The sequence below is a fragment of the Coregonus clupeaformis genome, unplaced genomic scaffold (genome assembly GCF_020615455.1).
Source record: "Coregonus clupeaformis isolate EN_2021a unplaced genomic scaffold, ASM2061545v1 scaf0957, whole genome shotgun sequence".
In the NCBI taxonomy this organism is placed as follows: domain Eukaryota; kingdom Metazoa; phylum Chordata; class Actinopteri; order Salmoniformes; family Salmonidae; genus Coregonus; species Coregonus clupeaformis.
This window is the reverse complement of record NW_025534411.1, coordinates 20-144,198: the sequence shown is the minus strand read 5'-3', so window position 1 is coordinate 144,198 and position 144,179 is coordinate 20. Positions and strand designations below refer to the sequence as shown.

Below are 144,179 nucleotides of genomic sequence, written 5' to 3'. Positions count from 1 at the left end.
TGTGCTACAAAAGACTCCCCAGTACAAACAAACCCGGTAAACTAACTACACAATCAGGTCCAAATGTATTGGCACCCTTGGCTCTATTTTCATGTCATCCAACAAATGTAAAACGGCTGGAGTTTGCTAAACGGCATTGACACTTGGATTGGAACCGGGTGTTTTGGTCAGATGACATGAACATAGAGGTCATTTGGCCAAGCACAGCAGTGGTGGGTTTGACATCGAAAAGAGGAATCATCCGCAGAACAGAACCCCATACCTACTGCAACACATGGCGAGGGGTCTCTGATGTTATGGGGCTATTTTTGCTTCCACTAGTCCTGGGGCCCTTATTAAAAGGTCAACGGCATCATGAACTCTACCAAGTACCAGGACATTTTAGCCCAGAACCTGGTTGCCTCTGCCAGGAGGCTGAAACTTGGCCTCAAGTGGATCTTCCAGGAAGACAATGACCCCAAGCACACATCAAAATCAAAATCCACAAAGAAATTGTTAATTGACCACAAAAATCAACATTTTGCAATGGCCGTCTCAGTCTCCATTGAAAACGTGGTTTGAATTGAAGAGCAGATGGAGGATATCAAAAGAACTGAAGATTCCGTATGGAGGAACGGTCTAACATCCCTCCCAATGTGTTCTCCAATCTCAGAAAACATTTTAGAAAAATACTCAGTGCTGTTATCCTTGCAAGGTGAGGTATTGAAAGGTATTAAAAACAATACATTTGTCCCCTTTCTTTTTGAGAGAGAAAATTATGACTTGTTAAAGAAAATCTCTTTCTTGTATTAGTATAAAATAATATAATTAACACTGTTCTTTGAGCATACAATAGCTCATACTATATAATATAGTACTAATATATCTCATACTATATAATATAGTACTAATATAGCTCATACTATATAATATAGTACTAATATAGCTCATTTTTTTATTTTTTATTTTTATTTCACCTTTATTTAACCAGGTAAGCCAGTTGAGAACAGGTTCTCATTTACAACTGCGACCTGGCCAAGATAAAGCAAAGTAGTGCAATAAAAACAACACAGAGTTACATATGGGGTAAAAAACATAAAGTCAGAAATACAACAGAAAATATATATACAGTGTGTGCAAATGTAGCAAGTTATGGAGGTAAGGCAATAAATAGGCTATAGTGCAGAATAATTACAATAGTATTAACACTGGAATGCTAGATGTGCAAGAGATTATGTGCAAATAGAGATACTGGGGTGCAAAAGAGCAAAATAAATAACAATATAGGGATGAGGTAGTTGGGTGGGCTAATTTCAGATGGGCTGTGTACAGGTGCAGTGATCGGTAAGGTGCTCTGACAACTGATGCTTAAAGTTATTGAGGGAGATAAGAGTCTCCAGCTTCAGAGATTTTTGCAATTCGTACAACTCATACTATATAATATAGTCATAATATATCTTATACTATATAATATAGTACTAATATAGCTCATACTATATAATATAGTCATAATATAGCTCATACTATATAATATAGTCATAATATATCTCATACTATATAATATAGTCATAATATATCTTATACTATATAATATAGTACTAATATAGCTCATAATATATAATACTAATATATCTCATACTATATAATATAGTCATAATATATCTCATACTATATAATATAGTCATAATATAGCTCATAATATATAATATAGTACTAATATAGCTCATACTATATAATATAGTCATAATATATCTCATACTATATAATAGTACTAATATAGCTCATAGTATATAATATAGTCATAATATATCTCATACTATATAATAGTCATAATATATCTCATACTATATAATAGTCATAATATATCTCATAGTATATAATATAGTACTAATATAGCTCATAGTATATAATATAGTCATAATATATCTCATACTATATAATATAGTCATAATATATCTCATACTATATAATATAGTACTAATATAGCTCAGTATTTGTATAATATATTTTATACAGTCTTTTTTGCTCACTGTGTCAATTTTGGACCTGAATGTACTTCATTTAGCAGACGCTCTTATCCAAAGCAGATTACAATAGCGAGAAATCCCTTGATAATAATAATAATAATATGCCATTTAGCAGACGCTTTTATCCAAAGCGACTTACAGTCATGCGTGCATACATTTTTGTGTATGGGTGGTCCCGGGGATCGAACCCACTACCTTGGCGTTACAAGCGCCGTGCTCTACCAGCTGAGCTACAGAGGACCACCCTTGAATGAGTAGGTGTGTCCAAACTTTTGACTGGCACTGTAGTTATAACAGGGAACTGTTCCAGTCCACAGTTACCAACAGAAACATCATGAAATAGGCCCAGCCCACAGTTACCAACAGAAACATCATGAAATAGGCCCAGCCCACAGTTACCAACAGAAACATCATGAAATAGGCCCAGCCCACAGTTACCAACAGAAACATCATGAAATAGGCCCAGTCCACAGTTACCAACAGAAACATCATGAAATAGGCCCAGCCCACAGTTACCAACAGAAACATCATGAAATAGGCCCAGCCCACAGTTACCAACAGAAACATCATGAAATAGGCCCAGCCCACAGTTACCAACAGAAACATCATGAAATAGGCCCAGCCCACAGTTACCAACAGAAACATCATGAAATAGGCCCAGCCCACAGTTACCAACAGATACATCATGAAATAGGCCCAGCCCACAGTTACCAACAGAAACATCATGAAATAGGCCCAGCCCACAGTTACCAACAGAAACATCATGAAATAGGCCCAGCCCACAGTTACCAACAGAAACATCATGAAATAGGCCCAGCCCACAGTTACCAACAGAAACATCATGAAATAGGCCCAGCCCACAGTTACCAACAGAAACATCATGAAATAGGCCCAGCCCACAGTTACCAACAGAAACATCATGAAATAGGCCCCTACACGTTTCACCTGTACTTTAACAACAGAGTGCCAGCCTTTATTAATCACCTCAACAGAGATGACATCCCAATACCCCACCCTTCTTCAGAACACAGAGGCTGTGTCCTGATTCTCCACCCTTCTTCAGAACACAGAGGCTGTGTCCTGATTCTCCACCCTTCTTCAGAACACCTCAGAGGCTGTGTCCTGATTCTCCACCCTTCTTCAGAACACCTCAGAGGCTGTGTCCTGATTCTCCACCCTTCTTCAGAACACCTCAGAGGCTGTGTCCTGATTCTCCACCCTTCTTCAGAACACCCCAGAGGCTGTGTCCTGATTCTCCACCCTTCTTCAGAACACCCCAGAGGCTGTGTCCTGATTCTCCACCCTTCTTCAGAACACCCCAGAGGCTGTGTCCTGATTCTCCACCCTTCTTCAGAACACCCCAGTGGCTGTGTCCTGATTCCCCACCCTTCTTCAGAACACCTCAGAGGCTGTGTCCTGATTCTCCACCCTTCTTCAGAACACCCCAGTGGCTGTGTCCTGATTCCCCACCCTTCTTCAGAACACCTCAGAGGCTGTGTCCTGATTCTCCACCCTTCTTCAGAACACCTCAGAGGCTGTGTCCTGATTCTCCACCCTTCTTCAGAACACCTCAGAGGCTGTGTCCTGATTCTCCACCCTTCTTCAGAACACCTCAGAGGCTGTGTCCTGATTCTCCACCCTTCTTCAGAACACCTCAGAGGCTGTGTCCTGATTCTCCACCCTTCTTCAGAACACCCCAGAGGCTGTGTCCTGATTCTCCACCCTTCTTCAGAACACCTCAGAGGCTGTGTCCTGATTCTCCACCCTTCTTCAGAACACCCCAGAGGCTGTGTCCTGGTTCTCCACCCTTCTTCAGAACACCTCAGAGGCTGTGTCCTGATTCTTACACACGTTCTTGCATGGATTTAACAAAATGGTGGAAACTCCCTCCTCCCAATGCTTACACCAATCCTATGCTTTTTAAATGCATGGCGGAGAGTGTGTAAAGTGTACACTTCAGGAAATGGATGGAGAATTGGGTCGTAGCTAGAGTACCAGCCCAGTCTATTCTCTCTAGAAATCCCCAGTCAGCCGTGAATTCCAACGCTGTATCGTCCATGTTTCACCAGTCCTCGATGAATTCCAATGCTGTATCGTCCACGTTTCACCAGTCCTCCATGAATTCCAACGCTGTATCGTCCACGTTTCACCAGTCCTCCATGAATTCCAACGCTGTATCGTCCACGTTTCACCAGTCCTCCATGAATTCCAACGCTGTATCGTCCACGTTTCACCAGTCCTCCATGAATTCCAACGCTGTATCGTCCACGTTTCACCAGTCCTCCATGAATTCCAACGCTGTATCGTCCCACGTTTCACCAGTCCTCCATGAATTCCAACGCTGTATCGTCCACGTTTCACCAGTCCTCCATGAATTCCAACGCTGTATCGTCCCACGTTTCACCAGTCCTCCATGAATTCCAACGCTGTATCGTCCACGTTTCCCCAGTCCTCCATGAATTCCAACGCTGTATCGTCCCACGTTTCACCAGTCCTCCATGAATTCCAACGCTGTATCGTCCACGTTTCACCAGTCCTCCATGAATTCCAACGCTGTATCGTCCACGTTTCACCAGTCCTCCATGAATTCCAACGCTGTATCGTCCACGTTTCACCAGTCCTCCATGAATTCCAACGCTGTATCGTCCCACGTTTCACCAGTCCTCCATGAATTCCAACGCTGTATCGTCCACGTTTCACCAGTCCTCCATGAATTCCAACGCTGTATCGTCCACGTTTCACCAGTCCTCCATGAATTCCAACGCTGTATCGTCCACGTTTCACCAGTCCTCCATGAATTCCAACGCTGTATCGTCCACGTTTCACCAGTCCTCCATGAATTCCAACGCTGTATCGTCCACGTTTCACCAGTCCTCCATGAATTCCAACGCTGTATCGTCCACGTTTCACCAGTCCTCCATGAATTTCAACGCTGTATCGTCCACGTTTCCCCAGTCCTCCATGAATTCCAACGCGGTATCGTCCACGTTTCACCAGTCCTCCATGAATTCCAACGCTGTATCGTCCACGTTTCACCAGTCCTCCATGAATTCCAACGCTGTATCGTCCACGTTTCACCAGTCCTCCATGAATTCCAACGCTGTATCGTCCCACGTTTCACCAGTCCTCCATGAATTCCAACGCTGTATCGTCCACGTTTCACCAGTCCTCCATGAATTCCAACGCTGTATCGTCCACGTTTCCCCAGTCCTCCATGAATTCCAACGCTGTATCGTCCACGTTTCCCCAGTCCTCCATGAATTCCAACGCTGTATCGTCCACGTTTCCCCAGTCCTCCATGAATTCCAACGCTGTATCGTCCACGTTTCACCAGTCCTCCATGAATTCCAACGCTGTATCGTCCACGTTTCACCAGTCCTCCATGAATTTCAACGCTGTATCGTCCACGTTTCCCCAGTCCTCCATGAATTCCAACGCGGTATCGTCCACGTTTCACCAGTCCTCCATGAATTCCAACGCTGTATCGTCCACGTTTCACCAGTCCTCCGTGAATTCCAACGCTGTATCGTCCACGTTTCCCCAGTCCTCCATGAATTCCAACGCTGTATCGTCCACGTTTCACCAGTCCTCCATGAATTCCAACGCTGTATCGTCCACGTTTCACCAGTCCTCCGTGAATTCCAACGCTGTATCGTCCACGTTTCCCCAGTCCTCCATGAATTCCAACGCTGTATCGTCCACGTTTCACCAGTCCTCGGTGAATTCCAACGCTGTATCGTCCACGTTTCCCCAGTCATTGAACAACAGAGTGGTGAGTAGCCAGTCAACAGTATTGCCAACCTTTCTAAAGTACCCGAACAGAGCAGCAGCCCATGGCACTGCCAGTCTCGTTTTTCTACAAGGCCTCAGTCATCGATGCCATTCCATTCTATGCTCCAGTCCTGTTAGAGGATGTAGTTAAATGGGGCAGATCATTTTCCATTAGACCCGGAGGACTGGCCAGCTGGCTCAGACAGTAACATGGCTGTGTCCCAAATAGCATCCTATTCCCTATATAGTGCACTACCCTGTGGGCCCTGGTCTAAAGTAGTGCACCATATAAGGAATAGGGTGCCATTTGGGACGAAGAACAATGTTGAACCAATGGGACTCTCCAGTCCTGGCTAAAGGCCTAAAATATAGTCATGTGAGGTGGTCACAGTGTGTTCTAGGACAGTGTGTGTGTGTGTGTGTGTGTGTGTGTGTGTGTGTGTGTTCTAGGGGCAGAGTGGTGTGTGTGTGTGTGTGTGTTCTAGGGGCAGAGTGGTGTGTGTGTGTGTGTGTGTGTGTGTGTGTGTGTGTGTGTGTGTGTGTGTGTGTGTGTGTGTGTGTGTGTATACGTGTGTTCTAGGGGCAGAGTGGTGTGTGTGTGTATATATATGTGTGTGTTCAGAACCAATTGACTGAACAGGAAACTAAGTGGCTTAGTCCAATCTACCTTGTCCTTGTTAACTCAATTCAGTCATATTACTATGGTATCCATTAACAATATGACGACTAGTACATAGAATGATAGGTGTGCTGACGGTAACAGATGATGCCCCGATTACCCTTCCTGAAATGCAAAAACACGTCTTAAAAATGACCAGCAGCGTTTAAAGGCTTCTTAACTCTATTTCTCTGATACTGTAACAGAGCAGAGGCCAACATGAACACAGTAAGTTAAAGCCTTGAAGACGGAAACCAGCTCTACTCACAGGAAAAGGAGGGGAAAGCCTTGTCTACTTGAAGAGGGAAACCAGCTCTACTCACAGGAAAAGGAGGGGAAAGCCTTGTCTACTTGAAGAGGGAAACCAGCTCTACTCACAGGAAAAGGAGGGGAAAGCCTTGTCTACTTGAAGAGGGAAACCAGCACTACTCACAGGAAAAGGAGGGGAAAGCCTTGTCTACTTGAAGAGGGAAACCAGCTCCACTCACAGGAAAAGGAGGGGAAAGCCTTGTCTACTTGAAGAGGGAAACCAGCTCTACTCACAGGAAAAGGAGGGGAAAGCCTTGTCTACTTGAAGAGGGAAACCAGCTCCACTCACAGGAAAAGGAGGGGAAAGCCTTGTCTACTTGAAGAGGGAAGCCAGAAAGGAAAACCAAACCAGGATGTGACTCACTTCTAGAGAACTCCAAATAAAACATAAAAAAACAACATGGCGAAACACTGAAAGCAGTAAACATTCAACACTCCTTCCTCGAAGAAAGAGAAAGACCTCTTTTCAAAGTGTCAACATCTCATGATAAACCTCCTTACAGTATGAAAAAGGGACCAAGTCATTTCCCAATAGCCAGTCAGCTGATTACAAAATGAGTTTGGGAAACCCCTGCACTTCCTGGGAGGTGCAAAAGATAATTGCCAGCATTCCAAATGATACCCTATTCCCTATATAGTGCACTACTTTTGACCAAAGCCGTGCTCTGGTGAAAAAGTAGTGCACTATATAGGGAATAGGGTGTCATTTTAGGATGCATCCATTGTCTGGGCATCCATGCAGGGTTAGCAGTCACTAGCTGAAGACAGGCAGTAGCTGCCCATTGGATTCCCTCTAGTGAATAGAGTCAGACAGAACTGTAAACAGATCCGGAATGGTATTGTATTGTTGAGCCAGCATGGCCAGGTGGTGCTGACCTAAATAAAGAACCAGTCATTCAGGGTGAACCACTTTTCTCTCTTTCACCAAAACATTCTCCCCCGTTCACTCAGTCTGCAATAACCAACTTACCGAGTCAGCTAGACGCCAACTGAACAGCAACTTACCGAGTCAGCTAGACGCCAACTGAACAGCAACTTACCGAGTCAGCTAGACGCCAACTGAACAGCAACTTACCGAGTCAGCTAGACGCCAACTGAACAGCAACTTACCGAGTCAGCTAGACGCCAACTGAACAGCAACTTACCGAGTCAGCTAGACGCCAACTGAACAGCAACTTACCGAGTCAGCTAGACGCCAACTGAACAGCAACTTACCGAGTCAGCTAGACGCCAACTGAACAGCAACTTACCGAGTCAGCTAGACGCCAACTGAACAGCAACTTACCGAGTCAGCTAGACGCCAACTGAACAGCAACTTACCGAGTCAGCTAGACGCCAACTGAACAGCAACTTACCGAGTCAGCTAGACGACAACTGAACAGCAACTTACCGAGTCAGCTAGACGCCAACTGAACAGCAACTTACCGAGTCAGCTAGACGACAACTGAACAGCAACTTACCGAGTCAGCTAGACGACAACTGAACAGCAACTTACCGAGTCAGCTAGACGACAACTGAACAGCAACTTACCGAGTCAGCTAGACGACAACTGAACAGCAACTTACCGAGTCAGCTAGACGACAACTGAACAGCAACTTACCGAGTCAGCTAGACGACAACTGAACAGCAACTTACCGAGTCAGCTAGAGCGACAACTGAACAGCAACTTACCGAGTCAGCTAGACGACAACTGAACAGCAACTTACCGAGTCAGCTAGACGCCAACTGAACAGCAACTTACCGAGTCAGCTAGACGCCAACTGAACAGCAACTTACCGAGTCAGCTAGACGCCAACTGAACAGCAACTTACCGAGTCAGCTAGACGCCAACTGAACAGCAACTCACCGAGTCAGCTAGACGACAACTGAACAGCAACTTACCGAGTCAGCTAGACGCCAACTGAACAGTATGCCAATCCAGTAGAATACATCCAGCGCCATACTAGAACCCTGTGGAACAGTAGGAAATAGGGTGGCATTTGGACGCGTGCACGGTCCAATACAGCACAGTCAGCTCTCCCTAACGTAACCCTGTGAAGAACAAACTGTCAGAGGTACAGGCCTGGACTAGTCGGGAGGAGTTAGACTAGACTACAGTACACACACACACACACACACACACACACACACACACACACACACACACACACACACACACACACACACACCAGTACACACACACACACACACCAGTACACACACACACACACACACACACACACACACACACACACACAGACCCTTTAATAGTAGGAACTTAATAACGACATGGCAGCAGCACGCCCGCTCTGCCACAGCTCCAAGCTATAATGACTTGGCATTATGTTTGTTTACACTTGGCACTACCCATCTCTGCTTCTCCCTCTATGGGTGGTCACAGTCAGGTCTCCGTGTGCTGACTTGTTCCCGATCACTCAAAACACTATTATACTTGTTCCCGATCACTCAAAACACTATTATACTTGTTCCCGATCACTCAAAACACTATTATACTTGTTCCCGATCACTCAAAACACTATTATACTTGTTCCCGATCACTCAAAACACTATTATACTTGTTCCCGATCACTCAAAACACTATTATACTTGTTCCCGATCACTCAAAACACTATTATACTTGTTCCCGATCACTCAAAACACTATTATACTTGTTCCCGATCACTCAAAACACTATTATACTTGTTCCCGATCACTCAAAACACTATTATACTTGTTCCCGATCACTCAAAACACTATTATACTTGTTCCCGATCACTCAAAACACTATTATACTTGTTCCCGATCACTCAAAACACTATTATACTTGTTCCCGATCACTCAAAACACTATTATACTTGTTCCCGATCACTCAAAACACTTATGTTTGTGTGATCAACTGGATTTGAAAACGTGTCGCCTGTGTTGGTCTGCTGAGCTGAAGACATGGCATTATCTCAGGGAGCTAACACAAGTCTTTAGGTCTCAGGCAAGGTTTCTCATCAAACAAGCATGGTTTACTGCACCACAGGAAATATAGGCTAGCTCAACTTCAGCATCACAGGTCGTATGGAGGTAGACCATTTCAAATGCACATACAGTGAGGGAAAAAGGTATTTGATCCCCTGCTGATTTTGTACGTTTGCCCACTGACAAAGAAATGTTCAGTATATAATTTTAATGGTATGCTTATTTGAACAGTGAGAGACAGAATAACAACAAAAAAATCCAGAAATACGCATGTCAAAAATGTTATAAATTGATTTGCATTTTAAAAATCAGGGAAATAAGTATTTGACCCCTCTGCAAAACATGACTTAGTACTTGGTGGCAAAACCCTTGTTGGCAATCACAGAGGTCAGGCGTTTCTTGTAGTTGGCCACCAGGTTTGCACACATCTCAGGAGGGATTTTGTCCCACTCCTCTTTGCAGATCTTCTCCAAGTCATTAAGGTTTCGAGGCTGACGTTTGGCAACTCGAACCTTCAGCTCCCTCCACAGATTTTCTATGAGATTAAGGTCTGGAGACTGGCTAGGCCACTCCAGGACCTTAATGTGCTTCTTCTTGAGCCACTCCTTTATTGCCTTGGCCGTGTGTTTTGGGTCATTGTCATGCTGGAATACTCATCCACGACCCATTTTCAATGCCCTGGCTGAGGGAAGGAGGTTCTCACCCAAGATTTGACGGTACATGGCCCCGTCCATCGTCCCTTTGATGCGGTGAAGTTGTCCTGTCCCCTTAGCAGAAAAACACCCCCAAAGCATAATGTTTCCACCTCCATGTTTGACGGTGGGGATGGTGTTCTTGGGGTCATAGGCAGCATTCCTCCTCCTCCAAACACGGCGAGTTGAGTTGATGCCAAAGAGCTCCATTTTGGTCTCATCTGACCACAACACTTTCACCCAGTTCTCCTCTGAATCATTCAGATGTTCATTGGCAAACTTCAGACGGGCCTGTATATGTGCTTTCTTGAGCAGGGGGACCTTGCGGGCGCTGCAGGATTTCAGTCCTGTACGGTGTAGTGTGTTACCAATTGTTTTCTTGGTGACTATGGTCCCAGCTGCCTTGAGATCATTGACAAGATCCTCCCGTGTAGTTCTGGGCTGATTCCTCACCGTTCTCATGATCATTGCAATTCCACGAGGTGAGATCTTGCATGGAGCCCTTTAAGAGTGTGCTCCTAATCTCAGCTCGTTACCTGTATAAAAAAGACACCTGGGAGCCATCTTTAAAATGCAAATCAATTTACAACATTTCTGACATGCGTTTTTCTGGATTTTTTTGTTGTTATTCTGTCTCTCACCGTTCAAATAAACCTACCATTAAAATTATAGACTCATCATTTCTTTGTCAGTGGGCAAACGTACAAAATCAGCAGGGGATCAAATACTTTTTTCCCTCACTGTAAGTGAAAATGACTCTGTAATCATATGGCCATTAACTGCACCTATTACAATAACTGCAGCAGTCTGCAGAATAAAAACTGCTGTTGCTGATGTCACTGGTTGGAAATACTGATGGATTGGAAGGGAAGATCCGAGTATGGTTTAGAAGGAAAGAAAACTCCAGAAAAAAAAGGATAAAAACCAGTTAAGCATCACTGCCTTGGACAGTGGGGCATTTTTCCCCACAAGGCACTTGGAAATAAAACAGTTTTACGCCTGGAGTGGAAAGAGGAGTTGAGAGGAGTGTGATTATGATGATGTCAGCGCTGCAGTGACAAATGGAGAGTTAAAGCTCATAGAGGCCAACGGAAGCCACTGGGTGGGACCCAAATGGCAGCCTATTCCCTATATAGTACACTACTTTAGATAGGGCCCTGGCACCCTATTCCCTATATAGTACACTACTTTAGATAGGGAGACCTGGCACCCTATTCCCTATACAGTGCGCTACTTTTGACCAGAGCCCTATGGGCAATAGGAAGCCGGTGGCTGGGTACATTAGAGACGGTAGGAGAGATGGGAAATCCACACCGCAGCTTTCCCTTGAGTCATCACTCGCTTTGGAGGAGTGGACAGAGGGAAGGAAGAGGAATCATAACTTAAGACTTATTGAAGACTTCATAAACCCTTTATAAAAAAGGGGTATATAGATGTTTCAGAAATCCTTCATAAGCAAACATCTTGCTGTAAAGCATCTATGAAGTGCTTATGAAGCATTTAGGAACGATTCATGAACGCTCTATAAAGCCTTCATGATATGTTCTTTGTTTCAAGTGGGACAGAGGGATGGAAGAGGAGGAGATGGTTCTTACCTAGAATGGAGTGGACTCTGACTGATAGCTGAGTTCTCAGGATCAGGATGGGTTTCTTCCCTTTACTGTGGAGGAGAGAGGGGAGACTCTTTAGGAAATACAGAGGAGAGAGGGGAGACTACAGTAGTAAAGACAGGAGGAGGAGAGAGAGAGAGAGAGAGAGAGAGAGAGAGAGAGAGAGAGAGAGAGAGAGAGAGAGAGAGAGAGAGAGAGAGAAGACTAGTCGAACCATAAAGAACTGACAGTATCCGTTACTCAATAACATCTCAGGTCATACGGTGAAATATCCATAGAGAGGATGTGGCTCAATACTTCCTACTGCCAGTGGAATGGTGCCTGAAGCACAGACTGCGTAAGTATCATGTCAGTTCATTGTCAGTTTTAACAGCAAACCATTCCACATAGTAGCATGGCTGGTCTGGGGCTAGACAGTAGATATCCCATCCCAATAAACACAACCATGGCTGGGCTGTGACCGCTTCAGCTGCTTGAACTGCTGGTCCAGCAGGGATTATATATTATGGAAAGTTCTGGAGGACAGCAGAGGAAAACAGCAGAGAGACTGGAGATGGAGAGGTATGGAGACTATGCTGTGTCAGGGAGTGTGTGTGTGTGTGAGAATGTGTATGTGTATGTGTGTGTGACCTCATCACACTACCGGTCAAAACTTTTACAACACCTACGCATTCAAGGGTTTTTCTAATTTTTTTTACTATTTTCTACATTGTTGAACAATAGTGAAGACATCGCAACTATGAAATAACACATATGGAATCATGTAGTAACCAACAAAGTGTTAAACAAAAAAGAATGCCAAGGGTGTGCAAAGCTGTCATCAAGGCAAAGGGTGGCTATTTGAAGCGATTCTCAAATATAAAATACATTTTGATTTGTTTAACACTTTTTTGGTTACTACCTGATTCCATATGTGTTATTTCATACATTTACATTACATTTTAGTCATTTAGCAGATGCTCTTATCCAGAGCGACTTACAGTTAGTGAGTGCATACATTATTATTATTTTTATTTTATTTTATTTTATTTTTTATACTGGCCCCCCGTGGGAATCGAACCCACAACCCTGGCGTTGCAAACGCCATGCTCTACCAACTGAGCTACCTCCCTGCCAGCCATTCCCTCCCCTACCCTGGACGACGCTGGGCCAATTGTGCGCCGCCCCATGGGTCTCCCATAGTTTTGATGTCTTCACTATTATTCTACAATGTAGAAAATAGTAAAAATAAAGAAAAACCTTTGAATGAGTAGATGTTCTAAAACTTTTGACTGGTAGTGCACACAAGCAGAGTCACTCACATGACAATTAGCACCCTGCCGTTTTCCAGGTCTTTCAAATGCCGTATTTCCTCTGTGCCAACCCAATCCCCCCTAACCCCCCTTCTCCACCATGTCTTCCTCCTTCCCTCCCTCCTTCCATGCAGACATTACACGTATTCCAGTTGTGTGACCACACACTGTTCCACACAAACGCTCCCTTGTCCCAGCTCTCCTGTGTTCTCCATGTTCATAAAGCCAGTTAACCAGGGGTGCACTACCTTTTGGCCAGAGCCCTATAGGCCCTAAAGTAGTGGACTAGAAAAGGGAAAAGGCTGGCATTTGGGAGGCAGACGAGGACTCCGGCTTCAACAACAACATAGGAGACATGTCCCAGTACTTCTAACAGGCGGAGAGCTGCTTCCAGATCAAAACACGCCACAGATGGCTGAACAGACAGCTATGTTTTTCACCGTCACCTTTTCACCTCAGAGTTGGTTCGGTCATTTTTAGGAGGCAGGGGCATTTGACCGGCCTGTGGGTCTTCTCTCCCATTCATGTTCTCAGCCTGCTGCTGCTGCTTCCTGACTGAGGTGACGTGATGTTAGATATGAATGATCTGGGCTCCGCCCCCTCGGGGGAGGGGGAGGGGGTAGAGAAGGTCACAGCAGGACAAAACGAGTCTTTGTCTGCGTTCCAAATGGTACCCTAATCCCTTTAAAAAGTGTCCTACTCCCTCCCATAGGGCTCTAGCTAAAGTAGTGTGCTATATAGAGAATAGGGTGCCATTTGGGATGCAGACAAACTCGTGTGAACTAGAAAAGGACAGACAGAAAGCTTGGTGAGGGTCAAATCAGATTCAGGCACAAGTTAATGAACGGGGGCCCCATAGATTATAAACAGTGTTCGTTGCAGTAAGACAATCACAGTCTGTCTGGGGAGAAACGTACTGGATGTCTATTCGGATACTGAGGAAGAAGAAACTTAAAAACCATTCACACTCAGACACACTGGACTGAACCTTTTGAGTCTCAACCCACCGACAGACTCATATGGTCCCAGTCTCAACCCACCGACAGACTCATATGGTCCCAGTCTCAACCCACCGACAGACTCATATGGTCCCAGTCTCAACCCACCGACAGACTCATATGGTCCCAGTCTCAACCCACCGACAGACTCATATGGTCCCAGTCTCAACCCACCGACAGACTCATATGGTCCCAGTCTCAACCCACCGACAGACTCATATGGTCCCAGTCTCAACCCACCGACAGACTCATATGATCCCAGTCTCAACCAACCGACAGACTCATATGGTCCCAGTCTCAACCCACCGACAGACTCATATGGTCCCAGTCTCAACCCACCGACAGACTCATATGGTCCCAGTCTCAACCCACCGACAGACTCATATGGTCCCAGTCTCAACCCACCGACAGACTCATATGGTCCCAGTCTCAACCCACCGACAGACTCATATGGTCCCAGTCTCAACCCACCAACAGACTCATATGGTCCCAGTCTCAACCCACCGACAGACTCATATGGTCCCAGTCTCAACCCACTGACAGACTCATATGGCCTTCATACGCTTCCCCCCCAGACTATTTTCATCCTGTGAGTTTAAAGGGGACTAGGTTGTCATTAACAATACTGAACTTGACACCTTTCCACAATAGCAACTAGCCGGTGGAGAACGTGTATGTGTGTTTGTTTGCATGGGGCCATACGTCTGTCTGTCTGTCTGTCTGTCTGTCTGTCCGTGTGTGTGTGTGTGCGTGTGTGTGTGTGTGCGCGTGTGTGCGCGTGTTTCTGCCCCTTGTTCTCCCCCTGTGTCTCCTCTAGCTGAGAGAGATGTGAGGAGAGTGTGAAGAGATTTAGAGGGCCACTTCACAGGGACATGATGACTGACACGCCGTCTGGAAACAAGCAACAGAGAGAGAGAGACACAGAGGCACAGAGCACCATGTACCCAGCATCTCTCCTCACAGCTCCAGCTCCATGCTCTACACCACTGATTCCCAACCAGGGGTACTAGGACCCCAGGGGGTACTTGGTCTAGCCACAGGGGGTACTTGAGATGACTCATGAGACCATAGACCTACTGGTCAAATGCACGAGGGGGTACTTCAGGGGTACTCCGGGCAGAGCAAAATTCAGTTGGTGGAACAGTAACCGAAAAAGGTTGGGAACCACTGCTCTACACTTCTCTACAGTGTTCTACACTGCTCTAGAATGTTCCACACTGCTCTAGAATGTTCCACACTGCTCTAGACTGCTCTAGAATGTTCTACACTGCTCTACACTGCTCTAGAATGCTCTACACTGCTCTAGAATGTTCTACACTGCTCTACACTGCTATAGAATGCTCTAGAATGTTCTACACTACTCTAGAATGTTCTACACTACTCTAGAATGTTCTACACTACTCTACACTGCTCTAGAATGTTCTACACTGCTCTAGAATGTTCCACACTGCTCTACAATGTTCTACACTGCTCTACACTGCTCTAGAATGCTCTAGAATGTTCTACACTGCTCTAGAATGTTCTACACTACTCTACACTGCTCTAGAATGTTCTACACTGCTCTAGAATGTTCTACACTACTCTACACTGCTCTAGAATGTTCTACACTGCTCTAGAATGTTCCACACTGCTCTACACTGCTCTAGAATGTTCTACACTGCTCTAGAATGTTCTACACTGCTCTAGAATGCTCTACACTGCTCTACAATGTTCTACACAGCTCTAGAATGTTCTACACTGCTCTAGAATGTTCCACACTGCTCTACACTGCTCTAGAATGTTCCACACTGCTCTACACTGCTCTAGAATGTTCTACACTGCTCTAGAATGTTCTACACTGCTCTAGAATGCTCTACACTGCTCTACAATGTTCTACACAGCTCTAGAATGTTCTACACTGCTCTAGAATGTTCCACACTGCTCTACACTGCTCTAGAATGTTCCACACTGCTCTACACTGCTCTAGAATGTTCTACACTGCTCTACACTGCTCTAGAATGTTCTACACTGCTCTAGAATGTTCTACACTGCTCTACACTGCTCTACACTGCTCTAGAATGTTCTACACTGCTCTAGAATGTTCTACACAGCTTTACACTGCTCTAAAATGTGCTACACTGTGAGAAGGAGACAGGTGGATAGAGAGCTGGATTGCTACTGAAGCCCAGTAAAAAGGCACAACTTCATCTGGAACTGTTCAAAAGGTCCTATCGTTCTGCATTTCACATCTAAAACTTCCACAATCTCTTAAATCAGTAAAGTCACTAACACCTACTCCCTCTCCAACTCTAACTCATACGTGTCATCGCTCCAGTCAGTGACACTTCCTATCTCAATAAAATGACTCACTTCATCCTGCAACACAGGCAAGCCCTGCTAAACTCAGCTATAAACTCAGCTTGGACAGAACAGACACAACCAGAGATACTGTAGCATCAATGACTAGGAACCCTGACCCTCACTATGAAACACCCTGACTGTGTCTTCATGTTGTGTTGCTGTGTAACCCTATGACCTCCTGAAACACCCTGACTGTGTCTTCATGTTGTGTTGCTGTGTAACCCTATGACCTCCTGAAACACCCTGACTGTGTCTTCATGTTGTGTTGCTGTGTAACCCTATGACCTCCTGAAACACCCTGACTGTGTCTTCATGTTGTGTTGCTGAGTAACCCTATGACCTCCTGAAACACCCTGACTGTGTCTTCATGTTGTGTTGCTGTGTAACCCTATGACCTCCTGAAACACCCTGACTGTGTCTTCATGTTGTGTTGCTGTATAACTCATGTGAATGTGAGTGTGTGTGAGAAAAGGTAAAACAGAGATGAGGAGAGAGGGAGGAAGGGAGAGGAGGAGGAGAGGTGGAGGAGGTGAAGGAGGAGAGGTGGGAGAGAGGAGGAGGAGAGTTTGAGGAGGAGGAGAAGGAGGAGAGGTGGAGGAGGAGAAGGAGATCTGGAGGAGGAGAGGTGGAGGAGGTGAAGGAGGAGAGGTGGGAGAGAGGAGGTGGAGAAGGAGAGGAGGAGAGGAAGAGAGGAGGAGGAGGAGGAGGAGGAGAAGGAGAGGTATCCTTACCCCACATCGTCATAGAGCTGTTCCACATCATCTTTCTGTTCCCCTAGGGATAGCTCCAGGTCCAGGTAGTTCCCATTGGAGGCCATCTGCAGAGCACACTCCTCCAACTGGGACGGAACAAATACAGGGACAGCCATGTCAGGGAGTGTAGACATATATTTACACAAAACAGGCATACTATACACAGTAAACATCAACATTAAGACCGATCGATTGTGATAGGACAGACACATTATTTTGATATTTTAACATTGCTATCATTGTTCCAATGTAGAAAGATTAGCTTTCATCTAATTTGGAGGTTAGAATAAATAATCCCCAGTTTCTGGCATTGATGTCATCAGCTTGATAACACTGTTGCTGAGCCTTCTGCCGTGGTTCTAATGAGTCAGGATACAAATCCCCTTCACTTTCTATGGAATACACACACACACACACACACACAGGCTACATGCTTTCTACACACACAGGCTACATACTTTCTACACACACAGGCTACATACTTTCTACAGACATAGGCTAAATGCATCAGGCTCTATACTTGAACGAGAAAAACAGCCTCACGACCTTTAAATACCAACCAATCCTGATCGTCTTGACAGAATCACAACAACGCCAACCAAGGGTAAAAGCAAGCATACAACAATTAAGCACGTATCCAAACAATGCCAAAAGGAATTTATCTCCAGTAAGCGCCATGCTTTAGTGAGAGGAAGCCAGCATGTTCCTGCTCTCTCAACTCCTTATGCAACTGACTGACTTTACAACGACAGTAATGGAGTTGACAAGAGCACAACCTGATCTTGGACCAGGCTTGAACTATAGTGCCAGTGCAAAGTTTGGACACACCTACTCATTCAAGGGTTTATCTTTATTTTTACTATTGTTTTTACATTGTAGAATGATAACATTTTTACATTTTAGTCATTTAGCAGACGCTCTTATCCAGAGCGACTTACAGTTAGTGCATACATTTATTTATTTTTTCATACCCCCTGTGGGAAACGAACCCACAACCCTGCCGTTGCAAACGCCATGCTCTATCAACTGAGCTACATCCCACCTATGAAATAACACATATGGAATCATGTAGTAACCAAAATATATTTTATATTTGAGATTCTTCAAAGTAGCCACCTTTTGCCTTGATGACAGTTTTGCACACTCTTGGCATTCTCTCAACCAGCTTCATGAGTAATGCTTTTCCAACAGTCTTGATGGAGTTCCCACATATGCTGAGCACTTGTTGGCTGCTTTTCCTTCACTCTGCGGTCCAACGCATCCCAAACCATCTCAATTGGGTTGAGGTCAGGTGATTGTGGAGGCCAGGTCATCTGATGCAGCACTCCATCACTCTCCTTCTTGGTCAAATAGCCCTTACACAGCCTGGAGGTGTGTTGGGTCATTGTCCTGTTGAAAAACAAATGATAGTCCCACTAAGCGCAAACCAGATGGGATGGCGTATCGCTGCAGAATGCTGTGGTAGCCATGCTGGTTAAGTGTGCCTTGAATTCTAAATAAATCACTGACAGGGTCACCAGCAAAGCACCCCAACACCATCACACCTCCTCCTCCATGCTTCATGGTGGGAACCACACATGTGGAGATCATCCGTTCACCTACTCTGTGTCTCACATAGACACGGCGGTTGGAACCAAAGGACAGATTTCTACCAGTCTCTCCTTCTTATTGATGTCCTTTAGTAGTGGTTTCTTTGCAGCAATTCGACCATGAAGGACTGATTCACGCAGTCTCCTCTGAACAGTTGATGTTGAGATGTGTCTGTTACTTGAACTCTGTGAAGCATTTATTTGGGCTGCAATTTCTGAGGCTGGTAACTCTAATGAACTTATCCTCTGCAGCAGAGGTAACTCTGGGTCTTCCTTTCCTGTGGCGGTCCTCATGAGAGCCAGTTTCATCATAGCGCTTGATGGTTTTTGCGACTGCACTTGAAGAAACTTAAAAAGTTATTGAAATGTTCCGGATTGACTGACCTTCATGTCTTAAAGTAATGATGGACTGTCATTTCTCTTTGCTTATTTGAGCTGTTCTTACCATAATATGGACTTGGTCTTTTACTAAATAGGGCTATCTTCTGTATGCCACCCATGCCTTGTCACAACACAACTGATTGGCTCAAACACATTAAGGAATTCCACAAATTAACTTTTAACAAGGCACAGCTGTTAATTGAAATGCATTCCAGGTGACTACCTCATGAAGCTGGTTGAGAGAATGCCAAGAGTGTGCAAAGCTGTCATCAAGGCAAAGGGTGGCTACTTTGAAGAATCTCAAATATAAAAAACATTTTGATTTGTTTAATATTCCACTACTATAACACCATCCACACTATTCCAGTAGCGCCTGTGGCAGTGGCTTCCCATCCCTGGCTGTGTCCCAAACGGCTCCCTATTCCCTATATAGTGCACTACTTTAGACCAGAGAATGGCACCCTACTCCCTATATAGTGCACTACTTCTGACCAGCTCTACGGGCCCTGAGCTCTGTGGGGCCCTGAGCTCTAGGGGCCCTCAACTGGCAGCTTCATTAAACAGTACCCGCAAAACACCAGTCTCAACATCAACAGTGAAGAGGCCCACTCTGGGATGCTGACCTTCTAGGCAGAGTTGCAAAGAAAAAACCATATCTCAGACTGCCCATCTTAATCTTTTCTTTTTTTTTGGCCAGTCTGAGATGTGGCTTTTTCTTTGCAACTCTGCCTAGAAGGTCAGCATCCCGGAGTCGCCTCTTCACTGTTGACGTTGAGACTGGTGTTTTGCGGGTACTATTTAATGAAGCTGCCAGTTGAGGACCTGTGAGGCGCCTGTTTCTCAAACTATTTGTCCTCTTGCTCAGTTGTGCACCGGGGGCCTCCCACTCCCCTTTCTATTCTGGTTAGAGCCAGTTTGCGCTGTTCTGTGAAGGGAGTAGTACACAGCGTTGTACAAGATCTTCAGTTTCTTGGAAAATTCTCGCATGGAATAGCCTTCATTTCTCAGAACAAGAATAGACTGACGAGTTTCAGAAGAAAGTCATTTGTTTCTGGCCATTTTGAGCCTGTAATCGAACCCACAATTGCTGATGCTCCAGATACTCAACTAGTCTCAAGAAGGCCAGTTTTATTGCTTCTTTAAGCACAACAGCACAACAGTTTTCAGCTGTGCTAACATAATTGCAAAAGGGTTTTCTAATGATCAATTAGCCTTTTAAAATGATAAACTTGGGTTAGCAAACACAACGTGCCATTGGAACACAGGACTGATGGTTGCTGATAATGAGGCCTCTGTACGGCTAGGTAGATATTCCATTAAAAATCAGCCCTTTCCAGCTACAATAGCCATTTACAACGTTAACAATATCTACACTATGTTATTTTAATGGACAAAAAAATTGCTTTTCTTTAGAAAACAAGGACATTTCTAAGTGCCCCCAAACTTTTGAACAGTAGTGTATATTAATAGGGTGGCATTTAGGAGGTAAGCCCTGTGTACGAGGCTGGTGCATTTAGGAGGTAAGCCCTGTGTACGAGGCTGGTGCATTTAGGAGGTAAGCCCTGTGTACGAGGCTGGTGCATTTAGGAGGTAAGCCCTGTGTACGAGGCTGGTGCATTTAGGAGGTAAGCCCTGTGTACGAGGCTGGTGCATTTAGGAGGTAAGCCCTGTGTACGAGGCTGGTGCATTTAGGAGGTAAGCCCTGTGTATGAGGCTGGTGCATTTAGGAGGTAAGCCCTGTGTACGAGGCTGGTGCATTTAGGAGGTAAGCCCTGTGTACGAGGCTGGTGCATTTAGGAGGTAAGCCCTGTGTATGAGGCTGGTGCATTTAGGAGGTAAGCCCTGTGTACGAGGCTGGTGCATTTAGGAGGTAAGCCCTGCGTACGAGGCTGGTGCATTTAGGAGATAAGCCCTGCGTACGAGGCTGGTGCATTTAGGGCTGGTATCTGGTAGAGGACGCCATTCCACTGCAGCTTATCTTGTGTTTACAGATCCCACCCTTTCCTTGGGTATTAACTCCATTTAGACTAAACTGACATCCAGGGAGGAAGGGAGGAAGGGGAGGGGGAAGGGGGGAAGGGGGGGTCAGAAAACACTTTCCCATAATAAACTAATAATAAACAAACTAACAAACTAAAACTAAGAACAGAGCAAAACCCTCAAGTTATTACCTTATTATTATTATGTTGAAATAATACAACATTTTCCCACAACAAACTATAATGAACAGAGCAAAAAGTTATCTTGTTGCTGATCGGATACAAGACAAGTTTTGACATTTCCATGCTATCAGTTATTCAGATCTACTGTATCTCTCTAACTGCCAGGGAAGTATCTGTTTGTATCCCAAATGGTACCCTATTCCCTATATAGCGCACTACTTTAGACCAGAGAATGGCACCCTATTCCCTATATAGTGCACTACTTTAGACCAGAGAATGGCACCCTATTCCCTATATAGCGCACTACTTTAGACCAGAGAATGGCACCCTATTCCCTATATAGTGCACTACTTTAGACCAGAGCCCATAGGGTAGTGCACTATAAAAAGGGAATAGGGTACCATTTGGGATGCACTGGCTCTCACCCCGGGGCAAGGGAGTGATTAGGTTGATTTGTAAAGGAATGTTTTTAATGGAGACAAGTAGTCTAGTTTTGTATCATATACGGAGAGGAGAAACACAGGATTAATACAGAGGGGTTGGAAGGGGTTAGGGTTAATACAGAGGGGTTGGAAGGGGTTAGGGTTAATACAGAGGGGTTGGAAGGGGTTAGGGTTAATACAGAGGGGTTGGAAGGGGTTAGGGTTAATACAGAGGGGTTGGAAGGGGTTAGGGTTAATACAGAGGGGTTGGAAGGGGTTAGGGTTAATACAGAGGGGTTGGAAGGGGTTAGGGTTAATACAGAGGGGTTGGAAGGGGTTAGGGTTAATACAGAGGGGTTGGAAGGGGTTAGGGTTAATACAGAGGGGTTGGAAGGGGTTAGGGTTAATACAGAGGGGTTGGAAGGGGTTAGGGTTAATACAGAGGGGTTGGAAGGGGTTAGGGTTAATACAGAGGGGTTGGAAGGGGTTAGGGTTAATACAGAGGGGTTGGAAGGGGTTAGGGGTTAATACAGAGGGGTTGGAAGGGGTTAGGGTTAATACAGAGGGGTTGGAAGGGGTCAGGGTTAATACAGAGGGGTTGGAAGGGGTTAGGGTTAATACAGAGGGGTTGGAAGGGGTTAGGGTTAATACAGAGGGGTTGGAAGGGGTTAGGGTTAATACAGAGGGGTTGGAAGGGGTTAGGGTTAATACAGAGAGTTGGAAGGGGTTAGGGTTAATACAGAGGGGTTGGAAGGGGTTAGGGTTAATACAGAGGGGTTGGAAGGGGTTAGGGGTTAATACAGAGGGGTTGGAAGGGGTTAGGGTTAATACAGAGGGGTTGGAAGGGGTTAGGGTTAATACAGAGGGGTTGGAAGGGGTTAGGGTTAATACAGAGGGGTTGGAAGGGGTTAGGGTTAATACAGAGGGGTTGGAAGGGGTTAGGGTTAATACAGAGGGGTTGGAAGGGGTTAGGGTTAATACAGAGGGGTTGGAAGGGGTTAGGGTTAATACAGAGGGGTTGGAAGGGGTTAGGGTTAATACAGAGGGGTTGGAAGGGGTTAGGGTTAATACAGAGGGGTTGGAAGGGGTTAGGGGTTAATACAGAGGGTTGGAAGGGGTTAGGGTTAATACAGAGGGGTTGGAAGGGGTTAGGGTTAATACAGAGGGGTTGGAAGGGGTTAGGGTTAATACAGAGGGGTTGGAAGGGGTTAGGGTTAATACAGAGAGTTGGAAGGGGTTAGGGTTAATACAGAGGGGTTGGAAGGGGTTAGGGTTAATACAGAGGGGTTGGAAGGGGTTAGGGTTAATACAGAGGGGTTGGAAGGGGTTAGGGTTAATACAGAGGGGTTGGAAGGGGTTAGGGTTAATACAGAGGGGTTGGAAGGGGTTAGGGTTAATACAGAGGGGTTGGAAGGGGTTAGGGGTTAATACAGAGGGGTTGGAAGGGGTTAGGGTTAATACAGAGGGGTTGGAAGGGGTTAGGGTTAATACAGAGGGGTTGGAAGGGGTTAGGGTTAATACAGAGGGGTTGGAAGGGGTTAGGGTTAATACAGAGGGGTTGGAAGGGTTAGGGTTAATACAGAGGGGTTGGAAGGGGTTAGGGTTAATACAGAGGGGTTGGAAGGGGTTAGGGTTAATACAGAGGGGTTGGAAGGGGTCAGGGTTAATACAGAGGGTTGGAAGGGTTAGGGGTTAATACAGAGGGGTTGGAAGGGGTTAGGGTTAATACAGAGGGGTTGGAAGGGGTTAATACAGAGGGGTTGGAAGGGGTTAGGGTTAATACAGAGGGGTTGGAAGGGGTTAGGGTTAATACAGAGGGGTTGGAAGGGGTTAGGGTTAATACAGAGGGGTTGGAAGGGGTTAGGGGTTAATACAGAGGGGTTGGAAGGGGTTAGGGTTAATACAGAGGGGTTGGAAGGGGTTAGGGTTAATACAGAGGGGTTGGAAGGGGTTAGGGTTAATACAGAGGGGTTGGAAGGGGTTAGGGTTAATACAGAGGGGTTGGAAGGGGTTAGGGTTAATACAGAGGGGTTGGAAGGGGTTAGGGTTAATACAGAGGGGTTGGAAGGGTTAGGGTTAATACAGAGGGGTTGGAAGGGGTTAGGGTTAATACAGAGGGGTTGGAAGGGGTCAGGGTTAATACAGAGGGGTTGGAAGGGGTTAGGGTTAATACAGAGGGGTTGGAAGGGGTTAGGGTTAATACAGAGGGGTTGGAAGGGGTTAGGAGTTAATACAGAGGGGTTGGAAGGGGTTAGGGTTAATACAGAGGGGTTGGAAGGGGTTAGGGGTTAATACAGAGGGGTTGGAAGGGGTTAGGGTTAATACAGAGGGGTTGGAAGGGGTTAGGGTTAATACAGAGAGTTGGAAGGGGTTAGGGTTAATACAGAGGGGTTGGAAGGGGTTCGGGGTTAATACAGAGGGGTTGGAAGGGGTTAGGGTTAATACAGAGGGGTTGGAAGGGGTTAGGGTTAATACAGAGGGGTTGGAAGGGGTTAGGGTTAATACAGAGGGGTTGGAAGGGGTTAGGGTTAATACAGAGGGGTTGGAAGGGGTTAGGGTTAATACAGAGGGGTTGGAAGGGGTTAGGGTTAATACAGAGGGGTTGGAAGGGGTTAGGGGTTAATACAGAGGGGTTGGAAGGGGTTAGGGTTAATACAGAGGGGTTGGAAGGGGTTAGGGTTAATACAGAGGGGTTGGAAGGGTTAGGGTTAATACAGAGGGGTTGGAAGGGTTAGGGTTAATACAGAGGGGTTGGAAGGGGTTAGGGTTAATACAGAGGGGTTGGAAGGGGTTAGGGTTAATACAGAGGGGTTGGAAGGGGTTAGGGTTAATACAGAGGGGTTGGAAGGGGTCAGGGTTAATACAGAGGGGTTGGAAGGGGTTAGGGTTAATACAGAGGGGTTGGAAGGGGTTAGGGTTAATACAGAGGGGTTGGAAGGGGTTAGGGTTAATACAGAGGGGTTGGAAAGGGGTTAGGGTTAATACAGAGGGGTTGGAAGGGGTTAGGGTTAATACAGAGGGGTTGGAAGGGGTCAGGGTTAATACAGAGGGGTTGGAAGGGGTCAGAGACCTTTAGACAGAAAAACGTATTTGACTACAACGCACATTTTGACTTAATCAACAACCTTCAGTAAACTAGAGAAGATTAAACTGCCCTTGATCATTGATTGATCATTGAGCCTTGATCAACCGTCTGTAATCATTCACCTGCACGTTCAAGTTTAGATGACTTTCCCAAGGTAAGTTATTCATTTATATTCATTTATCAAGGCAACCTTCTTTTTGAAATATAATAATAATATAATAATAATAATAATAATAATAATAATAATATGCCATTTAGCAGACGCTTTTATCCAAAGCGACTTACAAGTCATGTGTGCATACATTTTTGTGTATGGGTGGTCCCGGGGATTGAACCCACTACCCTGGCGTTACAAGCGCCGTGCTCTACCAGCTGAGCTACAGAGGACCACAATAACTGGACTGTCAATAACGTACTGGTAGGCTACTTTTGACAAGGATATCCCCTCTTGTGCATAACATGGCCTTGGACTTCAGCCAGTCAACCAGCATGGGGGATCTCACCTGTGTAGCTAGGCTGCTGGTGGCTCCAGCATATTCTCAACGCACCAATTCGTTTTGGAAAGAGGATGAGGCTGTCCAATTAAAAAAATAATTACCTTCAGCGGTGCCTCCAGGAGTTTGTGAACCCCGGCTATCTGCTCACTCAAGGCGAGGTTTTCATCCAGATCATAGGGCGGCGGTCTTCGTGGCTCCGGGAAGTTGGTGCAGACGAAAGGGTCCGAGTCCTCCAAGTACTGCACTCGGCAGGTTATAGTGGCCATGGCTTTTCCTCAGCCGGATGGGATAAAGTGGATCTGCTGTCAGTCGCGGCGTAGGGCTGTGGCCCTGTGGATATATTCCCCTTGTCCTAAACTCCCATTTAAATACAGAAAAGTTGACTCTCTCTCTCACTATCTCAGCGGTGAAGGGAAACTGCTGCGGTACAGAGCACTACAGCGGACTACCCCCTTGCGACCGTGTGACGTCAGGGATCAGGAAGCGGCGTGGAACTGCTGGAATTTATAAATGAGTGACTCACGCGATGGAAATAGACAGAGCTGCAGCCTGCACAGAAGTTCAACTGAGACGATTCGTACTGCTAATTCGGCGGAAAACTTACTAAACACTTGGGAGAAAAAAATTGTGGGCGAAGCCTAATATTAACTGAGGCATCGATTATTGATAGTCTAATTAGGTATGCTAATGTTTTTGCTAATTATCACCCGCCAATTAAGACTGTTAATGTTAGATCCATTCCCAAGTAATTAGGATAAACAATGACATTGATAGAGCGCTCTCTGCTGGAATGACTGTAAAGTGTACATTTAATCTGCCCTGTGGGCCTACTGCTGTGCAAAAAAAAGTGACAATGGACCAAAAAATATATCTGTATGCTCTAAATCTGACGATGAAGCTTAAAGGCAAAGGGACTTAACACAACTTCAACAGCTTATCAAAAGAAAGTGAGGGTAAAGTTTGTGTTAACAGAGTTGGCTAACTTCACTCTGAGAATAAAGTCTGTATGACTGTAAGGAAGTGCAACAGACAAAGGAAGTCTATGAGTTGTGGTGTGGTGGGTTGTATTGTATTTGTCTTAAAAATTCTGAATATATATATATATATATATATATATATATATATATATATATATATATATATATATCCTGGACACTTCTAAGAAAATCATTGACCCTTGAACACACACGGTCATCATTGCTGTTACTATGTATTACTTTTTGTCTAAGCTGCTCAACCATGTCACTATTCACAGTATTCTCTCTATTCTTACTGTGTATATATTTATTGTCTTCTTTTTACTATTTTGTATTACTTATTTGTGGGTATTGTTTATAATGTGTACTACACTGTTGAGGAAAGGAGAGGGGATACCTAGTCAGTGTTGAGCAGAGGGGATACGTAGTCAGTGTTGAGGAGAGGAGATACCTAGTCAGTGTTGAGGAGAGGAGATACCTAGTCAGTGTTGAGGAGAGGGGATACCTAGTCAGTGTTGAGGAGAGGGGATACCTAGTCAGTGTTGAGGAGAGGGGATACCTAGTCAGTGTTGAGCAGAGGGGATACCTAGTCAGTGTTGAGGAGAGGGATACCTAGTCAGTGTTGAGAGACTGAGGAGAGGATACCTAGTCAGTGTTGAGGAGAGGGATACCTAGTCAGTGTTGAGGAGAGGGGATACCTAGTCAGTGTTGAGGAGAGGGATACCTAGTCAGTGTTGAGGAGAGGGATACCTAGTCAGTGTTGAGGAGAGGGATACCTAGTCAGTGTTGAGGAGAGGGGATACCTAGTCAGTGTTGAGGAGAGGGATACCTAGTCAGTGTTGAGGAGAGGGGATACCTAGTCAGTGTTGAGGAGAGGGGATACCTAGTCAGTGTTGAGGAGAGGGATACCTAGTCAGTGTTGAGGAGAGGGGATACCTAGTCAGTGTTGAGGAGAGGGGATACCTAGTCAGTGTTGAGGAGAGGGATACCTAGTCAGTGTTGAGGAGAGGGATACCTAGTCAGTGTTGAGGAGAGGGGGATACCTAGTCAGTGTTGAGGAGAGGGGATACCTAGTCAGTGTTGAGGAGAGGGATACCTAGTCAGTGTTGAGGAGAGGGATACCTAGTCAGTGTTGAGGAGAGGGGATACCTAGTCAGTGTTGAGGAGAGGGATACCTAGTCAGTGTTGAGGAGAGGGGATACCTAGTCAGTGTTGAGGAGAGGGGATACCTAGTCAGTGTTGAGGAGAGGGGATACCTAGTCAGTGTTGAGGAGAGGGATACCTAGTCAGTGGAGGATACAGTCAGTGTTGAGGAGAGGGATACCTAGTCAGTGTTGAGGAGAGGGGATACCTAGTCAGTGTTGAGGAGAGGGGATACCTAGTCAGTGTTGAGGAGAGGGGATACCTAGTCAGTGTTGAGGAGAGGGGATACCTAGTCAGTGTTGAGGAGAGGGATACCTAGTCAGTGTTGAGGAGAGGGGATACCTAGTCAGTGTTGAGGAGAGGGGATACCTAGTCAGTGTTGAGGAGAGGGGATACCTAGTCAGTGTTGAGGAGAGGGATACCTAGTCAGTGTTGAGGAGAGGGGATACCTAGTCAGTGTTGAGGAGAGGGGATACCTAGTCAGTGTTGAGGAGAGGGATACCTAGTCAGTGTTGAGGAGAGGGATACCTAGTCAGTGTTGAGGAGAGGGGATACCTAGTCAGTGTTGAGGAGAGGGGATACCTAGTCAGTGTTGAGGAGAGGGATACCTAGTCAGTGTTGAGGAGAGAGGATACCTAGTCAGTGTTGAGGAGAGGGATACCTAGTCAGTGTTGAGGAGAGGGGATACCTAGTCAGTGTTGAGGAGAGAGGATACCTAGTCAGTGTTGAGGAGAGGGGATACCTAGTCAGTGTTGAGGAGAGGGGATACCTAGTCAGTGTTGAGGAGAGGGGATACCTAGTCAGTGTTGAGGAGAGGGATACCTAGTCAGTGTTGAGGAGAGGGATACCTAGTCAGTGTTGAGGAGAGGGATACCTAGTCAGTGTTGAGGAGAGGGGATACCTAGTCAGTGTTGAGGAGAGGGATACCTAGTCAGTGTTGAGGAGAGGGGATACCTAGTCAGTGTTGAGGAGAGGGGATACCTAGTCAGTGTTGAGGAGAGGGGATACCTAGTCAGTGTTGAGGAGAGGGATACCTAGTCAGTGTTGAGAGGAGAGGGATACCTAGTCAGTGTTGAGGAGAGGGGATACCTAGTCAGTGTTGAGGAGAGGGATACCTAGTCAGAGTGAGGGAGAGGGATACCTAGTCAGTGTTGAGGAGAGGGGATACCTAGTCAGTGCTGAGGAGAGGGATACCTAGTCAGTGTTGAGGAGAGGGATACCTAGTCAGTGTTGAGGAGAGGGGATACCTAGTCAGTGTTGAGGAGAGGGATACCTAGTCAGTGTTGAGGAGAGGGATACCTAGTCAGTGTTGAGGAGAGGGGATACCTAGTCAGTGTTGAGGAGAGGGATACCTAGTCAGTGTTGAGGAGAGGGGATACCTAGTCAGTGTTGAGGAGAGGGATACCTAGTCAGTGTTGAGGAGAGGGGATACCTAGTCAGTGTTGAGGAGAGGGATACCTAGTCAGTGTTGAGGAGAGGGGATACCTAGTCAGTGTTGAGGAGAGGGATACCTAGTCAGTGTTGAGAGAGAGGGATACCTAGTCAGTGTTGAGGAGAGGGGATACCTAGTCAGTGTTGAGGAGAGGGATACCTAGTCAGTGTTGAGGAGAGGGGATACCTAGTCAGTGTTGAGGAGAGGGATACCTAGTCAGTGTTGAGGAGAGGGGATACCTTAGTCAGTGTTGAGGAGAGGGATACCTAGTCAGTGTTGAGGAGAGGGATACCTAGTCAGTGCTGGAGGAGAGGGGATACCCTAGTCAGTGTTGAGGAGAGGGATACCTAGTCAGTGCTGAGAGGGGGATACCTAGTCAGTGTTGAGGAGAGGGATACCTAGTCAGTGTTGAGGAGAGGGGATACCTAGTCAGTGTTGAGGAGAGGGATACCTAGTCAGTGTTGAGGAGAGGGATACCTAGTCAGTGTTGAGGAGAGGGGATACCTAGTCAGTGTTGAGGAGAGGGGATACCTAGTCAGTGTTGAGGAGAGGGATACCTAGTCAGTGTTGAGGAGAGGGATACCTAGTCAGTGTTGAGGAGAGGGATACCTAGTCAGTGTTGAGGAGAGGGGATACCTAGTCAGTGTTGAGGAGAGGGGATACCTAGTCAGTGTTGAGGAGAGGATACCTAGTCAGTGTTGAGGAGAGGGGATACCTAGTCAGTGTTGAGGGGATACCTAGTCAGTGTTGAGGAGAGGGGATACCTAGTCAGTGTTGAGGAGAGGGGATACCTAGTCAGTGTTGAGGAGAGGGGATACCTAGTCAGTGTTGAGGAGAGGGGATACCTAGTCAGTGTTGAGGAGAGGGGATACCTAGTCAGTGTTGAGGAGAGGGGATACCTAGTCAGTGTTGAGGGGATACCTAGTCAGTGTTGAGGAGAGGGATACCTAGTCAGTGTTGAGGAGAGGGGATACCTAGTCAGTGTTGGAGGAGAGGGATACCTAGTCAGTGTTGAGGAGAGGGATACCTAGTCAGTGTTGAGGAGAGGGATACCTAGTCAGTGTTGAGGAGAGGGATACCTAGTCAGTGTTGAGGAGAGGGGATACCTAGTCAGTGTTGAGGAGAGGGGATACCTAGTCAGTGTTGAGGAGGGGGAGAGGGGATACCTAGTCAGTGTTGAGGAGAGGGGATACCTAGTCAGTGTTGAGGAGAGGGGATACCTAGTCAGTGTTGAGGAGAGGGATACCTAGTCAGTGTTGAGGAGAGGGGATACCTAGTCAGTGTTGAGGAGAGGGGATACCTAGTCAGTGTTGAGGAGAGGGATACCTAGTCAGTGTTGAGGAGAGGGATACCTAGTCAGTGTTGAGGAGAGGGGATACCTAGTCAGTGTTGAGGAGAGGGGATACCTAGTCAGTGTTGAGGAGAGGGGATACCTAGTCAGTGTTGAGGAGAGGGGATACCTAGTCAGTGTTGAGGAGAGGGGATACCTAGTCAGTGTTGAGGAGAGGGGATACCTAGTCAGTGTTGAGGGGATACCTAGTCAGTGTTGAGGAGAGGGGATACCTAGTCAGTGTTGAGGAGAGGGATACCTAGTCAGTGTTGAGGAGAGGGATACCTAGTCAGTGTTGAGGAGAGGGATACCTAGTCAGTGTTGAGGAGAGGGGATACCTAGTCAGTGTTGAGGAGAGGGATACCTAGTCAGTGTTGAGGAGAGGGGATACCTAGTCAGTGTTGAGGAGAGGGATACCTAGTCAGTGTTGAGGAGAGGGATACCTAGTCAGTGTTGAGGAGAGGGGATACCTAGTCAGTGTTGAGGAGAGGGATACCTAGTCAGTGTTGAGGAGAGGGATACCTAGTCAGTGTTGAGGAGAGGGATACCTAGTCAGTGTTGAGGAGAGGGGATACCTAGTCAGTGTTGAGGAGAGGGGATACCTAGTCAGTGTTGAGGAGAGGGGATACCTAGTCAGTGTTGAGGAGAGGGATACCAGTCAGTGTTGAGGAGAGGGGATACCTAGTCAGTGTTGAGGAGAGGGGATACCTAGTCAGTGTTGAGGAGAGGATACCTAGTCAGTGTTGAGGAGAGGGGATACCTAGTCAGTGTTGAGGAGAGGGGATACCTAGTCAGTGTTGAGGAGAGGGGATACCTAGTCAGTGTTGAGGAGAGGGGATACCTAGTCAGTGTTGAGGAGAGGGATACCTAGTCAGTGTTGAGGAGAGGGGATACCTAGTCAGTGTTGAGGAGAGGATACCTAGTCAGTGTTGAGGAGAGGGGATACCTAGTCAGTGTTGAGGAGAGGGATACCTAGTCAGTGTTGAGGAGAGGGATACCTAGTCAGTGTTGAGGAGAGGGATACCTAGTCAGTGTTGAGGAGAGGGGATACCTAGTCAGTGTTGAGGAGAGGGGATACCTAGTCAGTGTTGAGGAGAGGGATACCTAGTCAGTGTTGAGGAGAGGGGATACCTAGTCAGTGTTGAGGAGAGGGGATACCTAGTCAGTGTTGGAGGAGAGGGGATACCTAGTCAGTGTTGAGGAGAGGGATACCTAGTCAGTGTTGAGGAGAGGGATACCTAGTCAGTGTTGAGGAGAGGGGATACCTAGTCAGTGTTGAGGAGAGGGATACCTAGTCAGTGTTGAGGAGAGGATACCTAGTCAGTGTTGAGGAGAGGGGATACCTAGTCAGTGTTGAGGAGAGGGATACCTAGTCAGTGTTGAGGAGAGGGGATACCTAGTCAGTGTTGAGGAGAGGGGATACCTAGTCAGTGTTGAGGAGAGGGGATACCTAGTCAGTGTTGAGGAGAGGGGATACCTAGTCAGTGTTGAGGAGAGGAGACACCTAGTCAGTGTTGAGGAGAGGGGATACCTAGTCAGTGTTGAGGAGAGGGATACCTAGTCAGTGTTGAGGAGAGGGATACCTAGTCAGTGTTGAGGAGAGGGATACCTAGTCAGTGTTGAGGAGAGGGGATACCTAGTCAGTGTTGAGGAGAGGGATACCTAGTCAGTGTTGAGGAGAGGGATACCTAGTCAGTGTTGAGGAGAGGGATACCTAGTCAGTGTTGAGGAGAGGGATACCTAGTCAGTGTTGAGGAGAGGGGATACCTAGTCAGTGTTGAGGAGAGGGGATACCTAGTCAGTGTTGAGGAGAGGGATACCTAGTCAGTGTTGAGGAGAGGGATACCTAGTCAGTGTTGAGGAGAGGGATACCTAGTCAGTGTTGAGGAGAGGAGACACCTAGTCAGTGTTGAGGAGAGGGATACCTAGTCAGTGTTGAGGAGAGGGGATACCTAGTCAGTGTTGAGGAGAGGGATACCTAGTCAGTGTTGAGGAGAGGGGATACCTAGTCAGTGTTGAGGAGAGGGATACCTAGTCAGTGTTGAGGAGAGGGATACCTAGTCAGTGTTGAGGAGAGGGGATACCTAGTCAGTGTTGAGGAGAGGGGATACCTAGTCAGTGTTGAGGAGAGGGATACCTAGTCAGTGTTGAGGAGAGGGATACCTAGTCAGTGTTGAGGAGAGGGGATACCTAGTCAGTGTTGAGGAGAGGGATACCTAGTCAGTGTTGAGGAGAGGGATACCTAGTCAGTGTTGAGCCGGAGGAGAGGGGATACCTAGTCAGTGTTGAGGAGAGGGATACCTAGTCAGTGTTGAGGAGAGGGGATACCTAGTCAGTGTTGAGGAGAGGGATACCTAGTCAGTGTTGAGGAGAGGGGATACCTAGTCAGTGTTGAGGAGAGGGATACCTAGTCAGTGTTGAGGAGAGGGATACCTAGTCAGTGTTGAGGAGAGGGGATACCTAGTCAGTGTTGAGGAGAGGGGATACCTAGTCAGTGTTGAGGAGAGGGATACCTAGTCAGTGTTGAGGAGAGGATACCTAGTCAGTGTTGAGGAGAGGGATACCTAGTCAGTGTTGAGGAGAGGGGATACCTAGTCAGTGTTGAGGAGAGGGGATACCTAGTCAGTGTTGAGGAGAGGGGATACCTAGTCAGTGTTGAGGAGAGGGATACCTAGTCAGTGTTGAGGAGAGGGGGATACCTAGTCAGTGTTGAGGAGAGGGATACCTAGTCAGTGTTGAGGAGAGGGATACCTAGTCAGTGTTGGAGAGGGATACCTAGTCAGTGTTGAGGAGAGGGGATACCTAGTCAGTGTTGAGGAGAGGGATACCTAGTCAGTGTTGAGGAGAGGGATACCTAGTCAGTGTTGAGGAGAGGGATACCTAGTCAGTGTTGAGGAGAGGGGATACCTAGTCAGTGTTGAGGAGAGGGATACCTAGTCAGTGTTGAGGAGAGGGGATACCTAGTCAGTGTTGGGAGGAGAGGGGATACCTAGTCAGTGTTGAGGAGAGGGATACCTAGTCAGTGTTGAGGAGAGGGGATACCTAGTCAGTGTTGAGGAGAGGGGATACCTAGTCAGTGTTGGAGGAGAGGGATACCTAGTCAGTGTTGAGGAGAGGGGATACCTAGTCAGTGTTGAGGAGAGGGGATACCTAGTCAGTGTTGAGGAGAGGGATACCTAGTCAGTGTTGAGGAGAGGGATACCTAGTCAGTGTTGGAGGAGAGGAGGATACCTAGTCAGTGTTGAGGAGAGGGATACCTAGTCAGTGTTGAGGAGAGGGATACCTAGTCAGTGTTGAGGAGAGGGATACCTAGTCAGTGTTGAGGAGAGGGATACCTAGTCAGTGTTGAGGAGAGGGGATACCTAGTCAGTGTTGAGGAGAGGGGATACCTAGTCAGTGTTGAGGAGAGGGATACCTAGTCAGTGTTGAGGAGAGGGGATACCTAGTCAGTGTTGAGGAGAGGGATACCTAGTCAGTGTTGAGGAGAGGGGATACCTAGTCAGTGTTGAGGAGAGGGATACCTAGTCAGTGTTGAGAAGGGGATACCTAGTCAGTGTTGAGGAGAGGGATACCTAGTCAGTGTGAGGGGGCAGTGTGAGAGGGGATACCTAGTCAGTGTTGAGGAGAGGGGATACCTAGTCAGTGTTGAGGAGAGGGATACCTAGTCAGTGTTGAGGAGAGGGATACCTAGTCAGTGTTGAGGAGAGGGATACCTAGTCAGTGTTGAGGAGAGGGGATACCTAGTCAGTGTTGAGGAGAGGGATACCTAGTCAGTGTTGAGGAGAGGGATACCTAGTCAGTGTTGAGGAGAGGGGGGATACCTAGTCAGTGTTGAGGAGAGGGATACCTAGTCAGTGTTGAGGAGAGGGATACCTAGTCAGTGTTGAGGAGAGGATACCTAGTCAGTGTTGAGGAGAGGGATACCTAGTCAGTGTTGAGGAGAGGGATACCTAGTCAGTGTTGAGGAGAGGGGATACCTAGTCAGTGTTGAGGAGAGGGGATACCTAGTCAGTGTTGAGGAGAGGGATACCTAGTCAGTGTTGAGAGAGGATACCTAGTCAGTGTTGAGGAGAGGGATACCTAGTCAGTGTTGAGGAGAGGGATACCTAGTCAGTGTTGAGGAGAGGGATACCTAGTCAGTGTTGAGGAGAGGAGATACCTAGTCAGTGTTGAGGAGAGGGATACCTAGTCAGTGTTGAGGAGAGGGATACCTAGTCAGTGTTGAGGAGAGGGGATACCTAGTCAGTGTTGAGGAGAGGGATACCTAGTCAGTGTTGAGGAGAGGGATACCTAGTCAGTGTTGAGGAGAGGGATACCTAGTCAGTGTTGAGGAGAGGGATACCTAGTCAGTGTTGAGGAGAGGGGATACCTAGTCAGTGTTGAGGAGAGGGATACCTAGTCAGTGTTGAGGAGAGGGGATACCTAGTCAGTGTTGAGGAGAGGGGATACCTAGTCAGTGTTGAGGAGAGGGATACCTAGTCAGTGTTGAGGAGAGGGGATACCTAGTCAGTGTTGAGGAGAGGGGATACCTAGTCAGTGTTGAGGAGAGGGATACCTAGTCAGTGTTGAGGAGAGGGATACCTAGTCAGTGTTGAGGAGAGGGATACCTAGTCAGTGTTGAGGAGAGGGATACCTAGTCAGTGTTGAGGAGAGGGGATACCTAGTCAGTGTTGAGGAGAGGGGATACCTAGTCAGTGTTGAGGAGAGGGATACCTAGTCAGTGTTGAGGAGAGGGATACCTAGTCAGTGTTGAGGAGAGGGATACCTAGTCAGTGTTGAGGAGAGGGATACCTAGTCAGTGTTGGAGGAGAGGGATACCTAGTCAGTGTTGAGAGAGGGATACCTAGTCAGTGTTGAGGAGAGGGATACCTAGTCAGTGTTGAGGAGAGGGATACCTAGTCAGTGTTGAGGAGAGGGGATACCTAGTCAAGTGTTGAGGAGAGGGATACCTAGTCAGTGTTGAGGAGAGGGATACCTAGTCAGTGTTGAGAGAGAGGGATACCTAGTCAGTGTTGAGGAGAGGGATACCTAGTCAGTGTTGAGGAGAGGGATACCTAGTCAGTGTTGAGGAGAGGGATACCTAGTCAGTGTTGAGGAGAGGGGATACCTAGTCAGTGTTGAGGAGAGGGATACCTAGTCAGTGTTGAGGAGAGGGGATACCTAGTCAGTGTTGAGGAGAGGGGATACCTAGTCAGTGTTGAGGAGAGGGGATACCTAGTCAGTGTTGAGGAGAGGGGATACCTAGTCAGTGTTGAGGAGAGGGATACCTAGTCAGTGTTGAGGAGAGGGATACCTAGTCAGTGTTGAGGAGAGGGGATACCTAGTCAGTGTTGGAGGAGAGGGATACCTAGTCAGTGTTGGAGGAGAGGGGATACCTAGTCAGTGTTGAGGAGGGATACCTAGTCAGTGTTGAGGAGAGGGATACCTAGTCAGTGTTGAGGAGAGGGGATACCTAGTCAGTGTTGAGGAGAGGGATACCTAGTCAGTGTTGAGGAGAGGGATACCTAGTCAGTGTTGAGGAGAGGGGATACCTAGTCAGTGTTGGAGGAGAGGGGATACCTAGTCAGTGTTGAGGAGAGGGATACCTAGTCAGTGTTGAGGAGAGGGATACCTAGTCAGTGTTGAGGAGAGGGATACCTAGTCAGTGTTGAGGAGAGGGATACCTAGTCAGTGTTGAGGAGAGGGATACCTAGTCAGTGTTGAGGAGAGGGGATACCTAGTCAGTGTTGAGGAGAGGGATACCTAGTCAGTGTTGAGGAGAGGGATACCTAGTCAGTGTTGAGGAGAGGGGATACCTAGTCAGTGTTGAGGAGAGGGATACCTAGTCAGTGCTGGAGGAGAGGGGATACCTAGTCAGTGTTGAGGAGAGAGGGATACCTAGTCAGTGTTGAGGAGAGGGGATACCTAGTCAGTGTTGAGGAGAGGGGATACCTAGTCAGTGTTGAGGAGAGGGGATACCTAGTCAGTGTTGAGGAGAGGGATACCTAGTCAGTGTTGAGGAGAGGGGATACCTAGTCAGTGTTGAGGAGAGGGGATACCTAGTCAGTGTTGAGGAGAGGATACCTAGTCAGTGTTGAGGAGAGGGGATACCTAGTCAGTGTTGAGAGGAGAGGGATACCTAGTCAGTGTTGAGGAGAGGGATACCTAGTCAGTGTTGAGGAGAGGGATACCTAGTCAGTGTTGAGGAGAGGGATACCTAGTCAGTGTTGAGGAGAGGGATACCTAGTCAGTGTTGAGGGGGATACCTAGTCAGTGTTGAGGAGAGGGATACCTAGTCAGTGTTGAGGAGAGGGGATACCTAGTCAGTGTTGAGGAGAGGGGATACCTAGTCAGTGTTGAGGAGAGGGGATACCTAGTCAGTGTTGAGGAGAGGGAGGGATACCTAGTCAGTGTTGAGGGAGAGGGGATACCTAGTCAGTGTTGAGGGGATACCTAGTCAGTGTTGAGGAGAGGGGATACCTAGTCAGTGTTGAGGAGAGGGGATACCTAGTCAGTGTTGAGGAGAGGGGATACCTAGTCAGTGTTGAGGAGAGGGGATACCTAGTCAGTGTTGAGGAGAGGGGATACCTAGTCAGTGTTGAGGAGAGGGAGGGATACCTAGTCAGTGTTGAGGAGAGGGGATACCTAGTCAGTGTTGAGGAGAGGGGATACCTAGTCAGTGTTGAGGAGAGGGATACCTAGTCAGTGTTGAGGAGAGGGGATACCTAGTCAGTGTTGAGGAGAGGGATACCTAGTCAGTGTTGAGGAGAGGGATACCTAGTCAGTGTTGAGGAGAGGGGATACCTAGTCAGTGTTGAGGAGAGGGATACCTAGTCAGTGTTGAGGAGAGGGATACCTAGTCAGTGTTGAGGAGAGGGGATACCTAGTCAGTGTTGAGGAGAGGATACCTAGTCAGTGTTGAGGAGAGGGATACCTAGTCAGTGTTGAGGAGAGGGGATACCTAGTCAGTGTTGAGGAGAGGGGATACCTAGTCAGTGTTGAGGAGAGGGATACCTAGTCAGTGTTGAGGAGAGGGGATACCTAGTCAGTGTTGAGGAGAGGGGATACCTAGTCAGTGTTGAGGAGAGGGATACCTAGTCAGTGTTGAGGAGAGGGATACCTAGTCAGTGTTGAGGAGAGGGGATACCTAGTCAGTGTTGAGGGAGAGGGATACCTAGTCAGTGTTGAGGAGAGGGGATACCTAGTCAGTGTTGAGGAGAGGGGAGGATACCTAGTCAGTGTTGAGGAGAGGGGATACCTAGTCAGTGTTGAGGAGAGGGATACCTAGTCAGTGTTGAGGAGAGGGGATACCTAGTCAGTGTTGAGGAGAGGGGATACCTAGTCAGTGTTGAGGAGAGGGATACCTAGTCAGTGTTGAGGAGAGGGATACCTAGTCAGTGTTGAGGAGAGGGATACCTAGTCAGTGTTGAGGAGAGGGGATACCTAGTCAGTGTTGAGAGGAGAGGGATACCTAGTCAGTGTTGAGGAGAGGGGGATACCTAGTCAGTGTTGAGGAGAGGGACACCTAGTCAGTGTTGAGGAGAGGGATACCTAGTCAGTGTTGAGGAGAGGGGATACCTAGTCAGTGTTGAGGAGAGGGGATACCTAGTCAGTGTTGAGGAGAGGGGATACCTAGTCAGTGTTGAGGAGAGGGAGGATACCTAGTCAGTGTTGAGGAGAGGGATACCTAGTCAGTGTTGAGGAGAGGGGATACCTAGTCAGTGTTGAGGAGAGGGAGATACCTAGTCAGTGTTGAGGAGAGGATACCTAGTCAGTGTTGAGGAGAGGGATACCTAGTCAGTGTTGAGGAGAGGGATACCTAGTCAGTGTTGAGGAGAGGGGATACCTAGTCAGTGTTGAGGAGAGGATACCTAGTCAGTGTTGAGGAGAGGGAGTACCTAGTCAGTGTTGAGGAGAGGGATACCTAGTCAGTGTTGAGGAGAGGGGATACCTAGTCAGTGTTGAGGAGAGGGGATACCTAGTCAGTGTTGAGGAGAGGGATACCTAGTCAGTGTTGAGGAGAGGGATACCTAGTCAGTGTTGAGGAGAGGGATACCTAGTCAGTGTTGAGGAGAGGGATACCTAGTCAGTGCTGGAGAGAGGGATACCTAGTCAGTGTTGAGGAGAGGGATACCTAGTCAGTGTTGAGGAGAGGGGAGGGATACCTAGTCAGTGTTGAGGAGAGGGGATACCTAGTCAGTGTTGAGGAGAGGGGATACCTAGTCAGTGTTGAGGAGAGGGGATACCTAGTCAGTGTTGAGGAGAGGGATACCTAGTCAGTGTTGGAGGAGAGGGGATACCTAGTCAGTGTTGAGGAGAGGGATACCTAGTCAGTGTTGAGGAGAGGACACAGTCAGTTTGAGGAGAGGATACCTAGTCAGTGTTGAGGAGAGGGGATACCTAGTCAGTGTTGGAGGAGAGGGATACCTAGTCAGTGTTGAGGAGAGGGGATACCTAGTCAGTGTTGAGGAGAGGGATACCTAGTCAGTGTTGAGGAGAGGGATACCTAGTCAGTGTTGAGGAGAGGGGATACCTAGTCAGTGTTGAGGAGAGGGATACCTAGTCAGTGTTGAGGAGAGGGGATACCTAGTCAGTGTTGAGGAGAGGGGATACCTAGTCAGTGTTGAGGAGAGGGATACCTAGTCAGTGTTGAGGAGAGGATACCAGTCAGTGTTGAGGAGAGGGGATACCTAGTCAGTGCTGAGGAGAGGGGATACCTAGTCATTGCTGAGGAGAGGGGATACCTAGTCAGTGTTGGAGGAGAGGGATACCTAGTCAAAGTGCTGAGGAGAGGAACCTAGTCAGTGTGAGGAGAGGGATACCTAGTCAGTGCGGAGGAGAGGGATACCGATTCAGTGCTGAAGGAGAGGGATACCTTAGTCAGTTTTGAGGAGAGGGGATACTAGTCAGAGGAGAGGGATACCTAGTCAGTAGCGAGGAGAGGGATACCTAGTCAGTGCTGGAGGAGAGGGATACCAGTCAGGTTGAGGAGAGGGGATACCCAGTCAAAGTGTTGAGGAGAGGGATACCTAGTCAGTGTTGAGGAGAGGCATACCTAGTCAGTGTTGAGGAGAGGATACCTAGTCAGTACTGAGGAGAGGGATACCTAGTCAGTGTTGAGGAGAGGATACTCGGTTGAGGAGAGGGATCCGTCAGTGTTGAGGAGAGGGACAACAGAAGTGCTGAGGGAGAGAGGGACACCTAGTGTTGAGGAGAGGATACCGAGTCAGTGTTGAGGAGAGGGATACCTAGTCAAAGTGTTGAGGAGAGGATACCTAGTCAGTGCTGAGGAGAGGGATACCTAGTCAGTGTTGGAGGAGAGGGATACCTAGTCAGTGTTGAGGAGAGGGATACCTAGTCAGTGTTGAGGAGAGGGGATACCTAGTCAGTGTTGAGGAGAGGGATACCTAGTCAGTGTTGAGGAGAGGGGATACCTAGTCAGTGTTGAGGAGAGGGATACCTAGTCAGTGTTGAGGAGAGGATACCTAGTCAGTGTTGAGGAGAGGGATACCTAGTCAGTGTTGAGGAGAGGGATACCTAGTCAGTGTTGAGGAGAGGGGAGGATACCCTAGTCAGTGTTGAGGAGAGGGGATACCTAGTCAGTGTTGAGGAGAGGGATACCTAGTCAGTGTTGGAGGAGAGGGATACCTAGTCAGTGTTGAGGAGAGGGATACCTAGTCAGTGTTGAGGAGAGGGATACCTAGTCAGTGTTGAGGAGAGGGGATACCTAGTCAGTGTTGAGGAGAGGGATACCTAGTCAGTGTTGAGGAGAGGAGAGGGATACCTAGTCAGTGTTGAGGAGAGGGATACCTAGTCAGTGTTGAGGAGAGGGGATACCTAGTCAGTGTTGAGGAGAGGGATACCTAGTCAGTGTTGAGGAGAGAGGGATACCTAGTCAGTGGAGGAGAGGGGATACCTAGTCAGTGTTGAGGAGAGGGGATACCTAGTCAGTGTTGAGGAGAGGGGATACCTAGTCAGTGTTGAGGAGAGGGATACCTAGTCAGTGTTGAGGAGAGGGATACCTAGTCAGTTTTGAGGAGAGGACACCCAGTCAGTGTTGAGGAGAGGGATACCTAGTCAGTGTTGAGGAGAGGGGGATACCTAGTCAGTGAGGAGAGGGATACCTAGTCAGTGTTGAGGAGAGGGGATACCTAGTCAGTGTGAGGAGAGGGGATACCTAGTCAGTGTTGAGGAGAGGGATACCTAGTCAAGTGTTGAGAGAGGGGATACCTAGTCAGTGTTGAGGAGAGGGGATACCTAGTCAGTGTTGAGGAGAGGGGATACCTAGTCAGTGTTGAGGAGAGGGGATACCTAGTCAGTGTTGAGGAGAAGGATACCCAGTCAGTGTTGAGGAGAGGGGATACCTAGTCAGTGTTGAGGAGAGGGATACCTAGTCAGTGTTGAGGAGAGGGATACCTAGTCAGTGTTGAGGAGAGGGATACCTAGTCAGTGTTGAGGAGAGGGGATACCTAGTCAGTGTTGAGGAGAGGGATACCTAGTCAGTGTTGAGGAGAGGGATACCTAGTCAGTGTTGAGGAGAGGGGATACCTAGTCAGTGTTGAGGAGAGGGATACCTAGTGCTGAGGAGAGGGGATACCTAGTCAGTGTTGAGGAGAGGATACCTAGTCAGTGTTGAGGAGAGGGGATACCTAGTCAGTGTTGAGGAGAGGGGATACCTAGTCAGTGTTGAGGAGAGGGATACCTAGTCAGTGTTGAGGAGAGGGATACCTAGTCAGTGTTGAGGAGAGGGATACCTAGTCAGTGTTGAGGAGAGGGATACCTAGTCAGTGTTGAGAGAGGGGAGGATACCTAGTCAGTGTTGAGGAGGAGGGATACCTAGTCAGTGCTGGAGGGAGAGGGACACCTAGTCAGTGCTGAGGAGAGGAGGACACCTAGTCAGTGCTGAGGAGAGGGATACCAGTCAAAGTGTTGAAGAGGGACACCTAGTCAGTGCTGAGGAGAGGGATACCTAGTCAAAGTGCTGAGGAGAGGGATACCTAGTCAGTGTTGAGGAGAGGGATACCTAGTCAGTGTTGAGGAGAGGGATACCTAGTCAGGTGTGAGAGAGAGGGATACCTAGTAGTGTTGAGGAGAGGGGATACCTAGTCAGTGTTGAGGAGAGACACTGTAGGAGAGGATACCTAGTCAGTGTTGGAGGAGAGGCACCAGTAGTGTGAGGGATACCTAGTCAGTGTTGAGGAGAGGGATACCTAGTCAGTGTTGAGGAGAGGGGATACCTAGTCAGTGTTGAGGAGAGGGGACACCTAGTCAGTGTTGAGGAGAGGGATACCTATCAGTGTTGAGGAGAGGGATACCTAGTCAGTGTTGAGGAGAGGGATACCTAGTCAGTGTTGAGGAGAGGGATACCTAGTCAGTGTTGAGGAGAGGGATACCTAGTCAGTGTTGAGGAGAGGGGATACCTAGTCAGTGTTGAGGAGAGGACGGAGAGGGATACCTAGTCAAAGTGTTGAGGAGAGGATACCTAGTCAGTGTTGAGGAGAGGGAGGATACCTAGTCAGTGTTGAGGAGAGGGACCAGTGTTGGAAGGGATACCTAGTCAGTGTTGAGTTGAGAGAGGGATACCAGTCAGTGTTGAGGAGAGGGGATACCTAGTCAGTGTTGAGGAGAGGGATACCTAGTCAGTGTTGAGGAGAGGGATACCTAGTCAGTGTTGAGGAGAGATACCTGTTGAGGAGAGGACACCTAGTCAGTGTTGAGGAGAGGGATACCTAGTCAGTGTTGAGAGAGGGATACCTAGTCAGTGTTGAGGAGAGAGAGGATACCTAGTCAGTGTTGAGGAGAGGGGATACCTAGTCAGTGTTGAGGAGAGGGATACCTAGTCAGTGTTGAGGAGAGGGGATACCTAGTCAGTGTTGAGGAGAGGGGATACCTAGTCAGTGTTGAGGAGAGGGATACCTAGTCAGTGTTGAGGGAGAGGGATACCTAGTCAGTGAACTGGAGGAGAGGGGACACCTAGTCAGTGCTGAGGAGAGGATACCTAGTCAGTGTTGAGGAGAGGGATACCTAGTCAGTGTTGAGGAGAGGGGATACCTAGTCAGTGTTGAGGAGAGGGATACCTAGTCATGTTGAGGAGAGGGATACCTAGTCAGTGTTGAGGAGAGGGATACCTATGCAGTGTTGAGGAGAGGGACACTAGTCAGTGTTGAGGAGAGGGACCTAGTCAGTGTTGAGGAGAGGACCTAGTCAGTGTTGAGGAGAGGGGATACCTAGTCAGTGTTGAGGGAGAGGGACACCTAGTCAGTGTTGGAGGAGAGGGATACCTAGTCAGTGTTGAGGAGAGGACACCTAGTCAAAGTGTTGGAGGAGAGGGATACCTAGTCAGTGTTGAGGAGAGGGATACCTAGTCAGTGTTGAGGAGAGGGGATACCTAGTCAGTGTTGAGAGAGGGATACCTAGTCAGTGTTGAGGAGAGGGGATACCTAGTCAGTGTTGAGGAGAGGGATACCTAGTCAGTGTTGAGGAGAGGAAGGGATACCTAGTCAGTGGAGGAGAGGGATACCTAGTCAGTGTTGAGGAGAGGAACTATGGAGGAGGGATACGTTAGAGAGAACCAGTCATTGAGGAGAGGCCTCAGTGTTGAGGAGAGGGATACCTAGTCAGTGTTGAGGAGAGGGGATACCTAGTCAGTGTTGAGGAGAGGGATACCTAGTCAGTGTTGAGGAGAGGGGATACCTAGTCAGTGTTGAGGAGAGGGATACCTAGTCAGTGTTGAGGAGAGGGGATACCTAGTCAGTGTTGAGGGAGAGGGATACCTAGTCAGTGTTGAGGAGAGGGATACCTAGTCAGTGTTGAGGAGAGGGGATACCTAGTCAGTGTTGAGGAGAGGGGATACCTAGTCAGTGTTGAGAGAGAGATACCTAGTCAGTGTGAGGAGAGGGGATACCTAGTCATGTTGAGGAGAGGGATACCCTAGTCAGTGTTGAGGAGAGGGATACCTAGTCAGTGTTGAGGAGAGGGATACCTAGTCAGTGTTGAGGAGAGGGATACCTAGTCAAAGTGTTGAGGAGAGGAGAGAGGGATACCTAGTCAGTGTTGAGGAGAGGGGATACCTAGTCAGTGTTGAGGAGAGGGATACCTAGTCAGTGTTGAGGAGAGGGATACCTAGTCAGTGTTGAGGGAGAGGATACCTAGTCAGTGTTGAGGAGAGGGTATAGTCAGTATTGAGGAGAGGGATACCTAGTCAGTGTTGAGGAGAGGGAGAGGGGATACCTAGTCAGTGTTGAGGAGAGGGATACCTAGTCAGTGTTGAGGAGAGGATACCTAGTCAGTGTTGAGGAGAGGGGATACCTAGTCAGTGTTGAGGAGAGGGATACCTGAGTCAGTGTTGAGAGAGGGATACCTAGTCAGTGTTGAGGAGAGGGATACCTAGTCAAGGTGTTGAGAGAGGATACCGAGAGTTGAGGAGAGGGGTACCTAGTCAGTGTTGAGGAGAGGATACCAGCAGTGTTGAGGAGAGGGATACCTAGTCAAGTGTTGAGGAGAGGGGATACCTAGTCAGTGTTGAGGAGAGGGGATACCTAGTCAGTGTTGAGGAGAGGGGGGATACCTAGTCAGTGTTGAGGAGAGGGGATACCTAGTCAGTGTTGAGGAGAGGGATCCTAGTCAGTGTTGAGGAGAGGGATACCTAGTCAGTGTTGAGGAGAGGGATACCTAGTCAGTGTTGGGAGAGGGATACCTAGTCAGTGTTGAGGAGAGGGGATACCTAGTCAGTGTTGAGGAGAGGGGATACCTAGTCAGTGTTGGAGGAGAGGGATACCAGTCAGTGTTGAGGAGAGATACCCAGTAAAGTGCTGAGAGGAGAGGGGATGACCTAGTCAGTGCTGAGGAGAGGCACAATCAGTGTGGGAGGAGAGGGATACTAGTCAGTGTTGGAGGAGAGGGGATACCTAGTCAGTGTTGAGGAGAGGGATACCTAGTCAGTGTTGAGGAGAGGGAGAGGGATACCTAGGTCAGTGTTGAGGAGAGGGGATACCTAGTCAATGAGGAGAGGGACACCTAGTCAGTGTTGAGGAGAGGGGATACCTAGTCAGTGTTGAGGAGAGGGATACCTAGTCAGTGTTGAGGAGAGGGGATACCTAGTCAGTGTTGAGGAGAGGGGATACCTAGTCAGTGTTGAGGAGAGGGAATACCTAGTCAGTGTTGAGGAGAGGGATACCTAGTCAAGTGTTGAGGAGAGGGGATACCTAGTCAGTGTTGAGGAGAGGGATACCTAGTCAGTGTTGAGGAGAGGGGATACCTAGTCAAGTGTTGAGGAGAGGGATACCTAGTCAGTGTTGAGGAGAGGGGATACCTAGTCAGTGTTGAGGAGAGGGATACCTAGTCAGTGTTGAGGAGAGGGATACCTAGTCAGTGTTGAGGAGAGGGGATACCTAGTCAGTGTTGAGGAGAGGGGATACCTAGTCAGTGTTGGAGGAGAGGGGATACCTAGTCAGTGTTGGAGGAGAGGGGATACCTAGTCAGTGCTGAGGGAGAGGGATACCTGTCAGTGTTGAGGAGAGGATACCTAGTCAGTGCTGAGGAGAGGGATACCCAGTCAGTGTTGAGGAGAGGGATACCTAGTCAGTGCTGAGGAGAGGGATACCCAGTCAGTGTTGAGGGAGAGGACAAAGAGGAGAACCTCAGTTGAGGAGAGGGATACCTAGTCAGTGTTGAGGAGAGGGATACCTAGTCAGTGTTGAGGAGAGGGGATACCTAGTCAGTGTTGAGGAGAGGAGAGGGACACTAGTCAGTGCTGGAGGAGAGGGATACCTAGTCTTTGAAGAGGGATACCTAATCAGTGTTGAGGAGAGGGGATACCTAGTCAGTGTTGAGAGGACATAGTGTTGAGGAGAGAGGGATACCTAGTCAGTGTTGAGGAGAGGGATACCTAGTCAGTGTTGAGGAGAGGGGATACCTAGTCAGTGTAGGAGGGATACCTAGTCAGTGTTGAGGAGAGGGGATACCTAGTCAGTGTTGGAGGAGAGGGGATACCTAGTCAGTGTTGAGAGGGAGAGGGATACCTAGTCAGTGTTGAGGAGAGGGATACCTAGTCAGTGTTGAGGAGAGGGATACCTAGTCAGTGAGGAGAGGCATACCTAGTCAGTGCTGAGGAGAGGGATACCTAGTCAGTGTTGAGGAGAGGACACCTAGTCAGTGTTTGAGGAGAGGGGATACCTAGTCAGTGTTGAGGAGAGGGGATACCTAGTCAGTGTTGAGGGATACCTAGTCAGTGTGGGAGGGATACCTAGTCAGTGTTGAGGAGAGGGATACCTAGTCAAGTGTTTGGAGGGGAGGGCACCTAGTCAGTGTTGAGAGAGGGATACCTAGTCAGTGTATGAGAGGATACCTACATGTTATGAGAGGATACCTAGTCAGTGTTGAGGAGAGGATACCTAGTCAGTGTTGAGGAGAGGGGATACCTAGTCAGTGTTGAGGAGAGGGATACCTAGTCAGTGTTGAGGAGAGGGGACACCTAGTCAGTGTTGAGGAGAGGGGATACCTAGTCAGTGTTGAGAAGAGAGGGATACCTAGTCAGTGTTTGAGGAGAGGGATACCTAGTCAGTGTTGAGGGATACCTAGTCAGTGTTGAGGAGAGGGGATACCTAGTCAGTGTTGAGGAGAGGGATACCTAGTCAGTGTTGAGAGAGACACCTAGTCAGTGTTGAGGAGAGGGATACCTAGTCAGTGTTGAGGAGAGGGATACCTAGTCAGTGTTGAGGAGAGGAGAGGGATACCTAGTCAGTGTTGAGGAGAGGGGATACCTAGTCAGTGTTGAGGAGAGGGGATACCTAGTCAGTGTTGAGGAGAGGGATACCTAGTCAGTGTTGAGGAGAGGGGATACCTAGTCAGTGTTGAGGAGAGGGATACCTAGTCAGTGTTGAGGAGAGGGATACCTAGTCAGTGTTGAGGAGAGAGAGGGATACCTAGTCAGTGTTGGAGGAGAGGGATACCTAGTCAGTGTTGAGGAGAGGGATACCTAGTCAGTGTTGAGGAGAGGGATACCTAGTCAGTGTTGAGGAGAGGGCATACCTAGTCAGTGTTGAGGAGAGGAGGGGATACCTAGTCAGTGTTGAGGAGAGGGATACCTAGTCAGTGTTGAGGAGAGGGGATACCTAGTCAGTGTTGAGGAGAGGGATACCTAGTCAGTGTTGAGGAGAGGGATACCTAGTCAGTGTTGAGGAGAGGGAGGGATACCTAGTCAGTGTTGAGGAGAGGGGATACCTAGTCAGTGTTGAGGAGAGGGGATACCTAGTCAGTGTTGAGGGGAGGGGATACCTAGTCAGTGTTGAGGAGAGGGGATACCTAGTCAGTGTTGAGGAGAGGGGATACCTAGTCAGTGTTGAGGAGAGGGAGAGGGGATACCTAGTCAGTGTTGAGGAGAGGGGATACCTAGTCAGTGTTGAGGAGAGGGGTGTAGTGGCTTCCTTTCCTCTTTACCATAGCCACTGCCCTAGCCTGAAGCGGGGTTGTTTCGGACGCATACAGTCCACACTCAACGTTTCCAAACGGCCAAACATTCAATGAGATCCAGGGATATAGTGCAACAAAAAATGTTTATTCTTCTTATCTAACAAAAAGGTATTCTCCAATCAACTTAAAGCAGAGATTACTTGAAATGCAAATACATAATATAATATGACCTGTCTGTCTGTATTTCTGTATGTCTATATGGTCAAAAAACTATACCGCTCCCGCATCTAGCAAGGACTCCTCCCCCGAAGGCCCAACTTCCTGCCTTTATACTAACACAATTAACACAGTACAATGAATGGGCAAGAGGGGGCCAAAAACTGAGTTACACTAATAACAAATGAATATATCTCAATCCGGAAAATAAATCATAAAGGTACGTACCTAATATTTCATCATATACATTAATATTTAATATATTTACACAAATGTACATGGAGCTCAGTATGTTCAGTCTTTTATACAAAATATGCCCAAATCGGCTCTAACATACCGGCCCCTAATTGTTGACTGCACTGAATGCACAACAATTACTTAATATTCAAACGTAGAGCCAATACAAAAACATTCTATACCAGAGCACCATTACAGTTCATAGCTATATACAAATATACAAGGTGCCATATAGGAAAATAGTCCATAGATCTCAGTCTGAGTTGAAGTGTAAAGGTGTTCAACTTCCAAAAAATGTCAAGAGTTTGACGTCCACAAAATGTATGACATCAAAGAATGTAAGAGTACGACATCAACGAATCAGAGGTGCACGTGATTCAAAGATGGAGCACTGTGTGTGTGTGTGTGTGTGTCTCACTTCGTCGCCTCAAGGAGCAGACAGAGTTTATTGATAGGTCTCTGTAGGATATTGGTCTTAGTCTTAACCATGACGCTCCGGACAAGACCTTTGGCCCCTGGCAAAGCCTTCACCACACGCCCCATTAGCCAAGAGTTCCTTGGGGCGGTGTCATCGACGATGACCACAAGGTCACCAGGACTGAAGTCTCTTAGTTTTGTTCCACTTGTTCCGCTCCTGCATAAGTGGAAGATACTCCCTGATCCATCTCTTCCAGAAGAGGTCAGTGATATATTGTACTTGCTTCCATCTCCTTCGTGAGTATAGGTCACTTCTCTGGAATAGTCCTGGTGGCAGGACTGGCTTTGCTTTCAGATGAAGCAGATGGTTCGAGTCAGGGGTTCTAGATCGTTAGGGTCATTTGTTACAGTAGTGATTGGTCTGTCGTTCATAATCGCCTCAACTTCACACAAGGCTGTCTGCAAAGCCTCATCATCCAGTACTTGCTCTTTAAGGACTGAATAGAGGATCTTTTTCACCAGTCGGATCAACCTCTCCCATACCCCCCATGGTGGGCTCCAGAGGGAGGGTTGAATGACCATGTCACTCCTTCCTTCAGTAATTTATTTTGAATCTTGTTGTGATCCAGCTCTTTCAGAGCTTCTCCTAGCTCTCTGTGTGTTCCGACAAAGTTGGTGCCATTGTCTGTTCTGATACTTGTTACTGGGCCCCTTCGACAGATGAACCTGCGCAGGGCATTGATGCAGGAATCAGTATCCAGATAACTAGCAACTTCTAGATGGACAGCTCGACTCACAAGGCAAGTAAAGATCACACCATACCGCTTCACATGAACGCGGCCCTCGCTTCACCTCTATGGGGCCAAAGTAATCTATGCCCACATGGGTGAAAGGCGGCAAATCAGGTGCTACCCGATCTTGTGGAAGGTCAGCCATCTTCTGTTCCCCAGCTCTAGCTTGCATCCGCCTGCAGAAGACACAGCTCTTAAGGATCTTCCTTGCTAAGGAGTTGGCACAGGGTATCCAATATCGCTGGCGAAGTCTAGAAAGCATGTGACCTCTCCCAGAGTGGCCAACCTGCTCATGGATGTGGAGTAAGATCAGTCTGGAGATGTAGGAGTCTTTGGGCAGGATCATAGGATTCTTTAGTTCCGTAGGCATAGCAGCTTTGCTTAACCTTCCTCCTACTCTCAGAATGCCATTGTCAACTATTGGATCAAGCTTACAGATTGAGCCGCTTCTCTTGGCACATTGTTTTCCTTTTACAACTAGTGCAATTTCTTGTTTAAAGTGCTGTCGTTGCTCAAATCGAATGATGACCTTTTCTGCTTCATCTAGGTCATCTACAGACAGACTTTCTTTTCCAAACGTCAGTTTGAACTTGTCAATTTGTTCCTTCAGTGAGTTTGTCAGACTCTGATCTGATCCTGGATCAGTTTGGGTGAGAACTTTCCTTTTCTGGCTTAACTGTAGTAGAAGTCTCTTCAGTTTCAGCATCCAGGCAACTGCTTTCTTCAAGCTGTTCCATGTTGAATAGTACTCAATCAGTTTGCTGGTCGGACTCTTTTCTTCCACACATGTACTGTTTACGATGACGTCTTTTCTCACCTCTGGATCATCTGGAGGGATGGAGCCAAGCTCCTCGGGGACTTTCGGCCATTGTGTTTCTGTTTTCTCCAGGAATTCTGGTCCCTTTGCGCCATCTCTTTGAGTTCAGGAAAGTTTCAACATGTAATCCTCTTGAGGCATCATCGGCTGGGTTGTGTTTGGAGTTCAAATACCTCCACTGTTTTGCTTTCGATAGGTCACGGATCATAGCAACCCTATTAGCCACAAAAGTATGGAATCTCTTGGTATCGTTGCGGATGTATTTTAGCACCCGACTGGCTGTCTGTCCAGAAAGTTGACTCCTCAAGTTCAATCTGGAGCTCCAACCTTAACATCCTGTCCACTCGCACTGCCAATGTTGCTGCAGCAAGTTCCAGTCTGGGGATCGTCATCTGCTTGAGTGGAGTCACCCTTGATTTCCCCAGTATGAATGCGATGTGGACCTTTTCCATAACGTTTGTGAACCTAAGGTAGCTTGCCGTGCCATAACCTTGTTCACTTGCATCACCGAAGTGATGCAGCTGTGCGGTCTTGATTTGACCAAAGTTCTCCGGCATCATACACCTGTTGATCTGGAATCTGGAGAGCTGGTCCAGCTCTGAGAGCCATCTCTTCCATGAAATAGAGTGTTCTTCAGGGATGACTTCGTCCCATCCACACTTTAGCTTGCAGAGCACTTGAAGAATTTGCTTTGCCTTTAATACGAATGGGGCGAGGAAACCTAATGGATCATAAATAGAGCTGACAGTTGAGAGAATACCTCTTCTTGTAAGGGGTCTGTTCTTGACAGTGACCTGGAAGGTAAACACATCCCTTTCAATGTTCCATCGGATTCCAAGTGCTCTTTCAACAGGCAGCTTTTCTCTGTCCAGGTCCAGTTCTTTTATCTGCTTGGCTTTGTGTTCATCAGGGATAGAAGCTAGTACAGTGCGGCTGTTGCTGACCCACTTGGTCAATTTGAACCCACCTTGAGAGCACACATCCCTGAGGTTTCTTGTGAGAGCTATGGCTTGTTCTTCTGTGGCCACTGACTTGAGGCAGTCATCAACATAGCAGTTGGACTTGACTGTTTGAATCACCTCTTCATCGTACCCCTCACAGTTGTCTTCTGCAGTCTTTCGCAGTGCAAAGTTTGCACAACTTGGAGAGGATATAGCACCGAAAAGATGTACTGTCATTCTGTACTCCTCCAATCTTTTGTTAGTATCACCATCCGGCCACCATAGGAATTGCAGGAAGTCTAAGTCATCTTCATGGACACGTACTTGATGGAACATTCCTTCGATGTCTGCCATCATGGCAATGTGCTCTTGCCGAAATCTTAGCAAGACTCCTATAAGCGTGTTTGCCAGGTCAGGGCCTTGAAGGAGTTCACTGTTAAGAGATGTACCTTTATAGGATGATGAACAGTCAAACACCACTCGTATCGTTCCTTTGCGCTTATGGTGAACGCCATGGTGTGGTATGTACCATACCTTGCCTTTCTCTCTGAGGAGCTGTTCTTGTGGTACCTTCTCGGCGTAACCTTTTGTTATCATCTCTTCCATGAAGCCTTTGTACTCTGCAGCGTAACCTTTGTCCTTCTTGAACTTCCTGATAATATTTAGAGCCCGCTGCTTTGCCATGTCACGGTTGTTTGGCAGGACTACATCTTTGTTGCGAAAGGGCAACGGTAAGTAGTAGTGATGGTCTTTGAGGGTTATGGAGCTTGATACTATCTCCATAAACCTACGATCCTCAGCTGACATCTCACTTTTCTCTTCATACTCTCTCTCAGGGGAAGTCATGGTTGTACTGATTTACAAGAAGAACCCCCAGGTCGGCCATTGAGATACGATTAGCCATCACCGTAGGACGCCCGGATTCTTCTGCCATGGTACAACTGTTGAGAGGACCATTCATCACCCATCCAAAGAGGGTTTTCACTGCATACGGTCCGTTGCCTTGGCTATTTATGATTTGCCAGGGTTCCATTGCCTTTGGAGCATTTACGCCAATCAGAAGTTCGACGTCGGCATCAATCTCCTTCAACTGAACCTCTTTCAGGTATGGCCACCTTTTGAGCTCTTTCTGAGTGGGAATGTTCTCTCTTGTCACTGGGATCTTATGTTGGGTGTAGACCTTTGGTAATGCAAGAAATGTGTCGCCTTCCACATTGCCAATCTCTAATCCAGATATCTCAAAGCTCTTGGTAGGACTCTCCTGCCCCATTGTGCGTAGCAGAATTTCAGTCGCACTGCCTTTAGCTTGCAACTGCCTCATGAGTCTCTCCGTACAAAATGTTGCTGAGCTACCAGAATCGAGAAACGCATAGGTTAACACAGACTTGCTTCCATTTGCCACCTTTACTTGAACTGGCACAATTGCAAGTGCACAATCTGTACCGGCCCCGGTATCTTCACCAGCTTCCAGTGAAACAAGAGCACTGCTGACAGTCTCCTCCCGCTTTACTGCTACACCACTCATATCTGCCTTTTGAGATCTAAATCTCTCTCTTCCTTCAATGTGCAGGATAGTGGGTGCTTTCTTTGACAGCTCTGACAGGTCATCCTTCTTTTACATTCTCTGCTTAAGTGTCCTCTCATCAAACAGCCAAAACAAAGGCCTTTTGATCTCAGAAACTCAACCTTGAATTCATGTGGCTGTGCCTTCACCTGTTGGCAGTCGACCAATAAATGCGCACCAGCACAAAATATACATGAGATACTGGGAGCATCAGAAGGGTAGGTGCCTGGTCTCTTTACTTTGAATGTTTGTTCTTTTAAAGGTTTTTCAGAGTCACAATCTGCCACTACAGCTACTGTAGTGGCAAAGCTGCTTCCCCTACTCTTGGACTTGAACTGCTGTTTAAAGTCAGCTTCTGTTTTGGGTTTTAAAAACCTTTTGTTGTACAGGGGATCTTGAATATCTCCATACAACGGATCCTGCAGTATTTTGGCCTGTTTTTCCATGAACGTTACCAGGTCACTGAACTGGGCCCTCAGGTGACTTCTCTCTAAAATATCACATGCCATAGACCTCCATTTTTCCCTTAGTTTGTAGGGAAGTTTTGACATGATCAGCTTTATGTTGGAGGGAAGATTAAGCTCTTCCATGTTCTGTAGGTCTTGCATAGCGTTACAGCAACCTCTTAGATAGAGTGCATAACCACCCAGTCCCTTTCCATCATCGGGTTTGATGTTTGTCCAGTTCCAAGCCTTTTCCATGTAAGCAGTGGTGACTTTGATTTCATTGCCAAAGTGTTCCTTTAACAACCTCTTAGCTACTGCATAGCCTCTTCTGGCTTCCATATGCAGACAACTACGGACCAGATCCTTGGGCTGACCAGAGGTGTATTGTTCCAGGTAATAGAGCCTATCCTGGTGACTGCTTGTCTTATCTTCTATACCATGCTCAAATGCACGCATGAATGGCCTAAAGTTTAGAGGATCACCGTCAAACATAGGTATCTCCCTAACAGGGAGTGTGGCTTGTTTGTGCTGTAGTACAAGGAGGTCAGCAATTTCATTCTGCCTTTGCATGACAGTAGAGAGGTTATCATGGCTGGTATTATGGCTGATACCCGCAGTGTTGATTCTGTGTCGATTGCTAGACCTTGCTGTTGGCTGCTGAAGAGTGTGGTTTACGACTGTTTTCGGAATAGGGTTTGATGGCTTTGTGGTCGGTTGTTGTAAAACTCTTTGTAGTGGGGTCTTTGGAACTGCACCTAATGCAGCAAACTCAACAGGTGATGGTTCAGGTTCCACATAGACCTCTGGTTCCTGTTTCTCAAAATAAGAGTTCATTCCATCTTCTTGGCTTAGTAAATGGGCTGCCACAGAATGGGATTGAGAAGTTGACTCGGTACTCTCCAGGACCTTCAGTTTGGCATTATATGCTGCTATGTCCGTTTCCAGTGCCATTTTTTCCATCCTAACATTCAGTTGAGCTTTCTCCAGTTCCAATGCATGCTTGTCTTGTAATGATGCTTGGCGAGCTAGTAGAGCTGCTCGTTCTGCCTCGGCTTTAAAGGCGTTCAGAGGACACTGAGGAAGCAGTCTTAGAATACTTAGTTTTACTTGATATTTTTGACACATTGGAAATGCTGTCGTGTGGTTCAATGAGCGTTTGTGGCTCAACTTCAGCCTTTTCCATATTTCCACCTCTTTCAGGAAATGTTCATAAGTTCTCATTCTTGGTTGATAATAGTTAATGCTCTCCTGTTCCTGTTCCTCCTCTGTGACCAGCTCTAGCACAGATTCATGAGCCTTCTTAAAGTCATTGAGCACAACATCAAATGCTTCAAGACTCTCATTCACAGTTGCAATGTTTCCTCCATCGACAAGAAGGACTTTTATTTCATTCATTTTGCGTGTACACACTCCAAGTTTGCCTCTCCGGGCTGCATAGAGTGAATTTAGATGCTCCTCTGCCCTCTCCAGTGGAGTCTTATTTGGGATTTCCTCCTCCATCATTCACTTTTAGTTCACTCAATTTACAATGACACGGTTGTTGGTTTGATTGTTAAACGTAATGCCCCTTTAGACCTCCTTTAATCTTTAAAAACACAGTCATCCATTTCAGCATATTGACCCATTTTGAATTGCACATGTGCAAGTTTGGCATTTTAGATGCGTTTTAAACATTTCATCCCGTTGAGGTTTTGTCCCTTTAATGAAGTTTTAACACGCAGTATCTTTAGATCCTTAAGTTGCATTCGTTGCGTTGATGGATTGCATTTCCACGTTAGGCCAAATATTAGATATATGATTAGGCTACATTGTGCATAGGATCTGTGTTTCCCAAACTTAAACTTCTTAATTGTTTTCACAGCGCTGTATTTTGAATTCCATTCCCAAGTTTATCAAACATTCCAATTATAAGCACATTTGCGCTTCCATAATATGCATGATCAAACGATCGCCTTGAACAGGGCAGCTCATTCATTCGCAGTGGTTACTCACGGCTGGCGAAATCTAGGAGTTCAAATCCTTCCAAGCGAGCTGTCCTTATGGTCCGAATGCAATTACAAATAGAACAAAATCCAGCGTGTGTCCGAACCGGAGATTTCCTTCCGGTAGTAATCCTTCACGGAGTTTTTGACTTGAATGTAGTGGCTTCCTTTCCTCTTTACCATAGCCACTGCCCTAGCCTGAAGCGGGGTTGTTTCGGACGCATACAGTCCACACTCAACGTTTCCAAACGGCCAAACATTCAATGAGATCCAGGGATATAGTGCAACAAAAATGTTTATTCTTCTTATCTAACAAAAAGGTATTCTCCAATCAACTTAAAGCAGAGATTACTTGAAATGCAAATACATAATATAATATGACCTGTCTGTCTGTATTTCTGTATGTCTATATGGTCAAAAAACTATACCGCTCCCGCATCTAGCAAGGACTCCTCCCCCGAAGGCCCAACTTCCTGCCTTTATACTAACACAATTAACACAGTACAATGAATGGGCAAGAGGGGGGCCAAAAACTGAGTTACACTAATAACAAATGAATATATCTCAATCCGGAAAATAAATCATAAAGGTACGTACCTAATATTTCATCATATACATTAATATTTAATATATTTACACAAATGTACATGGAGCTCAGTATGTTCAGTCTTTTATACAAAATATGCCCAAATCGGCTCTAACAAGGGGATACCTAGTCAGTGTTGAGGAGAGGGGATACCTAGTCAGTGTTGAGGAGAGGGCAGACCTAGTCAGTGTTGAGGAGAGGGGATACCTAGTCAGTGTTGAGGAGAGGGAGAGGGCATACCTAGTCAGTGTTGAGGGGATACCTAGTCAGTGTTGAGGAAAGGGAGAGGGGATACCTAGTCAGTGTTGAGGAGAGGGGATACCTAGTCAGTGTTGAGGAGAGGGGATACCTAGTCAGTGTTGAGGAGAGGGGATACCTAGTCAGTGTTGAGGAGAGGGGATACCTAGTCAGTGTTGAGGAGAGGGGATACCTAGTCAGTGTTTAGGAGAGGGGATACCTAGTCAGTGTTGAGGGGATACCTAGTCAGTGTTGAGGAGAGGGGATACCTAGTCAGTGTTGAGGGGAGGGGATACCTAGTCAGTGTTGAGGAGAGGGGATACCTAGTCAGTGTTGATGAGAGGGATACCTAGTCAGTGTTGATGAGAGGGATACCTAGTCAGTGTTGAGGAGAGGGATACCTAGTCAGTGTTGAGGAGAGGGGATACCTAGTCGGTGTTGAGGAGAGGGGATACCTAGTCAATGTTGAGGAGAGGGGACACCTAGTCAGTGTTGAGGAGAGGGGATACCTAGTCAGTGTTGAGGAGAGGGGATACCTAGTCAGTTTTGAGGAGAGGGGATACCTAGTCAGTGTTGAGGGGATACCTAGTCAGTGTTGAGGAGAGGGGATACCTAATCAGTGTTGAGGAGAGGGGATACCTAGTCAGTGTTGAGGAGAGGGGATACCTAGTCAGTGTTGAGGAGAGGGGATACCTAGTCAGTGTTGAGGAGAGGAGATACCTAGTCAGTGTTGAGGAGAGGGGATACCTAGTCAGTGTTGAGGAGAGGGATACCTAGTCAGTGTTGAGGAGAGGGGATACCTAGTCAGTGTTGAGGAGAGGGGATACCTAGTCAGTGTTGAGGAGAGGGATACCTAGTCAGTGTTGAGGAGAGGGATACCTAGTCAGTGTTGGAGGAGAGGGGATACCTAGTCAGTGTTGAGGAGAGGGAGAGGATACCTAGTCAGTGTTGAGGAGAGGGGATACCTAGTCAGTGTTGAGGAGAGGGGATACCTAGTCAGTGTTGAGGAGAGGGGATACCTAGTCAGTGTTGAGGAGAGGGGGAGACCATACCTAGTCAGGGTTGAGGAGAGGAGGGGGATACCTAGTCAGTGTTGAGGAGAGGGGATACCTAGTCAGTGTTGAGGAGAGGGATACCTAGTCAGTGTTGAGGAGAGGGGATACCTAGTCAGTGTTGAGAGAGGGGATACCTAGTCAGTGTTGAGGAGAGGGGATACCTAGTCAGTGTTGAGGAGAGGGGATACCTAGTCAGTGTTGAGGGGATACCTAGTCAGTGTTGAGGAGAGGGGATACCTAGTCAGTGTTGAGGAGAGGGGATACCTAGTCAGTGTTGAGGAGAGGGGATACCTAGTCAGTGTTGAGGAGAGGGGATACCTAGTCAGTGTTGAGGAGAGGGAGAGGGGATACCTAGTCAGTGTTGAGGAGAGGGGATACCTAGTCAGTGTTGAGGAGAGGGGATACCTAGTCAGTGTTGAGGAGAGGGGATACCTAGTCAGTGTTGAGGAGAGGGCATACCTAGTCAGGGTTGAGGAGAGGGGAGGGGATACCTAGTCAGTGTTGCGGAGAGGGGATACATAGTCAGTGTTGAGGAGAGGGGATACCTAGTCAGTGTTGAGGAGAGGGGATACCTAGTCAGTGTTGAGGAGAGGGGATACCTAGTCAGTGTTGAGGAGAGGGGATACCTAGTCAGTGTTGAGAGAGGGGATACCTAGTCAGTGTTGAGGAGAGGGGATACCTAGTCAGTGTTGAGGAGAGGGGATACCTAGTCAGTGTTGAGGAGAGGGGATACCTAGTCAGTGTTGAGGAGAGGGGATACCTAGTCAGTGTTGAGGAGAGGGAGAGGCGATACCTAGTCAGTGTTGAGGAGAGGGGATACCTAGTCAGTGTTGAGGAGAGGGGATACCTAGTCAGTGTTGAGGAGAGGGGATACCTAGTCAGTGTTGAGGAGAGGGCATACCTAGTCAGGGTTGAGGAGAGGGGAGGGGATACCTAGTCAGTGTTGAGGAGAGGGGATACCTAGTCAGTGTTGAGGAGAGGGATACCTAGTCAGTGTTGAGGAGAGGGATACCTAGTCAGTGTTGAGGAGAGGGGATACCTAGTCAGTGTTGAGGGATACCTAGTCAGTGTTGAGGAGAGGGGATACCTAGTCAGTGTTGAGGGAGGGGATACCTAGTCAGTGTTGAGGAGAGGGGATACCTAGTCAGTGTTGATGAGAGGGATACCTAGTCAGTGTTGATGAGAGGATACCTAGTCAGTGTTGAGGAGAGGGGATACCTAGTCAGTGTTGAGGAGAGGGGACACCTAGTCAGTGTTGAGGAGAGGGGATACCTAGTCAGTGTTGAGGAGAGGGATACCTAGTCAGTGTTGAGGAGAGGGGATACCTAGTCAGTGTTGAGGAGAGGGACACCTAGTCAGTGTTGAGGAGAGGGGATACCTAGTCAGTGTTGAGGGATACCTAGTCAGTGTTGAGGAGAGGGATACCTAGTCAGTGTTGAGGAGAGGGATACCTAGTCAGTGTTGAGAGAGAGGGGATACCTAGTCAGTGTTGAGGAGAGGGGATACCTAGTCAGTGTTGAGGAGAGGGCAGACCTAGTCAGTGTTGAGGAGAGGGGATACCTAGTCAGTGTTGAGGAGAGGGAGAGGGCATACCTAGTCAGTGTTGAGGGATACCTAGTCAGTGTTGAGGAGAGGAGAGGGATACCTAGTCAGTGTTGAGGAGAGGATACCTAGTCAGTGTTGAGGAGAGGGGATACCTAGTCAGTGTTGAGGAGAGGGGATACCTAGTCAGTGTTGAGGAGAGGGGATACCTAGTCAGTGTTGAGGAGAGGGGATACCTAGTCAGTGTTGAGAGAGGGGATACCTAGTCAGTGTTGAGGAGAGGGATACCTAGTCAGTGTTGAGGAGAGGGATACCTAGTCAGTGTTGAGAGAGGGCAGACCTAGTCAGTGTTGAGGAGAGGGATACCTAGTCAGTGTTGAGGAGAGGGGATACCTAGTCAGTGTTGAGGAGGATACCTAGTCAGTGTGAGAGGGATACCTAGTCAGTGTTGATGAGAGGATACCTAGTCAGTGTTGATGAGAGGGGATACCTAGTCAGTGTTGAGGAGAGGATACCTAGTCAGTGTTGAGGAGAGGGATACCTAGTCAGTGTTGAGGAGAGGGGATACCTAGTCAATGTTGAGGAGAGGGACACCTAGTCAATGTTGAGGAGAGGGGATACCTAGTCAGTGTTGAGGAGAGGGGATACCTAGTCAGTTTTGAGGAGAGGGGATACCTAGTCAGTGTTGAGGGGATACCTAGTCAGTGTTGAGGAGAGGGGATACCTAATCAGTGTTGAGGAGAGGGGATACCTAGTCAGTGTTGAGAGAGGATACCTAGTCAGTGTTGAGGAGAGGGGATACCTAGTCAGTGTTGAGGAGAGGGATACCTAGTCAGTGTTGAGGAGAGGGGATACCTAGTCAGTGTTGAGGAGAGGATACCTAGTCAGTGTTGAGGGATACCTAGTCAGTGTTGAGGAGAGGGGATACCTAGTCAGTGTTGAGGGGAGGGATACCTAGTCAGTGTTGAGAGAGGGATACCTAGTCAGTGTTGATGAGAGGGATACCTAGTCAGTGTTGATGAGAGGGGATACCTAGTCAGTGTTGAGGAGAGGGATACCTAGTCAGTGTTGAGGAGAGGGGACACCTAGTCAGTGTTGAGGAGAGGGATACCTAGTCAGTGTTGAGGAGAGGGGATACCTAGTCAGTGTTGAGGAGAGGGGATACCTAGTCAGTGTTGAGGAGAGGGGACACCTAGTCAAGTGTTGAGGAGAGGGGATACCTAGTCAGTGTTGAGGGATACCTAGTCAGTGTTGAGGAGAGGGATACCTAGTCAGTGTTGAGGAGAGGGGATACCTAGTCAGTGTTGAGGAGAGGGGATACCTAGTCAGTGTTGAGGAGAGGGGATACCTAGTCAGTGTTGAGGAGAGGGCAGACCTAGTCAGTGTTGAGGAGAGGGGATACCTAGTCAGTGTTGAGGAGAGGGAGAGGGCATACCTAGTCAGTGTTGAGGGATACCTAGTCAGTGTTGAGGAGAGGGGAGAGGGGATACCTAGTCAGTGTTGAGGAGAGGGGATACCTAGTCAGTGTTGAGGAGAGGGGATACCTAGTCAGTGTTGAGGAGAGGGGATACCTAGTCAGTGTTGAGGAGAGGGGATACCTAGTCAGTGTTGAGGAGAGGGGATACCTAGTCAGTGTTGAGGAGAGGGATACCTAGTCAGTGTTGAGGAGAGGGATACCTAGTCAGTGTTGAGGAGAGGGGATACCTAGTCAGTGTTGAGGAGAGGGCAGACCTAGTCAGTGTTGAGGAGAGGGGATACCTAGTCAGTGTTGAGGAGAGGGGATACCTAGTCAGTGTTGAGGGGAGGGGATACCTAGTCAGTGTTGAGGAGAGGGGATACCTAGTCAGTGTTGATGAGAGGGGATACCTAGTCAGTGTTGATGAGAGGGGATACCTAGTCAGTGTTGAGGAGAGGGGATACCTAGTCAGTGTTGAGGAGAGGGGATACCTAGTCAGTGTTGAGGAGAGGGGATACCTAGTCAATGTTGAGGAGAGGGGACACCTAGTCAGTGTTGAGGAGAGGGGATACCTAGTCAGTGTTGAGGAGAGGGGATACCTAGTCAGTTTTGAGGAGAGGGGATACCTAGTCAGTGTTGAGGGGATACCTAGTCAGTGTTGAGGAGAGGATACCTAATCAGTGTTGAGGAGAGGGATACCTAGTCAGTGTTGAGGAGAGGGGATACCTAGTCAGTGTTGAGGAGAGGGATACCTAGTCAGTGTTGAGGAGAGGGATACCTAGTCAGTGTTGAGGAGAGGGGATACCTAGTCAGTGTTGAGGAGAGGGGATACCTAGTCAGTGTTGAGGAGAGGGGATACCTAGTCAGTGTTGAGGAGAGGGGATACCTAGTCAGTGTTGAGGAGAGGGGATACCTAGTCAGTGTTGAGGAGAGGGGATACCTAGTCAGTGTTGAGGAGAGGGAGAGGGGATACCTAGTCAGTGTTGAGGAGAGGGGATACCTAGTCAGTGTTGAGGAGAGGGATACCTAGTCAGTGTTGAGGAGAGGGGATACCTAGTCAGTGTTGAGGAGAGAGCATACCTAGTCAGTGTTGAGAGGAGGAGGGGATACCTAGTCAGTGTTGAGGAGAGGGGATACCTAGTCAGTGTTGAGGAGAGGGGATACCTAGTCAGTGTTGAGGAGAGGATACCTAGTCAGTGTTGAGGAGAGGGGATACCTAGTCAGTGTTGAGGAGAGGGGATACCTAGTCAGTGTTGAGGAGAGGGATACCTAGTCAGTGTTGAGGAGAGGGGATACCTAGTCAGTGTTGAGGAGAGGGGATACCTAGTCAGTGTTGAGGAGAGGGGATACCTAGTCAGTGTTGAGGAGAGGGGATACCTAGTCAGTGTTGAGGAGAGGGCATACCTAGTCAGTGTTGAGGAGAGGGAGAGGGGATACCTAGTCAGTGTTGAGGAGAGGGGATACCTAGTCAGTGTTGAGGAGAGGGATACCTAGTCAGTGTTGAGGAGAGGATACCTAGTCAGTGTTGAGGAGAGGGCATACCTAGTCAGGGTTGAGGAGAGGAGAGGATACCTAGTCAGTGTTGCGGAGAGGGGATACATAGTCAGTGTTGAGAGAGGATACCTAGTCAGTGTTGAGGAGAGGGTATACCTAGTCAGTGTTGAGGAGAGGGCTCCCTAGTCAGTGTTGAGGAGAGGGGATACCTAGTCAGTGTTGAGGAGAGGGATACCTAGTCAGTGTTGAGGGAGAGGGGATACCTAGTCAGTGTTGAGGAGAGGGGATACCTAGTCAGTGTTGAGGAGAGGGATACCTAGTCAGTGTTGAGGAGAGGGGATACCTAGTCAGTGTTGAGGAGAGGGAGAGGGATACCTAGTCAGTGTTGAGGAGAGGGGATACCTAGTCAGTGTTGAGGAGAGGGGATACCTAGTCAGTGTTGAGGAGAGGGGATACCTAGTCAGTGTTGAGGAGAGGGCATACCTAGTCAGGGTTGAGGAGAGGGGAGGGGATACCTATCAATCAATCAATCAATTTTATTTTATATAGCCCTTCTTACATCAGCTAATATCTCGAAGTGCTGTACAGAAACCCAGCCTAAAACCCCAAACAGCTAGTAATGCAGGTGTAGAAGCACGGTGGCTAGGAAAAACTCCCTAGAAAGGCAAAACCTAGGAAGAAACCTAGAGAGGAACCAGGCTATGAGGGGTGGCCAGTCCTCTTCTGGCTGTGCCGGGTGGAGATTATAACAGAACCATGCCAAGATGTTCAAAAATGTTCATAAGTGACAAGCATGGTCAAATAATAATCAGGAATAAATCTCAGTTGGCTTTTCATAGCCGATCATTAGAGTTTAAAACAGCAGGTCTGGGACAGGTAGGGGTTCCATAACCGCAGGCAGAACAGTTTAAACTGGAATAGCAGCAAGGCCAGGCGGACTGGGGACAGCAAGGAGTCACCACGGCCGGTAGTCCCGACGCATGGTCCTAGGGCTCAGGTCTCTCAGTTGGCTTTTCATAGCCGATCATTTAGAGTTGAAAACAGCAGGTCTGGGACAGGTAGGGGGTTTCGTAGCCGCAGGCAGAACAGTTGAAACTGGAATAGCAGCAAGGCCAGGCGGACTGGGGACAGCAAGGTGTCATCATGCCCGGTAGTCCTGACGTATGGTCCTAGGGCTCAGGTTCTCAGAGAGAAAGAGAGAACGAGAGAATTAGAGAGAGCATACTTAAATTCACACAGGACACTGGATAAGACAGGAGAAGTACTCCAGGTATAACCAACTAACCCCAGCCCCCGACACATAAACTACTGCAGCATAAATACTGGAGGCTGAGACAGGAGCGGTCCGGAGACACTGTGGCCCCATCCGAAGAAACCCCCGGACAGGGCCAAACAGGAAGGATATAACCCCACCCACTCCGCCAAAGCACAGCCCCCGCACCACTAGAGGGATATCCCCAACCACCAACTTACAATCCTGAGACAAGGCCGAGTATAGCCCACAGAGGTCTCACCACAGCACAAACCAAGGGGGGGCGCCAACAGACAGGAAGATCACGTCAGTAACTCAACCCACTCAAGTGACGCACCCCTCCCAGGGACGGCATGAAAGAGCACCAGCAAGCCAGTGACTCAGCCCCTGCAACAGGGTTAGAGGCAGAGAACCCCAGTGGAGAGGGGAACCGCCTGGCAGAGACAGCAAGGGCTGTTCGTTGCTCCAGCCTTTCCGTTCACCTTCACACTCCTGGGCCAGACTACACTCAATCATATGACCTACTGAAGAGATAAGTCTTCAGTAAAGACTTAAAGGTTGAGACCGAGTCTGCGTCTCTCACATGGGTAGGCAGACTGTTCCATAAAAATGGAGATCTATAGGAGAAAGCCCTGCCTCCCGCTGTTTGCTTAGAAATTCTAGGGACAATTAGGAGGCCTGCGTCTTGTGACCGTAGCGTACGTATTGGTATGTACGGCAGGACCAACTCGGAAAGATAGGTAGGAGCAAGCCCATGTAACGCTTTATAGGTTAACAGTAAAACCTTGAAATCAGCCCTTGCCTTAACAGGAAGCCAGTGTAGGGAAGCTAGCACTGGAGTAATATGATCAAATTTCTTGGTTCTAGTCAGGATTCTAGCAGCCGTATTTAGCACTAACTGAAGTTTATTTAGTGCTTTATCCGGGTAGCCGGAAAATAGAGCATTGCAGTAGTCCAATCTAGAAGTAACAAATGCATGGATCAATTTTTCTGCATCATTTTTGGACAGAAAATTTCTGATTTTTGCAATGTTACGTAGATGGAAAAAAGCTGTCCTTGAAACAGTCTTGATATGTTCGTCAAAAGAGAGATCAGGGTCAAGAGTAACGCCTAGGTCCTTCACAGTTTTATTTGAGACGACTTTACAACCATCAAGATTAATTGTCAGATTTAACAGAAGATCTCTTTGTTTCTTGGGACCTAGAACAAGCATCTCTGTTTTGTCCGAGTTTAAAAGTAAAAAAGTTTTCAGCCATCCACTTCCTTATGTCTGAAACACAGGCTTCTAGCGAGGGCAATTTTGGGGCTTCACCATGCTTCATTGAAATGTACAGCTGTGTGTCATCCGCATAGCAGTGAAAGTTAACATTATGTTTTCGAATAACATCCCCAAGAGGTAAAATATATAGTGAAAAACAATAGTGGTCCTAAAACGGAACCTTGAGGAACACCGAAATGTACAGTTGATTTGTCGGAGGACAGACCATTCACAGAGACAAACTGATATCTTTCCGACAGGTAGGATCTAAACCAGGCCAGAACTTGTCCGTGTAGACCAATTTGGGTTTCCAGTCTCTCCAAAAGAATGTGGTGATCGATGGTGTCAAAGGCAGCACTAAGGTCTAGTAGCACGAGGACAGATGCAGAGCCCTCGGTCTGACGCCATTAAAAGGTCATTTACCACCTTCACAAGTGCAGTCTCAGTGCTATGATGGGGTCTAAAACCAGACTGAAGCATTTCGTATACATTGTTTGTCTTCAGAAAGGCAGTGAGTTGCTGCGCAACAGCTTTTTCTAAAATTTTTGAGAGGAATGGAAGATTCGATATAGGCCGATAGTTTTTTATATTTTCCGGGTCAAGGTTTGGCTTTTTTCAAGAGAGGCTTTATCACTGCCACTTTTAGTGAGTTTGGTACACATCCGGTGGATAGAGAGCTGTTTATTATGTTCAACATAGGAGGGCCAAGCACAGGAAGCAGCTCCTTCAGCAGTTTAGTAGGAATAGGATCCAGTATGCAGCTTGAAGGTTTAGAGGCCATGATTATTTTCATCATTGTGTCAAGAGATATAGTACTAAAACACTTAAGTGTCTCTCCCGATCCCAGGCCCTCGCAGAGCTGTGCAGATCCAGGACAGCTAAGCCCTGGAGGAATACGCAGATTCAAAGAGGAGTCCGTAATTTGCTTTCTAATGGTCATGATCTTTTCCTCAAAGAAGTTCATGAATTTATCACTGCTGAAGTGAAAACCATCCTCTCTTGGGGAATGCTGCTTTTTAGTTAGCTTTGCAACAGTATCAAAAAGAAATTTTGGATTGTTCTTATTTTCCTCGATTAATTTGGAAAAGTAGGATGATCGAGCAGCAGTGAGGGCTCTTCGGTACTGCACGGTACTGTCTTTCCAAGCTAGTCGGAAGACTTCCAGTTTGGTGTGGCGCCATTTCGTTCCAATTTCCTGGAAGCTTGCTTCAAAGCTCGGGTATTTTCTGTATACCAGGGAGCTAGTTTCTTATGACAAATGTTTTTCGTTTTTAGGGGTGCAACTGCATCTAGGGTATTGCGCAAGGTTAAATTGAGTTCCTCAGTTAAGTGGTTAACTGATTTTTGTCCTCTGACGTCCTTGGGTAGGCAGAAGGAGTCTGGAAGGGCATCAATGAATTTTTGTGTTGTCTGAGAATTTATAGCACGACTTTTGATGCTCCTTGGTTGGGGTCTGAGCAGATTATTTGTTGCGATTGCAAACGTAATAAAATGGTGGTCCGATAGTCCAGGATTTTGTGGAAAAACATTAAGATCTACAACATTTATTCCATGGGACAAAACTAGGTCCAGAGTATGACTGTGGCAGTGAGTAGGTCCAGAGACATGTTGGACAAAACCCACTGAGTCGATATTGGCTCCGAAAGACTTTTTGGAGTGGGTCTGTGGACTTCTCCATGTGAATATTAAAATCACCAAAAATTAGAATATGATCTGCTATGACTACAAGGTCTGATAGGAATTCAGGCAACTCAGAGAGGAACGCTGTATATGGCCCAGGAGGCCTGTAAACAGTAGCTATAAAAAGTGATTGAGTAGGCTGCATAGATTTCATGACTAGAAGCTCGAAAGATGAAAACGTCATTTTTTTTTTGTAAATTGAAATTTGCTATCGTAAATGTTAGCAACACCTCCGCCTTTGCGGGATGCACGGGAATATGGTCACTAGTGTAACCAGGAGGTGAGGCCTCATTTAACACAGCAAATTCATCAGGCTTAAGCCATGTTTCAGTCAGGCCAATCACATCAAGATTATGATCAGTGATTAGTTCATTGACTATGACTGCCTTTGAAGTGAGGGATCTAACATTAAGTAACCCTATTTTGAGATGTGAGGTATCACGATCTCTTTCAATAATGGCAGGAATGGAGGAGGTCTTTATCCTAATAAGATTGCTAGGGTGAACACCACCATGTTTAGTTTTGCCCAACCTAGGTCGAGGCACAGACACAGTCTCAATGGGTATGGCTGAGCTGACTACACTGACTATGCTATTGGCAGACTCCACTAAGCTGGCAGGTTGGCTAACAGCCTGCTGCCTGGCCTGCACCCTATTTCACTGTGGGGCTAGAGGAGTTAGAGCCCTATCTATGTTGGTAGATAAGAGGAGAGCACCCCTCCAGCTAGGATGGAGTCCGTCACTCCTCAGCAGGTCAGGCTTGATCCTGTTTGTGGGTGAGTCCCAGAAAGAGGGCCAATTATCCACAAATGTTATCTTTTGGGAGGGGCAGAAAACAGTTTTCAACCAGCGATTGAGTGCTGAGACTCTGCTGTAGAGCTCGTCACTTCCCCTAACTGGGAGGGGGCCAGAGACAATTACTCGATGCCGACACATCTTTCTAGCTGATTTACACGCTGAAGCTATGTTGCACTTGGTGACCTCTGACTGTTTCATCCTAACATCGTTGGTGCCGACGTGGATAACAATATCTCTATACTCTCTACACTCGCCAGTTTTAGCTTTAGCCAGCACCATCTTTAGATTAGCCTTAACGTCGGTAGCCCTGCCCCCTGGTAAACAGTGTAGTCAGTGTTGAGGAGAGGGGATACCTAGTCAGTGTTGAGGAGAGGGGATACCTAGTCAGTGTTGAGGAGAGGGGATACCTAGTCAGTGTTGAGGAGAGGGGATACCTAGTCAGTGTTGAGGGGATACCTAGTCAGTGTTGAGGAGAGGGGATACCTAGTCAGTGTTGAGGAGAGGGGATACCTAGTCAGTGTTGAGGAGAGGGGATACCTAGTCAGTGTTGATGAGAGGGGATACCTAGTCAGTGTTGATGAGAGGATACCTAGTCAGTGTTGAGGAGAGGGGATACCTAGTCAGTGTTGAGGGAGAGGGACACCTAGTCAGTGTTGAGGAGAGGGATATCTAGTCAGTGTTGAGGAGAGGGGATACCTAGTCAGTGTTGAGGAGAGGGGATACCTAGTCAGTGTTGAGGAGAGGGGACACCTAGTCAGTGTTGAGGAGAGGGGATACCTAGTCAGTGTTGAGGGGATACCTAGTCAGTGTTGAGGAGAGGGGATACCTAGTCAGTGTTGAGGAGAGGGGATACCTAGTCAGTGTTGAGGAGAGGGGATACCTAGTCAGTGTTGAGGAGAGGGGATACCTAGTCAGTGTTGAGGAGAGGGCAGACCTAGTCAGTGTTGAGGAGAGGGGATACCTAGTCAGTGTTGAGGAGAGGGAGAGGGCATACCTAGTCAGTGTTGAGGGGATACCTAGTCAGTGTTGAGGAGAGGGAGAGGGGATACCTAGTCAGTGTTGAGGAGAGGGGATACCTAGTCAGTGTTGAGGAGAGGGGATACCTAGTCAGTGTTGAGGAGAGGGGATACCTAGTCAGTGTTGAGGAGAGGGGATACCTAGTCAGTGTTGAGGAGAGGGGATACCTAGTCAGTGTTGAGGAGAGGGGATACCTAGTCAGTGTTGAGGAGAGGGATACCTAGTCAGTGTTGAGGAGAGGGATACCTAGTCAGTGTTGAGGAGAGGGCAGACCTAGTCAGTGTTGAGGAGAGGGGATACCTAGTCAGTGTTGAGGAGAGGGCATACCTAGTCAGTGTTGAGGAGAGGGGATACGTAGTCAGTGTTGAGGAGAGGGGATACCTAGTCAGTGTTGAGGAGAGGGGATACCTAGTCAGTGTTGAGGGGATACCTAGTCAGTGTTGAGGAGAGGGAGAGGGGATACCTAGTCAGTGTTGAGGAGAGGGAGAGGGGATACCTAGTCAGTGTTGAGGAGAGGGGATACCTAGTCAGTGTTGAGGAGAGGGGATACCTAGTCAGTGTTGAGGAGAGGGATACCTAGTCAGTGTTGAGGAGAGGGATACCTAGTCAGTGTTGAGGAGAGGGAGAGGGGATACCTAGTCAGTGTTGAGGAGAGGGGATACCTAGTCAGTGTTGAGGAGAGGGGATACCTAGTCAGTGTTGAGGAGAGGGGATACCTAGTCAGTGTTGAGGAGAGGGGATACCTAGTCAGTGTTGAGGAGAGGGGATACCTAGTCAGTGTTGAGGAGAGGGGAGGGGATACCTAGTCAGTGTTGAGGAGAGGGGAGGGGATACCTAGTCAGTGTTGAGGAGAGGGGATACCTAGTCAGTGTTGAGGAGAGGGGAGGGGATACCTAGTCAGTGTTGAGGAGAGGGGATACCTAGTCAGTGTTGAGGAGAGGGCATACCTAGTCAGTGTTGAGGAGAGGGGATACCTAGTCAGTGTTGAGGAGAGGGGATACCTAGTCAGTGTTGAGGAGAGGGATACCTAGTCAGTGTTGAGGAGAGGGGATACCTAGTCAGTGTTGAGGAGAGGGGATACCTAGTCAGTGTTGAGGAGAGGGGATACCTAGTCAGTGTTGAGGAGAGGGCATACCTAGTCAGTGTTGAGGAGAGGGGAGGGGATACCTAGTCAGTGTTGAGGAGAGGGGATACCTAGTCAGTGTTGAGGAGAGGGGATACCTAGTCAGTGTTGAGGAGAGGGCATACCTAGTCAGTGTTGAGGAGAGGGGATACCTAGTCAGTGTTGAGGAGAGGGGATACCTAGTCAGTGTTGAGGAGAGGGGATACCTAGTCAGTGTTGAGGAGAGGGAGAGGGGATACCTAGTCAGTGTTGAGGAGAGGGGATACCTAGTCAGTGTTGAGGAGAGGGGATACCTAGTCAGTGTTGAGGAGAGGGATACCTAGTCAGTGTTGAGGAGAGGGGATACCTAGTCAGTGTTGAGGAGAGGGGATACCTAGTCAGTGTTGAGGAGAGGGGATACCTAGTCAGTGTTGAGGAGAGGGGATACCTAGTCAGTGTTGAGGAGAGGAGACACCTAGTCAGTGTTGAGGAGAGGGGATACCTAGTCAGTGTTGAGGAGAGGGAGAGGGGATACCTAGTCAGTGTTGAGGAGAGGAGATACCTAGTCAGTGTTGAGGAGAGGGGATACCTAGTCAGTGTTGAGGAGAGGGGATACCTAGTCAGTGTTGAGGAGAGGGAGAGGGTATACCTAGTCAGTGTTGAGGAGAGGGAGAGGGTATACCTAGTCAGTGTTGAGGAGAGGAGATACCTAGTCAGTGTTGAGGAGAGGGGATACCTAGTCAGTGTTGAGGAGAGGGGATACCTAGTCAGTGTTGAGGAGAGGGGATACCTAGTCAGTGTTGAGGAGAGGGGATACCTAGTCAGTGTTGAGGAGAGGAGACACCTAGTCAGTGTTGAGGAGAGGGATACCTAGTCAGTGTTGAGAGAGGAGAGAGGATACCTAGTCAGTGTTGAGGAGAGGAGAGGGGATACCTAGTCAGTGTTGAGGAGAGGGGGATACCTAGTCAGTGTTGAGGAGAGGGGATACCTAGTCAGTGTTGAGGAGAGGAGACACCTAGTCAGTGTTGAGGAGAGGGGATACCTAGTCAGTGTTGAGGAGAGGGCATACCTAGTCAGTGTTGAGGAGAGGGCATACCTAGTCAGTGTTGAGGAGAGGGGATACCTAGTCAGTGTTGAGGAGAGGGGATACCTAGTCAGTGTTGAGCAGAGGGGATACCTAGTCAGTGTTGAGGAGAGGGCATACCTAGTCAGTGTTGAGGAGAGGGGATACCTAGTCAGTGTTGAGGAGAGGGGATACCTAGTCAGTGTTGAGGAGAGGGGATACCTAGTCAGTCTTGAGGAGAGGGGATACCTAGTCAGTGTTGAGGAGAGGGATACCTAGTCAGTGTTGAGGAGAGGGATACCTAGTCAGTGTTGAGGAGAGGGGAGGGATACCTAGTCAGTGTTGAGGAGAGGGGATACCTAGTCAGTGTTGAGGAGAGGATACCTAGTCAGTGTTGAGAGAGACACCTAGTCAGTGTTGAGGAGAGGGATACCTAGTCAGTGTTGAGGAGAGGGGATACCTAGTCAGTGTTGAGGAGAGGGGATACCTAGTCAGTGTTGAGGAGAGGGGATACCTAGTCAGTGTTGAGGAGAGGCATACCTAGTCAGTGTTGAGGAGAGGGGATACCTAGTCAGTGTTGAGGAGAGGGATACCTAGTCAGTGTTGAGGAGAGGGATACCTAGTCAGTGTTGAGGAGAGGGGATACCTAGTCAGTGTTGAGGAGAGGGATACCTAGTCAGTGTTGAGGAGAGGGGATACCTAGTCAGTGTTGAGGAGAGGGATACCTAGTCAGTGTTGAGAGAGAGGGATACCTAGTCAGTGTTGAGGAGAGGGATACCTAGTCAGTGTTGAGGAGAGGGGATACCTAGTCAGTGTTGAGGAGAGGGGATACCTAGTCAGTGTTGAGGAGAGGGGATACCTAGTCAGTGTTGAGGAGAGGGGATACCTAGTCAGTGTTGAGGAGAGGGGATACCTAGTCAGTGTTGAGGAGAGGGATACCTAGTCAGTGTTGAGGAGAGGGATACCTAGTCAGTGTTGAGGAGAGGGAGAGGGGATACCTAGTCAGTGTTGAGGAGAGGGGATACCTAGTCAGTGTTGAGGAGAGGGGATACCTAGTCAGTGTTGAGTAGAGGGGATACCTAGTCAGTGTTGAGGAGAGGGGATACCTAGTCAGTGTTGAGCAGAGGGGATACCTAGTCAGTGTTGAGGAGAGGGGATACCTAGTCAGTGTTGAGGAGAGGGGATACCTAGTCAGTGTTGAGGAGAGGGGATACCTAGTCAGTGTTGAGCAGAGGGGATACCTAGTCAGTGTTGAGGAGAGGGGATACCTAGTCAGTGTTGAGGAGAGGAGAGGGGATACCTAGTCAGTGTTGAGGAGAGGGGATACCTAGTCAGTGTTGAGGAGAGGGGATACCTAGTCAGTGTTGAGGAGAGGGGATACCTAGTCAGTGTTGAGCAGAGGGGATACCTAGTCAGTGTTGAGGAGAGGATACCTAGTCAGTGTTGAGGAGAGGGGATACCTAGTCAGTGTTGAGGAGAGGGATACCTAGTCAGTGTTGAGGAGAGGGGATACCTAGTCAGTGTTGAGGAGAGGGATACCTAGTCAGTGTTGAGGAGAGGGGATACTTAGTCAGTGTTGAGGAGAGGGGATACCTAGTCAGTGTTGAGGAGAGGGGATACCTAGTCAGTGTTGAGGAGAGGGGATACCTAGTCAGTGTTGAGGAGAGGGGATACCTAGTCAGTGTTGAGCAGAGGGGATACCTAGTCAGTGTTGAGAGAGAGGGATACCTAGTCAGTGTTGAGGAGAGGGGATACCTAGTCAGTGTTGAGGAGAGGGGATACCTAGTCAGTGTTGAGGAGAGGGGATACCTAGTCAGTGTTGAGGAGAGGGATACCTAGTCAGTGTTGAGGAGAGGGGATACCTAGTCAATGTTGAGGAGAGGGGATACCTAGTCAGTGTTGAGGAGAGGGATACCTAGTCAGTGTTGAGCAGAGGGAATACCTAGTCAGTGTTGAGGAGAGGGATACCTAGTCAGTGTTGAGGAGAGGGGATACCTAGTCAGTGTTGAGCAGAGGGGATACCTAGTCAGTGTTGAGGAGAGGGATACCTAGTCAGAGTTGAGGAGAGGGGATACCTAGTCAGTGTTGAGCAGAGGGGATACCTAGTCAGTGTTGAGGAGAGGGGATACCTAGTCAGTGTTGAGGAGAGGGCATACCTAGTCAGTGTTGAGGAGAGGGGATACCTAGTCAGTGTTGAGGAGAGGGGCATACCTAGTCAGTGTTGAGGAGAGGGGATACCTAGTCAGTGTTGAGGGAGGGATACCTAGTCAGTGTTGAGGAGAGGGATACCTAGTCAGTGTTGAGGAGAGGGATACCTAGTCAGTGTTGAGGAGAGGGGATACCTAGTCAGTGTTGAGGAGAGGGGATACCTAGTCAGTGTTGAGGAGAGGGATACCTAGTCAGTGTTGAGGAGAGGGATACCTAGTCAGTGTTGAGGAGGGGGAAAGGGGAAACCTAGTCAGTGTTGGGGAGAGGGGATACCTAGTCAGTGTTGGGGGAGAGGGGATACCTAGTCAGTGTTGAGGAGAGGGGATACCTAGTCAGTGTTGAGGAGAGGGGATACCTAGTCAGTGTTGAGGGGATACCTAGTCAGTGTTGAGGAGAGGGCATACCTAGTCAGTGTTGAGGAGAGGGCATACCTAGTCAGTGTTGAGGGGATACCTAGTCAGTGTTGAGGAGAGGGGATACCTAGTCAGTGTTGAGGAGAGGGGATACCTAGTCAGTGTTGAGGAGAGGGGATACCTAGTCAGTGTTGAGGAGAGGGGATACCTAGTCAGTGTTGAGGAGAGGGGATACCTAGTCAGTGTTGAGGAGAGGGCATACCTAGTCAGTGTTGAGGAGAGGGGATAACTAGTCAGTGTTGAGGAGAGGGGATACCTAGTCAGTGTTGAGGAGAGGGGATACCTAGTCAGTGTTGAGGAGAGGGGATACATAGTCAGTGTTGAGGAGAGGGATACCTAGTCAGTGTTGAGGAGAGGGGATACCTAGTCAGTGTTGAGGAGAGGGGATACCTAGTCAGTGTTGAGGAGAGGGGATACCTAGTCAGTGTTGAGGAGAGGGGATACCTAGTCAGTGTTGAGGAGAGGATACCTAGTCAGTGTTGAGCAGAGGGATACCTAGTCAGTGTTGAGGAGAGGGGATACCTAGTCAGTGTTGAGGAGAGGGGATACCTAGTCAGTGTTGAGGAGAGGGGATACCTAGTCAGTGTTGAGGAGAGGGGATACCTAGTCAGTGTTGAGGAGAGGGGATACCTAGTCAGTGTTGAGGAGAGGGGATACCTAGTCAATGTTGAGGAGAGGGGATACCTAGTCAGTGTTGAGGAGAGGGGATACCTAGTCAGTGTTGAGCAGAGGGGATACCTAGTCAGTGTTGAGGAGAGGGGATACCTAGTCAGTGTTGAGGAGAGGGGATACCTAGTCAGTGTTGAGCAGAGGGGATACCTAGTCAGTGTTGAGGAGAGGGGATACCTAGTCAGAGTTGAGGAGAGGGGATACCTAGTCAGTGTTGAGCAGAGGGGATACCTAGTCAGTGTTGAGGAGAGGGGATACCTAGTCAGTGTTGAGGAGAGGGCATACCTAGTCAGTGTTGAGGAGAGGGGATACCTAGTCAGTGTTGAGGAGAGGGCATACCTAGTCAGTGTTGAGGAGAGGGGATACCTAGTCAGTGTTGAGGGAGAGGGATACCTAGTCAGTGTTGAGGAGAGGGGATACCTAGTCAGTGTTGAGGAGAGGGGATACCTAGTCAGTGTTGAGGAGAGGGATACCTAGTCAGTGTTGAGGAGAGGGGATACCTAGTCAGTGTTGAGGAGAGGGGATACCTAGTCAGTGTTGAGGAGAGGGGATACCTAGTCAGTGTTGAGGAGAGGGAGAGGGGATACCTAGTCAGTGTTGAGGAGAGGGCATACCTAGTCAGTGTTGAGGAGAGGGGATACCTAGTCAGTGTTGAGGAGAGGGGATACCTAGTCAGTGTTGAGGAGAGGGGATACCTAGTCAGTGTTGAGGGGATACCTAGTCAGTGTTGAGGAGAGGGCATACCTAGTCAGTGTTGAGGAGAGGGCATACCTAGTCAGTGTTGAGGATAGGGGATACCTAGTCAGTGTTGAGGAGAGGGGATACCTAGTCAGTGTTGAGGAGAGGGGATACCTAGTCAGTGTTGAGGAGAGGGGATACCTAGTCAGTGTTGAGGAGAGGGGATACCTAGTCAGTGTTGAGGAGAGGGGATACCTAGTCAGTGTTGAGGAGAGGGCATACCTAGTCAGTGTTGAGGAGAGGGGATAACTAGTCAGTGTTGAGAGAGGGATACCTAGTCAGTGTTGAGGAGAGGGATACCTAGTCAGTGTTGAGGAGAGGGGATACATAGTCAGTGTTGAGGAGAGGGGATACCTAGTCAGTGTTGAGGAGAGGGGATACCTAGTCAGTGTTGAGAAGAGGGGATACCTAGTCAGTGTTGAGGAGAGGGGATACCTAGTCAGTGTTGAGGAGAGGGGATACCTAGTCAGTGTTGAGGAGAGGGGATACCTAGTCAGTGTTGAGGAGAGGGGATACCTAGTCAGTGTTGAGGAGAGGGGATACCTAGTCAGTGTTGAGGAGAGGGGATACCTAGTCAGTGTTGAGGAGAGGGGATACCTAGTCAGTGTTGAGGGGAGGGGATACCTAGTCAGTGTTGAGGAGAGGGGATACCTAGTCAGTGTTGAGGAGAGGGGATACCTAGTCAGTGTTGAGGAGAGGGGATACCTAGTCAGTGTTGAGGAGAGGGGATACCTAGTCAGTGTTGAGGAGAGGGGGATACCTAGTCAGTGTTGAGGAGAGGGATACCTAGTCAGTGTTGAGGAGAGGGGATACCTAGTCAGTGTTGAGGGGATACCTAGTCAGTGTTGAGGAGAGGGGATACCTAGTCAGTGTTGAGGAGAGGGGATACCTAGTCAGTGTTGAGGACATATTACTATCTACAGTGCATTGTAAAGTATTCACCCCACTTGGCATTTTTCCTCTTTTGTTGCATTACAACCTGTAATTTAAATTGATTTTTATTTGGATTTCATGTAATGGACATACACAAAATAGTCCAAATTGGTGAAGTGAAATGAAAAAAATAACTAAAAAAAAAAAAATTCGACAAAATAAATAACGGAAAAGTGGTGCGTGCATATGTATTCACCCCCTTTGCTATGAAGCCCCTAAATAAGATCTGGTGCAACCAATTACCTTCAGAAGTCACATAATTAGTTAAATAAAGTCCACCTGTGTGCAATCTAAGTGTCACATGATCTGTCACATGATCTCAGTATATATACACCTGTTCTGAAAGGCCCCAGAGTCTGCAACACCACTAAGCAAGGGGCACCACCAAGCAAGCGGCACCATGAAGACCAAGGAGCTCTCCAAACAGGTCAGGGACAAAGTTGTGGAGAAGTACAGATCAGGGTTGGGTTATAAAAAAATATCACAAACTTTGAACATCCCACAGAGCATCATTAAATCCATTATAAAAAAATGATTTTTGGCCATCAAGGAAAAAGCTTTGTCTGGCGCAAACCCAACACCTCTCATCACCCCGAGAACACCATCCCCACAGTGAAGCATGGTGGTGGCAGCATCATGCTGTGGGATGTTTTTCATCGGCAGGGACTGGGAAACTGGTCAGAATTGAAGGAATGATGTGGTCCTCTGTAGCTCAGCTGGTAGAGCACGGCGCTTGTAACACCAAGGTAGTGGGTTCGATCCCCGGGACCACCCATACACAAAAATGTATGCACGCACGACTGTAAGTTGCTTTGCATAAAAGCGTCTGCTAAATGGCATGTTATTATTGTAATGATGGATGGTGCTAAATACAGGGAAGTTCTTGAGGGAAACCTGTTTCAGTCTTCCAGAAATTTGAGACTGGGATGGAGGTTTACCTTCCAGCAGGGCAATGACCCTAAGCATACTGCTAAAGCAACACTCAAGTGGTTTAAGGGGAAACATTTAAATGCCTTGGAATGGCCTAGTCAAAGCCCAGACCTCAATCCAATTGAGAATCTGTGGTATGACTTAAAGATTGCTGTACACCAGAAGAACCCATCCAACTTGAAGGAGCTGGAGCAGATTTGCCTTGAAGAATGGGCAAAGATCCCAGTGGCTAGATGTGCCAAGCTTATAGAGACTTCCAGCTGTAATTGCTGCAAAAGGTGGCTCTACAAAGTATTGACTTTGGGGGGGGTGAATAGTTATGCACGTTGAAGTTTTCTGTTTTTTTGTCTTATTTCTTGTTTGTTTCACAAGAAAAAATACTTTGCATCTTCAAAGTGGTAGGCATGTTGTGTAAATAAAATGATACAAACCCCACAAAAATCCATTTTAATTCCAGGTTGTAAGGCAACAAAATTGGAAAAATGCCAAGGGGGGTGAATACTTTCGCAAGCCACTGTATACGAACAGCAGACAGAACATATTCTGGTCCTTTTGTCAGTGTTTTAGGATGTATTGCTATCTATACAGACAGCAGACAGAACATATTCTGGTCCTTTTGTCAGTGTTTTAGGATGTATTGCTATCTATACAGACAGCAGACAGAACATATTCTGGTCCTTTTGTCAGTGTTTTAGGATGTATTGCTATCTATACAGACAGCAGACAGAACATATTCTGGTCCTTTTGTCAGTGTTTTAGGATGTATTGCTATCTATACAGACAGCAGACAGAACATATTCTAGTCCTTTTGTCAGTGTTTTAGGATGTATTGCTATCTATACAGACAGCAGACAGAACATATTCTGGTCCTTTTGTCAGTGTTTTAGGATGTATTGCTATCTATACAGACAGCAGACAGAACATATTCTGGTCCTTTTGTCAGTGTTTTAGGATGTATTGCTATCTATACAGACAGCAGACAGAACATATTCTAGTCCTTTTGTCAGTGTTTTAGGATGTATTGCTATCTATACAGACAGCAGACAGAACATATTCTGGTCCTTTTGTCAGTGTTTTAGGATGTATTGCTATCTATACAGACAGCAGACAGAACATCTCGACTCTCCCGGAGTCTTTTTACTTTACTAATAATAGTTTTTGCAGCCTTTTATTGTATGTGTAATAATGCTAATATTCTGGTCCTTTTGACAGTGTTTTAGGACGTATTACAATCTATATCGTGTTTTGGTATATTTTTCTAATAGTAGTTTACTTGTGATGAGGACAGAAATAGATTGGTACCTCAGGGTAGGTTTCCTCTAGTCACATGATTCTCTTTCAGCTGCTTTGTGTTCCATTCTGTTCTAGTATGTAATAGCCTATGTGGTCCTTTGTGGTCTTTTTAAATTAGTAAGAATTATGATTTTTTTTAAAAATTCTTTCTGCCTGAACAATACAGACAAGAGAGGAGGTGGCTTATTTCTCCGATTTGTTTGGTTAAAATCAAGTTGAGTCCGGCTTTTCATTGTGTTTCAGCAGTAAATTGTAGAACGTTCTATGAACATGGAGCGTAGACATGGATACATGGTGTCTCTGTAGTTTAAGAAGAAGGCAAGATGATGATTAAAGAAATTAGAAAATAAGTTATGGAATAATCAAATCAAATCAAATCAAATTTTATTGGCCACATGTGCCGAATACAACAGGTGCAGACATTACAGTGAAATGCTTACTTACAGCCCTTAACCAACAGTGCATTTATTTTTTTATAAAAAAGTAAAATAAAACAACAACAAAAAAGTGTTGAGAAAAAAAGAGCAGAAGTAAAATAAAATAACAGTAGGGAGGCTATATATACAGGGGGGTACCGGTGTTATCCTGGCACCACACGGCCAGGTCTCTGACCTCCTCCCTATAGGCTGTCTCATCGTTGTCGGTGATCAGGCCAACCACTGTTGTGTCGTCGGCAAACACTCAAGTGAAAAATAGTGCAGAACCAAACAGGAAAATGAGAAAGTCACTGAACCTGTTCAGTCTATGAAGCGCTATCAGCTCAATACTGTTAACAGTTTTTAAATGCTTATAAACACTGCCCCCACGTGGACAAAGGTGGTTATAGCTAAAACATGTATTGCAATACTACTATACAGCAAAGTGAACGTACCACAGCATGATGTCATAACATGCCCTCCTAGTTGATTTGATCAATAACACAAAAATGTGTTACAGCCTACAATTCCTACCCACACAATTCCTACCCACTGGGCAAAAACGGGTTGAAACGTTATTTCCACGTCATTTCAACCGAAACAATATGTGTTGAGGTTGAATCAACATGTAAAATTTGAAAAAGGTAATCCGTTTCGTATTTTCCCCCCTAACGTTTAACCTAAATCCAATGATAACTTAACCAAATGTAAATCAAAACTAAACGTTGAACTGAAATATGTGCCAAGTGGGTAGTTATTTTGCAGTCAAATAAAACATATAGAAAAAAAGAAAGAACCCGATATATATGACGGACTGGTTTAGTAATACGAATGAGGGGAAACGTGCGTTCCACTAGCTGACGAAAAGCAGACGTGACATGGTGACGTCGTATCAACGCGGTCACCTCTACTGTCAGAAGCTATCAACGGCCCTGCCTCGTGACAGCCGAGGACTTTTCCCGCCTTTCGTTCTGACACTAGATGAGGTGTCGCCTCGTGACAGCCGAGGACTTTTCCCGCCTTTCGTTCTGACACTAGATGAGGTGTCGCCTCGTGACAGCCGAGGACTTTTCCCGCCTTTCGTTCTGACCCTAGATGAGGTGTCGCCTCGTGACAGCCGAGGACTTTTCCCGCCTTTCGTTCTGACACTAGATGAGGTGTCGCCTCGTGACAGCAGAGGACTTTCCCGCCTTTCGTTCTGACACTAGATGAGGTGTCGCCTCGTGACAGCCGAGGACTTTTCCCGCCTTTCGTTCTGACACTAGATGAGGTGTCGCCTCGTGACAGCAGAGGACTTTCCCGCCCTTCGTTCTGACACTAGTGGTAGGCACTAGATGAGGTGTCGCCTCAACAGTCCAACATAGAGAAGTTCGGTTGCTAGCCATAATGTACAGTAACAGCCAAAACTACAAAGTACAGCGAAGACTTCGGCTGAATCAGGTAGCTAGTTTACACTGACTGTATCGGTTGGTAAACGTGTGAAATTGATATGTAATAACTGATATTGTATAGCTAATACTTGCCAAAGAGACCGTTCGTTTTTTGTAGGTTCCTTTGGCTAACTACAGTTGCTGGCTTGGGCTGGTTTTAACCACAATCTGGGATGCTATAGCCAAGCTAGATAGACAGATATTCAACATAATCACTATTCACGCTTGAAAAGTCTCTATAGGTTACACAATATATACATTTACGTCATTTAGCAGACTCTCTTATCCAGAGCGACTTACATTATTTTTTTATTTTTTCATACCCCCGTGGGAATCGAACCCACATCCCTGGCATTGCAAACGCCATGCTCTAACAACTGAGCTACATCCCTGCCGGCCATTCCCTCCCCTACCCTGGACGACGCTGGGCCAATTGTGCGCCGCTGCATTGGTCTCCCAGTCAGGATTCGAACCAGGATCTCTAGTGGCACAGCTAGCACTGCGATGCAGTGCCTTAGACCACTGCGCCACTCAGGAGACATGCAATATACCTACCTTGAGACACACACACACACACACACACACACTTCGGAGAACACATGCATTGAATTTGAATTTCTGTGTTATTTCAGTGTTTCACCAATGTAACAGTGACTCAGGAAAATAATGAAGAATGCAAGGTCACAGTTATACATCAGTTTTGTAGTCATCGTGACCTCTCACCCTCTCACCTACTTTTACTGACGATCATTTGTCTCTTTCAAGTGGTTATTACTCTGTAAATGTTTGACTCACTCTAAACACTGACAAAATCATAATGTGCTTTCAGTGAGTGAAGCCTTTGACACAGAGGCAATGGTGATCCATTGTTTTGACTATCTCTCATTCTATAACTAATTGATTTAAGAGTGTTGGAACGGTGTAGTGGTGCGGGAAATATATGACATTTCTATGTAGACATTCTCCTTAAAAAATTAGATAACTTTAGAAATATGGCTCAACTTATTTATTGTAAAAAATAAAAAATGGTTGACATATCTGTCATTGCGCCAATGACATTGCAATCTTGCCGTCTAACATTGCAATCTGGCCGTCTAACATTGCAATCTGGCCATCTAACATTGCAATCTGGCCATCTAACATTGCAATCTGGCCATCTAACATTGCAATCTGGCCATCTAACATTGCAATCTGGCCATCTAACATTGCAATCTGGCCGTCTAACATTGCAATCTGGCCGTCTAACATTGCAATCTGTGACTTTTAACTCTTTAGTGTGGTGGGGTGACTTCTGAATGTCCCAAATGATACCCTATTCCCTATATAGTGCACTATTTTTGACCTGGGCCCTGGGCAGCCTATTCCCTATATAGTGCACTATGGACTATGTAGGGAATAGGTGCCATTTGGGACTCAGCCTTGGTTAACCATTTAAAGCTGTGAGTCTGTGACGGACACAAGCCAGGTGGGACATACAGTATTAAAGGGGCCTGTCAATAGGGCACAATTATCATATAGTCGTGTAACCATCAATTATGGACAGTAAACTTGCCGTGAATTAATTCATTATAATTGTCGTAATTGTAATATATTCATTTTAGGGGGGGGGGGGTCAACTTTATTTCAAAGTACATACTCATTAGCAGTTTTTCATTTTTACAATAAGTGGGTAAAGTTGGTAATCATTTTACAAGCAGAACAGCACAGTCAGGGGGAGAAGCTTCATTTCCAAGTGGTCAAAACCATTCGTTTTTGAGCCAGGGGTGTCAACAAAGCTGCGATATATTTACATTTACGTTTTAGTCATTTAGCAGACGCTCTAATCCAGAGCGATTTACAGGAGCAATTAGGGTTAAGTGCCTTGCTCAAGGGCACAGCGACAGATTTTTCACCTAGTCGGCTCGGGGATTGGAACCAGCGACCTCTCGGTTACTGGCACAACACTCTTAACCACTAAGCTACCTGCCGCCCCATATCATTAGGTATGTCCTAGCTACAATTCATTAGGTATGTCCTAGCTACAATTATGACAATATCGGTGGCCATTTGCATGACAATTAATCATTACCCAAAAGTCCATAATCGTCACAGCTCCACGACAAGGAACCTCTGCACAAGCTAACCTTTGAGTCGCCATCAGGTTCAGGGATCTAACTGTTAGGCATGGGACTGGCTGACTAGAGCACTGGAGCCAAGGTCTCCTAATATAAGCGTTAGGATTTAGTTTCACTAACTACGCTACGGACTGCTCTCTCCTCTCCTCTAGAGCCAAGGTATTGTTATTTATTTCTTCCCATCTTCTTAAAAGCTAAGACAATGTTGTGAGGAGCTTTCTCTTCCTCTGATCAAAGCTAAGCTAGGACAATATGACTCTTGACTGCTTGATCCTGCCAAGCTAAACACAGTCCACAGGTGTTGATGTTTTTTTGACAGAGTTCGATTTAAAAATAGATCTGTTCTTTGATAGTATTTGCTAATCTGTGACGGGATTCTTCACACACGGCAACACTATTGTTTTGTCTATTGTGAATTTGTACCTTTTTTTTAAGTTTGAGAAAAAGTTGTGAAGAAAGCACAGAAGGAGATGACTAGTGGAACATTCTAAACTTCCTAGCTCTTGAACTGTTAAACATGAAAGAAAGTTACCTCAACTTCTCATGGCAGTATGGTTTAGGCACAGTTTAATGTTTTAATTGAAGTGTTGTTTTTAAATTGTGGGAATCAGGCGTTGCAAATAGATACATGTCTGTGTGGCAAGCTCTTGCCACACAGGCTAGAGAATGAGCAACTTCCATTTCAAAATATTGCCGTTATGTGATCATAACTGGACGACTCTTTACTGCAAACAATAGACTGATGTGGTTGGTGTTGACGTTATAGCAGTTGTTACATTGTTATTCTGTACGGCAGGGCTCTCCAACCCTGTTCCTAAAGAGATACCCTCCTGTCCAGCCTGTCCAGGAACAGGGTTGGACAGCCCTGTTCTATACCATGGTCATTGAAGTATTGAGTAACTGTTTTGGTGTTTAGGCAATTGATGTTTGTTTAAAAAAAATAGATTTTTGAGGATATGTTTGACAGAGAAGAAATCAGAGGAGGAGACACAGAAGGCAGGGATGACCAGGGATTGGTCAGTGGTGGGGGGTAATATGTGACATGTCAGGGGAATGTGACCACTCCACCACGACTCTGTGCAGCCATTTGATGTTACAGGGTTATTTTATGTCTGCTCTTTTATCCCTCAGACACAATGAAGAATGTTTACCAGGCATCAGAGAAGGAGAGCATCTCAGGGCTGTCTATCGTAAGTACACTTTATCTCCTTCACCACCACCACCACATCTCTCTCTCTCTCTCTCTCTCTCTCTCTCTGTCTCTCTGTCTCTCTGTCTCTCTCTCTCTCTCTCTCTCTCTCTCTCTCTGTCTCTGTCTCTCTCTCCCTGTCTCTGTCTCTGTCTCTCTCTCTCTCTCTGTCTCTCTCTCTCTCTCTCTCTCTCTCTCTGTCTCTCTCTCTCTCTCTCTCTCTCTCTCTCTCTCTCTCTCTCTCTCTCTCTCTGTCTCTCTCTCTCTCTCTCTCTCTCTGTCTCTCTCTCTCTCTCTCTCTCTGTCTCTCTCTCTCTGTTCTCTCTCTCTCTCTCTCTCTCTCTCTCTCTCTCTCTCTCTCTCTCTCTCTCTCTCTCTCAATTCAAGGGGCTTTATTGGCATGGGAAACATATGTTTATATATCCAAAGCAAGTGAAATAGATATTAAACAAAAGTGAAATGACAGTAAACATTACACACACAAGTTTCAAAGGAATAGACACATTTCAAATGTCATATTATGGCTGTGTACAGTGTTATAATGATGTACAAAAGGAAAATAAATCAACATAAATATGGGTTGTATTTACAATGGTGTTTGTTCTTCACTGGTTGCCCTTTTCTTGTGGCAACAGGTCACAAATATTGCTGCTGTGATTGCACACTGTGGTATTTTACCCAATAGATTTGGGAGTTGCTTAAAATTAGATTTAAAAAATTTTTTTAAATAGCAAGGCCATTCGCACACGAGTCTACAGTGGGGAAAAAAAGTATTTAGTCAGCCACCAATTTTGCAAGTTCTCCCACTTAAAAAGATGAGAGAGGCCTGTAATTTTCATCATAGGTACACGTCAACTATGACAGACAAAATGAGAAAAGAAAATACAGAAAATCACATTGTAGGATTGTTAATGAATTTATTTGCAAATTATGGTGGAAAATAAGTATTTGGTCAATAACAAAAGTTTCTCAATACTTTGTTATATACCCTTTGTTGGCAATGACACAGGTCAAACGTTTTCTGTAAGTCTTCACAAGGTTTTCACACACTGTTACTGGTATTTTGGCCCATTCCTCCATGCAGATCTCCTCTAGAGCAGTGATGTTTTGGGGCTGTCGCTGGGCAACACAGACTTTCAACTCCCCTCCAAAGATTTTCTATGGGGTTGAGATCTGGAGACTGGCTAGGCCACTCCAGGACCTTGAAATGCTTCTTACGAAGCCACTCCTTCGTTGCCCGGGCGGTGTGTTTGGGATCATTGTCATGCTGAAAGACCCAGCCACGTTTCATCTTCAATGCCCTTGCTGATGGAAGGAGGTTTTCACTCAAAATCTCACAATACATGGCCCCATTCATTCTTTCCTTTACACGGATCAGTCGTCCTGGTCCCTTTGCAGAAAAACAGCCCCAAAGCATGATGTTTCCACCCCCATGCTTCACAGTAGGTATGGTGTTCTTTGGATGCAACTCAGCATTCTTTGTCCTCCAAACACGACGAGTTGAGTTTTTACCAAAAAGTTATATTTTGGTTTCATCTGACCATATGACATTCTCCCAATCCTCTTCTGGATCATCCAAATGCACTCTAGCAAACTTCAGACGGGCCTGGACATGTACTGGCTTAAGCAGGGGGACACGTCTGTCACTGCAGGATTTGAGTCCCTGGCGGCGTAGTGTGTTACTGATGGAAGGCTTTGTTACTTTGGTCCCAGCTCTCTGCAGGTCATTCACTAGGTCCCCCCGTGTAGTTCTGGGATTTTTGCTCACCGTTCTTGTGATCATTTTGACCCCACGGGGTGAGATCTTGCGTGGAGCCCCAGATCGAGGGAGATTATCAGTGGTCTTGTATGTCTTCCATTTCCTAATAATTGCTCCCACAGTTGATTTCTTCAAACCAAGCTGCTTACCTATTGCAGATTCAGTCTTCCCAGCCTGGTGCAGGTCTACAATTTTGTTTCTGGTGTCCTTTGACAGCTCTTTGGTCTTGGCCATAGTGGAGTTTGGAGTGTGACTGTTTGAGGTTGTGGACAGGTGTCTTTTATACTGATAACAAGTTCAAACAGGTGCCATTAATACAGGTAACGAGTGGAGGACAGAGGAGCCTCTTAAAGAGAAGTTACAGGTCTGTGAGAGCCAGAAATCTTGCTTGTTTGTAGGTGACCAAATGCTTATTTTCCACCATAATTTGCAAATAAATTCATTAAAAATCCTACAATGTGATTTTCTGGATTTTTTTTTCTCAATTTGTCTGTCATAGTTGACGTGTACCTATGATGAAAATTACAGGCCTCTCTCATCTTTTTAATGGGAGAACTTGCACAATTGGTGGCTGACTAAATACTTTTTTCCCCCACTGTATATATAGTCAAAGCTTTCCTTAATTTTGGGTCAGTCACAGTGGTCAGGTATTCTGCCACTGTGTACTCTCTGTTTAGGGCCAAATAGCATTCCAATTTGCTCCGTTTTTTGGTAAATTATTTTTTCTTCTCATGATTTGGTTGGGTTTTTAATTGTGTTTCTGTTGCTGTCCTGGGGTTCTGTGGAGTCTGTTTGTGTTTGTGAACAGAACCCCAGGCCCAGCTTACAGGTCTCTTCTCCAAGTTCATCTCTCTGTAGGTGATGGCTTTGTTATGGAAGGTTTGGGAATCGCTTCCTTTTAGGTGGTTGTTGAATTTAACGGCTCTTTTCTGGATTTTTATCATTAGTGGGTATCGGCCTAATTCTGCTCTGCATGCATTATTTGGTGTTTTACGTTTTATAATAATAATAATAATAATATGCCATTTAGCAGACACTTTTATCCAAAGCGACTTACAGTCATGCGTGCATACATGTTTGTGTATGGGTGGTCCCGGGTATCGAACCCACTACCCTGGCGTTACAAGCGCCGTGCTCTACCAGCTGAGCTACAGAGGACCACGGACTACAGAGGACCAAATATCCTCAGTTGTACACTGAGGATATTTTTGCAGAATTCTGCATGCTGAGTCTCAATTTGGTGTTTGTCCCATTTTGTGAATTCTTGGTTGGTGAGCGGACCCCAGACCTCACAACCATAAAGGGCAATGGGTTCTATAACTGATTCAAGTATTTTTAGCCAGATCCTAATTGGGATGTCAAATTGTATGTTCCTTTTGATGGCATAGAAGGCCCTTCTTGCCTTGTCTCTCAGATCATTCACAGCTTTGTGGAAGTTACCTGTGGCGCTGATGTTTAGGCCGAGGTATTTATAGTTTTTGGTGTGCTCTAGGGTAATGGTGTCTAGATGGAATTTGTATTTGTGGTACTGGCAACTGGACCTTTTTAGGAACACCATTATTTTTATCTTACTGAGATTTACTGTCAGGGCCCAGGTCTGACAGAATCTGTGCTGCTGTAGGCCTTCCTTGGTTGGGGACAGAAGCACCAGATCATCAGCAAACAGTAGACATTTGACTTCAGATTCTATTAGGGTGAGGCAGGGTGCTGCAGACTGTTCTAGTGCCCTCGCCAATCCGTTGATATATATGTTGAAGAGGGTGGGGCTCAAGCTGCATCCCTGTCTCACCCCACGGTCCTGTGGAAAGAAATGTGTGTGTTTTTTGCCAATTTTAACTGCACACTTGTTTGTGTACATGGATTTGATAATGTTATATATTTTTCCCCCAACACCGCTTTATATCAATTTGTATAGCAGACCCTCATGCCAAATTGAGTGAAAAGCGTGAGAAGACTTTGCCTTTGTTTTGGTTTGTTTGTTTGTCAATTAGGGTGAATAGGGTGAATACGTGTTCTGTCGTACGGCAATTCGGTAAAAAGGCAATTTGACATTTGCTCAGTACATTGTTTTCACTGAGGAAATGTACAAGTCTGCTGTTAATGATAATGTAGAGGACTTTCCCAAAGTTGCTGTTGACGCATATCCCACGGTAGTTATTGGGGTCAAATTTGTCTCCACTTTTGTGTATTGGGGTGATCAGTCCTTGGTTCCAAATATTGGGGAAGATGCCAGAGCTAAGGATGATGTTAAAGAGTTTAGCCAATTGGAATTTGTGGTCTGTATATTTTATCATTTCATGTAGGATACCATCAACACCACAGGACTTTTTGGGTTGGAGGGTTTGTATTTTATCCTGTAGTTCATTCAATGTAATTGGAGAATCCAGTGGGTTCTGGTAGTCTTTAATAGCTGATAATAAGGTTTGTAATTGATTGTGAATATGTTTTTGCTGTTTGTTCTTTGTTATAGAGCCAAAAAGATTGGAGAAGTGGTTTATCCATACATTTCCGTTTTGGATAGATAACTCTTCGTGTTGTAGTTTAGTGTGTTCCAATTTTTCCAGAAGTGGTTATATTCTATGGATTCTTCAATTACATTGAGCTGATTTCTGACGTGCTGTTCCTTCTTTTTCCGTAGTGTATTTCTGTATTGTTTTAGTGATTCACCATAGTGAAGGCTCAGGTTTTCTGGGTCTCTATGTTTTTGGTTGGATAGGTTCCTCAATTTCTTTCTTAGGTTTTTGCATTCTTCATCAAACCAATTGTTCTTGTTGTCTGCTTGAAATGTTTAGATTTGATAGGGAAGCTGAAAGGTCAAATATACTGTTTAGGTTTTCTACTGCCAAGTTTACACCTTCACTATTACAGTGAAATGTTTTGTCCAGGAAGTTGTCTAAAAGTGATTGAATTTGTTGTTGCCCAATTGTTTTTGGTAGGTTTCAACACTACTTTCCTTCCATCTATAGCATTTCTTAATATTGTGAAGTTCCTTTGGCTTTGATGCCTCATGATTGAGTATTGCTCTGTTCAAGTAGACTGTGATTTTGATGTGATCTGATAGGGGTGTCAGTGGACTGACTGTGAACGCTCTGAGAGACTCTGGGTTGAGGTCAGTGATAAAGTAGTCTACGGTACTACTGCCAAGAGATGAGCTATAGGTGTACCTACCATAGGAGTCCCCTCGAAGCCTACCATTGAAGGGGTTGGGCAGAAGGGGCAGAGGTCTGATATGGGGGGCCAAATAGGGTGTGGCCAGGGTTTGCTTGGGGTGGTCTCAGCTGGTTGGGGTGTGGCTGGTGATGCTGTGGTCTGGGTGTAGGTCCTCTTGGCGTGGGTTCTCTCGATGCAGGTCCTTCAGGAGGGGGTCTTGCAGGTCTGAGAGGGTGTCTCGCTGGTCTGGGCGGGGTGTCCGTTGCTCTGTTGCTCCTGTGTGAGGTGCTGGGGCTGCGGTTGAGGGTGACGTCCTTCAGGGTCCTGAGGCACAGTCCCGGGAGATGCTTGCATTCAGCCGCTCTATGGTGGCAGTGTGACCGTCTTTTCGTGGTAGCAGGGCGGAGATCACCACTGGTGCTTTGGGGAAAATGGAAGAAGCTTTTTCAATCACTCCCTTGAGTACTGTGGCCACCCTTTCCTGCTGGGCCATCAGGTCGTTTGTGCCCGAGTGAATTATGATGTGGCTGGGGGACCCTAGTCTGTCCTCTGACAGCAGCTCCAGGGCAGGCCTAGTGTTTGGGCACCAGAGTTTAGCCACTTTGTGTTTGGGAAAAAGTTTATTCTCTTGAATGTATTTGCCATTTGAGTCAATCTCTGTCTCTGTCTCTGTCTCTGTCTCTGTCTCTGTCTCTGTCTCTGTCTCTGTCTCTGTCTCTGTCTCTGTCTCTGTCTCTCTGTCTCTGTCTCTCTGTCTCTGTCTCTCTGTCTCTGTCTCTGTCTCTGTCTCTGTCTCTCTCTCTCTGTCTCTCTCTCTCTCTCTCTCTCTCTCTCTCTCTCTCTCTCTCTCTCTCTCTCTCTCTCTCTCTCTCTCTCTCTCTCTCTCTCTCTCTCTCTCTCTCTCTCTCTCTCTCTCTCTGTCTCTCTCTCTGTCTCTCTCTCTCTCTCTGCCATCTTGTTTCCCTGTGGTTTTTGTTGTTGACTTTGATTCTGCCATTGAAGCTTGGTACATATGTACCCTCCTTGGTTACGGTACACTCTTTGATGGTACATTTGATGTAAATAAAGGCTAGTTACCATTGTCTCTCTCCTTCTCCCCCTTTCTCCATGTACAGAGGAAAATAAGTGAGAGTATCATATGGAATTCTGAATCTAATGCCGCCATGGAGATGAATCCAGATGGTCTACTGTCCCTGGACTACAGAGAAGAGGACCCCCCTCCCAACAAACACCTCAAGTACCACACCAGCCTGCAGAACATGATCCCATTCCGCTTCTCAAACAAGTAAGGCACAACTACACACCTGTAACCCTACCCTTAACCCCTAAACATAATAACCCCTAACCATAATAACCCCTAATCATAATAACCCCTAATCATAATAACCCTTAACCCCTAACCATAATAACCCCTAACCATAATAACCCCTAATCATAATAACCCTTAACCCCTAACCATAATAACCCCTAACCATAACCATAATAACTCCTAATCATAATAGCCCTAACTCCTAACCATAATAACCCCTAACCATAATAACGCCTAACCATAATAACCCCTAACCATAATAACTCCTAACCATAATAACCCCTAACCATAATAACCCTTAACTCCTAACCATAATAACCCCTAACCATAATAACCCTTAACCCCTAACCATAATGACCCCTAACCATAATAACCCCTAACCATAATAACCCCTAACCATAATAGCCCTAACTCCTAACCATAATAACTCCTAACCATAATAACCCTAACCCCTAACCATAATACCACTAACCATAATAACCCTAACCATAATAACCCTAACCCCTAACCATAATAACCCTAACCATAATAACCCTAACCATAATAACCCTAACCCCTAACCATAATAACCCTAACCCCTAACCATAATAACCCTAACCCCTAACCATAATAACCCTAACCCCTAACATAATAACCCTAACCCCTAACCATAATAACCCTAACCATAATAACCCTAACCCCTAACCATAATAACCCTAACCCCTAACCATAATAACCCTAACCCCTAACCATAATAACCCTAACCCCTAACATAATAACCCGTAACCCCTGACCATAATAACCCAAACCATAATAACTTTAACCCCTATCAATCGATTACATTATGCAGTGGAAACCAAATGCTCTGTAAATCATATGATTCCCACAGTGCTGCAGCTGTAATGATAGATGTGTTCCTGTCAGAATCGTCTCAGTATAGCATGGTGTGTTTTAGACAGTCTGTGGATTGGATTGCCTGACTCAATCTGACTAGATTTTGGTTAGTAGCTTTTCATAGAACAGTGTGTACAATGCAGTTGGACTCTGATGTTGTCCGTCTCTGTCCAGGTCCAACCCCATGGACGATGCAGGCTTCTTCTCCTTCACCTCGTTTGCCTGGATGACTCCCATGATGTGGAGCCTGTTCAGGAACCGACTGGACAAGAGCTCCCTCTCGCTGTCTTCTCATGATGGGGCCGACACCAATGGGAAAAGGTGGGACTATGAATGTTAGCCCAAGTTAGCGCGCTGAGCTAATGCCTAGGCATGGTCTGTCAATGGGAAAAGGTGGGACTGTGAATGTTAGCCCAAGTTAGCGCGCTGAGCTAATGCCTAGGCATGGTCTGTCAATGGGAAAAGGTGGGACTGTGAATGTTAGCCCAAGTTAGCGCGCTGAGCTAATGCCTAGGCATGGTCTGTCAATGGGAAAAGGTGGGACTCATTATTAATGTGGGACTCGCACCATGAATCTATAACCAACTGGGTTTTGAATCTTGTTAGCCCACTGAACTAAAGCCTTGGACATATCTGTCAATGGGAAAAGTGACTATGACAATGAATGTGTAATGGGCTGGGTATCGAACCCAGGTTGTTTGCATGGCTAAAGACTGTTAGCCCACTGAGTTAAAGCCAGCCTAGGTGTCATCTGTAAGAGCTTACTCAAATCTTCAGGTTTCAGGCAGGGTTACTCATCACAAACATGTGATGTATCGCATCACCTTAGCCACAAACGAGGAAGTAAACTGTAAAATGTTTATTAAAGCTGTCAAAAATAGATGATAAAATCATTTTTATTGGCCCTGTCACCCTGTGCTTTTGTTTGAGCTCTGAGTTCTGTGTGACAAAAGACCGAATTTCTTTGACTTGTTCCTCTGCAGGTTTGAGAGGCTTTGGGAGGACGAGGTGGCCAAGGTGGGAAAACAGAACGCTTCTTTAGGTCGGGTCTTCATGCGTTTCCAAAGGACTAGATTACTAGTGGCGTTCCTCATCTCCATCCTGTTCACGCTTTCTGTATTTATTGGACCAGTAAGTCGGTGATTCAAATAAATTCATTTCCTGCGTAGATGTGGATTCATTTAACACATTAATCGATTCGTTATTTTAAACCATCTGTGCATGTTTCAGGCGGTTCTGGTGTATGAGATCCTGAAATACGCAGAGGCCCCTGAGGCGTCTACACTGGTCCATGGTGTCGGTCTGTGTGTGGCTCTGTTCATCTCAGAGTTCTCTAAAGCCTTCTTCAGCTCTCTACTGTGGGCGGTTAGCCTGAGGACAGCCATCAGGGTGAAGAGTGCCTTCTCCACTATCGCCTTCCAGAAGATCATCTCTCTTAGATCCGTCGCCAACATCTCCGTGGGAGAGGTACAGTCACACAGATACCGTATGATGTGCTCATGTTTTGTTTTCATTCTGTGGGTTCAGTACTGTCATAAACCTTTCACATAGGATTCACAGTATGTTGCCTGTAAAAATAGCTGGCCAATGTTTTATACGATCCAATTTCAAACGAACTTTTATAAAACCATTGCTTAGCCGGCAAGCAGCAAGAGACATTCAACTTTGACCCTGTTGTTGCGATCAGTCTCAAGGTAACCATGACAGCCAAAAGTTGTAAATTCCTCAGACAGAATTAGCTTTTATTTCTTCACGTTAACCCTCTAGAGTTGATGTCCGGCGGAAATCTAATTAGCATTATAAAACATTTAATAAAACATCTGTTTGTTTAAGCTAGAGAAATGTTTTTTAGCATCTACATCTAAATCCACCGCATCCTGATGTCGCACCTCCGCATCTGAGGTGAAAGGTGACAGAGCTAGAGCGGTGTTTGTCAGACCATGAGACATCCCGAAAATCGGTCTTCTCACAAAACTGTCTGTATGACCCCTCTATGGAAAGATGAGACTCGATGGTGTTCTCCGTTTTGCTCTACGACCCCCACAAGCATCTTGGAACTCGTCTGAAGTCGGTTAAAGCCGATCTGCCAACTTCTGTCTGTAGCGTCCGAACGGTTTGGGCTACACACTGATATGACCCCTCTGTGGAAAGGTGAGACTCTCACGAACATGTACTGAACATGTCGGTTGTTTTGCTCTAGGACGTCCACAGGCCTCGCAACACTGGTCTGAAGGTCCCCCAGGACCAGTTGAAAAATGTAATGGAAATATATATGGAGACTGTTTAGTGCCAAAAATAAGGGGTTAAATACAATTAGAAAAAAATTATAAATAAATAAAGTTTCCTGATCTTTCTTATATCTTTCAGATATTTTTTTGGTGGGGCTATCTGTTGTTCCATGTAGTGAATCTGTTATTCAATGCGTTTGTATGGGCTAATAGCAGTAAATACAAATAAATTAGGCCCTAATCCAGGGTTCTTCAATTCCGGTCCTGGAGGGCCGAAACACTTCTGTTTTTCATCCTCTCCTTCTAATCAGGGGCTAATTCAGACCTGGGACACCAAGTGAGTGCAATTAACTACCAGGTAGAAATAAAAAACAGAAGTGTTTCGGCCCTCCAGGACCGGAATTGAAGAACCCTGCACTAATCTATGGATTTCACATGACTGGGCAGTGGCTCAGCCATGGGTGGGCATAGGAGGCCCACCTACTTGGGAGCCAGGTCCACCCACTGGGGAGTCAGGCCCAGCCAATCAGAATGAGTTTTTCCCCCCAAAAAGGCCTTGAGTAGTGGGTGAGTGACTGACTCTTTCCCCTCATATCATTTGTCGGTGGCTATACACAGCTAGAGATGCAGGTGTCATTTGGTTAGCTAGCAAGAACTTCAAGGACAGTTAGCAAATCTACTCTGGCTATCTCTCTACTCCAATTTCAGACCACTCTCGTCTGAGTGTGCCAGAGCGCAGAATAACTGATGAATTTACGAACACGCCAACATCCGCTGAATATGACCGGTGTCAGTAAACGTAGGCAAAGAAAGTAAAATGTAGTCACGAACGCTCTAGATAACATGTAAACAGCCAAACTAACCAGCTCTGCTAGGGTGAGTAAAATGGTCAGAGTGAGGTGTTCCCTCATTTGTGTCTGGAAGTAGATAGCTAGCAAGCTAGCCAACTCTAGCCAGTTAGCTTTGGGTGCTTGGTTGGGACAAGCATGCATTGGCAGGCAAGCTGCAGAAGGACGAGCAGGCTAGTATTCCCCTTTGTTTATCAGTCCAATTTTGACGGCCAACTAGCTGAAAAAGTTTGAGAGGGTTTATCTAATGCTCCTTCGTTAGATTCTAGCTCCTCTTTCTCTGGCTAGCATTAGTTGTTGATCTTGTTGTTGTTGTTGATGTGCATAACTGAGGAAGAGAGAGCCTACCTTGTCATGGTTGTTTGATCAATAGGACTGTAAAGTTCCCCAAATGTAAGAGGACTCCCGTGGTATTTACATATTTGCAGAAATCCATTCAGGTTTATTTTGTGGCTTTTGGCGAATGCGTTCTAATGATCTAAAGTCGCACTGTTGCAACTGCCTATAAACACACAGTCCAGTTCAAAGTGAATGATGGCAGGCCTGTGTGCAAATGGCTTGTTTGCATAAAGGCCTACTGTAGCTCTGATTGGCTATAGCGCACCGGTCTGTGTAGACTCCGGTCCTGGATGAGAAATATGTTTTTATTAGGTTTTATTTACTGCAGTGTCTATTAATTGTCCAAACGCACGACCGCTTTCCCACTCTATATTGCTACAGAGTTTTCACAAATGCCTTAATATACATAATTCCCAAACATTCTAAGAATTTATGAAAACTTTAAAATGACCACATTTAAGTGCTTGCTTGTCAGACAAAAAGTGTCATTCTTCCTGGGGGTGTATATGAACAGATTTTAATAAGATTCAATGTTGCTAAAATGCTGTCAGTTCAACTTTAATAAATACATTTTTATAGCTTCCAAAATATTAAAGATGGAGGCACAGTGGCTTCAACACAGCACCCCCTATCAATCATCTAGTGTATATATAAGTCACTGGTGCCAAGCCGGTAAGATGAAAATGGGCGTTTATACTGAAGCGTTGGTGGGACTTTTAAACATATTACCGCATTCGTGACTACCTCGGTTGGCTGAAATTAAAAGTACTGGCTTTGTTGCCGAGCAACACCTTTCAGACGCAGAGAAAAGCTGGGAAGAAGTATAACTCAATCTCTTCCAAATATGGTCTGTTTTCATAACTATATTAGAACAAACTAATATGTTTTGTACCATAATCTACAGTATAACTGAGGATGTTTTCTTCTCCCTGTCCAGGAACAAACCAAGTCATCTCTCTCTCTCCCCTCGCCCTCTCTCTCTCTCTCTCTCTCTCTCTCTCTCTCTCTCTCTCTCTCTCTCTCTCTCTCCTCTTTCTCTCTCCTCTTTCTCTCCCCACGCCCCCCTCTCTCTCTCTCTCTCTCTCTCTCTCCTCTTTCTCTCTCCTCTTTCTCTCCTCTCTCTCTCTCTCTCTCTCTCTCTCTCTCTCTCTCTCTCTCTCTCTCTCTCTCTCTATTTCTCCTCTCTCTCCTCTTTCTCTCCCCACGCCCCCCCTCTCCCTCCCCCTCTCTCTCTCTCTCTCTCTCTCCTCTTTCTCCCCCCCTCTCTCTCTCTCTCCTCTTTCTCTCTCCTCTTTCTCCCCCCCTCTCCCTCTCTCCCTCTCTCTCTCTCTCTCTCTCTCTCTCTCTCTCTCTCTCTCTCTCTCTCTCTCTCTCTCTATATATATATATTTCTCCTCTCTCTTCTCTCTCCTCTCTCTCTCTCTCTCTCTCTCTCTCTCTCTCTCCTCTTTCTCTCTCCTCCCACGCCCCCTCTCTCTCTCTCTCTCTCTCTCCTCCTCTCCTCTCTCTCTCTCTCTTCTCTCTCTCTCTCTCTCTCTCTCTCTATTTCTCCTCTCTCTCTCTCTCTCCTCTTTCTCTCTCCTCTTTCTCTCCCCACGCCCCCCTCTCCCTCCCCCCTCTCTCTCTCTCTCTCTCTCCTCTCTTTCTCTCTCCTCTCTCTCCCCCTCTCTCCCTCTCTCTATCTCTCTCTCTCTCTCTCTCTCTCTCTCTCTCTCTCTCTCTCTCTCTCTCTCTCTCTCTCTCTCTCTCTCTCTCTCTCTCTCTCTCTCTCTCTCTCTCTCTCTCTCTCTCTCTCTCTCTCTATTTCTCTCCTCTCTCCCCCTCTCTCTCTCCCTCTCTCTCTCTCTCTCTCTCTCTCTCTCTCTCTCCTCTTTCTCTCTCCCTCTTTCTCTCCCCACGCCCCCCTCCCCCCTCTCTCTCTCTCTCTCTCTCTCTCTCTCCAGATGATCAACGTGCTGACCAGTGATAGCTACAGGATGTTTGAGGCGGTGGTGTTTGGTACCTTTCTGCTGTGTATCCCCGTGCTGCTGACTGTCTGCATCATCTACGCCTGCTACACCCTGGGGTACACCGCCCTCATAGGAGTCTCTGTCTACCTCATATTCATCCCCATACAGGTACTAACCCTGACCCTCATAGGAGTCTCTGTCTACCTCATATTCATCCCCATCCAGGTACTAACCCTGACCCTCATAGGAGTCTCTGTCTACCTCATATTCATCCCCATCCAGGTACTAACCCTGACCCTCATAGGAGTCTCTGTCTACCTCATATTCATCCCCATACAGCTACTAACCCTGACCCTCATAGGAGTCTCTGTCTACCTCGTATTCATCCCCATCCAGGTACTAACCCTGGCCCTCATAGGAGTCTCTGTCTACCTCATATTCATCCCCATCCAGGTACTAACCCTGACCCTCATAGGAGTCTCTGTCTACCTCGTATTCATCCCCATCCAGGTACTAACCCTGACCCTCAAACCTCACTCTCCTCCTCACTTCACTCTTCTCCAGGCTGACTGCTGTTGTTGTTGTTGGATTGTCTGTAGTTTTTATGTTGTTGTGTTGTCTGTAGTTTACCATGGCCAGACTGACCAGTATGTTGTTGTGTTGTCTGTAGTTTAGCATGGCCAGACTGACCAGTATGTTGTTGTGTTGTCTGTAGTTTAGCATGGCCAGACTGACCAGTATGTTGTTGTGTTGTCTGTAGTTTAGCATGGCCAGACTGACCAGTATGTTGTTGTGTTGTCTGTAGTTTACCATGGCCAGACTGACCAGTATGTTGTTGTGTTGTCTGTAGTTTACCATGGCCAGACTGACCAGTATGTTGTTGTGTTGTCTGTAGTTTACCATGGCCAGACTGACCAGTATGTTGTTGTGTTGTCTGTAGTTGACCATGGCCAGACTGACCAGTATGTTGTTGTGTTGTCTGTAGTTTACCATGGCCAGACTGACCAGTATGTTGTTGTGTTGTCTGTAGTTTACCATGGCCAGACTGACCAGTATGTTGTTGTGTTGTCTGTAGTTTGCCATGGCCAGACTGACCAGTATGTTGTTGTGTTGTCTGTAGTTTACCATGGCCAGACTGACCAGTATGTTGTTGTGTTGTCTGTAGTTTACCATGGCCAGACTGACCAGTATGTTGTTGTGTTGTCTGTAGTTTACCATGGCCAGACTGACCAGTATGTTGTTGTGTTGTCTGTAGTTTGCCATGGCCAGACTGACCAGTATGTTGTTGTGTTGTCTGTAGTTTGCCATGGCCAGACTGACCAGTATGTTGTTGTGTTGTCTGTAGTTTACCATGGCCAGACTGACCAGTATGTTGTTGTGTTGTCTGTAGTTTACCATGGCCAGACTGACCAGTATGTTGTTGTGTTGTCTGTAGTTTGCCATGGCCAGACTGACCAGTATGTTGTTGTGTTGTCTGTAGTTTACCATGGCCAGACTGACCAGTATGTTGTTGTGTTGTCTGTAGTTGACCATGGCCAGACTGACCAGTATGTTGTTGTGTTGTCTGTAGTTTACCATGGCCAGACTGACCAGTATGTTGTTGTGTTGTCTGTAGTTTAGCATGGCCAGACTGACCAGTATGTTGTTGTGTTGTCTGTAGTTTGCCATGGCCAGACTGACCAGTATGTTGTTGTGTTGTCTGTAGTTTACCATGGCCAGACTGACCAGTATGTTGTTGTGTTGTCTGTAGTTTACCATGGCCAGACTGACCAGTATGTTGTTGTGTTGTCTGTAGTTTGCCATGGCCAGACTGACCAGTATGTTGTTGTGTTGTCTGTAGTTTACCATGGCCAGACTGACCAGTATGTTGTTGTGTTGTCTGTAGTTTACCATGGCCAGACTGACCAGTATGTTGTTGTGTTGTCTGTAGTTTACCATGGCCAGACTGACCAGTATGTTGTTGTGTTGTCTGTAGTTTACCATGGCCAGACTGACCAGTATGTTGTTGTGTTGTCTGTAGTTTACCTTGGCCAGACTGACCAGTATGTTGTTGTGTTGTCTGTAGTTTACCATGGCCAGACTGACTAGTAACTGTATGTTGTTGTGTTGTCTGTAGTTTACCATGGCCAGACTGACCAGTATGTTGTTGTGTTGTCTGTAGTTTGCCATGGCCAGACTGACCAGTATGTGGTTGTGTTGTCTGTAGTTTACCATGGCCAGACTGACCAGTATGTGGTTGTGTTGTCTGTAGTTTACCATGGCCAGACTGACCAGTATGTGGTTGTGTTGTCTGTAGTTTGCCATGGCCAGACTGACCAGTATGTGGTTGTGTTGTCTGTAGTTTACCATGGCCAGACTGACCAGTATGTGGTTGTGTTGTCTGTAGTTTACCATGGCCAGACTGACCAGTATGTTGTTGTGTTGTCTGTAGTTTAGCATGGCCAGACTGACCAGTATGTTGTTGTGTTGTCTGTAGTTTGCCATGGCCAGACTGACCAGTATGTTGTTGTGTTTTCTGTAGTTTACCATGGCCAGACTGACCAGTATGTTGTTGTGTTGTCTGTAGTTTGCCATGGCCAGACTGACCAGTATGTTGTTGTGTTGTCTGTAGTTTACCATGGCCAGACTGACCAGTATGTTGTTGTGTTGTCTGTAGTTTACCTTGGCCAGACTGACCAGTATGTTGTTGTGTTGTCTGTAGTTTACCATGGCCAGACTGACCAGTATGTTGTTGTGTTGTCTGTAGTTTACCATGGCCAGACTGACCAGTATGTTGTTGTGTTGTCTGTAGTTTACCATGGCCAGACTGACCAGTATGTTGTTGTGTTGTCTGTAGTTTACCTTGGCCAGACTGACCAGTATGTTGTTGTGTTGTCTGTAGTTTACCATGGCCAGACTGACTAGTAACTGTATGTTGTTGTGTTGTCTGTAGTTTAGCATGGCCAGACTGACCAGTATGTTGTTGTGTTGTCTGTAGTTTGCCATGGCCAGACTGACCAGTATGTTGTTGTGTTGTCTGTAGTTTAGCATGGCCAGACTGACCAGTATGTTGTTGTGTTGTCTGTAGTTTACCATGGCCAGACTGACCAGTATGTTGTTGTGTTGTCTGTAGTTTAGCATGGCCAGACTGACCAGTATGTTGTTGTGTTGTCTGTAGTTTACCATGGCCAGACTGACCAGTATGTTGTTGTGTTGTCTGTAGTTTAGCATGGCCAGACTGACCGGTATGTTGTTGTGTTGTCTGTAGTTTACCATGGCCAGACTGACCAGTATGTTGTTGTGTTGTCTGTAGTTTACCATGGCCAGACTGACCAGTATGTTGTTGTGTTGTCTGTAGTTTAGCATGGCCAGACTGACCGGTATGTTGTTGTGTTGTCTGTAGTTTACCATGGCCAGACTGACCAGTATGTTGTTGTGTTGTCTGTAGTTTACCATGGCCAGACTGACCAGTATGTTGTTGTGTTGTCTGTAGTTTGCCATGGCCAGACTGACCTGTATGTTGTTGTGTTGTCTGTAGTTTACCATGGCCAGACTGACCAGTATGTTGTTGTGTTGTCTGTAGTTTACCATGGCCAGACTGACCAGTATGTTGTTGTGTTGTCTGTAGTTTAGCATGGCCAGACTGACCAGTATGTTGTTGTGTTGTCTGTAGTTTGCCATGGCCAGACTGACCAGTATGTTGTTGTGTTGTCTGTAGTTTACCATGGCCAGACTGACCAGTATGTTGTTGTGTTGTCTGTAGTTTACCATGGCCAGACTGACCAGTATGTTGTTGTGTTGTCTGTAGTTTAGCATGGCCAGACTGACCAGTATGTTGTTGTGTTGTCTGTAGTTTAGCATGGCCAGACTGACCAGTATGTTGTTGTGTTGTCTGTAGTTTACCATGGCCAGACTGACTAGTAACTGTATGTTGTTGTGTTGTCTGTAGTTTACCATGGCCAGACTGACCAGTATGTTGTTGTGTTGTCTGTAGTTTACCATGGCCAGACTGACCAGTATGTTGTTGTGTTGTCTGTAGTTTGCCATGGCCAGACTGACCAGTATGTTGTTGTGTTGTCTGTAGTTTAGCATGGCCAGACTGACCAGTATGTTGTTGTGTTGTCTGTAGTTTACCATGGCCAGACTGACCAGTATGTTGTTGTGTTGTCTGTAGTTTACCATGGCCAGACTGACCAGTATGTTGTTGTGTTGTCTGTAGTTTACCATGGCCAGACTGACCAGTATGTTGTTGTGTTGTCTGTAGTTTACCATGGCCAGACTGACCAGTATGTTGTTGTGTTGTCTGTAGTTTACCATGGCCAGACTGACCAGTATGTTGTTGTGTTGTCTGTAGTTTACCATGGCCAGACTGACCAGTATGTTGTTGTGTTGTCTGTAGTTTACCATGGCCAGACTGACCAGTATGTTGTTGTGTTGTCTGTAGTTTACCATGGCCAGACTGACCAGTATGTTGTTGTGTTGTCTGTAGTTTGCCATGGCCAGACTGACCAGTATGTTGTTGTGTTGTCTGTAGTTTAGCATGGCCAGACTGACCAGTATGTTGTTGTGTTGTCTGTAGTTTACCATGGCCAGACTGACCAGTATGTTGTTGTGTTGTCTGTAGTTTAGCATGGCCAGACTGACCGGTATGTTGTTGTGTTGTCTGTAGTTTACCATGGCCAGACTGACCAGTATGTTGTTGTGTTGTCTGTAGTTTACCATGGCCAGACTGACCAGTATGTTGTTGTGTTGTCTGTAGTTTAGCATGGCCAGACTGACCGGTATGTTGTTGTGTTGTCTGTAGTTTACCATGGCCAGACTGACCAGTATGTTGTTGTGTTGTCTGTAGTTTACCATGGCCAGACTGACCAGTATGTTGTTGTGTTGTCTGTAGTTTGCCATGGCCAGACTGACCTGTATGTTGTTGTGTTGTCTGTAGTTTACCATGGCCAGACTGACCAGTATGTTGTTGTGTTGTCTGTAGTTTACCATGGCCAGACTGACCTGTATGTTGTTGTGTTGTCTGTAGTTTACCATGGCCAGACTGACCAGTATGTTGTTGTGTTGTCTGTAGTTTGCCATGGCCAGACTGACCAGTATGTTGTTGTGTTGTCTGTAGTTTAGCATGGCCAGACTGACCAGTGTGTTGTTGTGTTGTCTGTAGTTTACCATGGCCAGACTGACCAGTATGTTGTTGTGTTGTCTGTAGTTTAGCATGGCCAGACTGACCAGTGTGTTGTTGTGTTGTCTGTAGTTTAGCATGGCCAGACTGACCAGTATGTTGTTGTGTTGTCTGTAGTTTACCATGGCCAGACTGACTAGTAACTGTATGTTGTTGTGTTGTCTGTAGTTTACCATGGCCAGACTGACCAGTATGTTGTTGTGTTGTCTGTAGTTTACCATGGCCAGACTGACCAGTATGTTGTTGTGTTGTCTGTAGTTTGCCATGGCCAGACTGACCAGTATGTTGTTGTGTTGTCTGTAGTTTAGCATGGCCAGACTGACCAGTATGTTGTTGTGTTGTCTGTAGTTTACCATGGCCAGACTGACCAGTATGTTGTTGTGTTGTCTGTAGTTTACCATGGCCAGACTGACCAGTATGTTGTTGTGTTGTCTGTAGTTTACCATGGCCAGACTGACCAGTATGTTGTTGTGTTGTCTGTAGTTTACCATGGCCAGACTGACCAGTATGTTGTTGTGTTGTCTGTAGTTTACCATGGCCAGACTGACCAGTATGTTGTTGTGTTGTCTGTAGTTTACCATGGCCAGACTGACCAGTATGTTGTTGTGTTGTCTGTAGTTTACCATGGCCAGACTGACCAGTATGTTGTTGTGTTGTCTGTAGTTTACCATGGCCAGACTGACCAGTATGTTGTTGTGTTGTCTGTAGTTTGCCATGGCCAGACTGACCAGTATGTTGTTGTGTTGTCTGTAGTTTACCATGGCCAGACTGACCAGTATGTTGTTGTGTTGTCTGTAGTTTAGCATGGCCAGACTGACCAGTATGTTGTTGTGTTGTCTGTAGTTTGCCATGGCCAGACTGACCAGTATGTTGTTGTGTTGTCTGTAGTTTAGCATGGCCAGACTGACCAGTATGTTGTTGTGTTGTCTGTAGTTTGCCATGGCCAGACTGACCAGTATGTTGTTGTGTTGTCTGTAGTTTGCCATGGCCAGACTGACCAGTATGTTGTTGTGTTGTCTGTAGTTTAGCATGGCCAGACTGACCAGTATGTTGTTGTGTTGTCTGTAGTTTACCATGGCCAGACTGACCAGTATGTGGTTGTGTTGTCTGTAGTTTACCATGGCCAGACTGACCAGTATGTTGTTGTGTTGTCTGTAGTTTACCATGGCCAGACTGACCAGTATGTGGTTGTGTTGTCTGTAGTTTACCATGGCCAGACTGACCAGTATGTTGTTGTGTTGTCTGTAGTTTAGCATGGCCAGACTGACCAGTATGTTGTTGTGTTGTCTGTAGTTTGCCATGGCCAGACTGACCAGTATGTTGTTGTGTTGTCTGTAGTTTAGCATGGCCAGACTGACCAGTATGTTGTTGTGTTGTCTGTAGTTTGCCATGGCCAGACTGACCAGTATGTTGTTGTGTTGTCTGTAGTTTAGCATGGCCAGACTGACCAGTATGTTGTTGTGTTGTCTGTAGTTTGCCATGGCCAGACTGACCAGTATGTTGTTGTGTTGTCTGTAGTTTGCCATGGCCAGACTGACCAGTATGTTGTTGTGTTGTCTGTAGTTTACCATGGCCAGACTGACCAGTATGTTGTTGTGTTGTCTGTAGTTTACCATGGCCAGACTGACCAGTATGTTGTTGTGTTGTCTGTAGTTTGCCATGGCCAGACTGACCAGTATGTTGTTGTGTTGTCTGTAGTTTGCCATGGCCAGACTGACCAGTATGTTGTTGTGTTGTCTGTAGTTTAGCATGGCCAGACTGACCAGTATGTTGTTGTGTTGTCTGTAGTTTGCCATGGCCAGACTGACCAGTATGTTGTTGTGTTGTCTGTAGTTTACCATGGCCAGACTGACCAGTATGTTGTTGTGTTGTCTGTAGTTTAGCATGGCCAGACTGACCAGTATGTTGTTGTGTTGTCTGTAGTTTGCCATGGCCAGACTGACCAGTATGTTGTTGTGTTGTCTGTAGTTTAGCATGGCCAGACTGACCAGTATGTTGTTGTGTTGTCTGTAGTTTGCCATGGCCAGACTGACTAGTAACTGTATGTTGTTGTGTTGTCTGTAGTTTACCATGGCCAGACTGACCAGTATGTTGTTGTGTTGTCTGTAGTTTAGCATGGCCAGACTGACCAGTATGTTGTTGTGTTGTCTGTAGTTTACCATGGCCAGACTGACCAGTATGTTGTTGTGTTGTCTGTAGTTTACCATGGCCAGACTGACCAGTATGTTGTTGTGTTGTCTGTAGTTTAGCATGGCCAGACTGACCAGTATGTTGTTGTGTTGTCTGTAGTTTGCCATGGCCAGACTGACCAGTATGTTGTTGTGTTGTCTGTAGTTTGCCATGGCCAGACTGACCAGTATGTTGTTGTGTTGTCTGTAGTTTACCATGGCCAGACTGACCAGTATGTTGTTGTGTTGTCTGTAGTTTGCCATGGCCAGACTGACCAGTATGTTGTTGTGTTGTCTGTAGTTTACCATGGCCAGACTGACCAGTATGTTGTTGTGTTGTCTGTAGTTTACCATGGCCAGACTGACCAGTATGTTGTTGTGTTGTCTGTAGTTTGCCATGGCCAGACTGATCCAAGTGTTCAGGAGGAAAGCGGTGAGCGTCACAGACACTCGTGTCCGCACCATGAACGAGGTTCTCACCTGCATCAAACTCATCAAGATGTATGCCTGGGAGACCTCCTTCGAGAAGAAAATCACCGGTAAGGAAGAGTAGGGTCACCACAGGATGTTAAGAAGGTATCCTGAGAGGATACTGAACCGGTAAGGAAGAGTAGGGTCACCACAGGATGTTAAGAAGGTATCCCGAGAGGATACTGAACCGGTAAGGAAGAGTAGGGTCACCACAGGATGTTAAGAAGGTATCCCGAGAGGATACTGAACCGGTAAGGAAGAGTAGGGTCACCACAGGATGTTAAGAAGGTATCCTGAGAGGATACTGAACCGGTAAGGAAGAGTAGGGTCACCACAGGATGTTAAGAAGGTATCCCGAGAGGATACTGAACCGGTAAGGAAGAGTAGGGTCACCACAGGATGTTAAGAAGGTATCCCTGAGAGGATACTGAACCGGTAAGGAAGAGTAGGGTCACCACAGGATGTTAAGAAGGTATCCTGAGAGGATACTGAACCGGTAAGGAAGAGTAGGGTCACCACAGGATGTTAAGAAGGTATCCTGAGAGGATACTGAACCGGTAAGGAAGAGTAGGGTCACCACAGGATGTTAAGAAGGTATCCTGAGAGGATACTGAACCGGTAAGGAAGAGTAGGGTCACCACAGGATGTTAAGAAGGTATCCTGAGAGGATACTGAACCGGTAAGGAAGAGTAGGGTCACCACAGGATGTTAAGAAGGTATCCTGAGAGGATACTGAACCGGTAAGGAAGAGTAGGGTCACCACAGGATGTTAAGAAGGTATCCTGAGAGGATACTGAACCGGTAAGGAAGAGTAGGGTCACCACAGGATGTTAAGAAGGTATCCTGAGAGGATACTGAACCGGTAAGGAAGAGTAGGGTCACCACAGGATGTTAAGAAGGTATCCTGAGAGGATACTGAACCGGTAAGGAAGAGTAGGGTCACCACAGGATGTTAAGAAGGTATCCTGAGAGGATACTGAACCGGTAAGGAAGAGTAGGGTCACCACAGGATGTTAAGAAGGTATCCTGAGAGGATACTGAACCGGTAAGGAAGAGTAGGGTCACCACAGGATGTTAAGAAGGTATCCCGAGAGGATACTGAACCGGTAAGGAAGAGTAGGGTCACCACAGGATGTTAAGAAGGTATCCCGAGAGGATACTGAACCGGTAAGGAAGAGTAGGGTCACCACAGGATGTTAAGAAGGTATCCTGAGAGGATACTGAACCGGTAAGGAAGAGTAGGGTCACCACAGGATGTTAAGAAGGTATCCCGAGAGGATACTGAACCGGTAAGGAAGAGTAGGGTCACCACAGGATGTTAAGAAGGTATCCCGAGAGGATACTGAACCGGTAAGGAAGAGTAGGGTCACCACAGGATGTTAAGAAGGTATCCCGAGAGGATACTGAACCGGTAAGGAAGAGTAGGGTCACCACAGGATGTTAAGAAGGTATCCCGAGAGGATACTGAACCGGTAAGGAAGAGTAGGGTCACCACAGGATGTTAAGAAGGTATCCTGAGAGGATACTGAACCGGTAAGGAAGAGTAGGGTCACCACAGGATGTTAAGAAGGTATCCTGAGAGGATACTGAACCGGTAAGGAAGAGTAGGGTCACCACAGGATGTTAAGAAGGTATCCCTGAGAGGATACTGAACCGGTAAGGAAGAGTAGGGTCACCACAGGATGTTAAGAAGGTATCCCGAGAGGATACTGAACCGGTAAGGAAGAGTAGGGTCACCACAGGATGTTAAGAAGGTATCCTGAGAGGATACTGAACCGGTAAGGAAGAGTAGGGTCACCACAGGATGTTAAGAAGGTATCCTGAGAGGATACTGAACCGGTAAGGAAGAGTAGGGTCACCACAGGATGTTAAGAAGGTATCCCGAGAGGATACTGAACCGGTAAGGAAGAGTAGGGTCACCACAGGATGTTAAGAAGGTATCCTGAGAGGATACTGAACCGGTAAGGAAGAGTAGGGTCACCACAGGATGTTAAGAAGGTATCCTGAGAGGATACTGAACCGGTAAGGAAGAGTAGGGTCACCACAGGATGTTAAGAAGGTATCCTGAGAGGATACTGAACCGGTAAGGAAGAGTAGGGTCACCACAGGATGTTAAGAAGGTATCCTGAGAGGATACTGAACCGGTAAGGAAGAGTAGGGTCACCACAGGATGTTAAGAAGGTATCCTGAGAGGATACTGAACCGGTAAGGAAGAGTAGGGTCACCACAGGATGTTAAGAAGGTATCCTGAGAGGATACCAAAGGTGTTTATTGGCCAATTACAATGTACTGATAATATACACAATGCAAGTCATAGGGCCTTATCAAGACATTGATTTATTGATTGATTAAATACATTTTCTTTTTTATCCTACAGATCTACACAACCTAATCCACATTTTCTTAAGTGAAAGAAAGTTTTAGAAAATGTTCCACAAAAATTAATGAAATAAAAATAAATATCAGAGTTAATACTTGGTGTAAGCACCTTTGGCAGCCAAATCTGCACAACTCTTAGGGAAACATATATTCATTGTTTTCGTCACAATTTCTCAAACTCTGTATATTTGGTCGGGAATCATTGATGGACAGCGATATTTAAACCTTGTCTCTGCAGTGTCTTTTTTGAGAAGATTTAAGTCAGAACTGAGACTAGAACAGGCAACACCTCTTGGAAAGCCGTTCTGATGTGTATTCTGCATAAAGACGTGTGTAATTGTCCCGCAGAAAAATACAACCCTATTCCCAGGGTCTAGTTTTCAGAAGACTGAGGCAGGTTCCCCTCTTAACTTTTTACCTGGGCTTTGCTTCTTGCATATTCATAACATGATGCTGCCACCACAATACAGAGGGATCAACAACAGTGCATTCACTGCATTTTACTGGCCTGTATAACAAAGTGCAAAAAAGAAGCCGGTGTAAAAAAAAAAAATCCACTCCAAATCATCCATTCTGTTAGCAACAAGGCTGTTAAATAATACTGCAAGGCAACACTGCAAATACATTACATTAAAAACTACAGGGATGGGTCAAATCCAATACAACCAACACAGAGTGGTGGCAGCATCATGTTATGGGTATGCTTGTCATCGGCAGGAACTGGGGAGTTTGTCAGGATCAAAAGAAATATGAAAGGAGCAAAGCCCAGGCAGAGAGTTAGAGGGAAATCTGCCTCAGTCTTCTGAAAACTAGACCCTGGGATAGTTTTATTTTTCAGCAAGACAATAACACACATTTTTAATGAAAAAGACTCACCAGAATGGCTTTCCGAGAGGTGTTGAGTGTTGTTGAGTGGTCTAGTCTCAGTCCTGAAGTAAATTTGCTTGAAAATCAGACAGTTTGAACTTCTACTTCTAAAAATCCACCTTTCCAGAAATAAGTCTCTCACTGTTGCCGCTTGCTACAGACCCCCCTCAGCCCCCAGCTGTGCCCTGGACACCATATGTGAATTGATTGCCCCCCATTTATCCTCAGAGTTCGTACTGCTTGGTGACCTAAATTGGGATATGCTTAACACCCCGGCCAACCTACAATCCAAACTAGATGCCCTCAATCTCACACAAATTATCAAGGAACCTACCAGGTACAACCCTAAATCCGTAAACATGGGTACCCTCATAGATATCATCCTGACTAACTTACCCTCTAAATACACCTCTGCTGTCTTCAACCAGGATCTCAGCGATCACTGCCTTATTGCCTGCGTCCGTAACGGGTCCGCGGTCAAACGACCACCCCTCATCACTGTCAAACGCTCCCTAAAACACTTTAGCGAGCAGGCCTTCCTAATTGTCCTGGCCCAGGTATCCTGGATGGATATCGATCTCATTCCGTCAGTAGAGGATGCCTGGTTGTTCTTTAAAAGTAATTTCCTCTCAATCTTAAATAAGCATGCCCCATTCAAAAAATACAGAACTAAGAACAGATATAGCCCCTGGTTCTCCTCAGACTTGACTGCCCTTGACCAGCACAAAAACATCCTGTGGCGTACTGCATTAGCATCGAATAGCCCCCGTGATATGCAACTTTTCAGGGAAGTTAGGAACCAATATACACAAGCAGTTAGGAAAGCAAAGGCTAGCTTTTTCAAACATCCTGTAGCACTAACTCCAAAAAGTTTTGGGACACTGTAAAGTCCATGGAGAATAAGAGCACCTCCTCCCAGCTGCCCACTGCACTGAGGCTAGGAAACATTATCACCACCGATAAATCTACAATAATCAAGAATTTCAACAAGCATTTTGCTACGGCTGGCCATGCTTTCCACCTGGCTACAACTACCCAGGCCACCAGCTCTGCACCCTCCGATGCAACTTGCCCATGCCCCCCCCCGCTTCTCCTTCACACAAATTCAGACAGCTGATGTTCTGAAAGAGCTGCAAAATCTGGACCCCTACAAATCAGCTGGGCTAGACAATCTGGACCCTTTCTTTCTAAAACTAGCCGCCGAAATTGTCGCAACCCCTATTACTAGCCTGTTCAACCTCTCTTTCGTAACGTCTGAGATCCCCAGAGATTGGAAAGCTGCCGTGGTCATCCCCCTCTTCAAAGGGGGTGACACTCTAGATCCAAACTGTTACAGACCTATATCCATCCTGCCCTGCCTTTCGAAAGTTTTTGAAAGCCAAGTTAACAAACAGATCACCGACCATTTCGAATCCCACTGTACCTTCTCCGCTATGCAATCTGGTTTCCGAGCTGGTCATGGGTGCACCTCAGCCACGCTCAAGGTCCTAAACGATATTATAACCGCGATCGATAATAGACAGTACTGTGCAGCCGTCTTCATCGACCTGGCCAAGGCTTTCGACTGTCAACCACCGCATTCTTATTGGCAGACTAAATAGCCTTGGTTTCTCAAATGACTGCCTCGCCTGGTTCACCAACTACTTCTCAGATAGAGTTCAATGTGTCAAATCGGAGGGCCTGTTGTCTGGACCTCTGGCAGTCTCTATGGGGGTGCCACAGGGTTCAATTCTTGGGCCGACTCTTTTCTCTGTGTATATCAATGATGTCGCTCTTGCTGCTGGTGACTCTCAGATCCACTTCTACGCAGACGACACAATTTTGTATACATTTGGCTCTTCATTGGATACTGTGTTAACAAACCTCCAAACAAGCTTCAATGCCATACAACACTCCTTCCGTAGCCTCCAACTGCTCTTAAACGCTAGTAAAACTAAATGCATGCTCTTCAATCGAACGCTGCTGGCACCCGCCCACCCAACTAGATTCACAACTCTCGACGGGTCTGACCTAGAGTATGTGGACAACTACAAATACCTAGGTGTCTGATTAGACTGTAAACTCTCCTTCCAGACTCACATTAAGCATCTCCAATCCAAAGTTAAATCTAGAATCGGCTTCCTATTTCGCAACAAAGCCTCCTTCACTCATGCTGCCAAACATGCCCTCGTAAAACGGACTATCCTACCGATCCTTGACTTCGGCGATGTCATTTACAAAATAGCTTCCAACACTCTACTCAGCAAATTGGATGTAGTCTATCACAGTGCCATCCGTTTTGTCTCCAAAGCCCCATACACTACCCACCACTGTGACCTGTACGCTCTCGTTGGCTGGCCCTCACTACATATTCGTAGCCAAACTCACTGGCTCCAGGCCATCTATAAATCACTGCTAGGCAAATCCCTGCCTTATCTTAGATCATTGGTCACCATAGCAACACCCACCCGTAGTATGCGCTCCAGCAGGTATATCTCACTGGTCATCCCCAAAGCCAACACCTCCTTTGGCCGCCATTCCTTCCAGTTCTCTGCTGCCAATGACTGGAACGAATTGCAAAAATCTCTGCAGCTTACCGATCACTGCACCTGTACACAGCCCATCTGTAATTAGCCCACCCAACTACCTCATCCCTATATTGTTATTTATTTTGCTCTTTTGCACCCCAGTATACCCTCTATCTAGTTCACTACTTCTGCCCCAGCACACTATACCCTCTATCTAGTTCACTACTTCTGCCCCAGCACACTATACCCTCTATATGTCACGATCGTCAAAAGGAGCAGACCAAAGCGCAGCGGGTTGAGCGTACATACTTTATTTGTACTGCACACGACACAAAAACAATAAACAACGATCAATGAAGTCCACAGTGACACGACTGAAACGGAAACAAAAACCCACAAAACAATGTGAAAACACACAGTTTAAATATGGCTCCCAATCAGAGATAACGAGCCGACAGCTGACACTCGTTACCTCCGATTGGGAGTCATATGACTAAATCAAGAACACCAAACCCAAACACAGAAATGAACAAACCAGAAATACCCAACATAGAAATACACCCAAAATGAAAATGAACAACCCTGGCTCAAATATCAAAGTCCATGGAGCCAGAGTGTCACACTACCTCATCCCCATATTGTTATTTATTTTGCTCATTTGCACCCCAGTATCTATTTGCACATCATCTCTTGCACATCTATCATTCCAGTGTTAATACTAATTGTAATTATTTTGCACTATGGCCTATTTATTGCCTTACCTCCATAACTTGCTACATTTGCACACACTGTATATATATTTTCTGTTGTATTTTTGACTTTATGTTTTGTTTTACCCCATATGTAACTCTGTGTTGTTGTTTTTATCGCACTGCTTTGCTTTATCTTGGCCAGGTCGCAGTTGTAAATGAGAACTTGTTCTCAACTGGCTTACCTGGTTAAATAAAGGTGGGATTATTATTTTTTTTTTATAACATTGCTGTCCATCAATGATTCCCAACCAACTGTAATGAGCTTGAGCAATTGTGACGAAAACAATGAATATGTAAGAGAGTTAAAAGTTGTGCAACGTCGGTAGGATCTTATTCCAAATGATTCACATCTGTAATGGCTGCCAAAGGTGCTTCCACTCAGTGGGGTGGAGACTTATCCAATTATGATATTTCATTCTTTGTGGATAATTTTCTAGAACTTTCAATTTGAAAATGTGGAGTAGGATGTGTAGATCTGTACAGTACCAGTCAAAGGTTTGGACACACCTCCTCATTCAAGGGTTTTTCTTTATTTTTACTATTTTTTACATTGTACATTAATAGTGAAGATATCAAAACTATGAAATAACACATATGGTATCATATAATAACTAAAGAAGTGTTAAACAAATCAAAATATATTTTATATTTGAGATTCTTCAAATAGCCACCCTTTGCCTTGATGACAGCTTTGCACACTCTTGGCATTCTCTCAACCAGCTTCACCTGGAATGCTTTTTCAACAGTCTTGAAGGAGTTCCCACAAAATGCTGAGCACTTGTTGGCTGCTTTTCCTTCACTCTGCGGTCCGACTCATCCCAAACCATCTCAATTGGGTTGAGGTCGGGGGATTGTGGAGACCAGGTCATCTGATGCAGCACTCCTTGGTAAAATAGCCCTTACACAGTCTGGTGGTGATGTTGAGATGTGTCTGTTACTTGAACTCTGTGAAGCAGTTATTTGGGCTGCAATTGGGGCTGCAATCTGAGGCTGGTAACTCTAATGAACTTATCCTCTGCAGCAGAGGTAACTCTGGGTCTTCCATTCTTGTGGCGGTCCTCATGAGAGCCAGTTTTCATCACAGTTTTTGCGACTGCACTTGAAGAAACTTTCAAAGTTCTTGACATTTTCCATATTGACTGACCTTCATGTCTTAAAGTAATGATGGACAGTCGTTTCTCTTTGCTTATTTGAGCTGTTCTTTCCATAGTATGGACTTGATCTTTTACCAAATGGGGCTATCTTCTGTATACCACCCCTACCTTGTCACAACACAACAGATTGGCTCAAATGCATTAAGAAGGAAATAAATTCCACAAATTAACTTTTAAGAAGGCACACCTGTTAATTGAAATGCATTCCAGGTGACTACCTCATGAAGCTGGTTGAAAGAATGCCAAGAGTGTGCAAAGCTGTCATCAAGGCAAAGGGTGGCTATTTGAAGAATCTCAAATATAAAATACATTTTGATTTGTTTAACACTTTTCTTGGTTACTACATGATTCCATATGTGTTATTTCATAGTTTTGATGTCTTCACTATTATTCTACAATGTAAAAAATAGTTTAAAATTAAGAAAAACCCTTGAATGAGGAGGTGTGTCCAAACTTTTGACTGGAAGTGTAATGTGAAGGCAGAAAAATTGGGGAAAAAAGGTTTGAGGGGGTGTAGACTTTCTATAGGCACAGTACATATTATTATATATTTATTATATATAAACAGTACATATTATGATATATGTATTATATATACACAGTACATATTATGATATATGTATTATATATACACAGTACATATTATGATATATGTATTATATATACACAGTACATATTATTATATACATATTATATATACACAGTACATATTATTATATATGTATTATATATACACAGTACATATTATGATATATGTATTATATATACACAGTACATATTATGATATACGTATTATATATACACAGTACATATTATGATATATGTATTATATATACACAGTACATATTATGATATATGTATTATATATACACAGTACATATTATTATATACGTATTATATATACACAGTACATATTATGATATATGTATTATATATACACAGTACATATTATTATATACGTATTATATATACACAGTACATATTATTATATATGTATTATATATACACAGTACATATTATTATATATGTATTATATATACACAGTACATATTATGATATATGTATTATATATACACAGTACATATTATGATATATGTATTATATATACACAGTACATATTATGATATATGTATTATATATACACAGTACATGCTAGTATATTATTATAACATTTGGTAGAACATCTGTTATTAATACTCTGTTTATTAGAGTGCCGTGCACACAGATACAGTGTGAACTCCATGTGTGTTTGTACGTAGTGCACTATAAAGGGAATAGGGTGCCATTTGGGAGGCAGGTAGCTTAGTGGTTAAGAGCGTTGGGCCAGTAACCGAAAGGTCGCTGGTTCTAATCCCCGAGCACGCTAGGTGAAAAATGTGTCGATGTGCCCTTGAGCAAGGCACTTAACCCTAATTGCTCCTGTAAATCGCTCTGGATAAGAGCGTCTGCTAAATGATGTAAAATGTAATGTAAAATGTAAATTTGGGACGCAGACCATATCTGCCCTCCTGTGTTTCCCCATCAGACATCAGGAAGAATGAGAAGCAGCTGCTGGAGACGGCCGGCTACACCCAGAGTATTAACTCCTCCATCACAACCATCATCCCCACCCTGGCAACCATCCTCACCTTCGTAGTCCACACCCTGCTGGGTCTGCCCCTCGGCACCTCTGAAGTGAGTAGTATACCTAATCCCTAGTCCTAATCCCTAGATCAGTCCCTACACCCAAACGAGGGCATTGCGTTCATCCACCTCTGGCCTGCTGGCCCCCCTACCTCTACGGAAGCACAGTTCCCGCTCAGCCCAGTCAAAACTGTTCGCTGCTCTGGCACCCCAATGGTGGAACAAGCTCCCTCACGACGCCAGGACAGCGGAGTCACTCACCACCTTCCGGAGACACTTGAAACCCCACCTCTTTAAGGAATACCTGGGATAGGATAAAGTAATCCTTCAACCCCCCCCCAAAAAAAACATATTGTAAAGTGGTTATCCCACTGGCTATAAGGTGAATGCACCAATTTGTAAGTCGCTCTGGATAAGAGCGTCTGCTAAATGACGTAAATGTAAATGTGAATGTAGTCCTAATCCCTAGTCCTAATCCCTAGTCCTACTCCCTAGTCCTAATACCTAGTCCTACTCCCTAGTCCTAATACCTAGTCCCACTCCCTAGTCCTAATACCTAGTCCTAATCCCTAGTCCTAATCCCTAGTCCTAACACCCTGCTGGGCCTGCCCCTCATCACCTCTGAAGTGAGTAGTATCTAATGCCTATAGTCTTTAGCTCATAGGGCTAACATAGTCTAGTCATAGTCAGTAGTATACCTAATGCATAGTCCTAATAACATATTAGTCAGCTGTGAGTAGTACCTAATGCCTAGGCTTTAGCTCAGCAGGCTAACATAGTCAGCAGTGAGTAGTACCTAATGAAAGGCCTTTAGCTCAGAGGGCTAACATAGTCCGCTGTGAGTAGTGCCTAGTCTTTAGCTCAGAGGGCTAACATAGTCAGCTGTGAGTAGTGCCTAGTCTTTAGCTCAGAGGGCTAACATAGTCAGCTGTGAGTAGTGCCTAGTTTTTAGCTCAGAGGGCTAACATAGTCAGCTGTGAGTAGTACGTAATGCCTAGTCTTTAGCTCAGCAGGCTAACATAGTCAGCAGTGAGTGGTACCTAATGCCTAGGCTTTAGCTCAGCAGGCTAACATAGTCCGATGTGAGTAGTACCTAATGCCTAGGCTTTAGCTCAGAGGGCTAACATAGTCAGCTGTGAGTAGTACCTAATGAAAGGCCTTTAGCTCAGCAGGCTAACATAGTCCGCTGTGAGTAGTATCTAATGAAAGGCCTTTAGCTCAGAGGGCTAACATAGTCAGCTGTGAGTAGTACCTAATGAAAGGCCTTTAGCTCAGAGGGCTAACCGTCTTGTGGTGTGTACTGTACTTTAAAGTCATGTCTCTTACTGTGTTTTTACCAGGCTGTTACCATATTACCATCTTGTTTTTACCAGGCTGTTACCATCATTACCATCTTGTTTTTACCAGGCTGTTACCATCATTACCATCTTGTTTTTACCAGGCTGTTACCATCATTACCATCTTGTTTTTACCAGGCTGTTACCATCATTACTATCTTGTTTTTACCAGGCTGTTACCATCATTACCATCTTGTTTTTACCAGGCTGTTACCATCACTACCATCTTGTTTTTACCAGGCTGTTACCATCACTACCATCTTGTTTTTACCAGGCTGTTACCATCATTACCATCTTGTTTTTACCAGGCTGTTACCATCACTACCATCTTGTTTTTACCAGGCTGTTACCATCATTACCATCTTGTTTTTACCAGACTGTTACCATCACTACCATCTTGTTTTTACCAGGCTGTTACCATCATTACCATCTTGTTTTTACCAGACTGTTACCATCACTACCATCTTGTTTTTACCAGGCTGTTACCATCACTACCATCTTGTTTTTACCAGGCTTTTACCATCATTACCATCTTGTTTTTACCAGGCTGTTACCATCATTACCATCTTGTTTTTACCAGACTGTTGCCATCACTACCATCTTGTTTTTACCAGGCTGTTACCATCACTACCATCTTGTTTTTACCAGGCTTTTACCATCACTACCATCTTGTTTTTACCAGGCTGTTACCATCACTACCATCTTGTTTTTACCAGGCTTTTACCATCATCGCCATCTTTAACTCCATGCGGTTCTCCCTGGGTTTGCTGCCGTTCTCTGTCAAAGCCCTAGCTGAGGGACAGGTATCGCTAGCCCGGCTAAAGGTGAGACTCCTCTCCTCTCCTTTAAACATTGGTAATCAACAACTTCATCCACTTACTGAAGGTCATGAAGCACATATATCGTTTTCTGTTATTAGTCTGTTTATAACATGAAGATAAGCTCTGTGTGTTTACTGTGTGTGTGTTTGTATACTCTGTATGTGTGTGTGTGTGTGTGTGTGTAGAAACTGCTGATGACACAGAACCCGGAGTCGTACCTGGTCCAGAGACATGGGTCCCTCTCGGCCCTGGTCATGGAGAAGGCAACATTCACCTGGGCCAGGCCTGAAGAACAGACTACCACTACAGCACCAAACACCACATCCTCTCTGAAGGGAGGCAAGGTGGAACCACAGGGCCAGAATGGGACTCACACACCGGGCAAGACCGAGGTCATGCCCACCCTGAGAAACATCTCCTTTAACCTGCCTAAGGTAGGTGCTGGTAGGGTTTAGGTTATATAGGGGGTTTTGATTGGGTTAGAGGGGATAGGTCGGGGGCTGGATTAGCTTGGGTTTAGGGAAGCAACATTTCAGTAAATCTTCCAAAATTCTCAGGTTTTTCATTCATCCCAGTTGGAAGATTCCTAGAAACATCAGGGAATAAGCAGGATATCCGGAATTTTGGGAAAGTTACTAGAGTTATCTGGGGTTAGATGGGGTGAGCAGGGGTCAGAGTTAAATGGAGTTCGATGGGGTAAGCAGGGTCAAAATTAGGTGGGATAAGCAGGGATCAGAGTTAGATGGGGTTAACCGGGGTCAGAGTTAGATGGGGTTAACAGGGGTCAGTTAGATGGGGTTAACAGGGATCAGAGTTAGATGGGGTTAACCGGGGTCAGAGTTAGATGGGGTTAACAGGGGTCAGTTAGATGGGGTTAACAGGGATCAGAGTTAGATGGGGTTAACCGGGGTCAGAGTTAGATGGGGTTAACAGGGGTCAGAGTTAGATGGGGTTAACAGGGGTCAAAATTAGGTGGGATAAGCAGGGATCAGAGTTAGATGGGGTTAACCGGGGTCAGAGTTAGATGGGGTTAACAGGGGTCAGTTAGATGGGGTTAACAGGGGTCAGAGTTAGATGGGGTTAACAGGGGTCAGAGTTAGATGGGGTTAACAGGGGTCAGAGTTAGATGGGGTTCACAGGGGTCAGAGTTAGATGGGGTTAACAGGGGTCAGAGTTAGATGGGGTTAACAGGGGTCAGAGTTAGATGGGGTTAACAGGGGTCAGAGTTAGATGGGGTTAACAGGGGTCAGAGTTAGATGGGGTTAACAGGGGTCAGAGTTAGAGGGGGTTAACCGGGGTCAGAGTTAGATGGGGTTAACAGGGGTCAGAGTTAGATGGGGTTAACAGGGGTCAGAGTTAGATGGGGTTAACAGGGGTCAGAGTTAGATGGGGTTAACAGGGGTCAGAGTTAGATGGGGTTAACAGGGGTCAGAGTTAGATGGGGTTAACAGGGGTCAGAGTTAGATGGGGTTAACAGGGGTCAGAGTTAGATGGGGTTAACGGGTCAGAGTTAGATGGGGTTAACAGGGGTCAGAGTTAGATGGGGTTAACAGGGGTCAGAGTTAGATGGGGTTAACAGGGGTCAGAGTTAGATGGGGTTAACAGGGGTCAGAGTTAGATGGGGTTAACAGGGGTCAGAGTTAGATGGGGTTAACAGGGGTCAGAGTTAGATGGGGTTAACAGGGGTCAGAGTTAGATGGGGTTAACAGGGGTCAGAGTTAGATGGGGTTAACAGGGGTCAGAGTTAGATGGGGTTAACAGGGGTCAGAGTTAGATGGGGTTAACAGGGGTCAGAGTTAGATGGGGTTAACAGGGGTCAGAGTTAGATGGGGTTAACAGGGGTCAGAGTTAGATGGGGTTAACAGGGGTCAGAGTTAGATGGGGTTAGAAGAGTCTGGTATTAGATGATTGATTACTGATGACTGTTTGACTTTTTAGGGAAACCTGCTTGGTATCTGTGGCAACGTGGGAAGCGGGAAGACATCGCTGATATCAAGCATCTTAGAACAGGTTGGTTGAAAGTGTTTGTTACCATTTATCAGTTAAAGGCTCAAATATATAAACAATACATGCACATAGAATAAATGAAAATTGGCAGACATCGTAAAAACGAATTGTCCCGTCCAAAGATTCATCCAAAAAACAACGGTATTAAATAATGTTTTGTGTTGCTTGATGTACATCACAACATCTGAATATGATATATGATGTGCTCCCTACCCAAGATGCACCTGCAGCAGGGTTTGGTCACAGCAGACGGAGCGTTTGCCTACGTTTCCCAGCAGGCCTGGATCTTCCACGGTACGGTACGAGACAACATCTTGATGGGAGAACCCTTCAACCAGACCAGGTAATGTTACTATGGTCTGTTCATCTGTTTTACCTGGCCAGGTAACGTTACTATGGTCTGTTCATCTGTTTTACCTGGCCAGGTAATGTTACTATGGTCTGTTCATCTGTTTTACCTGGCCAGGTAATGTTACTATGGTCTGTTCATCTGTTTTACCTGACCAGGTAATGTTACTATGGTCTGTTCATCTGTTTTACCTGGCCAGGTAATGTTACTATGGTCTGTTCATCTGTTTTACCTGACCAGGTAATGTTACTATGGTCTGTTCATCTGTTTAACCTTGCCAGGTAATGTTACTATGGTCTGTTCATCTGTTTTACCTGGCCAGGTAATGTTACTATGGTCTGTTCATCTGTTTTACCTGGCCAGGTAATGTTACTATGGTCTGTTCGTCTGTTTTACCTGGCCAGGTAATGTTACTATGGTCTGTTCATCTGTTTTACCTGGCCAGGTAATGTTACTATGGTCTGTTCATCTGTTTTACCTGACCAGGTAATGTTACTATGGTCTGTTCATCTGTTTTACCTGGCCAGGTAATGTTACTATGGTCTGTTCATCTGTTTTACCTGACCAGGTAATGTTACTATGGTCTGTTCATCTGTTTAACCTTGCCAGGTAATGTTACTATGGTCTGTTCATCTGTTTTACCTGGCCAGGTAATGTTACTATGGTCTGTTCATCTGTTTTACCTGGCCAGGTAATGTTACTATGGTCTGTTCGTCTGTTTTACCTGGCCAGGTATGTTACTATGGTCTGTTCATCTGTTTTACCTGGCCAGGTAATGTTACTATGGTCTGTTCATCTGTTTTACCTGGCCAGGTAATGTTACTATGGTCTGTTCATCTGTTTTACCTGGCCAGGTAATGTTACTATGGTCTGTTCATCTTGTTTTACCTGGCCAGGTAATGTTACTATGGTCTGTTCATCTGTTTTACCTGGCCAGGTAATGTTACTATGGTCTGTTCATCTGTTTTACCTGGCCAGGTAATGTTACTATGGTCTGTTCATCTGTTTTACCTGGCCAGGTAATGTTACTATGGTCTGTTCATCTGTTTTACCTGGCCAGGTAATGTTACTATGGTCTGTTCATCTTGTTTTACCTGGCCAGGTAATGTTACTATGGTCTGTTCATCTGTTTTACCTGACCAGGTAATGTTACTATGGTCTGTTCATCTGTTTTACCTGGCCAGGTAATGTTACTATGGTCTGTTCATCTGTTTTACCTGGCCAGGTAATGTTACTATGGTCTGTTCACCTGTTTTACCTGGCCAGGTAATGTTACTATGGTCTGTTCATCTGTTTTACCTGGCCAGGTAATGTTACTATGGTCTGTTCACCTGTTTTACCTGACCAGGTAATGTTACTATGGTCTGTTCATCAGTTTTACCTGGCCAGGTAATGTTACTATGGTCTGTTCACCTGTTTTACCTGGCCAGGTAATGTTACTATGGTCTGTTCTCCTTGACTTTACCTGACCAGGTAATATGGGAGGCAGGTAGCTTAGTGGGTAAGAGTGTAGTGCCAGTAACCGAAAGGTCGCTGGTTCTAATCCCAGAGCTGACTAGGTGAAAAATCTGTCGATGTGCCCTTGAGCAAGGCACTTAACCCTAATTGCTCCTGTAAGTTGCTCTGGATAAGAGCGTCTGCTAAAGGTGATGTTACTATGGTCTGTTCACCTTTACCTGCCAGGTGAATATCAATACATTATGTACAGAATCTGTAACTGGGTTCACTCCAGGTAGAGGGCGTTCCATGACAATAAAGACATTGTGGTCATCTAAGGATCTCAATCTTTTCATTGGTCTAACAAACTTACCTCTTTAACAAGCTCCCTAAAGCAGTATCTCTAGGAGACAGTGGTTTATGGACCTGGCCTGCTTCAGACTACTATATGACCGTGTGTTATGTAATCGGGTGAAAGATTGTCAGAGCTCTTGTCAGGAACAGAGTAGAGGTCTATCAGTAACTGTAGAGGAAGTGTGTCCTCAGTTTACCCCATGGGGCCTGACCCAGCCCAGCCCAGCCCTGGCCAGATAAATACTATATGTCCTCTTGTAGTACATCTAGTAGATAGTGTACAATCCAGGACATTGCACCTCAGTAATTCCACAGGACTATCAGGTGTTTTAGTATCTTAACCCATGTTGTTCTCCTGAATGAATCCCTGATAACCCATGTTGTTCTCCTGAATGAATCCCTGATAACCCATGTTGTTCTCCTGAATGAATCCCTGATAACACATGTTGTTCTCCTGAATGAATCCCTGATAACCCATGTTGTTCTCCTGAATGAATCCCTGATAACACATGTTGTTCTCCTGAATGAATCTCTGATAACCCATGTTGTTATCCTGAATGAATCCCTGATAACACATGTTGTTCTCCTGAATGAATCCCTGATAACCCATGTTGTTCTCCTGAATGAATCCCTGATAACACATGTTGTTCTCCTGAATGAATCCCTGATAACCCATGTTGTTCTCCTGAATGAATCCCTGATAACACATGTTGTTCTCCTGAATGAATCTCTGATAACCCATGTTGTTATCCTGAATGAATCCCTGATAATCCATGTTGTTCTCCTGAATTAAGTGTCTTCAATATTATTGCCTGTTTTTTGTCTTTCGTAAAGATATAGGAGAGTGATCAGTGCCTGTAGCCTGACACCAGATCTGGCTGTTCTTCCCTATGGGGACCAAACTGAGGTAAGGGCTCACAGATATCCAGGTTTTGAGTCTTTCATTTGAAGCTAGAGCTCAGAATGTCTTTTGACTTTCATAGACAGGTGAACAGGGCACCAGACATGGACGGTACTGACTGGGTTTTTTCTGTAGAGCTTGTCTAACTGTATTATTTTACATTTTTGTACATTTTACATTTTAGTCATTTAGCAGACGCTCTTATCCAGAGCGACTTACAGGAGCAATTAGGGTTAAGTGCCTTGCTTAAGGGCACATCGACAGATTTTTCACCTAGTCGGCTCTGGGATTAGAACCAGCGACCTTTCGGTTACTGGCACAACGCTCTTACCCACTAAGCTACCTGCGACCCTGGTTATACAGTGCATTCGGAAAGTATTCAGACCCCTTGACTTTTTCCACATTTTGTTACTTTACAGCCTTATTCTAAAATTTATTAAATGGTTATTTTCCCCCCTCATCAATCTACACACAATACCCCATAATGACAAAGCAAAGGTTTTTAGAATTTTTTTCCACATGTATTAACAATAAAAAACGGAAATATTACATTTACATAAGTATTCAGACCCTTTACTCAGTACTTTGTTGAAGCACCTTTGGCAGCGATTACAGCCTCGAGTCTTCTTGAGTATGACGCTACAAGCTTGGCACACCTGTATTTGGGGAGATTCTCCCATTCCTCTCTGCAGATCCTCTCAAGCTCTGTCAGGTTGGATGGGGAGCGTCGCTGCACAGCTATTTTCAGGTCTCTCCAGAGATGTTCGATCGGGTTCAAGTCCGGGCTCTGGCTGGGCCACTCAAGGAAATTCAGAGACTTGTCCCGAAGCCACTCCTGCGTTGTCTTGGCTGTGTGCTTAGGGTCGTTATCCTGTTGGAAGGTGAACCTTTGCCCCAGTCTGAGGTACTGAGCGCTCTGGAGCAGGTTTTCATCAAGGATCTCTCTGTACTTTGCTCCGTTCATCTTTCCCTCGATCCTGACTAGTCTCCCAGTCCCTGCCGCTGAAAAACATCCCCACAGCATGATGCTGCCACCACCATGCTTCACCGTAGGGATGGTGCCAGGTTTCCTCCAGACGTGACACTTGGCAGTCAGGCCAAAGAGTTCAATCTTGGTTTCATCAGACCAGAGAATCTTGTTTCTCATGGTGTTAGTGTCCTTTAGGTGCCTTTTGGCAAAGTCCAAGCGGGCTGTCATGTGCCTTTTACTGAGGAGTGGCTTCCTTCTGGCCACTCTACCATAAAGGCCTGATTGGTGGAGTGCTGCAGAGATGGTTGTCCTTCTGGAAGGTTCTCCCATCTCCACAGAGGAACTCTGGAGCTCTGTCAGAGTGACCATCAGGTTCTTGGTCACCTCCCTGACCAAAGCCCTTCTACCCCGATTGCTCACTTTGGCCGGGCGGCCAGCTCTAGGAAGAGTCTTGGTGGTTCCAAACTTCTTCCATTTCAGAATGATGGAGGCCACTGTGTTCTTGGGGACCTTCAATGCTGCAGAAATGTTTTGGTACCCTTTCCCAGATCTGTGCTTCGACACAATCCTGTCTCGGAGCTCTACGGACAATTCCTTCGACCTCATGGCTTGGTTTTTGTTCTGCCATGTACTGTCAACTGTGGGACCTTATATAGACAGGTGTGTGCCTTTCCAAATCATGCCCAATCAATTGAATTTACCACAGGTGGACTCCAATCAAGTTGTAGAAACATCTCAAGGATGATCAATGGAAACAGGATGCACCTGAGCTCAATTTCGAGTCTCATAGCAAAGGGTCTGAATACTTATGTAAATAAGGTATTTCTGTTTTTAATTTTTAATACATTTGCAAAGATTTCTAAAAAACTATTTTTGCTTTGTCGTTATGGGGTATTGTGTGTAGATTGATGAGAAAAAAATAATATTTCATCAATTTTAGAATAAGGCTGTAACGTAACAAAATGTGGAAAAAGTCAAGGGGTCTGAATACTTTCCGAAGGTGAGGTCCTGTAGATAGGTGAGTGATGTCTGAACCTGTACTGACTGGGTTGTATTGCTGGTTCTGTTCTGTAGATAGGAGAGCGAGGCCTGAACCTGTACTGTACTGACTGGGTTGTATTGCTGGTTCTGTTCTGCAGATAGGAGAGCGATGTCTGAACCTGTACTGACTGGGTTGTATTGCTGGTTCTGTTCTGCAGATAGGAGAGCGATGTCTGAACCTGTACTGACTGGGTTGTATTGCTGGTTCTGTTCTGCAGATAGGAGAGCGAGGCCTGAACCTGTACTGACTGGGTTGTATTGCTGGTTCTGTTCTGTAGATAGGAGAGCGATGCCTGAACCTGTACTGACTGGGTTGTATTGCTGGTTCTGTTCTGCAGATAGGAGAGCGAGGCCTGAACCTGTACTGACTGGGTTGTATTGCTGGTTCTGTTCTGTAGATAGGAGAGCGAGGCCTGAACCTGTACTGACTGGGTTGTATTGCTGGTTCTGTTCTGCAGATAGGAGAGCGAGGCCTGAACCTGTACTGACTGGGTTGTATTGCTGGTTCTGTTCTGTAGATAGGAGAGCGAGGCCTGAACCTGTACTGACTGGGTTGTATTGCTGGTTCTGTTCTGTAGATAGGAGAGCGAGGCCTGAACCTGTACTGACTGGGTTGTATTGCTGGTTCTGTTCTGCAGATAGGAGAGCGAGGCCTGAACCTGTACTGACTGGGTTGTATTGCTGGTTCTGTTCTGCAGATAGGAGAGCGAGGCCTGAACCTGTACTGACTGGGTTGTATTGCTGGTTCTGTTCTGCAGATAGGAGAGCGAGGCCTGAACCTGTACTGACTGGGTTGTATTGCTGGTTCTGTTCTGCAGATAGGAGAGCGAGGCCTGAACCTGTACTGACTGGGTTGTATTGCTGGTTCTGTTCTGCAGATAGGAGAGCGAGGCCTGAACCTGTACTGACTGGGTTGTATTGCTGGTTCTGTTCTGCAGATAGGAGAGCGAGGCCTGAACCTGTACTGACTGGGTTGTATTGCTGGTTCTGTTCTGCAGATAGGAGAGCGAGGCCTGAACCTGTACTGACTGGGTTGTATTGCTGGTTCTGTTCTGCAGATAGGAGAGCGAGGCCTGAACCTGTACTGACTGGGTTGTATTGCTGGTTCTGTTCTGCAGATAGGAGAGCGAGGCCTGAACCTGTACTGACTGGGTTGTATTGCTGGTTCTGTTCTGCAGATAGGAGAGCGAGGCCTGAACCTGTACTGACTGGGTTGTATTGCTGGTTCTGTTCTGCAGATAGGAGAGCGAGGCCTGAACCTGTACTGACTGGGTTGTATTGCTGGTTCTGTTCTGCAGATAGGAGAGCGAGGCCTGAACCTGTACTGACTGGGTTGTATTGCTGGTTCTGTTCTGTAGATAGGAGAGCGAGGCCTGAACCTGTACTGACTGGGTTGTATTGCTGGTTCTGTTCTGCAGATAGGAGAGCGAGGCCTGAACCTGTACTGACTGGGTTGTATTGCTGGTTCTGTTCTGCAGATAGGAGAGCGAGGCCTGAACCTGTACTGACTGGGTTGTATTGCTGGTTCTGTTCTGCAGATAGGAGAGCGAGGCCTGAACCTGTACTGACTGGGTTGTATTGCTGGTTCTGTTCTGCAGATAGGAGAGCGAGGCCTGAACCTGTACTGACTGGGTTGTATTGCTGGTTCTGTTCTGTAGATAGGAGAGCGAGGCCTGAACCTGTACTGACTGGGTTGTATTGCTGGTTCTGTTCTGCAGATAGGAGAGCGAGGCCTGAACCTGTACTGACTGGGTTGTATTGCTGGTTCTGTTCTGCAGATAGGAGAGCGAGGCCTGAACCTGTACTGACTGGGTTGTATTGCTGGTTCTGTTCTGTAGATAGGAGAGCGAGGCCTGAACCTGTACTGACTGGGTTGTATTGCTGGTTCTGTTCTGTAGATAGGAGAGCGAGGCCTGAACCTGTACTGACTGGGTTGTATTGCTGGTTCTGTTCTGCAGATAGGAGAGCGAGGCCTGAACCTGTACTGACTGGGTTGTATTGCTGGTTCTGTTCTGTAGATAGGAGAGCGAGGCCTGAACCTGTACTGACTGGGTTGTATTGCTGGTTCTGTTCTGCAGATAGGAGAGCGAGGCCTGAACCTGTACTGACTGGGTTGTATTGCTGGTTCTGTTCTGTAGATAGGAGAGCGAGGCCTGAACCTGTACTGACTGGGTTGTATTGCTGGTTCTGTTCTGCAGATAGGAGAGCGAGGCCTGAACCTGTACTGACTGGGTTGTATTGCTGGTTCTGTTCTGCAGATAGGAGAGCGAGGCCTGAACCTGTACTGACTGGGTTGTATTGCTGGTTCTGTTCTGCAGATAGGAGAGCGAGGCCTGAACCTGTACTGACTGGGTTGTATTGCTGGTTCTGTTCTGCAGATAGGAGAGCGAGGCCTGAACCTGTACTGACTGGGTTGTATTGCTGGTTCTGTTCTGTAGATAGGAGAGCGAGGCCTGAACCTGTACTGACTGGGTTGTATTGCTGGTTCTGTTCTGCAGATAGGAGAGCGAGGCCTGAACCTGTACTGACTGGGTTGTATTGCTGGTTCTGTTCTGTAGATAGGAGAGCGAGGCCTGAACCTGTACTGACTGGGTTGTATTGCTGGTTCTGTTCTGTAGATAGGAGAGCGAGGCCTGAACCTGTACTGACTGGGTTGTATTGCTGGTTCTGTTCTGTAGATAGGAGAGCGAGGCCTGAACCTGTACTGACTGGGTTGTATTGCTGGTTCTGTTCTGTAGATAGGAGAGCGAGGCCTGAACCTGTCTGGCGGTCAGAAGCAGAGGATCAGTCTGGCCAGAGCGGTCTACTCCAACAAAGACATCTTCCTGCTGGACGACCCTCTGTCTGCCGTGGACGCCCACGTAGGGAAACACATCTTCGAGGAGTGCATCAAGAAGACACTGAAGGGGAAGAGTATCATCCTGGTCACCCATCAACTACAGGTAGAGAGTGACGGGTGGTTATGAGCTTACAGTTTGGTTGAACACTCAAATACAGTATGTCAGTTTTCCTGATTATCTCACTAATTTAGGAATATACAGTATTTATTGCATCTTTCTCTTATAATCTAAAGACCTGTAGCCTTCTCCCTCTGAGTATATTCATGGTGTGTTCAGGAACTAGGGTTGCAAAACTTTTCCAGAGTTCCCAGATTTTTCACAGTTCCTGGCTGGAGGATTCTCTGAATATAGGAGGGAAAAGGGAATGGGAATCCTTCAACTGGGAATCCTCCAACTGGGAATCCTTCAACTGGGAATCCTCCAACTGGGAATCCTCCAACTGGGAATCCTTCAACTGGGAATCCTTCAACTGGGAATCCTCCAACTGGGAATCCTCCAACTGGGAATCCTTCAACTGGGAATCCTCCAACTGGGAATCCTCCAACTGGGAATCCTCCAACTGGGAATCCTCCAACTGGGAATCCTCCAACTGGGAATCCTCCAACTGGGAATCCTTCAACTGGGAATCCTCCAACTGGGAATCCTTCAACTGGGAATCCTTCAACTGGGAATCCTCCAACTGGGAATCCTCCAACTGGGAATCCTCCAACTGGGAATCCTCCAACTGGGAATCCTCCAACTGGGAATCCTTCAACTGGGAATCCTCCAACTGGGAATCCTCCAACTGGGAATCCTCCAACTGGGAATCCTCCAACTGGGAATCCTCCAACTGGGAATCCTTCAACTGGGAATCCTTCAACTGGGAATCCTCCAACTGGGAATCCTCCAACTGGGAATCCTCCAACTGGGAATCCTCCAACTGGGAATCCTTCAACTGGGAATCCTCCAACTGGGAATCCTCCAACTGGGAATCCTCCAACTGGGAATCCTCCAACTGGGAATCCTCCAACTGGGAATCCTCCAACTGGGAATCCTCCAACTGGGAATCCTCCAACTGGGAATCCTCCAACTGGGAATCCTCCAACTGGGAATCCTCCAACTGGGAATCCTCCAACTGGGAATCCTTCAACTGGGAATCCTCCAACTGGGAATCCTCCAACTGGGAATCCTCCAACTGGGAATCCTCCAACTGGGAATCCTTCAACTGGGAATCCTTCAACTGGGAATCCTCCAACTGGGAATCCTCCAACTGGGAATCCTCCAACTGGGAATCCTTCAACTGGGAATCCTCCAACTGGGAATCCTCCAACTGGGAATCCTCCAACTGGGAATCCTTCAACTGGGAATCCTTCAACTGGGAATCCTTCATCTGGGAATCCTCCAACTGGGAATCCTCCAACTGGGAATCCTTCAACTGGGAATCCTCCAACTGGGAATCCTTCAACTGGGAATCCTTCAACTGGGAATCCTCCAACTGGGAATCCTCCAACTGGGAATCCTCCAACTGGGAATCCTCCAACTGGGAATCCTCCAACTGGGAATCCTTCAACTGGGAATCCTCCAACTGGGAATCCTCCAACTGGGAATCCTCCAACTGGGAATCCTTCAACTGGGAATCCTCCAACTGGGAATCCTTCAACTGGGAATCCTCCAACTGGGAATCCTTCAACTGGGAATCCTTCAACTGGGAATCCTCCAACTGGGAATCCTCCAACTGGGAATCCTCCAACTGGGAATCCTTCAACTGGGAATCCTTCAACTGGGAATCCTTCAACTGGGAATCCTCCAACTGGGAATCCTCCAACTGGGAATCCTCCAACTGGGAATCCTCCAACTGGGAATCCTCCAACTGGGAATCCTCCAACTGGGAATCCTCCAACTGGGAATCCTTCAACTGGGAATCCTCCAACTGGGAATCCTCCAACTGGGAATCCTCCAACTGGGAATCCTCCAACTGGGAATCCTCCAACCAGGATATCTGAAAAACAGGGAGAAGAAAATCTAGAAATTTACAACCCCATCAGAAACACCCTAACAACAGCTAGAGAACAAATAAAATAAAATAACATGTATTTGTCACATGCTTCGTAAACAACAGGTGTAGACTAACAGTGAAATGCTTACTGACCGGCCCTTTCCAACAATGCAGAGAGAAAGAGAGAAAAATTATAGAAAAAATTATAACACAAGTAACATATACACAATGAGTAACGATAACTTGGCTTTATACACTGGGTACCAGTACTGAGTCAATGTGCAGTGAGTCAATGTGCAGGGGTACCAGGTAATAACATGGCTATATACACGGGATACCAGTACAGAGTCCATGTGCAGGGGTACCAGGTAATAACTTGGCTATATACACGGGGTACCAGTACTGAGTCAATGTGCAGGGGTACCAGGTAATAACTTGGCTATATACACAGGGTACCAGTACTTAGTTGATGTGCAGGGGTACCAGGTAATAACTTGGCTATATACACTGGGTACCAGTACTGAGTCAATGATAACATGGCTATATACACTGGGTACCAGTACTGAGTCAATGTGCAGGGGTACCAGGTAATAACATGGCTATATACACGGGATACCAGTACAGAGTCCATGTGCAGGGGTACAAGGTAGCTGAGGTAGATATGTACATATGGTAGCGGTACGAGTGACGTGCAGGACAGGATAGCTAAGGTAGATAGTGCAAGTACACTATAGGTAGGGGTAAAGGGACTAGACAACAGGATAGATAATAGACAGTAGCAGCAGGATACTGTAGGTAGGGGTAAAGTGACTAGGCAACAGGATAGATAATAGACAGTAGCAGCAGTATACTGTAGGTAGGGGTAAAGTGACTAGACAACAGGATAGATAATAGACAGTAGCAGCAGTATACTGTAGGTAGGGGTAAAGTGACTAGGCAACAGGATAGATAATAAACTGTAGCAGCAGCGTATGTGATGAGTCAAAAGAGTTAGTGCAAAAAGGGTCAGTGCAGATAGTCCGGGTAAATACAGTATTTGGTTAACTATTTACAGTGCCTCCAGAAAGTATTCACACCCCTTGACTTTTTTCACATTTTGCAGTTACAGCCTGAATTTAAAATGGATAAAATTGAGATTATTTGGTCACTGGCCTACATACAATACTCCATAGTGTCAGTGTAGCACCGTCTAGTATCACAAGTCCTTTACCCCTCCCCAGAGAGACTCAACAAACACCACAGAGGATAGTAGCACCGTCTAGTATCACACGTCCTTTACCCCTCCCCAGAGAGACTCAACAAACACCACATAGGATAGTAGCACTGTCTAGTATCACAAGTCCTTTACCCCTCCCCAGAGAGACTCAACAAACACCACAGAGGATAGTAGCACCGTCTAGTATCACAAGTCCTTTACCCCTCCCCAGAGAGACTCAACAAACACCACAGAGGATAGTAGCACCGTCTAGTATCACACGTCCTTTACCCCTCCCCAGAGAGACTCAACAAACACCACAGAGGATAGTCAGGATGCCGGCTCGTCTGCCTCTTTTGTGCCGTCGCTTCCTCTTTCGAGTCCTGGGGAATAGGGCCTGGTTCAGATTATGCAGAACGTCCTGAGCTGCTGATTTAAGGCCTGGTCCAGATTATGCAGAACGTCTAGAGCTGCTGACTCGTTGAAATAGAGATTGTCATCCAAATCGAGGTTAGTGATCTCTGTTGTGATCTCCAGAAGCTGTTTTCGGTCATAGGAAATGATGGCGGAAACATAATGTACAAAAAAAGTAAAGATCAGTGTAAAAAAAACCCACAAAAACACAAAATTGTAAAATGGCTGCTATCCACTGCAGCGCCATCTTGTTTCCCAGGCCTCTTCCTAAGGAGTACCCATAACACACGTTACTTGTCCCTATCCCTGTCACTGCTTATTGTAAATGGCCTGGGCATCCCTCCCCATGTCCACCACTGCAGTAGAAGAGAGTGCACCGTCAAAGTTAACAAGTGTTCTCTTTGTCGCCCAGTCATGCAAACACAGCATGTACCTCCTCTGCCGTGTAAATGTTTAACCTGGACTCACAGGAGGTCGTTTTGGGGTTTTAAAACAAACAGTTAACGGCTTCCCACGTCAATATACACCACATTACCAAAAGTATGTGGACACCTGCTCCTCGAACATGTCATTCCAAAATCATGGGCATTAATATGGAGTTGGTCCCCCCCCTTTGCTGCTATAACAGCCTCCACTCTTCTGGAAAGGCTTTCCACTAGATGTTGGAACATTGCTGCGGGGACTTGCTTCAATTCAGCTACGAGCATTAGTGAGGTCGGTCACCTGATGTTGGGCAATTAGGCCTGGCTCGCAATCTGTGTTCCAATTCATCCCAAAGGTGTTCGATGGGGTTGAGGTCAGGGCTCTGTTCAGGCCAGTCAAGTTCTTCCACACCGATCTCGACAAACCATTTCTGTATGGACCTCGCTTTGTGCACGGGGGCATTGTCATGCTGAAACAGGAAAGGGCCTTCCCCAAACGGTTGCCACAAAGTTGGAAGCACAGAATCATCTAGAATGTAATTGTATGCTCTAGCGTTAAGATTTCCCTTCACTGGAACTAAGGGGCCTAGCCCGAACCATGAAAAACAGCCCCAGACCATTATTCCTCCTCCACCAAACTTTACAGTTGGCACAATGCATTGGGGCAGGTAGCGTTCTACTGGCATCCGCCAAACCCAGATTAGTCCGTACTGCCAAATGGTGAAGCGTGATTCATCACTCCAGAGAACATGTTACCACTGCTCCAGAGTCCAATGGTGGCGAGCTTTACACCACTCCAGCCGATGCTTGGCATTGCGCATGGTGAACTTAGGCTTGTGTGCAGCTGCTCGGCCATGGAAACCCATTTCATAAAGCTCCCGACGAACAGTTGTTGTGCTGACGTTGCTTCCAGAGGCAGTTTGAAACTCGGTAGTGAGTGTTGCAACCGAGGACAGATTATTTTTACGCGCTTCAGCACTCGGCGGTCCCGTTCTGTGAGCTTGTGTGGCCTACCACTTCGCGGCTGAGCCGTTGTTGCTCCTAGACGTTTCAACTTCACAATAACAGCACTTACAGTTGACCGGGGCAGCTCTAGCAGGGCAGAAATGTGACGAACTGACTTGTTGGAAAGGTGGCATCCTGTGGCGGTGCCACGTTGAAAGTCACTGAGCTCTTCAGTAAGGCCATTCTACTGCCAATGTTTGTCTATGGAGATTGCATGGTTGTGTGCTCGATTTTATACACCTGTCAGCAACGGGTGTGGCTGAAATAGCTGAATCCACTAAATTGAAGGGGTGTATATATAGTCTATAGCTGAATCCACTAAGTTGAAGGGGTGTATATATAGTCTATAGCTGAATCCACTAAATTGAAGGGGTGTATATATAGTCTATAACTGAATCCACTAAGTTGAAGGGGTGTATATATAGTCTATAGCTGAATCCACTAAGTTGAAGGGGTGTATATATAGTCTATAGCTGAATCCACTAAGTTGAAGGGGTGTATATATAGTCTATAGCTGAATCCACTAAGTTGAAGGGGTGTATATATAGTCTATAGCTGAATCCACTAAGTTGAAGGGGTGTATATATAGTCTATAGCTGAATCCACTAAGTTGAAGGGGTGTATATATAGTCTATAGCTGAATCCACTAAGTTGAAGGGGTGTATATATAGTCTTTAGCTGAATCCACTAAGCTGAAGGGGTGTATATATAGTCTATAGCTGAATCCACTAAGTTGAAGGGGTGTATATATAGTCTATAGCTGAATCCACTAAGTTGAAGGTGTATATATAGTCTATAGCTGAATCCACTAAGTTGAAGGGGTGTATATATAGTCTATAGCTGAATCCACTAAGTTGAAGGGGTGTATATATAGTCTATAGCTGAATCCACTAAGTTGAAGGGGTGTATATATAGTCTATAGCTGAATCCACTAAGTTGAAGGGGGTGTATATATAGTCTATAGCTGAATCCACTAAGTTGAAGGGGTGTATATATAGTCTATAGCTGAATCCACTAAGTTGATGGGGTGTATATATAGTCTATAGCTGAATCCACTAAGTTGAAGGGGTGTATATATAGTCTATAGCTGAATCCACTAAGTTGAAGGGGTGTATATATAGTCTATAGCTGAATCCACTAAGTTGAAGGGGTGTATATATAGTCTATAGCTGAATCCACTAAGTTGAAGGGGTGTATATATAGTCTATAGCTGAATCCACTAAGTTGAAGGGGTGTATATATAGTCTATAGCTGAATCCACTAAGTTGAAGGGGTGTATATATAGTCTATAGCTGAATCCACTAAGTTGAAGGGGTGTATATATAGTCTATAGCTGAATCCACTAAGTTGAAGGGGGTGTATATATAGTCTATAGCTGAATCCACTAAGTTGAAGGGGTGTATATATAGTCTATAGCTGAATCCACTAAGTTGAAGGGGGTGTATATATAGTCTATAGCTGAATCCACTAAGTTGAAGGGGGTGTATATATAGTCTATAGCTGAATCCACTAAGTTGAAGGGGTGTATATATAGTCTATAGCTGAATCCACTAAGTTGAAGGGGTGTATATATAGTCTATAGCTGAATCCACTAAGTTGAAGGGGTGTATATATAGTCTATAGCTGAATCCACTAAGTTGAAGGGGTGTATATATAGTCTATAGCTGAATCCACTAAGTTGAAGGGGTGTATATATAGTCTATAGCTGAATCCACTAAGTTGAAGGGGTGTATATATAGTCTATAGCTGAATCCACTAAGTTGAAGGGGTGTATATATAGTCTATAGCTGAATCCACTAAGTTGAAGGGGTGTATATATAGTCTATAGCTGAGCTGAATCCACTAAGTTGAAGGGGTGTATATATAGTCTATAGCTGAATCCACTAAGTTGAAGGGGTGTATATATAGTCTATAGCTGAATCCACTAAGTTGAAGGGGTGTATATATAGTCTATAGCTGAATCCACTAAGTTGAAGGGGGTGTATATATAGTCTATAGCTGAATCCACTAAGTTGAAGGGGTTTATATATAGTCTATAGCTGAATCCACTAAGTTGAAGGGGTGTATATATAGTCTATAGCTGAATCCACTAAGTTGAAGAGGTGTATATATAGTCTATAGCTGAATCCACTAAGTTGAAGGGGTGTATATATAGTCTATAGCTGAATCCACTAAGTTGAAGGGTGTATATATAGTCTAGAACTTTCTATATTGGCTGTCCTTTCCCTTTCTCTCTCTGTGGTTCAGATTTATTTGAGTTTTTTCAGTTGACTAAGTTGTGGGTCACAAAGGGGATGTAAAAGGGTTTTTTATTCTATCCAAAGTGACAGAAAGAGGAACCGACAGGGATATCCTCTCTCCCCTCCTCCAATTATTAACGTTACTATTCTCCTTTGTCTGCGCCTCCCTCCCTCTGTCTGTCTGTCTGTCTGTCTGTCTGTCTGTCTGTCTGTCTGTCTGTCTGTCTGTCTGTCTGTCTGTCTGTCTCTCTCTCTCTCTCTCTGTCTGTCTGTCTGTCTGTCTGTCTGTCTGTCTGTCTGTCTGTCTGTCTGTCTGTCTGTCTGTCTGTCTGTCTGTCTGTCTGTCTGTCTGTCTGTCTGTGTCTGTCTGTCTGTCTTTGTGTGTGTCAGTATCTGGAGTTCTGTGACGAGGTACTGGTGTTGGAGAGTGGAACGATTAAGGAGGCAGGGACACACAAAGCTCTGATGAAAGCTAAGGGCCGATACGCACAGATGATCAACAACTTCCAGATGGAGCATTCACAGGTAAGATTTCCCGTTATCCATCTCTACCTCTGGTATGGTTTCAGAGCCAATAGATACAGTCCGTGGGTTCAGCCAAGAGGAACTGTCTTAGTCATGTTTTATTATTCATTAACAGCAGCAACAACTGCAATTCAATCCATTTCTCATCAATATCCAAGTACACCTGGAGGGGGCTATGTCAAGTCTAGATATCATGTATCACTGACTCTTTAGTTTATTAGGATCAGTACACCTGGAGGGGGCTTATGTCCAGTCTAGATATCATGTATCACTGACTCTTTAGTTTATTAGGATCAGTACACCTGGAGGGGGCTACGTCCAGTCTAGATATCATGTATCACTGACTCTTTAGTTTATTAGGATCAGTACACCTGAGAGGGCTATGTCCAGTCTAGATATCATGTATCACTGACTCTTTAGTTTAGTTTATTAGGATCAGTACACCTGGAGGGCTATGTCCAGTCTAGATATCATGTATCACTGACTCTTTAGTTTATTAGGATCAGTACACCTGGAGAAGGCTATGTCCAGTCTAGATATCATGTATCACTGACTCTTTAGTTTATTAGGATCAGTACACCTGGAGGGGGGCTATGTCCAGTCTAGATATCATGTATCACTGACTCTTTAGTTTATTAGGATCAGTACACCTGGAGGAGGCTATGTCCAGTCTAGATATCATGTATCACTGACTCTTTAGTTTATTAGGATCAGTACACCTGGAGGGGGCTATGTCCAGTCTAGATATCATGTATCACTGACTCTTTAGTTTATTAGGATCAGTACACCTGGAGGGGGCTATGTCCAGTCTAGATATCATGTATCACTGACTCTTTAGTTTATTAGGATCAGTACACCTGGAGGGGGCTATGTCCAGTCTAGATATCATGTATCACTGACTCTTTAGTTTATTAGGATCAGTACACCTGGAGGGGGCTATGTCCAGTCTAGATATCATGTATCACTGACTCTTTAGTTTAGTTTTTAGGATCAGTACACCTGGGAGGGAACTATGTCCAGTCTAGATATCATGTATCACTGACTCTTTAGTTTATTAGGATCAGTACACCTGGAGGGGGCTATGTCCAGTCTAGATATCATGTATCACTGACTCTTTAGTTTATTAGGATCAGTACACCTGGAGGGGGCTATGTCCAGTCTAGATATCATGTATCACTGACTCTTTAGTTTATTAGGATCAGTACACCTGGAGGGGGCTATGTCCAGTCTAGATATCATGGATCACTGACTCTTTAGTTTATTAGGATCAGTACACCTGGAGGGGGCTATGTCCAGTCTAGATATCATGTATCACTGACTCTTTAGTTTATTAGGATCAGTACACCTGGAGGGGGCTATGTCCAGTCTAGATATCATGTATCACTGACTCTTTAGTTTATTAGGATCAGTACACCTGGGGGGGGCTATGTCCAGTCTAGATATCATGTATCACTGACTCTTTAGTTTATTAGGATCAGTACACCTGGAGGGGGCTATGTCCAGTCTAGATATCATGGATCACTGACTCTTTAGTTTATTAGGATCAGTACACCTGGGAGGGGCTATGTCCAGTCTAGATATCATGTATCACTGACTCTTTAGTTTATTAGGATCAGTACACCTGGAGGGGGCTATGTCCAGTCTAGATATCATGTATCACTGACTCTTTAGTTTATTAGGATCAGTACACCTGGAGGGGCTATGTCCAGTCTAGATATCATGTATCACTGACTCTTTAGTTTATTAGGATCAGTACACCTGGAGGGGCTATGTCCAGTCTAGATATCATGTATCACTGACTCTTTAGTTTATTTATTAGGATCAGTACACCTGGAGGGGGCTATGTCCAGTCTAGATATCATGTATCACTGACTCTTTAGTTTATTAGGATCAGTACACCTGGAGGGGCTATGTCCAGTCTAGATATCATGTATCACTGACTCTTTAGTTTATTAGGATCAGTACACCTGGAGGGGGCTATGTCCAGTCTAGATATCATGTATCACTGACTCTTTAGTTTATTAGGATCAGTACACCTGGAGGGGGCTATGTCCAGTCTAGATATCATGTATCACTGACTCTTTAGTTTAGTTTTTAGGATCAGTACACCTGGAGGGGGCTATGTCCAGTCTAGATATCATGTATCACTGACTCTTTAGTTTATTAGGATCAGTACACCTGGAGGGGCTATGTCCAGTCTAGATATCATGTATCACTGACTCTTTAGTTTATTAGGATCAGTACACCTGGAGGGGGCTATGTCCAGTCTAGATATCATGTATCACTGACTCTTTAGTTTATTAGGATCAGTACACCTGGAGGGGGGCTATGTCCAGTCTAGATATCATGTATCACTGACTCTTTAGTTTATTAGGATCAGTACACCTGGAGGGGGCTATGTCCAGTCTAGATATCATGTATCACTGACTCTTTAGTTTAGTTTATTAGGATCAGTACACCTGGAGGGGGCTATGTCCAGTCTAGATATCATGTATCACTGACTCTTTAGTTTAGTTTATTGGGATCAATAGCACCTGGAGGGGCTATGTCCATCTAGATATCATGTATCACTGACTCTTTAGTTTAGTTTATTAGGATCAGTACACCTGGAGGGGGCTATGTCCAGTCTAGATATCATGTATCACTGACTCTTTAGTTTAGTTTATTAGGATCAGTACACCTGGAGGGGGCTATGTCCAGTCTAGATATCATGGATCACTGACTCTTTAGTTTAGTTTATTAGGATCAGTACACCTGGGGGGGGGCTATGTCCAGTCTAGATATCATGTATCACTGACTCTTTAGTTTATTAGGATCAGTACACCTGAGAGGGGCTATGTCCAGTCTAGATATCATGTATCACTGACTCTTTAGTTTAGTTTATTAGGATCATACCCTGGGGGGCTTGTCCGTCTAGATATCTGTATCACTGACTCTTTAGTTTAGTTTATTAGGATCAGTACACCTGGAGGGGCTATGTCCAGTCTAGATATCATGTATCACTGACTCTTTAGTTTATTAGGATCAGTACACCTGGAGGGGGCTGTGTCCAGTCTAGATATCATGGATCACTGACTCTTTAGTTTATTAGGATCAGTACACCTGGAGGGGGCTATGTCCAGTCTAGATATCATGTATCACTGACTCTTTAGTTTATTAGGATCAGTACACCTGGAGGGGCTATGTCCAGTCTAGATATCATGTATCACTGACTCTTTAGTTTATTAGGATCAGTACACCTGGAGGGCTATGTCCAGTCTAGATATCATGTATCACTGACTCTTTAGTTTAGTTTATTAGGATCAGTACACCTGGAGGGGCTATGTCCAGTCTAGAGTATCATGGATCACTGACTCTTTAGTTTAGTTTTTAGGATCAGTACACCTGGAGGGGGCTATGTCCAGTCTAGATATCATGTATCACTGACTCTTTAGTTTATTAGGATCAGTACACCTGGAGGGGCTATGTCCAGTCTAGATATCATGTATCACTGACTCTTTAGTTTAGTTTATTAGGATCAGTACACCTGGAGGGGGGCTATGTCCAGTCTAGATATCATGTATCACTGACTCTTTAGTTTATTTATTAGGATCAGTACACCTGGAGGGGGCTATGTCCAGTCTAGATATCTGTATCACTGACTCTTTAGTTTATTAGGATCAGTACACCTGGAGGCTATGTCCAGTCTAGATATCATGTATCACTGACTCTTTAGTTTATTAGGATCAGTACACCTGGAGGGGGCTATGTCCAGTCTAGATATCATGTATCACTGACTCTTTAGTTTAGTTTATTAGGATCAGTACACCTGGAGGGGGCTATGTCCAGTCTAGATATCATGTATCACTGACTCTTTAGTTTATTAGGATCAGTACACCTGGAGGGGGCTATGTCCAGTCTAGATATCATGTATCACTGACTCTTTAGTTTATTAGGATCAGTACACCTGGAGGGGGGCTATGTCCAGTCTAGATATCATGTATCACTGACTCTTTAGTTTATTAGGATCAGTACACCTGGAGGGGGCTATGTCCAGTCTAGATATCATGTATCACTGACTCTTTAGTTTATGGATCAGTACACCTGGAGGGGGCTATGTCCAGTCTAGATATCATGTATCACTGACTCTTTAGTTTAGTTTATTAGGATCAGTACACCTGGAGGGGCTATGTCCAATCTTGATATCATGTATCACTGACTCTTTAGTTTAGTTTATTAGGATCAGTACACCTGGAGGGCTATGTCCAGTCTAGATATCATGTATCACTGACTCTTTAGTTTATTAGGATCATTACACCTGGAGGGCTATGTCCAGTCTAGATATCATGTATCACTGACTCTTTAGTTTAGTTTAGGATCAGTACACCTGGAGGGGGCTATGTCCAGTCTAGATATCATGTATCACTGACTCTTTAGTTTATTTTTAGGATCAGTACACCTGGAGGGCTTGTCCAGTCTAGATATCATGTATCACTGACTCTTTAGTTTATTAGGATCAGTACACCTGGAGGGGGGCTATGTCCAGTCTAGATATCATGTATCACTGACTCTTTAGTTTATTAGGATCAGTACACCTGGAGGGGGCTATGTCCAGTCTAGATATCATGTATCACTGACTCTTTAGTTGTTTATTAGGATCAGTACACCTGGAGGGGGCTATGTCCAGTCTAGATATCATGTATCACTGACTCTTTAGTTTATTAGGATCAGTACACCTGGAGGGGGCTATGTCCAGTCTAGATATCATGTATCACTGACTCTTTAGTTTATTAGGATCAGTACACCTGGGAGGGGGCTATGTCCAGTCTAGATATCATGTATCACTGACTCTTTAGTTTATTAGGATCAGTACACCTGGAGGGCGCTGTCCAGTCTAGATATCATGTATCACTGACTCTTTAGTTTATTTATTAGGATCAGTACACCTGAGGGGGCTATGTCCAGTCTAGATATCATGTATCACTGACTCTTTAGTTTATTAGGATCAGTTACACCTGGAGAGGGCTATGTCCAGTCTAGATATCATGTATCCTGACTCTTTAGTTTATTAGGATCAGTACACCTGGGGGGGCTATGTCCAGTCTAGATATCATGTATCACTGACTCTTTAGTTTATTAGGATCAGTACACCTGAAGGGGGCTATGTCCAGTCTAGATATCATGTATCACTGACTCTTTAGTTTATTAGGATCAGTACACCTGGAGGGGGCTATGTCCAGTCTAGATATCATGTATCACTGACTCTTTAGTTTATTAGGATCAGTACACCTGGAGGGGGCTATGTCCAGTCTAGATATCATGTATCACTGACTCTTTAGTTTAGTTATTAGGTCAGTACACCTGGAGGGGGCTATGTCCAGTCTAGATATCATGTATCACTGACTCTTTAGTTTATTAGGATCAGTACACCTGGAGGGGGCTATGTCCAGTCTAGATATCATGTATCACTGACTCTTTAGTTTATTAGGATCAGTACACCTGGAGGGGGCTACGTCCAGTCTAGATATCATGTATCACTGACTCTTTAGTTTATTTTAGGATCAGTACACCTGGAGGGGCTATGTCCAGTCTAGATATCATGTATCACTGACTCTTTAGTTTATTAGGATCAGTACACCTGGAGGGGCTATGTCCAGTCTAGATATCATGTCCTGACTCTTTAGTTTATTAGGATCAGTACACCTGGAGGCTATGTCCAGTCTAGATATCATGTATCACTGACTCTTTAGTTTATTAGGATCAGTACACCTGGAGGGCGGCTATGTCCAGTCTAGATATCATGGATCACTGACTCTTTAGTTTATTAGGATCAGTACACCTGGAGGGGCTATGTCCAGTCTAGATATCATGGATCACTGACTCTTTAGTTTATTAGGATCAGTACACCTGGAGGGGGCTATGTCCAGTCTAGATATCATGTGATCACTGACTCTTTAGTTTATTAGGATCAGTACACCTGGAGGGGCTATGTCCAGTCTAGATATCATGTATCACTGACTCTTTAGTTTAGTTTATTAGGATCAGTACACCTGGAGGGGCTATGTCCAGTCTAGATATCATGTATCACTGACTCTTTAGTTTATTTTAGGATCAGTACACCTGGAGGGGGCTATGTCCAGTCTAGATATCATGGATCACTGACTCTTTAGTTTATTAGGATCAGTGACACCTGGAGGGGGCTATGTCCAGTCTAGATATCATTATCACTGACTCTTTAGTTTATTAGGATCAGTACACCTGGAGGGGGCTATGTCCAGTCTAGATATCATGTATCACTGACTCTTTAGTTTAGTTTTTAAGATCAGTACACCTGGAGGGGGCTATGTCCAGTCTAGATATCATGTATCACTGACTCTTTAGTTTATTTATTAGGATCAGTACACCTGGAGGGGGCTATGTCCAGTCTAGATATCATGTATCACTGACTCTTTAGTTTATTAGGATCAGTACACCTGGAGGGGGCTATGTCCAGTCTAGATATCTGGATCACTGACTCTTTAGTTTATTAGGATCAGTACACCTGGAGGGGCTATGTCCAGTCTAGATATCATGTATCACTGACTCTTTAGTTTAGTTTTTAGGATCAGTACACCTGGGGGGGGCTATGTCCAGTCTAGATATCATGTATCACTGTTCTTTAGTTTATTAGGATCAGTACACCTGGAGGGGGCTATGTCCAGTCTAGGTATCATGTATCACTGACTCTTTAGTTTATTAGGATCAGTACACCTGGAGGGGCTATGTCCAGTCTAGATATCATGTATCACTGACTCTTTAGTTTATTAGGATCAGTACACCTGGAGGGGGCTATGTCCAGTCTAGATATCATGTATCACTGACTCTTTAGTTTATTAGGATCAGTACACCTGGAGGGGGCTATGTCCAGTCTAGATATCATGTATCACTGACTCTTTAGTTTAGTTTATTAGGATCAGTACACCTGGAGGGCTATGTCCAGTCTACATATCATGGATCACTGACTCTTTAGTTTATTAGGATCAGCTACACCTGGAGGGGGCTATGTCCAGTCTAGATATCATGTATCACTGACTCTTTAGTTTATTAGGATCAGTACACCTGGAGGGGGCTATGTCCAGTCTAGATATCATGGATCACTGACTCTTTAGTTTAGTTTATTAGGATCAGTACACCTGGAGGGGGCTATGTCCAGTCTAGATATCATGTATCACTGACTCTTTAGTTTAGTTTATTAGGATCAGTACACCTGGAGGGGGCTATGTCCAGTCTAGATATCATGGATCACTGACTCTTTAGTTTATTAGGATCAGTACACCTGGAGGGGGCTATGTCCAGTCTAGATATCATGTACTGACTCTTTAGTTTAGTTTATTAGGATCAGTACACCTGGAGGGGGCTATGTCCAGTCTAGATATCATGTATCACTGACTCTTTAGTTTAGTTTATTAGGATCAGTACACCTGGAGGGGGCTATGTCCAGTCTAGATATCATGTATCACTGACTCTTTAGTTTATTAGGATCAGTACACCTGGAGGGGGCTATGTCCAGTCTAGATATCATGTATCACTGACTCTTTAGTTTAGTTTATTAGGATCAGTACACCTGGAGGGGGCTATGTCCAGTCTAGATATCATGGATCACTGACTCTTTAGTTTAGTTTATTAGGATCAGTACACCTGGAGGGGGCTATGTCCAGTCTAGATATCATGTATCACTGACTCTTGTTTAGTTTATTAGGATCAGTACACCTGGAGGGGCTATGTCCAGTCTAGATATCATGGATCACTGACTCTTTAGTTTATTAGGATCAGTACACCTGGAGGGGGCTATGTCCAGTCTAGATATCATGTATCACTGACTCTTTAGTTTAGTTTATTAGGATCAGTACACCTGGAGGGGCTATGTCCAGTCTAGATATCATGTATCACTGACTCTTTAGTTTATTTATTAGGATCATACACCTGGAGGGGGCTATGTCCATCTAGATATCATGGATCACTGACTCTTTAGTTTATTAGGATCAGTACACCTGGAGGGGGCTATGTCCAGTCTAGATATCATGTATCACTGACTCTTTAGTTTATTAGGATCAGTACACCTGGAGGGGGCTATGTCCAGTCTAGATATCGTGTATCACTGACTCTTTAGTTTAGTTTATTAGGATCGGTCCCTGGGGGAACTATGTCCAGTCTAGATATCATGTATCACTGACTCTTTAGTTTATTAGGATCATTACACCTGGGGGGCTATGTCCAGTCTAGATATCATGTCATCCTGACTCTTTAGTTTATTAGGATCAGTACACCTGGAGGGCTATGTCCAGTCTAGATATCATGTATCACTGACTCTTTAGTTTAGTTTATTAGGATCAGTACACCTGGAGGGGGCTATGTCCAGTCTAGATATCATGTATCCTGACTCTTTAGTTTATTAGGATCAGTACACCTGGAGGGGGCTATGTCCAGTCTAGATATCATGTATCACTGACTCTTTAGTTTATTAGGATCAGTACACCTGGAGGGGCTATGTCCAGTCTAGATATCATGTATCACTGACTCTTTAGTTTATTAGGATCGGTACACCTGGAGGGGGCTATGTCCAGTCTAGATATCATGTATCACTGACTCTTTAGTTTATTAGGATCAGTGCACCTGGAGGGGGCTATGTCCAGTCTAGATATCATGTATCACTGACTCTTTAGTTTATTAGGATCAGTACACCTGGAGGGGGCTATGTCCAGTCTATATATCATGTATCCCTGACTCTTTAGTTTATTAGGATCAGTACACCTGGAGGGGGCTATGTCCAGTCTAGATATCATGTATCACTGACTCTTTAGTTTAGTTTATTAGGATCAGTACACCTGGAGGGGGCTATGTCCAGTCTAGATATCATGTATCACTGACTCTTTAGTTTATTAGGATCAGTACACCTGGAGGGGGCTATGTCCAGTCTAGATATCATGTATCCCTGACTCTTTAGTTTATTAGGATCAGTACACCTGGAGGGGCTATGTCCAGTCTAGATATCATGTATCACTGACTCTTTAGTTTATTAGGATCAGTACACCTGGAGGGGGCTATGTCCAGTCTAGATATCATGTATCACTGACTCTTTAGTTTATTAGGATCAGTACACCTGGAGGGGGCTATGTCCAGTCTAGATATCATGGATCACTGACTCTTTAGTTTATTAGGATCAGTACACCTGGAGGGGGCTATGTCCAGTCTAGATATCATGTATCACTGACTCTTTAGTTTATTAGGATCAGTACACCTGGAGGGGGCTATGTCCAGTCTAGATATCATGTATCACTGACTCTTTAGTTTATTAGGATCAGTACACCTGGAGGGGGCTATGTCCAGTCTAGATATCATGGATAGCTGACTCTTTAGTTTATTAGGATCAGTACACCTGGAGGGGGCTATGTCCAGTCTAGATATCATGGATCACTGACTCTTTAGTTTATTAGGATCAGTACACCTGGAGGGGGCTATGTCCAGTCTAGATATCCTGTATCCCTGACTCTTTAGTTTATTAGGATCAGTACACCTGGAGGGGGCTATGTCCAGTCTAGATATCATGTATCACTGACTCTTTAGTTTATTAGGATCAGTACACCTGGAGGGGGCTATGTCCAGTCTAGATATCATGGATCACTGACTCTTTGGTTTATTAGGATCAGTACACCTGGAGGGGGCTATGTCCAGTCTAGATATCATGTATCCCTGACTCTTTAGTTTATTAGGATCAGTACACCTGGAGGGGGGGGCTAAATCGTCCAGTCTAGATATCATGTATCACTGACTCTTTAGTTTAGTTTATTAGAATCAGTACACCTGGAGGGGCTATGTCCAGTCTAGATATCATGTATCACTGACTCTTTAGTTTATTAGGATCAGTACACCTGGAGGGGCTATGTCCAGTCTAGATACTCATGTATCACTGACTCTTTAGTTTAGTTTATAAGGATCAGTACACCTGGAGGGGGCTATGTCCAGTCTAGATATCATGTATCACTGACTCTTTAGTTTATTAGGATCAGTACACCTGGAGGGGGCTATGTCCAGTCTAGATATCATGTATCACTGACTCTTTAGTTTATTAGGATCAGTACACCTGGAGGGGGCTATGTCCGTCTAGATATCATGTATCACTGACTCTTTAGTTTATTAGGATCAGTACACCTGGGGGGGCTATGTCCAGTCTAGATATCATGTATCACTGACTCTTTAGTTTATTAGGATCAGTACACCTGGAGGGGGCTATGTCCAGTCTAGATATCATGTATCACTGACTCTTTAGTTTGTTAGGATCAGTACACCTGGAGGGGGCTATGTCCAGTCTAGATATCATGTATCACTGACTCTTTAGTTTATTAGGATCAGTACACCTGGAGGGGGCTATGTCCAGTCTAGATATCATGTATCACTGACTCTTTAGTTTATTAGGATCAGTACACCTGGAGGGGGCTATGTCCAGTCTAGATATCATATATCACTGACTCTTTAGTTTAGTTTATTAGGATCAGTACACCTGGAGGGGGCTACGTCCAGTCTAGATATCATGTATCACTGACTCTTTAGTTTATTAGGATCAGTACACCTGGAGGGGGCTATGTCCAGTCTAGATATCATGTATCACTGACTCTTTAGTTTATTAGGATCAGTACACCTGGAGGGGGCTATGTCCAGTCTAGATATCATGTATCACTGACTCTTTAGTTTAGTTTATTAGGATCAGTACACCTGGAGGGGGCTATGTCCAGTCTAGATATCATGTATCACTGACTCTTTAGTTTATTAGGATCAGTACACCTGGAGGGGCTATGTCCAGTCTAGATATCATATCACTGACTCTTTAGTTTATTAGGATCAGTACACCTGGAGGGGGCTATGTCCATTCTCAGATATCATGTATCACTGACTCTTTAGTTTATTAGGATCAGTACACCTGGAGGGGGGCTATGTCCAGTCTAGATATCATGTATCACTGACTCTTTAGTTTATTAGGATCAGTACACCTGGAGGGGGCTATGTCCAGTCTAGATATCATGTACTGACTCTTTAGTTTATTAGGATCAGTACACCTGGGGGGGCTGTGTCCAGTCTATATATCATGTATCCTGACTCTTTACTTTATTAGGATCAGTACACCTGGAGGGGGCTATGTCCAGTCTAGATATCATGTATCACTGACTCTTTAGTTTAGTTTATTAGGATCAGTACACCCTGGAGGGGCTATGTCCAGTCTAGGATATCATGTATCACTGACTCTTTAGTTTATTAGGATCAGTACACCTGGAGGGGCTATGTCCAGTCTAGATATCATGTATCCCTGACTCTTTAGTTTATTAGGATCGTACACCTGGAGGGGGCTATGTCCAGTCTAGATATCATGTATCACTGACTCTTTAGTTTATTAGGATCAGTACACCTGGAGGGGGCTATGTCCAGTCTAGATATCATGTATCACTGACTCTTTAGTTTATTAGGATCAGTACACCTGGAGGGGGCTATGTCCAGTCTAGATATCATGGATCACTGACTCTTTAGTTTATTAGGATCAGTACACCTGGAGGGGGCTATGTCCAGTCTAGATATCATGTATCACTGACTCTTTAGTTTATTAGGATCAGTACACCTGGAGGGGGCTATGTCCAGTCTAGATATCATGTATCACTGACTCTTTAGTTTATTAGGATCAGTACACCTGGAGGGGCTATGTCCAGTCTAGATATCATGGATCACTGACTCTTTAGTTTATTAGGATCAGTTACACCTGGAGGGGCTGTGTCCAGTCTAGATATCATGGATCACTGACTCTTTAGTTTATTAGGATCGTACACCTGGAGGGGCTATGTCCAATCTAGATATCCTGTATCCCTGACTCTTTAGTGTATTAGGATCAGTACACCTGGAGGGGGCTATGTCCAGTCTAGATATCATGTATCACTGACTCTTTAGTTTATTAGGATCAGTACACCTGGAGGGCTATGTCCAGTCTAGATATCATGGATCACTGACTCTTTAGTTTATTGGGATCAGTACACCTGGAGGGGGGCTATGTCCAGTCTAGATATCATGTATCCCTGACTCTTTAGTTTATTAGGATCAGTACACCTGGAGGGGGCTGCGTCCAGTCTAGGATATCGTGTATCACTGACTCTTTAGTTTGGTTTATTAGGATCAGTACACCTGGAGGGGGCTATGTCCAGTCTAGATATCATGTATCACTGACTCTTTAGTTTATTAGGATCAGTACACCTGGAGGGGGCTATGTCCAGTCTAGATATCATGTATCACTGACTCTTTAGTTTTAGTTTATAAGGATCAGTACACCTGGAGGGGGCTATGTCCAGTCTAGATATCATGTATCACTGACTCTTTAGTTTATTAGGATCAGTACACCTGGAGGGGGCTATGTCCAGTCTAGATATCATGTATCACTGACTCTTTAGTTTATTAGTATCAGTACACCTGGAGGGGGCTCCGTCCAGTCTAGATATCATGTATCACTGACTCTTTAGTTTATTAGAATCGTACAATTCCTGGAGGGGGCTATGTCCAGTCTAGATATCATGTATCACTGACTCTTTAGTTTATTAGGATCAGTACACCTGGAGGGGCTATGTCCAGTCTAGATATCATGTATCACTGACTCTTTAGTTTATTAGGATCAGTACTACCTGGGAGGGGGCTATGTCCAGTCTAGATATCATGTATCACTGACTCTTTAGTTTATTAGGATCAGTACACCTGGAGGGGCTATGTACCAGTCTAGATATCATGTATCACTGACTCTTTAGTTTAGTTTATTAGGATCAGTACACCTGGAGGGGCTATGTCCAGTCTAGATATCATGTATCACTGACTCTTTAGTTTATTAGGATCATTACACCTGGAGGGGGCTATGTCCAGTCTAGATATCATGTATCACTGACTCTTTAGTTTATTAGGATCAGTACACCTGGAGGGGGCTATGTCCAGTCTAGATATCATGTATCACTGACTCTTTAGTTTTAGTTTATTAGGATCCAGTACACCTGGAGGGGCTATGTCCAGTCTAGATATCATGTATCACTGACTCTTTAGTTTATTAGGATCAGTACACCTGGAGGGGGCTATGTCCAGTCTAGATATCATGTATCACTGACTCTTTAGTTTATTAGGATCAGTACACCTGGAGGGGCTATGTCCAGTCTAGATATCATGTATCACTGACTCTTTAGTTTATTAGGATCGGTACACCTGGAGGGCTATGTCCAGTCTCAGATATCATGTATCACTGACTCTTTAGTTTAGTTTATAAGGATCTCCATTAGCTGTTCCATGCAGCAGCTTCTATTCCTGGGTCCACACAAAACATCAAATACGGAGTCTCGTACTGTATTGGTGACACCAGAGACAACAAAAGAATTTCTTACACATTATTGAATGTATCACCTAATCTTGTATGTTAGGAACAAACTGAGGAGGAGCCGGGTACAACCACAACCCATCGACATGAAGGAGGGGACCTGGACGATCACAGGGAAATGGAATAGAAAACCCAGGTATAATGAGACACGTCCGTACATATCTTAACATATATTTCACATTGAAGACAAAAAACGGTTGCTCTCACATACTGTATGTAATGGTATCGGAAACAAAGGTTTGTTCGAGTGTCTTGTTTGATACGTCACTGCCCTTACATGTAGCTCTGCATTAAAAGGTATGTTGTGTTTAATTAGTGGGATTTCTGTCCATGTCTTTCCACAGCT

General features: G+C 45.8%; 2 protein-coding genes across 2 annotated transcripts in view; one reads left to right on the top strand and one right to left on the bottom strand.

The window, feature by feature from the left end:
• Positions 1–25,913, bottom strand: part of LOC121548201 (FH1/FH2 domain-containing protein 1-like) — a gene marked incomplete at its 3' end in the record, with an annotated part of 87,429 nt that extends 61,516 nt beyond the window's left edge. The window contains exons 1-3 of the mRNA XM_045217183.1: positions 25,612–25,913; positions 17,354–17,460; positions 11,978–12,042 (exon numbers count right to left, since the gene is read on the bottom strand). Of these exons, the coding sequence (XP_045073118.1) occupies positions 11,978–12,042; positions 17,354–17,460; positions 25,612–25,776 (337 nt within the window). The remainder of the gene's footprint in view (positions 1–11,977; positions 12,043–17,353; positions 17,461–25,611) is intronic.
• A 53,991-nt stretch (positions 25,914–79,904) lies between these two features.
• LOC121548377 (ATP-binding cassette sub-family C member 12-like) lies at positions 79,905–143,898 on the top strand (the record flags this gene model as incomplete). Its single annotated transcript, XM_045217182.1, is given in 17 exon segments — positions 79,905–80,034; positions 81,007–81,065; positions 87,089–87,258; positions 88,330–88,476; positions 89,139–89,286; positions 89,386–89,622; positions 93,514–93,687; positions 101,240–101,387; positions 110,504–110,652; positions 112,655–112,762; positions 112,945–113,193; positions 114,698–114,769; positions 114,985–115,109; positions 117,741–117,813; positions 122,557–122,760; positions 130,300–130,434; positions 143,877–143,898. Coding segments are annotated over 16 exon segments (2,215 nt in total), but the record flags the coding sequence as incomplete, so codon positions are not given.
• Positions 143,899–144,179: the final 281 nt, after the last annotated feature.